This window comes from Spermophilus citellus (genome assembly GCF_964194105.1).
Source record: "Spermophilus citellus genome assembly, chromosome: 8".
Classification (NCBI taxonomy): domain Eukaryota; kingdom Metazoa; phylum Chordata; class Mammalia; order Rodentia; family Sciuridae; genus Spermophilus; species Spermophilus citellus.
Window position 1 is genome coordinate 102,797,617 of NC_138189.1, and position 144,179 is coordinate 102,941,795.

General features: G+C 35.1%; 1 protein-coding gene across 1 annotated transcript; it reads left to right on the top strand.

Annotated features, from left to right (window-relative positions):
* Window positions 1-25,310: 25,310 nt before the first annotated feature.
* TACR3 (tachykinin receptor 3) lies at window positions 25,311-105,574 on the top strand (the record flags this gene model as incomplete). Its single annotated transcript, XM_081304822.1, has 5 exons — window positions 25,311-25,857; window positions 61,845-62,033; window positions 66,137-66,287; window positions 102,883-103,079; window positions 105,262-105,574. Exons 1-5 carry the CDS (start codon window positions 25,316-25,318, stop codon window positions 105,572-105,574), a joined length of 1,392 nt encoding a protein of 463 aa, XP_081160948.1. The 5' UTR covers window positions 25,311-25,315.
* Window positions 105,575-144,179: the final 38,605 nt, after the last annotated feature.

Genomic DNA, 144,179 nt, shown 5'->3' on the forward strand with positions numbered 1-144,179 from the left:
CCTGTGGGGCACTGGGTCTTATTCGGCCTGTAGGGCACTCTCTCTTGAAGTGGTCCTGTTAAGCACACCCATGACAAACCCCTTTCCCGGCACCACTGGAAGAGGCGAGGGCAGTAGTAAGGGCTCAGCAAGCCAAGCAGTTTGGGCCTGCAAGGCCACAACCAATGACTGTGATTGGTGGGCCTGAGTACCAACATCCTCAGTGGCCACTATCCACCTCCCCATAGATCTGTCCTTCATCCCCTCACAGGCTAGTTTGTGGTCTGTGGTCATCCCCTCCCAGACCAGCATCTTGACAAACTGGTCCCAAAGGGGCCCTGGGGGGAATTTCCTTTGGAGGCTCTTTTCCACCCTCTGGATGAAGGTGGCAAGATCCTTGGTAGCCCCCTGAGTAATTCCTGCTACCGGGGCTCTGAGGGGCCTTCCTCCAACTTTTTCCATGCCACCAGTCCCAAAGCCCTTACCTGCTCCTGGTAGGGGGCAAGGATAGCAGCCTGCTGAAGGTCTGTGGAAAATTAATCACTGGACCCTGTCAGCATCCCATAAGTTACAGGAACTGAGGGATTAACAGCATGATTCCTCTCAGCCTGAGGATGGCACTCCTCATTTAAAAAAAAAAAAAAAGCACACCATTTCAGGTACAGGGGACCAGGAAGCACAGCCTTGGTTAAGTTTTTCCAGTCTTGGGTGGTACACTGTTGATGGGCCAGACCCTGGAGATGGTTTCAGCCCAGGTCTAATTAGATCCATCCTTGTGTAAAGGTAAAATTTCTAAGCTGATTCTAAGCTGCAAAAGTCTGAGTTAAAGTGTAAAAGACTAGGGCATTGTAAAGCTTCTAGATTACAAGGCCTGGGCTAAAAGGTAAAAGTTTATTGTTACAATTCCCCTGCTATCCCCGGAACCTGTAATGTCTGTAAAGTTGTTAGGACAATGCGGGACCTGCTCAGTAAATATCTCCATTGATTCCCTGGTTGTTTAATAGCTAAGGGCTCCAGGTAACATGGCACGTAGGCATCCAGGCCCCAGAACCAATCAGTTTGAATGTGTACCCACTTAGAAGTGACCAATCACCCCTACCCAAACTGTTCCCGCCAATGAATGGACTAATCACGTATCAGAATTGTTGTTCAATTTCCCCGTGCCTCATGATGATTTGTTCTGATGTATGCAAAGCCCACCGCCCTCTCCAAAAAGTGTACTTAAGCTCTGCTTGACCTCTGCTCTGGGCTCTGGGCTGCTCTCCCTTCTTGAGTGAGCACAGAGCCCCAACGCGTTGGAACGGATCCCTAATAAAAATCCCCCTTGCCATTGCATGAAGCTAGTCTCGTGTGGTCTTTCCTTCTCCGATGTTTCGCCGGACCCTTACACTTGGAGTTGGCCTTTTTGAGTTCTTTCAAATCTTGGGCCTCCCAGGGATACCATAAGGCTGGTCTATTGCCCCCAGGGTTAGCATTTACGGGGAAAGCCATACACTATGGGGATAAGTCATTGCTGGTCTTACAAGATGGTGGCTTAACAGGCTTTTCTGGATTTGAACAAGTTGGCAGAGAATTTCTGAGGGGGGAGAGGTGACAATATGACGGAGTCTGCTCCCCATCCCGTAAGGAAGTGTTCAGTAAGGGGAGACACATGTCTACCATGTGTTCCGGGACAGGAGCACTTGGTGAGGAACTCAGAGGACCATGCCAAGGATCAAAAAGGTCTAGGGGGCCATTGTCTGCACGGTCCCAGGTGGCCCAATCAAAAAGATGGGCAGCCACCAATCAGGGCGCAGTGTGTATCAAGGTTTCCCAGACCTTTACGGCCTGGGCATCCAAGATCTCTAAACCTGGCTTTTGAGCATGAATCTCAGCTCTTTAAGAGCCAGAGCATCATGCTTAGTGTGAGATTGCCCCATCTCTTAAGGGAGACCCTTACCTAGGAACTGGCTTGGCTTGGCTTATCAATACTTTCACTTTTGGTGAACCGACTTCTTCGTGTCCCTGTTTATGCACCAGATGTCGGGGCTTTTAGTCCTTGTTTCCTCCCAACCTGCAGGAAAAACAGGGAGAACACGCCCTGGCCAGGACGAGTCAAGAAAGGAGAGCGCCGACTGATCACCTGCACCCATCTCTCCCTCACTGGAGGACAATCAGACGCATCAGGGAGACCAGTCAAGGCTGGAGCTCCTTTATTGAGAAAGCACACACAACTAATATAAGGCACAGGAGCCAATCAGAATAAAAGTCAGAAGGGTGAGGGGAGTTCACGTGTACACCCATTCTACAGTAAGGGGAGACAGTAAGGGGAGACACAAGCTGTCCACAAGGGCAGAAGTGTTCTGAGCCTATCCTAGAGGTGGTCCAATTTTCATCACAACCCATGGTAATGCCTTCTGGCTGATGGCCAGGCGCCATCTTAGCCATGTGCAACCTCAAGACCAGGAAATGAGCATCATTCTGCAAGTTAGGTTTTCTTTTCTCCATTATAGGTTTCTATTTCTCTGATGTGACATGCCCTACATAAATAGACACATCAGCCCCTCTGGTACATACTAATTTTTAATTCCTCATTAAAATGAAAACAAAGAAGTGTATATACCAATCATAGAATCTCACAGTATCATTGATGAACTTTAATTCAATTAACAGTATCTGAAGGGCTCCTATCACTAGAACTAAAGAGAAGCTGAATGATGCAACTATTCCCTAACCACTAACACCCACCTCCATAAATCAGCCATTCTTTTTTTATACATCTTTTTTTTATTGTTGGTTGTTCAAAATATTACATAGTTCTTGACATATCATATTTCACATTTTGATTCAAGTTGGTTATGAACTCCCATTTTTACCCCGTATACAGATTGCAGAATCACATCAGTTACACTTCCATTGATTTACATATTGCCATACTAGTGTCTGATGTATTCTGCTGCCTTTCCTATCCTCTACTATCCCCCCTCCCCTCTCCTCCTCTCCCCTCTTCTCTCTCTACCCCATCTACTGTAATTCATTTCTCCCCCTTGTATTATTTTTCCCTTTCCCCTCACTTCTTCTTGTATGTAATTTTGCATAACCATGAGGGTCTCCTTCCATTTCCATGCAATTTCTCTTCCCTCTCGCTTTCCCTCCCACCTCTTATCCCTGTTTAATGTTAATCTTCTTCTCATGCTCTTCGTCCCTACTCTGTTCTTAGTTACTCTCCTTATATCAAAGAAGACATTTGGCATTTGTTTTTTAGGGATTGGCTGGCTTCACTTAGCATAATCTGCTCTAATGCCATCCATTTCCCTCCAAATTCTATGATTTTGTCATTTTTTAATGCAGAGTAATACTCCATTGTGTATAGATGCCACATTTTTTTTATCCATTCATCTATTGAAGGGCATCTAGGTTGGTTCCACAGTCTTGCTATTGTGAATTGTGCTGCTATGAACATGGATGTAGCAGTGTCCCTGTAGCATGCTCTTTTTAGGTCTTTAGGGAATAGACCGAGAAGGGGAATAGCTGGGTCAAATGGTGGTTCCATTCCCAGCTTTCCCATGAATCTCCATACTGCTTTCCAAATTGGCTGCACCAATTTGCAGTCCCACCAACAATGAGCAAGTGTACCCTTTTCCCCACATCCTCGCCAGCACTTGTTGTTGTTTGACTTCATAGTGGCTGCCAATCTTACTGGAGTGAGATGGTATCTTAGGGTGGTTTTGATTTGCATTTCTCTGACTGCTAGCGATGCTGAGCATTTTTTCATGTGCTTGTCGATTGATAGTATGTCCTCCTCTGAGAATTGTCTGTTCAGGTCCTTGGCCCATCTGTTGATTGGGTTATTTGTTATCTTATTGTCTAATTTTTTGAGTTCTTTGTAACTCTGGATATTAGGGCTCTATCTGAAGTGTGAGGAGTAAAGATTTGTTCCCAGGACGTAGGCTCCCTATTTACCTCTCTTACTGTTTCTTTTGCTGAGAAAAAACTTTTTTGTTTGAGTAAGTCCCATTTGTTGATTCTGGTTATTAACTCTTGTGCTATGGGTGTTCTATTGAGGAATTTGGGGCCCGACCCCACAGTATGTAGATCGTAGCCAACTTTTTCTTCTATCAGACACTGTGTCTCTGATTTGACATCAAGCTCCTTGATCCATTTTGAGTTAACTTTTGTGCATGGTGAGAGAAAGGGATTCAGTTTCATTTTGATGCATATGGATTTCCAGTTTTCCCAGCACCATTTGTTGAAGATGCTATCCTTCATCCATTGCATGCTTTTAGCCCCTTTATCAAATATAAGATAGTTGTAGTTTTGTGGATTGGTTTCTGTGTCCTCTATTCTGTACCATTGGTCCACCCGCCTGTTTTGGTACCAGTACCATGCTGTTTTTGTTACTATTGCTCTATAGTATAGTTTGAAGTCTGGTATTGCTATACCGCCTGATTCACACTTCCTGCTTAGAATCATTTTTGCTATTCTGGGTCTTTTGTTTTTCCATATGAATTTCATGATTGCTTTATCTATTTATACAAGAAATGCCCTTGGGATTTTGATTGGCATTGCATTAAACCTATAGAGAACTTTTGGTAATATTGCCATTTGGATGATGTTAGTTCTGCCTATCCATGAACAGGGTATATTTTTCCATCTTCTAAGATCTTCTTCAATTTCTCTCTTTAGGGTTCTGTAGTTTTCATTGTATAAGTCTTTCACCTCTTTTGTTAGGTTGATTCCCAAGTATTTTTTTTTTTTTTGAGGATATTGTGAATGGAGTGTTTTTCCTCATTTCCATTTCAGAGGATTTGTCGCTGATATACAGGAATGCCTTTGATTTATGTGTGTTGTTTTTATATCCTGCCACTTTGCTAAATTCATTTATTAGTTCTAGTAGTTTTTTTGTAGACCCTTTTGGGTCTTCTAGGTATAGAATTATGTCATCTGCAAATGGTGATAATTTAAGTTCTTTTTTTCCAATTTTTATGCCTTTAATTTCTTTCGTCTGTCTAATTGCTCTGGCCAGTGTTTTGAGAACTATGTTGAACAGAATTGGTGAGAGAGGGCATCCCTGTCTTGTTCCAGATTTTAGAGGGAATGCCTTCAAGTTTTCTCCATTCAGAATGATGCTAGCCTGAGGCTTAGCATAGATTGCTTTTACAATGTTGAGGTATGTTCCTGTTATCCCTAGTTTTTCTAGAGTTTTGAACATAAAGGGATGCTGTACTTTGTTGAATACTTGTTCTGCATCTATCGAGATGATCATATGGTTCTTATTTTTAAGTCTATTGATGTGGTGAATAACATTTATTGATTTCCATATATTGAACCAGCCTTGCATCTGAGGGATGAATCCTACATAATCATGATGCACAATTTTTTTGATATGTTTTTGAATCCGATTCGCCAGAATTTTATTGAGGATTTTTGCATCTAGGTTCATTAGAGATATTGGTCTGTAGTTTTTTTTCTTTGAAGTGTCTTTGTCTGGTTTCGGAATCAGGGTGATGTTGGCCTCATAGAATGAATTTGGAAGTTCTCCCTCTTTTTCTATTTCCTGAAATAGCTTGAAAAGTATTGGTATTAATTCCTCTTTAAAGGTTTTGTAAAACTCTGCTGTATACCCATCCGGTCCTGGGCTTTTCTTAGTTGGTAGTCTTTTGATGGGTTCTTCTATTTCTTCAATTGATATTGGTCTGTTTACATTGTCTATATCCTCCTGACTCAATCTGGGCAGATCATATGACTTAAGAAATTTATCGATGCCTTCACTATCTTCTATTGTATTGGAGTATAAGGATTCAAAATAATTTCTGATTATCTTCTGTATTTCTGAAGTGTCTGTTGTGATGTTGCCTTTTTCATCTCATATGCTAGTAATTTGAGTTCTCTCTCTTCTTCTCTTTGTTAGCATGGCTAAGGGTCTGTCGATTTTATCTATTTTTTCAAAGAACCAACTTTTAGTTTTGTCAATTTTTTCAGTTGTTTCTTTTGTTTCAATTTCATTAATTTCAGCTCTGATTTTAATTATTTCTTGCCTTCTACTTCTTTTGCTGTTGTTTTGCTCTTCTTTTTCTAGGATTTTGAGATGAAGTATGAGATCATTTATTTGTTGGTTTTTTCTTTTTTTTTAAGGAATGAACTCCAAGCAATGAATTTTCCTCTTAGAACTGCTTTCAATGTGCCCCATAGATTCCGATATGTTGTGTGTGTGTTTTCATTTATCTCTAAGAATTTTTTAATTTCCTCCTTGATGTCTTCTATAACCCATTGATCATTCAGTAACCTATTGTTCATTCTCCAAGTGATGCATGATTTTTCCTTCCTTCTTTTATCGTGATTTTTAGTTTCATTCCTTTATGATCAGATAAAATGCATGGTATTATCTCTACTCCTTTATATTATCTAAGAGTTGCCCTGTGACATAATATATGATCTATTTTTGAGAAGGATCCATGTGCTGCTGAGAAAAAAGTGTAACTGCTTGATGTTGGGTGGTATATTCTATATATGTCAATTAAGTCTAGGTTATTAATTGTGTTATTGAGTTCTATAGTTTCCTTATTCAACTTTTGTTTGGAAGAGCTGTCCAGTGGTGAGAGAGGTGTATTGAAGTCTCCAATGATTATTGTATGGTGGTCAGCTGTTATCCTGATTGGTTTACCCCTAAATGTCATCTGCTTCCTTTCTCTTGTACATTTTAAAATTCTCTCCTTATTCTGTATGCTGGGCATCTTCATTATAATGTGTCTAGGTGTGGATCTCTTATGATTTTGCACATTCGGCGTCCTGTAGGCTTCTAGGATTTGGGATTCTGTCTCATTCTTCAAGTCTGAGAAGTTTTCTCGTATTATTTCATTGAATAGATTGCTCATTCCTTTGGTTTGGACCTCTATACCTACCTGTATCCCAATGACTCTTAAATTTGGTCTCTTTATGTTGTCCCATATTTTTTGAATGTTCTGCTCATGGTTCCTTAACAGTCTTGCTGAGCTGTCTATGTTCTTTTCAAGTTGAAATTCTTTGTCTTCATTGTCTGATGTTCTATCTTCTAAGTGTTCTACTCTGATGGTAGTATTCTCAATTGAGTTTTTAAGTTGGTTTATTGCCTCCTGCATTTCTAGGATTTCTGTTTGTTTGTTTTTTATTACCTCCATCTCCCTGTATAGTTGATCTTTTGCTTCTTGGATTTGTTTATGTAATTCATTGTCAAAGTGATCTTTCATTGACTGATTTTGCTGTCTAATGTCTTCCTTGAGACTCCAGATCATCTGAAGCGTGTATATCCTGAATTCTTTATCTGACATTCCATGTGTTGCAGCTATTACCTCTTCTAAAGTTGAGTTGACCTGTATTGATTGTGGTCCTTTCTTTCCTTGTCGTTTCATACTGCTCGCGTTTCTTTCTGCTTGGTGAAACTGTTGTGTTTTTGAAATTTTTCCCCTATATATTTATATTACTCTTGTATAGTTGAAAAGTCTCCCTTGCAGGGCGGGCAGCGGCTGTGCTCCTCCTTCAGTTGGTGTGATATGTCTACCACGCCCGTGGACCCCTGGGGCTGTTCTGCCGGTAGGTCGCAGGTCTGCCTACCTTGTAGGCACGGGCGGCGGCTCTGCTCTGCCCCTACTCCAATTGGTGTGAAGTGTCTACCACTCCTGCGGGTCGCTGGGCCTGTTCCGGGCGTGGGCGGTGGCTCTGCTCTACCCCTACTCCAATTGGTGTGACATAACTACCACGCTGGCGGGCCACTGGGCCTGTTCAGGTTGCGGGCAGCGGCTCTGCTCTGCCCCTACTCCAATTGGGGTGACGTGTCTACCACACCTGCGGACCGCTGGGCCTGTTGTGCCGGTCGGTCGCAGGTCTGCCTACCTTGCGGGCGCAGGTGGAGGCTCTGCTCTGCTCCTTCTCCAATTGGGGTGACGTGAATACCACGCCCGCGGGTCGTTGGGTCTGTTCCGGATGCGGGTGGCGGCTCTGCTCTGCCCCTACTCCAATTGGTGTGACGTGTCTACCACGCCGGCAGGCCACTGGGCCTGTCCCGCCAGTCGGTCGCAGGTCTGCCTACTTTGCGGGCTCGGGCAGCGGCTCTGCTCGGCCCCCATTGCAGTTGGGGTGAAGCGATACCACGCTGGCGGGTCGCTAGGCCTGTTCCGGGCGCAGGCAGCAGCTCTGCTCTGCCCCTACACCAATTGGTGTGACGTGTCTACCACGCCGGCAGGCCACTGGGCCTGTCCCGCTGGTCGGTCGCAGGTCTGCCTACCTTGCGGGCTCGGGCGGCGGCTCTGCTTGGCCCCTACTGCAGTTGGGGTGAAGTGATACCATGCCGGCGGGTCGCTAGGCCTGTTCCGGGCGCGGGTGGCGGCCCTGCTGTGCCCCTACTCCCATTGGTGTGACGTGTCTACCACACTGGCAGGCCACTGAGCCCATTCCGCCGATCAGCCGGTGGTCGGCCTACCTTGCGGGCTCGGGCGGCAGCTCTGCTCAGCCCCCACCGCAGTTGGGGTGAAGTGATACCACGCCGGCGGGTCGCTGGGGCTGTTCCGGACGCGGGCTGCAGCTCTGCTCTGCCCCTCTGGCCCCCACAGCACTCAGCAGGATCCAGACCGAGAAGCAGTCTCCGTGGGTTCCTCAGCCCTGGGTCAGAGCAGCTCCGGGAGCCAGAACTCAGCTGCCAAATCAGCCATTCTTATATTTGAAGTCATATACTCTCTAATAAGCTTTGAAAATTTAATTTTTCTCTCAATTATGTCACCAATATCACTTCAATCAATAGGGAAAATCCTAGGGTTTGGTGGTAATCCACAGATATGGGACCTACAGCCCTATTACTACTTAGGTAAAACTATTAAAGGGAACAAATCCTGATGTTACTGGAATAATTTTTATTTGTAGGGAATTTGTAAGAATGTTTTTATTTTTTGGTATATTTTCTCCACATTACTTGAAGACAAAAATCCCAATGGCAAAATAATCATCTAGAGAGTTCTATGGAATTATAGTGTACATGCATTAGATATTTTAAGATCCCGACAAATAAACTTGGGAAACTGGAAGGAATGAAAGGGGATGAGAGCTAAGAAGAAAAACAAAGAAAGTAGAGAGAGGGATAATTTATATTGTGCAGATAATATGCTTCTCATTTCTAGCATATATACTAGAGAGAGGAGGAGATTGGAGACAAGACTCTTCAATTATTCCTAACTCTCACAGTGAAAGGTATTGAACAAATAAATATGGTTCTGGTGTTTGAAATGCACCTTTTCATTTGATCTCTGAACATAATTTAGTACTTTCATCTTGAGCTAAATTGAAGAAGCAGAAATGTATGCCAAAATTTGAAGACAAGTTATTTCATTCTTTAAGAAATATGGTTCTTACCTATACTTCATAGCTGGTATAAAGGATTCTCCAGGGTAACTTTAAGATTATGACCTTTTATTGTACAGACTATAAAAGCTAATCCCCATGTAATCTGTGACTATGTTGTGTTTGTGTGTGTTGTATGTTGTGTGTGTTGCTAGAAACATTTCTATATGAGATTCAGTCATCTAGAATCAGCACAGTGGCTCATACCCAGCTCTAGCTCAGGGTTGCCTTCTTTAAATCATAATTTCTTCAGTCCTATTTTCGTGGACAGTGTTTTCATTCCAGATTCTCCACTCGCCATTTGTTTATTTGTTGGAAAATTTTTGCATTCATTTTCTAGGAAACAATCATTATAAGACCTGAGTCCTTGCATGCTTAAAAATGTCTTTCTATTATCTTTATATTTGAACATGAGTTTAAACAATGGGAATAAATTTATTGGAACATATTCTTATTTCCCAAAGAAAATTGAAGATTTCTCCAACTGTCTTCCAAAAGTAAGGTTGTTTTGTAAAATTCCAAGGAGAGATTGATTTATTAAACAGATAGATGATTTGATATTGTGGTTGGCCATATTTTTATATATGTAAACTTTTTATTAATATCCAGAATTCTGAAAAAGCTAATTCCAACCAGTTTATGCATTGCTTTTGTAAACAGACTTTTGGAAATTCCCTTCTCCACCAAGTCTGATGAACGCACTCTTATATTTTATTTTTGCACAATTTTTCCATTCCTTTTCTCTGATTCTGCTATTCAGAAACTCTATACATATGTTGGATAACATTTTTATTCTATAACTATAATTTACATTATAATCTTTTTATTTTTACCTACTAAATTGTGCTTCTAGTCAAACCTGCATTCTATATTCTTTTCTGTATTAGCCATTCATTTGATGTATGCCTGTAACATATTTTATTATTTTTGCAATTTAAAAATTATTTGAATTCCATTTAATTAAATATTTATTTAAATGTCTTTATTTTTCACTTATAAACTTAACTATTTCTTTAAGATACTTACTTCTCATCATATATTTCTTTATCGTGTCAGTTTTCTGCTTTTTACTTCATATGAAATCTTTGATTAGGTATTTAATAATTGTTATAGATTGCTATATTAGGTTCTTTAGAGGAATAGAACCATAGAATATATAAAATTGTAAGAGGGTATTTATTAGATTGACTTACACAACCAGAGGTTGAATCAACTCACAATGGCTGCAGGCTGGAACACCAAAGAAACCTGGAGCTGCTGGGTTCAAGAAGCTAGAAGTGTCAGAATAAGAGGAACCAATGGAGAAGCCCCAGCCCAAGAATGAGGGCCTTGGAAACCCTGGAGAGTCACTGGTGCAAATCCACAATTGAAGGCTGAAGAATCTGGAGTCTGATTTTCAGAGGCCACAGTCGAAAAACATGTACCCACTCAAGAAAGTTTTGGCATATACTTCTGCTTATATCCAAAGGACTTAATATCAGCATACTACAGTAATAAAGCCACATCAAGGTTTACAGCCCAATTCACAATAGCTAAACTATTGAACCAACCTAGATGCCCTTCAGTGGATGAATGAATAAAGAAAATATGGTACATATACCCAATGGAATATTACTCAGCTTTAAAGAAATGAATGGAGCTGAAAAGTATCATGCTAAGTGAAATAAGCCAATCCCAAAAAACCAAAGACAGAATGTTTTCTCTGATAAGCAGATACTAATCCATAATGAGGTGGGTGGGTGGGGACGAATGAAGAAAATTTGGATTGTGCAGAGAGGAGTGAAGGGAGGGGAAGGGGTTTAGGAATGGGAAGAACAGGGGAATGAGATGGACATTATTACCCTATATACATGTATGATTATACTACCACTGTGACTGTGCACTATGTTCAGCCAGAGGAAGAAGTTGTGCTCCATTTGAATACAATGTGTCAAATTGCATTATACTGTCATGTATAAGTAATTAGAACAAATTTTAAAATAAAAAATTAAAAAAGTTGACACTGCAAGAATGAGAGCTTCATCCTTCACATTTTATTACAACCAGGTCCCCAGCCTACTGGACAATGCCATCCACATTCAAGGCAGGTCTTCCCCACTCAGTTCATTAACCTACACTGAAATTATCTGGAAACAGGCCCACAGCCACATCCAAAGTGTGCTTTACAAATTTTCTATGCAGATATCAATTCATACATGTTTACAACAAAAATCAACCATCACAATTATTATTCATCTTTGAGTTTGTGAATGTGAAAGGGGCCGGGTGCTCTTTTTGAGACAGCTGTTTGTCAGATTAAAATGAGGTAAAGGCCAACTTCATCTCTTGGTGATAGAAAGTTTGAGTTTAGTCTGTTGTTATCACTGAGCACTTTTGGATGAATTGTGCTCTGGTGTATAAAATCTTTACATCTTATAGTGTAGCTCTCATCTCTTTTATGTAATAATTTCTTCCTTGAATTTCTCTGGCTTTCTAAAATCAAAAACTGACAATTATATTTAACCTAAATAATTTTAGAATCTATTCTGCAAAAATGGCTTGAATGTTTATGTCTGTGCTGAATTTTTCCTGTACTGCCACTTCTTTTTATTACACAGGTCTCAAAATTGTTCACAATCTGTTGGAGCAACAATATCATTATATTCTAATTGATTTACACAATCGGGGGCTAAATAAAAATTTTTTTGGCTCTGTTTTTGTATTCCACTTAATAGGAAAACTCAACTCTACCAATTTATTGTCATTTGGCAAACACTCCTCTTGGCCTTGAAATGATATATAATTGCATGAGCCAATCCTGTTCTGCTTATTGCTCTCTGAAATTGAATCTGTTCATAGATTCCATTACAGAAGTTTTCTTACCTATTTTTAAAATTTTTATTGTTTTGTGTTTGTTTCAGACAAAAGAGCAGTGTAATCATATTTGGACCATCAACTTTAACTAGACAATGTTCAGGCTTTAAAGAGTTTTTTGTTATTCTGTTTGTTTGATTTGGTTTGGTTTTTCTCTTAGAGTTGAGCTGATTAGAGGAAGAGAATTTAGGGAAATAACAATGAATTCAATTGCACTTAGCTGCAGTTTCAACTTTTCATTTGATGTGTTTGCCAACTATTTCATGGTTTATTTTCGTGGAACAATGGTATAATAAAATGACTAAGATCCCAGATACTGGTTCTAAATTCTGGATACAACTTCTGCCTCCCATTATTTCTGATATAGTATGTGTGACTTCGGTTATTTAATATCCTAATACCTTTGTTCTTTATTGAAAAATTAAAATATTATCAGCATCATGTAGTATCCTTAGGACACATAAATAAGGCATGTAAGTAACATGATTGGAATAGTGCCTGACACAAAAAAAGTACTCAATGAATTATTTTTGATAAAAATAATCTATAGTTAGGAGATATATTCAGTTAGTATAAGCATTACATATTTACTATGCTTTATGTGGTACACATTTAATACAAAAGATATATGATTAAATATAATTATCACAATTTACTGAGGATAAAACTGAGCCTAAGAGAGGGTGAGACCAGTTCTTTAAAGAGAGTAAGAGTCCCAATAAAACCTTAACGTCTGTTTTAAAAGCTTAAACTCTTTAGTCTTTCCTAGGAACAATAAAAAAAAATCAATAATAAGAGATGAGATGGTTATTGCTTGATTGGTTGTCTCAAGCCATTACTTACTAAAGTACAGAACACTAATTTAATAAGTATGCAGAGTGTCATTTTTGTTAACTGTGTTTTGTTATTTTTGGAGATATTATAGTAATGCTATTAGAACATCATCAGATTCAATTAGCTCACCAGTCAACAATACCAGATCTTTAATAAAAGTGGATCTTCATTTGGAATTTTTGTTTAATAGGGGACATCTCACAGTAAAGAAGACATTTCTTTCAACTAGTCACTCAGATTCAGAAATCATCTTTCTTTTGTCCCCTTCTTTCTCTGTATCAAGGATTTCCTAAACAAGATCATCTTTTTATTCATAATTTAAATTTTAAAGGTATGTAAACAATCCATTTGTAGACATAAAGAGATGTGTAAGAATAAAATATTAAAATCCTGAACAGTCTTGTTTAGGATTTCCAACAGTAACCATTTAAATCAATAAGGGTAAACATTCTTAAAGGATTTTTTCTCATTGTGATCATGCAAGTAGATTATTTGTTTATGGAATAGAGACAATAGGATATATATATATATATATATATATACATAAATATATAAAAAACTGTGTATATATATAGATATATATAGATATATATAACTGTATATATGTATCTATAATTATATACACACATATATGTATATAGTGTTATATATATATACAACTATATGTGTATATATATGTATATATATAATCATGTTATATACATGTGTTTATGTATATATACAAATATGGATGTTATATCATTAACAGTCTTTAAAATATGTTCTTCAAATGGAAGGGTAAAAGCTCATCTTTGAAGGTGCCATATTTCATTATTTTACCATTCCAGAATTATTTACATTATCACCCTCAAAAATATTGCTACAATGTGTCTTTGTATGTGAATTTTTGTATGAATTTCTGATTTCTTTCTTGATCAAATTATTAGAAGTTAACACTGAAATGAATGGACTGTAATAGTGAGAATTTTCTTAAGATAGTATGTATTAGTAAATTGTTTTATATTATACCAATTTCTACTTCCTTAATTTATGTACCAACATGTATTATTGTAATATATAATTTTAAAATTACAATTTTGAAGTGGGGAGGAATTCATGGTACTTTTATTCATGGTTTCTTTAAACATTGCTTCCCACTCAATGCTTCATTTAGTAACATCTATATACAGCACATAAGCATCCAATCTCCAATTTAAAATCTCTTAAATATTACCTTCAACATTGCAGTTGCTCAAACGTAGCAGGTAAGTTCAGTTTGTTTGTTTGTTTGAACCTGTGCCTTTTTCCACTTGCCATCCTATGTCTTAGAAAAAATTCTTTTTGGTGGGGTGCAGGGAGGTGATTGAACCGATTGGGCACTTTGCCACTGAGCTACATTCCCAGTCCTTTTATTTTTTATATTGACACAGGGTCTCGCTAAGTTCTGAGGTTGGCCTCGAACTTGCTAACCTGCTGCTCAAGAGTCACTAGGATCACTAGGATTACAGGCATGCAACACATATTTGGCTTGAAGAAAAATCACTTGAAATCTTTGCTTTCTCATCTGCAAAATGGGTACTACAGATACCTCAGTACTGTAATTTAAGGGTAAAGGACAAGCTATGTATCATGCTCCCTAAATGATAGCTATTCAAGTTAGGTAAAATTAATTAGTCTTTCTAGGCAACCAATACATAATTTCATACTACTTACTGTGATTTGGATATGATTTGAATATGTCTCCCAAAATTTCATTTGCTTGAAGTCTGTTTCTCAGAGTGGTGACACTGACAACTACTAGAACTAAAAGATGAAGCCTAGTGAAAATTATTAGGTCACTTCAGAAGGTATTAATTTAGTTCTTTCAGGACTCCTGTTAGTTCTTGCAAGAATAAGTTGTTACATGGAAGCCCCTCACCTCCCCTGAATCTTACTTGCTTCCTATTTAATCATATGATCTCTCCTCTTGCATATGCTCCCACCATGATGTCATCAACCATGTTGTGATGTATCCAGAAGGCCATCACCAGAAGCTGATCCAGCAGTGCTGACTAATCTTGAACTTTCAGCCTTGAAAACAGTGAGCTAAATAATCCTCTTCTCTATACATGTCCTCAAGTATTCTGTTATAGCAGCATAAAATGAAAGTAGACTATGTTTAGAAAAATTCCCTAGCTAGACTGCATCAAAGCACAAGACCTTTAAGATTCCCAAACCTACCCTATCACTTGTCATATAATACATGCTCAGTTAGTATATCTTAATTCAGTGAATGTTGATCAGCTTCTCCCCATCCCACTGAAAGTTCCAAAGTCACAGGAAAAATGTCATTCTTTCAACTAAAGCCTATAATAAAGCTCTGGTCACAAATACACCAACCTTTAAGCATTTGTGGTACCATGTTCGTTCCTTTTACAAAAAAAAAAAAAAAAAAAAAAAGAAAAGAAAAAGAAAAAAAGAAAACCATTCCAAAGAAGAAAGTTATATATTCAAAATGAATTCACTATTTCAAAAATCTCAGTATTCTTTTTACCCAACTGTGCTATTGTTTCCAAACATATGTATCACAGAAAGCAATAACTAAATGGGACGACAATTCATTCCACATGATATAAACACAGGAAGTAACTTGCAAGACATAAGTGAACAAAAGAATGAAGATTAGTTTCAGATTGTCTTTTGTGAAAATTGAGTATTTTAAGGAAAGATCATTGTAAAACAAAATTCATATGTTTCTCGGTATTATAAGCCTCTGAGGAACAAATTATAGCCTTACTTCCAACAAGTGATTCATTTAGAAATTCCAGGTAATCAAATGTACACTTCCAAATGATTTAATTTCTTACATTCTCAAACAGTATAATTTAATTCTGTACTTTTTCTTCACTCAGGTTTTGTAAAACCTTCTCAGTTAACTGGATATGAAGAGCTTTTTTATACTTACTACTTTAAATGTAAACCAAAAATGTTATGTAGATTGCATCTCTTTGCCTAAATTTTGTTAAAGGAAATACACACAAGAATCACTAATGTTGTATGGAATATCCTTGGAAAGCTTGGAATAGAACCACCATTTGACTCAGTTTTATCCCAATCCTCAGCACATTCCCAAAGGACTTAAAATAAACATACTATAGTAGTAGAGCCACATCAATGTTTACAGCAACTCAACTCACACTAGTTAAACTTCAACAGATGAATGAATAAAGAAAATGGGGTACCTATACACAAAGGAATATTACCCAGCCAAAAAGAAGAATGAAGTTATGGAATTTACTGGTAAATGGATGGAACTCAAGACTATCATGCTGAGTAAAATAACCAATCCCTAAAAACCAACAGCTGAGTGTTTTTTTCCGATGTATGCATGCTCACTCACAATAAGGAGGAGGAAGGATAGAAGCACTTTGGATTAGAAAAATGGGAATGAAGGAAGGGAGGGGAATGGGAATAGGAAAGCTAGTAGAATAAATTGAATATTACTTTATTTTATGCATGTCTGAATACATGACCAATGTAATTCCACATCATATACAACCAGAAGAATGGGAACTTATAATCCATATATGTATAATATGTCAAAATACATTCTACTGCCATGTATAACTATTAAAAACAAATAAAAAATAGATAAAATTTAAATAAAATAGTAATGTTATCAGTAAAATAGTGAATAAGCCCAAAATTTTGACACATTAGTAGTTTCCTAATAACTATGTAAGTAGAGATGTGAAAACTACATTTCTAATGATATTGTCCAGTAATCAAAGGAAATTAATATTTCCAAGTAGACGTTTTATAGAGAAGAGGAATAAAAATTGTTGTTCTGTGGAAATTTAATGTAGGATTTTGTGACAATGATTAAATGTGGTGTTTAGATACTCCATGTCTATGTACATATCAAATATGAATTTATAAATTCTGCCTTTCTATTATGTGCAAAAATATAAAGTTATCCTGAAGTAACTGCGTACCTAGTACTAAAACAAAATCTAGCATGATCTGAGAATCCAGTAACAACAGTCAGTAGTGTTAACCTCAGGTCCCTTGAGTAAGGGAAAAAGAACAATGCACAATCCTACTATTTCCAACATGAAATTCACCAGTGTGTTTTCTTACACAGAACATAATCATTTCTTCTGAACATGGTTTAAAACACAAATTAAGTTCTAAAGTTACAATTTGCAATACAATAAAAACTTCACATACAAATGACAAATTCCATGAAATAATATTTATTTCTGAAAGTTCATGCTTTTGTAAATTAAATGTGCCCATTAGCATTTCAGTATCTAATTTAGGAACTGTCAATTTCATATTATAAATAGGAAGAAAAATAATATGCTAAGCATATAACAATTCCATTAAAATATCTACTATGCTAATCACTTTAATAAAATTCATATTCTACTCTCAAATCTCTTATAATTGGGGAATCACACAGGTAAATCAATAATTATAAGATGTTGTAAAAGCATCTGAGCTGAATAGGATAGAGTGATAGACTGCTTTTTCATAGGCACTTTCCTTTAAAAACGAAATAAGTAAAACGAAATTTAAGAAACAAGTGACAAAGTAATAGAAATGAAAAAAAAGGATTTCCAGGAAGAAGGAACAGAATTGTGAATATAAGGTGTGTAAAAAAATAGGATGCATCGGAAGAATTGCCAGTGGCTTTATTTTATAAAGAAAAGAACCATCCAGGGCAAAGAAAAAACCAAATAATTGAGGTAAGCGGAGACCAAATATTGGACAACATTGTTGCTCTTCAACAAAAGGCTTTTGTCAAGGGAATGATTGATCTGATTTAGGTCTAGAAGATCCATCTATCCCATGTTAGAGAATAGTTGACAGGAAGAGTGTGGACTAAAATTAGAATGATCTGTTCTGAATCAGAAGTCAAAGGTAATATGTTTTCCTCTCATATATGGAAGCTAGACGGAGGGAAAAAAGAGGGGGTAATTTCATAAAAATGGATGGGAGACCCATAGAGGAAGGAGAACAGGAGAAAAGAAGGGAGGAGAAAGGAAAGTTCTGGGGAATTTAAAGGATCAAATAAAAAAAAAAATCTGTTCTGAACCCATCATAGACTCCACAGGAGAAGTAATAGGAATTTGAACTAGGGAATAAGGAAGTAGGAATTTAAATAAGAAAATTGATATTAAAAACTGCTAAGAATATTAAATCATTCTACTGAAGTTAGTAAGTTATTGGATTTGTGGAAAAGGGGAATAGGGAAATACAAAGAAATTTTGACACTCTCAATATCCTAGTTTGGGAAATTCAATTCAGCCAGACATATTTCCTTATCAACATGGCAAAAATAGGAAGAGCAGACTAAAGATCTTGAAGATAGATTTAGTTTGCATCCTGTAGAGTGGGAAATGACTGTAGGACATCTGAAATATCTAAGTCTGTGACCATGGAGAAATAGCTGATAGACACTGCACATTACATCTAATAGGATGGGCTTCATGAAAGGATATGGGCTCGTGTGAAGAATCTATGTCAGGAAAAGTAATAAAAGCAAGTCAAGATAGGAATCTTTGGGAACACCAAATATAAGTGCTAGTTAAAGGAAGGAAAATCTCAGAACATTTTGCTTAGACATGGGAATAGAGGAAGGGAGATAGAGCAGAGAGTTGTTCTACATCCCCACAGAAGGAGAGACTCAATAATGAGAAAATAATAGTATTGTTATGGGTTGGCTTGTGGGGAAGTGGGTGTGCTGCTATAACGAATAATCAAAATTATGGAAGTAGCTTTGGAATTAAGTAAAGTTTAGGGCAGGAAGAAATTTTAAGCATATGATAGAAAAAGCTTAGATTGCCTTGAAGGGACTACTAAAAATATACACTAAAGGGAATTTCAATAAGGTATTAGAAGAAAATGAAAAATATTTTATTGGAAACTGGAAGTAAAATGGTCCTTTTTATAAAGAGGCAAAGAACTTGGCTGAATTGTGTTTTGTTTTTGTGTGGAAACTAAAACTTGCATATGATGAATTTGGATATTTAGCTGAGGAGATTTCCAAACAAAGTGTGGAATGAAAGGCCTGGTTTCTTTTTGTTGCTGATAGTGTAATGCCAATAGGAAAGATATAACTTAAGGAAGGAACAGTTAAAGAAAAAAGAGCCAGAAGAAGTTGAAATATTTGTAAAATTCACAGCCTGTCTATATTGCAAAATGTGATAAAGCTATGATCTAAAAAAAAATCAAAATCCTTCTTTATTAGAAAGTTTAAGAATGTGACACATGGATCCAATAAACTGGCTCAGCAGAAGCACAGCCAACATGTACTGAAGGGAAAAAACAAGATAAAATGAAGAAAGGCAGTTAGACTTCTGGAATTCCATAGGTAAGAAACAGGAAATGTCCTACTACCAGTACTCAGCACAAACCATGTGTTATCTTTCATAAAAGGGGAAGAACAGCTCCAAAAATGGCTGTGAAGTTATCAGGGCTTCTGCCCTCTTGGGTCCAATGGGCAAGGCCATCACCTCCTTGGTAAGGCCACCAAGGACCCAGAGGCAAGGATCTATAGGGTTCTAGAAGGCCTAGAGACATGGGCATCCAGAGAACAGAGTATAAACCACAGACGATGATTCCCAGGACTTGACTGGAATGAATTTTGACTTACTGGATTGTAAACTTGTTTTCGACAGTGATCCTTTAAATTCCTCTACTATCTCCATTTTGGAATGGGAATGTCCATCCTATCCTACTCTCCATTATATTTTGGAAAAATATAATTTGTTTCTCAGCTTCAAAATCCTGTGAATGAAGAAGAATTTTGCCCCATAACAGACTATAAGAGTAAGACAGAGTCTTACTCATAACTGATTTAAATGATGACATGTAAGGACTTTTTAGTTGACATTTAAATATTTTGGATATAGATTTGATGCTGGAATGGCTTAAGGCTTTTGAGGATGCTGGTATGAGGTGAATATATTTCGCAAGTGGAATGAACATGATTGGGAGGAATAGAAGGCATACTATTGAGGACAGATTGTGTCCCACCCAAAAAATAATGTTTAAGTCCCACCCCCGGTAAATATAAATGTGACAATGTTTGCAAATATGGTCTTTGAAGAAGTAAGAAAATTGAAATGAGGTTTAGTGGTTCGAGATTGTTTCTATTCAAACAATTTCTCTCTATAAAAAGAGAGAAACTTGTATAGAGAAACATACAGGGAAAGTGATGGTAAAGACATACAGGAGGAAGACCATCTAATGACAGAGGTAGAGATTATAGAGTGATCCATCTATGAGTTAAAGAACCCAAAGATTGTATAAAGAACCTAGGAGAGAGACATGAAATAGAGTCAGCCCCAGAGACTCTTGCAGGGCCTTGTCCCCAACTTCATTTCAGCTTCCCAAACTGTAAGACAATAAATCTCTGTTGCTTTAAGTCATTCAGTATATGGTACTTTATTATTAAAAGCCTGGTAAACTAATATAAATACCAAATGCTACTACTGCTGAAAGGTCAAGAAGTTAAGGATGGAAAATGACTAATTGGCTTAATATGCAGATAAGTAATAGAAAAGTGCATTGATAGACCAGTATTAAGTATTCCATACTTTAAAATGACATCATGCAGTGAAGAAGTAGAAATATTGAATTTAAATCTAGGGATAGAAGAAGTTGAATAAAAGGAATAAACATAGCTACTAAAAGGGGATATGGGCAAGAAAGTATATTTTAATGTTGATTATTAGATATATCTTAATATTAAAGGGAAAGGTAAAAATGAATAAGATGTTGAAGAGAAAGAAAAGAAATTGTTAAAAGAATAAGTAACACAGATAAAATAATGTGTTTTAGAAAGAGAAATGGCTGACAGGCATGGTGGCATATAACTATAATACCAGTAACTCAAGAGGCAGAGTCAAGAGGATTACAAGTTCAAAGTCAGCAACTTAGCAAGACCCTGTCTCAAAATAAAAGTAAATAAAAAGAGCTGGAGTTTTGACTCAGTAATTAAATATCCCTGGGTTCCAAAGAAAGTACCAAAGGAAAAAAAAATGACTATCACTAGGATAATAAAAAATGATGAAAATGGATGAAATACACAGAAAAGTTAAAATTCTTGGCTGATGGTTTTTAGCTTTGTCAGATAAATTGGAAACAACATCATTCGCTGAGTGTTAAGAAAGAGGTTAGAGAAGGAAGAGATTTGACAAATAGATGGATATTTTTGAAATGGAAACTGATTATACACATGGAGAGGTATCTGATAGAAAGCAAGAATTTTTAAGAAGCAAGCACCTGTCTACACAATTAAGTGGAGATGTATTGATTGATTGATTGCAATCAATATTTAGGAACTTGATTACAGGACCCCAAACCCAAAATGTGAAACTGACTCAATGTAATTGCAAAGCAACTGTGATGAAAAACATCAAGGAAAAATGTATAAATCAGGGGTGAAAGTACTGACATTATTAAGAAGGGGAAATTTTTCAAAATGGGAAAAACTGAACATATTGAAGTGAAAACTGTCAAACAGAAGTTCATTGTCAAAGACATAAATATTAAATTTAGACAAGCTCTTCTGCCCCAAAATAACTCCTTCACTAGCTAGCCAGCAACGTTATCTGAAATTCTATCCTATTATACTTATTTTGGTGAGGGCTGTTAAAATAAAAAATAAAGTATGAAATATATTGCACTAAGTTCAAGCTGCTAGAGAGGAAAGAATAATTAATGCATGACAAATGTCAATTCTGTTATTATAAGTTGTTAAACAGATGAAAAAACATTGCCATTATACTTTGTAAGCAAATCATAGATAGCAAAAGAAATTTAGAAGAATTATAATATCTTTAAAAATATATATACTAACCATTATTTTGAGAAATGAAAGAAAGGTAATAGTTATTCTTTTTAAAAGTGAGCACCCCCATTTATTTGTTAACCAGCCTGGTTATACAGTCCTGACTATATGATGAAATTTGAATGATATGCTTTTAATAACTAAGAGTATTGTGATTGTGATTTCAAAAGTCATTTTATGCATATTCCCCAGAGAAAGCCAGTTCTATATTGCAAGAAAGCCTAGAAAGAAAGAAGTATAATCTTTTAAATATAGTACTTCATAATAAAATGCATTCATACTTCTTGATCATTGGATATATATATATATATATATATATATATAGTGAGTATTCACAAAAAGAATCATAATTTGGATGATATTTATGCAATTAAACTAATTTAATTTGCTATTAGGTAAAACCTACTACCATCATCTACCAAGAGATCTACCAACCTTAACTTCTTTTCCTGCTGTCTTGTACATTAGCATAAGTACATATTCACTCTCCCAAGTTTTTAAACACTAGAGTGTAAGTTCCTGTTTAAAAAGTGAGCTTTGAATCATTAACATTTTCTCTGCTCTTCTGCTTCTTCCTTCACTGGTCCAAGTCTAATACTTTTGGAGTTCTTATGGTAAAAGAAAGAGGAGGAGAAAAAATGAAGGAAACAGCTGAGTGAACTCAGATAAGAGCAGAATTCAGAATCTGGAGCTACAATAGGCAGATTGTTCACCAAATTCTCTTACTCAAGAAACCTCATTATTAGCCCTAAACTTATCAACCTCAATTTTCAAGGTATACACGTCTGATAATTTTGTCTTTCTTTTTGGAACTTTACTACCTTCTCACAAAGAAATTTATTAAGAGAAGCTGAAAATCCAGAATCCAATGGACACAGTACTGGATTAACTTTCTCATTTTTTTCTCTGTATTTTCTTATTCCTATTTCTGCATCTGCTTTAATGTAAAAATACTGCTATACTCCATGAGGAGAGAGTTCATAACTAACTGTTTTGTTGCCATGTTCCCAGTACCTGGCACAGTACCAAGAAGTATACTCAATACACATCTGAGAATTGATAGACAGGAAGGAATACTGATGAACTTATTGAGATCCAGAGAGATTCTAAGACAGATCAAAGAAGGAAAGACATGTTTTGAATCCTCCAGACCCCTCATTTGGAAAGGAAAAAGACTTTTAAAACTCTTTTTATTGAATCTGCTTTTGACTCCATCGTTATCATTTGTTTTATTTCATTTAGGAGGGGGGTCATATCACCTATACTATTCTATAAGCCTAATATAGACAGAATTGCAGACTTATAATATTTGATTGTATTAGAAATAAAGCAAAAGTGCAAAATGGATGCATTTTTACACAAGATAAGTAATTTTACAACTTTAAATTTTTAGTCAAAATAAGTTTAATTACCAAACTACCATATAACCCATTTCATAATCTTGAATAAGTGGTGTATCATACAGAGTATTTCTAAAATACTTCTTCTTGTATGGCTAGAGAAGGAAGAAACTTTCATTTGTCACTCAAATAATTTCTAGAGGTTGAATTAGGAAGAAAGAAGCCATCTGCCTTTCAAAATAAAATGATTTAATTTAGAATTAGTAATCAGGAAGTTTGAAATCTTTATTAGTTTTATCTATGATTTAGCACATATTTTCACGGGCTTCTCTGGGAAGAAATAGGAAATAATAACGTGATAATGATCATGTTTAGCATGCATTTATTGTGAAGCAGGGTTTTCTCAGTATAATAGTTTTCAGATTGCCTCAGACATTTCTATACACTACACTTTTGGTCACAAAATTGTAAGAAGGAAAACTCTGTTCATTTACCTTGAGTACATTTGCATAGCAATCACAGCAAGGTTTTTGAAGAATATGTTCTAAGTTAGAAAAAGTAAGAATGCAGAATGTCTTCCAATCATAAATGCTACTTACTGCTCAGATCCATTTCATTTGAAAATGTTCAGAAGCAATGCAGGTTGATAAATAGAAGAAAGGATACTTAACATTTATTGGGGTCTTCTTCTTACCTTGTTTTGCTGACGGCTGTTGAAACTCCTAATCCAAAATTATGCTGTAAATTAAATTTGTAAATAATCTTTACTTTCGAGTAAAGAAACTGAGACTCAAAGAGAGTGGTGTGTGGGAGATGGTTAAGAATATGTTTAACCCCGAATGATGAATCCCTATACACACGTTAAGAAACTAATGAAGGAGGGTTTCTCACTAGACATCCTGTAAAGTTGCCTGTGAGATCAGTCTAACCACAAACTACTTTTCCAATGTGCCCTCCACAAAGAACTAGCTCACCTGCTCTTAGCCAGAGCTCTTGAGTCGCCCCCTTGTTCTGCCTGGGAAACTTTATTGTTGCTGGTCCTCAGGTTCAAACCCTTAAAACCAAAGCGACAAATGGCTGGAACCACATTAAAAAAAAAAAAAATGTATGCATTTACATTGCCTATGCGATACAGTTCGACCCAAATCGTCCTTGTATTTCAAGAAAACTTAAATCTTGAGATTTCTGGTTTACCCTCCGTGTTAGAATCCCACCCCAGAAGAAACCATTGTTTCTCTCAGCCTGAAGGCAATGAGTGGATAGAACTGATTTCTGGTGACTGTAGAAGGTAAATAGAGGGGCAGGGAAACCCATTGAAGTGGGAAACAGAGGAAAGGGGGATCTAAGACAAAGAAATGTAAACACAGGAGCAGAATGTTGAATGAAACTCCCAAGGCCATTGAAACAAAAGAAAGTTGCAAATCCCAGTGCCCCCAGCCTGCAGCAGGTTACACCCATGCACATCTTTTCGGAAAGATCACTTGGGATCCTGCCTTTGCCTTATTGGTTAGTTGATTTAGAAAAATTCGTCCCACAGTAAACGTCTGAGAGCTGGCACATCAGCAAAATCCTGGGAGTTAAAGGAAGGAAAACAACATTTGAAAGATTTTAATGATAGTTGATAAAATACAGCCCTTTCTTGTGCGCGCGTCAGCCCTCCAGGGTTCGGTTCAGCTGTCTGGCGAATGAATGAAATCCAAAGGGCGGGATGGAGAAAAGGAGCGCAATCATAGAGCGGGAGAAGGGGTTCGTCAGCTCTGCTGCCCCCACAACGTCACCGAAGAGACTATAAAGCGCGCCTGCAGCTCAGGATTCTCAGTTCTCCTGCCTATGCCCAGAGATCCGCCAGGGCGGGATCTGAGTTCCCCGCTGGGTACAGTCCCAAATTGTTTCTTTCGCATCTTGTCATTCCCGCCTCCCAGGACTGCAAACTCCTCAGAGGAAGTGCGGCTCTTGCTCCCCATTAAAGGCTGGACCGAAGCATCCCTTAACCAGCAAGAGCTTCGGTACTTTGCCCGCTTCCCAGGCGGGACTAACGACCGCCGGACACGACAGTGACCAGGAGGCAAAGAACAACTTTAAGGGAGTGAGCTAGGGCTGGCAGCGGGTGTGGGGCGAGGTCTCGGGCTACAGACCTGGGGCCATGGCCTCTCTCCCAGCAGCAGAGAACTGGACGGACTCCCCGGGAGGAGTCGATGTGGACTCCGGGAACCTGAGTGCTGCTCTTGGAGTCGGAGTGGCGGCAGGGACAGCGGAGACTGTATGGCTGCCTTTGCTAGTGCAAGGTGGCAACTTCTCTTCCTCAGAGCTGGGACTGCCTGAGGCTTCGCCCGCGTCCTCCCAACCCCGGGCCAACCTCACTAACCAGTTCGTGCAGCCTTCCTGGCGCATCGCTCTCTGGTCCCTGGCATATGGCGTGGTGGTGGCAGTGGCGGTCTTTGGAAATCTCATTGTCATCTGGATCATCCTGGCCCACAAACGCATGAGGACCGTCACCAACTATTTCCTCGTGAACCTAGCTTTTTCTGACGCCTCCATGGCAGCTTTTAATGCGTTGGTCAACTTTATCTACGCGCTTCATAGCCAGTGGTACTTCGGCGCCAACTACTGCCGCTTCCAGAACTTCTTTCCTATCACAGCTGTATTCGCCAGCATCTATTCTATGACGGCCATTGCAGTGGACAGGTGAGGGGAAGAGGGGGAGGAAGGAGGAAGGAGAGAGAACTAGGCTGCAAGATAAAGTTACAAAAGAAATGATGACTTAGTGGGGGTCTTCGAAAGTAAAGAGTTTTTGGAGAGAGTCCAGTGGCTGAACCAGTGTCTGGTTCCATGGCCTCCTCCCACTCAAGCCTTAACTCTTTGAGGGCATCTGAGAGGGACTGAAGAGGGCAAAGGAAAGTGATGTAAAAAAAAAAAAAAAAAAACTTTCCTTCTGAGTAGGACCATTTAGCTAGAAACATTTAATGATACCAAATTTATTCAAATGACTTTAAACAATTGCCTGAAATTTAGGTTCATGGTAAAATGTTTTGTTTGTTTGTTTGTTTTTGTTTTGATTTGTCTTCCTTTTCTTTCTGTTGGTCACTATCCTGGCAGTTACCCACTGACCTCCCCTCCTTTCTCTGGTCTGCTGGGCCTCATTCACAGGGTTCTCCCCACTCCCTAACTTTGCCTCAAAGCCAACACAGGTTTAGGCTCCTGGTGCTGTAGATCTATATCAGAGGCAGCAAGTTCCCTCCAACTGCCAAGCTGACAGTTCCCATCATGTCTCTGTTAGCTTTAATTTCCAATAATTTGTGAAGATCATAAACTGGATAAATCCTGTGCCTGGAAGTGTGTAACAATCATTCAGAAGACGGAGAACATTAATCCCAAGGATTAAATGGTTTAAAAATGAGACACACTACTTTACAGATGTTTAAAATATTTTTTTTTTCAGAATGAACCTCTATCCACAGTAGGAATTCTGAGATGTGTGAGCAGTTAAAAGAATCTGAATGACCCTCAAACACTTGTTCCAGTATTCTGATTTCTTAAAATCCTGCATGCATTTAATTTACTTTCTTATATTGAACAGTGTGAAATGTACACACTTGTGAAAACACAATGGTGAATCTACCTGTTATTGAAAACTAGATATATTTTAATTCAATATTAAGTAGAAACAAATCACACCAGTGGATTCCAGGGCTGGCTTTGTGATTGACTGCTAAATGAAAGATGCAGAGGGATGATGTCACTTTAATGTCTCAATGTTCTAATCTGTGAAAAGAAAAAAAGAACTTTTTTTATATTAACAAAACTTTTTCAAAGTAAAATGAGGCTAAATACTAATTGTTACTGTGTTCAGCTGCCATTATGAGAAAAAAAACTTTTAAAAAGTCAAATGTTTTTTCCTCGAGTTTATCCTCTATGCTTACTATTTTGAAATGGCAAGCACAGTGGTATTAATAACATAGATCTATAGAAATTATTCTCACATACCAGGCCCAAAAGGTTAAGTTGAAAAAGCAGTTATTACATTCACTAGGATAAACACAAAGTAACACTTTTTAAAAGCCTTAGAACTTGTACTTTCCCTTTCTCCTAACCTCTGATCTTCCACACACTTTCACCCTTTCATTTCTGGATAGAAGTGAATGTAAAAAATGAACAAAATTAGCTCTAAGTTGGGACAGGTGAAAATGTCTCCTGTCTTGCTCCACCAATATAGAAGTGAATATTCTTTGAGTTTGTACATCTTTTATATTTTTAAAAGTTTCTCTTAAGTATTTGCTTTTTAAATATTGTGATCAGAGGAGAGGTGTTATCATATAATTTTATAAAATGCGCACAATCTTCTTGAAGTGGTAATGAGGCAATATAAAATTTGATGGAAATTTTAGTGCACGTGAAGTTGTTATTTCAGTTCTAAGGGGAAAAAACGGGTTATTTTTCCAATTTCTTCCTTTCAACATTTCCAAAATGGTTATTTTAACCGATAACGTAATGCTATTTGATTACACTCACTGGTTTGAGATTAATGTGAACTTTGCTATTTATTCTTTTCTCCTTCTTATATCACTACAACTATACAAAATGTATACAGTACAATTTGCTATAAAATCTGAAATATACTTGGTTTGTATACAGAAAATATTCTTTAAATGTTCTTATTTCAGCAGACAATAGCTAAAAAGAAATACAGAAGTTGAGAAAACTCTGATTATGATAATTTCTGGACTCAAAGACTGTGTAAATATTGCAGGTGTTAAAACTCTCAATAATTTACCAGTCCATGGAACTTTTCTGCATTGATGCCTTATCAAATATGGATTGGCAAAGCTGACCCTTTGAGATTTTCAGTCATTTTATAGATTACAGTTTGCAAGATAAATCCTTCTGGGGTTATGTGAGTCTTGCCTTTGTTTATGGTTGCATAGCCTAACTGCCTCATGAGCTGAGGACATATTTAGGATATGCTCAGAGAAATTAGTGCCTTATTGAAGTAACTGTAAATACTAAATAATCCTTAATTGATTCTCATTAATAAAGAAATACATCATTTAGATCATGGTGTCAGAGTTAGGCTTGAAAAGGTTTATGAAGACCTGTATTCTACAAATAGAGAATTTTAAGCTAATGGTCACACGTTTGTCGTAATAAAAGGCACTGGGTTTTCTGTGAAATGTTTAGCACTCATTTGCACCTGAATGGTTTGCTTTTTATTTTTACTTTGTAAATAACTCTACTAAAAATTTGAATGTGAGAGCACAGGTTCAACTCCTCTGAAGAATGGTATCTACTGCTTTGTTACAAATTCCAGTGTTCTTACTGGTCAAGAATCTTTCAGTCCTTCTTACCTGGAAGGCCATTTCATCACCATCACCATGCCCCTGCCCACACAAACACACATGGTAGAATTATTTACCAATGAAAAGTTGCTTTTCTCTCCGCTGTCCTTCCCAAACTTACCATTTTGAAACATAGCATTTGGAAATAAGACTTATCTAAGAGATGCCAAGCTTTCCAAAGATCATGAAGTTAAACTAAGATTCAACCACAGCACTCTGCTCTAGGAACAACAGTAGTCTTCACACCTGCATTATTACATCTTCTAACTAGTTGTGAAGTCTGTATTTGACTGGACAAAGTCAGCATCTTCAAGAAAATTAGATATAACACTTGTTTATACCATGTATCTTTAATTCATTGTTGCTTCCTGGTATAACTTAAGAGAGAGATTTGATATGCTTTATCTAATAGCTCCAAAGTACTAACAAAGATAGTGAAAAAAATATGTCTGTAAAACCCAGAGACATACCTGGCATGAATAATTATTAAAAGGAATATGTAGTTGAACTAATATGTAGTTGAACATAAAGAAATATTTTTAGTCAAAGAAATAATAATGTATATTATATGCTACTACTAAATTTCTTTCATCTTCAATTTTGCTCTTTTTTATAAATCTAATTTGTACAAATTATTCATTGAACCTCTATGAAGTGCTTTCAAATTTGATTATGAAGAAATAATATTATACAGTCATAAAAATTTGTGAGGTTTTGATCTGGTAAGAGATTATCTAAATATATTATGGTAAATTTTATATATGGCTGTAAATATTGTAGATATAAATGCTCTGCTAAAATTTTTAGAAATTATTTATTAGTCTGATTTGAATACACTGAACCAGTCTCATTCATCTTCTAGGGAAGGTTCATGCAGTTAATATTCTTTATTAGTGTGATAGTCATACTCGGCTCATTATTTAGTCCAGATAATAAACTTGATGAAATTAGCCTAAAGTCAATTATTTTATGCCCTTGAACCATTCACAAAGTAGTAATTAAAGTCATACTTTGGGAAATATTACTTTTAGTAAATTTATAAATCTTTGGCTTCTTGGAGTTCTTTTCAAGGATTTAAAAATATCCTATCAGTGTCCAGTAAAAGTACTGCTTTAGTGAAGTGTGAAAGTTCTGTTAAAATTATAGTGTCAATTCTTATAAAATTAATTATGAGCACCTCAAAAAAGCAATACATATATGAATTGAATAGATAGAACATTCAATTAAAGAATATAGGCTTTTCAGTATCTTAACAGATATAGTGTTAAAAAGAAACCATTACATGTCACATATTATTTTACACTAAGAAATTAATATAATCCATGGAGCACAGTGATATATACCTGTAATCTCAGCAGTTTGAGAGGCTAAGGCAGGAGGATCACAAGTTCAAAGTCACCCTGAGCAACTTAGCCAGGCCCTATTTTTTTAAAAAAATTAAAGACTGTAGATGTAGCTCAGTGATTAAGCACTTCTGGGTTCAGTCACTGGTACTAGTACCACACACAAAAAAAGAAAGAGAAAGAGAGAATATGAAGGAAGAAAGAAAATATATAAACTGAACATAAAAAGAACAAAGGACATAAATGGAAAGTTTACAAAAGAAGAAGAAATAAAATACCTAACAAACATAAAACTCTCAGTTGCTTATATTCTATATTTCCATTTCCTCATCTGATAAATGCTCCTTAAGCCATTCAAATCTCATTTCTTTTCTTCTCTACCTGAAGAGTAACATTATCAAAGCTAGGGAATATCTCAGTTATTGACTTTTTTCACCTGTCTGTACTCCTCCCAGGCAGCTTCTGCCTAGAAGTCCCTTCTCTGGCTTCCAATTTTTCTAATCTCTTCTTTCCTCCCTAGCCTTTTTCTCATGATTATATTTCTGAGTCTCTACCTGCATATAGTAATTAAACACATAGGTTGCTCAATGCTAAATTCTCTGTATGATATTCTTCTTACTTTTATTTTCTGTGCCCAAGTAATTTCATCCACACCTGAAGCTTCATTAACACATTTGAATGAAGAGCTTTTTTTAAAAATCTAATTGTTTTTCTGGGTTATAGGTGGCATATAAGGCCCCACAGAATGAAAATACAAACATATATGAGCCAAAAATTAAGACAAGGCAAGATGTATAAACATATATACATATGGGAAATATTACTTTTAGTAAATTTATAAATCTTTGGCTGAATAAGATATTAATATATGTAGAATAAGATATTAATATATATCTTTTTATATAGATAAAACGATGTCTAGGACAAAAGGGTAACACACATTCAGTTCAAAAAGGTCCTAATATCTTATGAAGTTTGAATTTGAAATATGGCACTAAGCCTCTTGATAACATATTAAAAGGAAATAAAATTAGTAATATAGTTTACACTGTTTATAACAACAGTGCACACATATGTTAAAAAAAAATCTGGTTTCAAGGAGTCTTTGTATGGGCAATACCCTCAATTACATTATTGAAAGTGCAAATACAGGTTTTCTACAGTTTTTTCTTAGCATTCCTCTGAGTGGGCCAAAAGCCTACTGCATGGTGTCAATGCACAACTCAGTAACAGAGTTCTTAGTTCTCCTGTACTAAAGCAACATGTGATCACAGATTGCAGATATTCTCGCTTGATGCGAGGATAAAACTGTAAGGAACAATAAACTATATTTTCTCCAGTAGTATGTTCCTCACCTGCACTTTGTATATAGCTTGAGAAGTTGGTAACTCAAAGTTGTAGTACATGGTCAAAGTCATTTTCATTCCTGTCCCTAGTCTCTGATCCCGATCCATTCTCCTTCCCAGTCTTGTATTTGTATTTGAATATATTCTTTCTCTAGTTCATTATTAAGTGTCACACCTACACAGTGGGGAAAAACAAACATATTATTCTACTTCCCAAATATAGTCAATCAAGGATCTTCACATCCACATTGAAACTCTTCATGGATTTTTTATTTATGTTCTCTTTCTTTCTCTTCATTGTAGCCATATATAATATATGAATTTGTTTACATAACATAATGCCTCTATACAGGTATATTTATTTGATAACTAAAATAATATCACCTTATTATGTCATCTTTAAATTAACATGCTGAGTTATTAAACATTTTAATAGATTATAGATCTTTGATATATTTTGGTATCGAAATAAAAAAACACATATCCAAGATATATATTTTTGTATTTTTCTATAAAATTTTTACTTTAATTTATTTGGTACAAAATTCAAAAAGCAAATGCTTGCTTTGAGCTCTAGTTGTATATAACCAATTACCTATTTGACATTTCTACTCGGATATCTGAAAGCCTCCTTAAATTCCTCCCATTATCTTTCTTCCAAATCTTTTTCTCTGCAATGTTCTTCAATTCAATAAGTAGTAAAATCATCCAGCCAGTTGTTCAAATAGCTCCCAAATCTATTACCTGTTTCTGACTTAATTACCTCTTCTTTAGTATAAGAAACCCTCATTCTTTACTGGAGAACTCCAGTAGCCTCCTCATTGGTCTCCCATATCTAAACTTAACTCATCTTAATGTGTTCATGTTGCAACACAGAACAATGTTTCAAAACATGCATGGAAAACATGTTTCCTGCACCAGTACTTAGAATCCTACAATGTCTTCTTGATGTTCTTATGCAAAGGATATTCTTAATCCGGAACTACTTCAACTATACCATGATGCAATGGCCTAATCTCTGTTTCCCCTTCTCAGATCCTCTTTCAAGTTCACACCTGTATGATACTGTCTTTTGCCACAGCCTTTGAACATACCATTTTCATTCTGTCTCTGATCCCCTCTTTCAATTTCTTATTAGCCAGATGTACTCCTCTTTTGGATAACAGTTCAAATGTCACTTTCACAGAGAAGACTTCTGCAAACTTTCCAATTTAAATGTCCTTTTACAGGTTCTCTGAACATGTGAGTCATGACATTTTTTATAGATTAAATTTCAAATTTAATTTGAATAAATTAATAACTTTCTCTAACAGACTGAACACAAGAGAGTCAGAGTCAATTCTGTTCTTGGTCCTCTTTGTATATGTATCCCTGTTATAATAACTTGAATATTGTAAAACACACAGATTGTTACATAAATTAGTTATAAAAATAATTAAATAAATGAAAATTAAGGCAATGAGATCACCTTTATCTATTAAAATTGTCAGAGAATATCCAGTGATGAGGTCATTTTTATACATTTATAAAACTACAATTTTTTAAAATATACTTTTTTAGTTGTATTTGGACACAACACCTTTATTTTATTTGTTTACTTACTTTTTTTATGTGGTGCTGGTTATCGAACCCAGCGCTTCACACGTGCTAGGTGAGCACTCTACCACTGAGCCAGAATCCCAGCCCTAAAACTACAATTTTTTTAAGCTTTGAAATGATCAATTATTATTTCATATACTTTAACCTAACAGTTAAGCATAAATTGACAAAACCATTTCAGGATACAATTTGACAATACCTATATCATTCCACTCTATTCTTTAAATTTTTTATGTCATTCTAAAGAATTAGTTCTAAATAGTAACAATAGATGGTAATATAAATTCATGTTCAAGGATATTATTTTCAAACCAAAATTCAAGTAATTGAAAAAAGTCAAAATCTCAACAAAAGAAAATGATAAAATAAATGACAAAACATCTAAAAAGGAAATTCTACATAGATTTAAAAAAAAAAAACACAGATTTAAATATAACTCTGAACTTCCCAAGCCTCCAGGCCCACGAATATAAATGTGATAAAATCAACATGAATATCCAGACATTTTCTAGCTATGGTCTCCCAGTTATTTCAGAGTCCCTAGCAGTGGGGAGGCTGTGTGTCTGACACTGGTTCTTGAGGAGTTCTCATTAGCACTTCTCCCTAAATGTCAACATTTTGATACAAAGCATGACTGTTTCTTGGAGCAGTAATCATGTCCTATTTTTGGATTGCTGGTTTTGGTATGTTGCATCTGATTTTGCAAAATTCACAAATTATAACCTTCGTCCTCTGCCTGAACTTTTTGTGAGTTTGAAAGAATGACTCCCTAATTTTTTGCTAATTGTATTCTAATTTTTTACTAACCAGAATTTCTTCAACTTCTATTTTCACTTTCTTTCCTTGGGATTATCCCTAAATTATATGTCAGTAACATTAAAGCATAATAAAATGCAAACATGCTGTTTAAACATTGACAATATAAATGATAGAGTTAATAAATTTAACTTATAACAAGTTCCTGAAAGTCAATAAGAAAATATTAATGTAAAAATGTAAGTAAGAAACGGCAATTTTAGATGAACACAGTTGTTACCTAAATAGATTAAATATAGTCATTGTTACAATAATCAAATAAATTCGCATCTGCCTAAAAAATAAACTACTAAATTTTTTAAAACTACCGTATTTGATATTGATATATTGATGATTAAAGTTGAATAAGTAGCCATTTCAATTTTAAACTAGAACAACTTTAGAGAAATAAATTTGGCTATGTATACTGAAATCATTCACCACTTAGATATAACAACTCTCCCTCTTGCTATACCTCTCTATAGAAAATGAAGTTTCTATGAAAATTTGATTTCTTGTGATTTTTAATATTATAAATAGTTCTAAAATAGACTTTCCTATACATGTTTTACAGTGAGCATTAATCAGTGATTAAAAATAACCTTTTGAGAGTATTTTATGCAAAATTAGAGTAAAATATTAATTTAAAAGTTAATATAAACATATGCAAAATATAGTACATACATAATGATATACATGTAAATACACATATGAATAAATAAAACAGTAAAAGAAAATGCAAAACAAACAAGGATATATAGTGATAGGTTTGTGGGGAATTTGTATTTTCATATATATACACACACATACACACACACATACCTCTATATTTCACATGTACATATTTCATGGTTTGGGGAAAGTATAACCTCTTGTAAAGTAAGACAAGGTTATTCTTCCATAATTTCATTTAGAACAGTGAACTAAATGTGCATACGCTTTGTTATTACTCTGTTATTCTGTGGTTGATTTAATATTAGAAAACCAGGCAATCAATGACTGTGACTCTGCCCTTGGACGTGGCCTTAGAACTCACACTACAGTTCACTTACAGGCAAGTCTCTCATGTGATGGCAGATTATCTAATGACGCATTGCACGAATTTTCATTCATTGTCAGCTAGATATGGTTACACCATTTTATTGGTAAATTTTGAGGGGAAAACACTCTAAAAGGTTCAGAAAAATACCTTACTAGCAACACAGATATAAAATTTCAAAATTATTGGAGATAATTTTTGACATCATCTCACATGATGACTGTCCTCAATTATGGCAAGTTGATTAATCATGGCGTTCAAATATTCTTTATCCTTACTAAATTTCTTTATTCTCATTTTGTGTTCTGTTCTATTGGCTACTGAGAGGGTGTTAAAGCCCAACTATAGTTGGGAATTATTTCTTATCTTGGTTATAAGTTTGCTTTGTACACCTTGAGGCAATCTTAATGTAATCTAGGATGGTTATGCCTTCCTGTTGAATTGATCCCTTTCATCATATCAAACGTTCCTTTTTATATTTAGAAACATACCTCAAAATCTAATTTTTGTGTTATACTTATAGTCAATCTTTTCACATAAATATCTTGCTATCAGGATATTTAATAATAAATCAAGAGCTTAATGTCATGATCTGTGGGTATGTAAATTCTAGTTGCATTATTCTATTTTATTTTATTTTAAAATTAAAATCAAGTAAAAAGTATTATACTTGACATACAGGTATAGGATTTGTGTTGCATGAATAAATTCATCCATAACCACTACCATCAGGATATAGAATAATTCTATCACCACAAGGGAGGTCCTTCAATCTGTCCCTTCATATTCATATCCTTTACCTGCCAAAAAGTCTGGAAACTCTGAACAATCCTCTGTCAGTGTGGTTTGGTCTTTGGGGAAATATATTAAAGTTGTTATATAATATGAAAACTTTGAAACTGGTTGTTTTCATCAAAACATCCCAGAGATTATCTAAGTTGTTGAATGTATCAAAAGCTTTTCTTTTTCTCCTTTTTTATCCTTAAGGGTATTCCACAGTATGGCTGCCCCAGAGTTTGTTCATTCCCCTGTACAGGACATTTGGGTTGTTTCCCAGTTTTGAGCAATTATAACTAGAACGGCTATACAGGTTTTGGAAAACACAATTTTCATTTCTCTAGTAAAATACTGAGAAGTTAGAGGGCTCTGTCTTATGGAGACATAAATATTTATACATATTTATATACATATTTACAATTTTGAGATATATACATATATGTGTGTATAATATATATATATATATATATATATATATATATATATAATATAACTTTATATGAAACTGCACAACCTTTTTTATACTGGATATACCATTTGGTATTTGTTCCAGCAGTTTATGAGAAGGCTCCACTTGTTCCAGATTCTAACCAGCAAGCAATATTATGTTCTTTTTATTTTATTCACTTTAATGTGGGTGTAGTTATATATCAATGTGGTTTTTTTTTCTTTCTTTTTTTTATTGGATGTTCACAACATTACAAAGCTCTTGACATATCATATTTCATACATTAGAATCAAGTGGGTTATGAACTCCCATTTTTACCCCAAATACAGATTGCAGAATCACATCGGTTACACATCACATTTTTACATACTGCCATATTAGTGACTGTTGTATTCTGCTACCTTTCCTATCCTCTACTATCCCCCCTCCCCTCCCCTCCCATCTTCTCTCTACCCCATATACTGTAATTCATTTCCCTCCATGTTTGTTATCCCATTCCCCCCATAACCTCTTATATGTAATTACATTTATACTCAATGTGGTTTTTAAAAATATTTTTTTTTAGTTGTAGATGGACACAATGCCTTTATTTTATTTACTTTTTAATGTGGTACTGAAGATCGAACCCAGTTCTTCCTGTGTGCTAGGCAAGTGCTCTACCACTGAACCACAACTCCAGCTTTCACTATGGTTTTAATTCACATTTTACTAATGTATAATAATGCTGAATATCTTGTGTGTGCTTATTTGCCACAAATATGTCCTTTCCATTTATAAATTGGGTTATTAATGTTGAGGGTTTGAAAATTTTTAATAATCTCTTGAGTTATAATTTATTGTAAGATGGATTCATTTTGCCAGACCATGGGCAGACGTCTATAATCCTAGCAGTTCAGGAGGCTGAGGCAGGACTGAAAAGTCAAAGCCAGCCTCATCAACTTAGCAAGACCTTGTCTCAAAAAAAAAAAAAAAATTCTTTTTTTTTCCTGCTGCGACCAAAACACATGACAAGAACAATTTTAAGGAGGAAAGATTTATTTATTTGGGGCTAACAGTTTCAGAGGTCTTAGTCCATAGATGGTAAACTTCATTCTTTGGGGCACAAGGTGAGAAAGAACAATATGGTGGAAGAGTATGGTAGAAGAAAGTGGCTCATAACCTGATGATCAGGAAGCAGAGAGAGAGAGCTCTCCTCGCCATGACAATTATAAACCTTAAAAACAAACCCAGCTCTTCCAGCCACACCCTCTGCCTCCAGTTACCACTCAGTTAATCCCTATCAGAGGATCAGTTCACTGATCTGGTTAAGGCTTTCTTAACCTGATCATTTCACCTCCAAACCTTCTTGCCATGAGCTTTTAGAGGACATCTAATACCTAAACTATACAGATTGGGGATGTGGCTCAGTGGTTAAGCACGCCTGGGTTGACTCCCTGGTACAAAAAAAAAAAAAAAAAGATGTACTCATTTTAAATATGCAACTCACAGATGTTTAGTTAATTTTTAGCTATGTAGCCATCAACACAATCCCATTTTAGAACATTTCTATCACTCCAGAAAGAAACCTCACTTCCAATTGCAGTTAATTCCTGTTCCACACCTAGCTCTTAGCAACCATTAAACTGTTTTTTTTCCCAATATAGATTTGACGTCTCTGGAATTTCATATCATTGAAATCACACAATACATAGTCTTTTGTATAGACTTCAAGTTGTTTTCTCTATTTTCAAATTACATTTTATATATTTTTATTAAATTGTAAGGTTCTTTGCACATTCTGACACAAGTTTGTGATTGGACACATGATTTGAAAATATTTTCTCTGAGTCTGTGGCTTGTCTTCACAGTGTATTTAAAGAATAACCATTTTTAATTTTGAAGAAGTATAATATGCCACTCTTTTCCCCCTTTATTATATGCTTTTGTGGTCCTATCTAAGAAATCAGTTCCTAACCTAAGGTTGTGATGATTCACTTTTATGTTATGTTCTCTTAGGTTTATAATATTAGATCTTACATTTTTGTATGATCCAGTTGGAGCTGTGTGTGTGTGAATGTGTGTGTGTGTGTGTGTGTGTGTGTGTGTGTGTGTGTGATGAGGTAACAGTCTATTTGGTCTTTTTGTGTGTGGCTTGCCAATTATCCTAGTACTATTTGTTGAAAAGATTACAGTTTCTTGCATGTTTGTGAAAATTCTGTTGAACATAAATGTAAGCTTTTTATTTTGGGATCTTTGATATTTCTACACCATTGATCTATATATACCTGTTCTTATGGCAGTAACACAATATTTTTATTAGTGTGCCTTTGTAATAACTTTTGAAATATGAGCCATCTTTCAATTATCTTCTTCTTTTTCAACATTGTTTTGACTATTCTAGGACCTTTGAATTTCCTCATGATTTTAGGATCTGGTTTTTCCAAACTGATACAGAATAAAGAGTTTTACAAAGATAACATTACCATGGAAGAGTGCTGTCAGTTTAAGAGTACTGAGTCTTCCTCTCCATAAATACTGATTATTTATTTATTGAGGTCTTTAATTTTTTAGCAATTCTTTGTAGATTTCAGTGTATAAGTCTTGCACTTATTTTATCAAATTCATTCTTAAGCATTCCATTCTTTCTAGACTATTATGAAGTAATTTTAATGTTTATTTTCAGATAGTCCATAGCTAGTATCTTGATTTCACATGAATCCCATGAACTTAGTGAACTTATTTATTAATCTACTAGGCTTTGAGTTTTGTGTATTCCATGGGATTTTTAGTTTGAAAAACTGTGTCATATGTAATAAAGAGAGTATTACTTCTTCCTTTCCAATCTGGTTGCCTTTCATTTATTTTATTTTCATTATTTTCATGTTTTACTGATTGATTAGGAACTTTTCATGTTTTCTTTGATAACTAGAGCTTCCAGTACAAATAAGAAGGAAAGTGGTGGAATCAGACACCTTTGCCTTGTTTGAGATTATAGGGCAGAATTCAGCCTTTAAGAGTTAAGAGTGATTTAATTGTAGGTTTATTGTAAAACTTTGAGGAAGTTTATTTCTATTCCTAATGTTTTGACAGTTTTATTAGGAAAAGAGGGTGGCTTTTGTCCAGTGCTTTTCTGCCTATATTGATATGATTATTTATTTTTTATTTTCCTTTTACTGTATTACCTAAATTGAAGATCTGCCTTGAAGTCCTGAAATAAATCCTACTTTGTCATAGTGAATAAAGCTTTTCTGTTTCTGAAATTTTAGTTAGCTAATATGCTCTTCAGGATATTTGCATCTATATTCATGAGGGATATTGGTCTATGACTTTTCTTTCCTTGTGAGATATTTTGACTTTGATATAAACACTTCCCATATGATGAGAGGGGAACGTGTTCCCTTCTCTATTACATGGAATAGTACATGAGCTATTGGTAACATATATATTTTAAATATTTAGACAGATATTAAACAATATGGACCTGACTTTTCTTCATAGAAATATTTTTATTGTTAATTTTATTTTTCTACTTTTCATAAAGTTATTCATATTTTTTATTTTAATTGAGCCAGTTACAGTAATTTGTCTATGTTTTCCATTTTTAAATTTCATCTAAATTTTCTAATTTGTTGGTATATAATTGTTCAAAGTAATACCTTAATAACCTTTTAATTTTGATAAGGTCAATAGCAATGTCCCTTTTTTTTTCTTTCCTGGATTTAAAAATTGTTATCTTCTGCCTTTTCTCATAAGTCTAGCTAAAGCATGTGATTTTGTTCTGCAAAAAAACCCAACTCTTGGTAGGGCTGGGGATGTGGCTCAAGCAGTAGTTCGCTCACCTGGCATGCGAGGGACACTGGGTTTGATCCTCAGCACTACAAAAAAATAAAATAAAGATGTTGTGTCCACTGAAAACTAAAAAATAAATATTAAAAAGTTCTCTCTCTCTCTTAAATAGATAGATAAATAAATAAATAAATAAATAAAATATGGATGCTTTGCAGTTCAAGTTTTAGTTTTGAAGAAGAGTGTCTACCTACAATGAAACACTACATTTTCCAACAGGTAGTATTTTCAGAGAAGAGACTGTCTAGTTGGAAGCTGCAACATTTTATTAGGCCTAGTGATCCTCATGAATTAACTCTGCCCTGGTTCTTATCCTAAGACTCAAAATAAATCAGAGTTAATTCCAAACCAGAACAGTTGAATAATATTAACAAAGTTCATAGAAACTGGAGAAAACATCAGACTATCAGCTAAGGAGCACATTGCCTTCACATTTGAAAAGATAATTACTCAGAAAATTTTATGGACATGTAATAAGAACAAGGGTTATTATATACTTATTTTATTTTATTGGTTTTCTTTATGAGTACTTCCTTGGACAACAATTCTTATCTTTGTTATTTTATCTTCTATTTTTTAATTTGTTTTTATTTTGATTTTTACTAATTGTTTCCTACTACTCTTTTTGGCTTTAGTTTATGTTTATTTCTTAAAGTGGAAGATCAGATTTTGATATCAATCGCATCATTCTTTTTTACTAATACGGGAATGCATATGTAGCTATCAGTTTCCTAGGAGGTACTCTTTGACTCTCTCTTTAAAATTCTGATGTTTTCATTTCATTCAGCTCAAAATACCTTTTAATTTTCCTTGTGATTTTTTTTAAGGGGTGTGCTTACTGGGTATTGAACTCAGGGGCACTCAACCACTGAGCCACATCCCCAGCCCTATTTTGTATTTTATTTAGAGACAGGATCTCACTGAGTTGCTTAGCATCTTGAGGTTGCTAAGGCTGGCTTTGAACTCACAATCCTCCTGCCTCAGCCTCCAAGCCACTGGGATTACAGGCATGTGCTGCCATGCATGGCTTATAATTTATTCTTTAGCCCATTGGTTAAAACATCTCTTTTTTAAATTTCCACATATTTCTGAATTTTCCAAGTTTCCTTCTTTTGTTGATTTCAAATTTCATTCCATTGTGGTCAGATACCATACTTTGTATTACTTAAATCCTTTGATATTTCTTAGATTTTTATTATAGCCTGGCTATAGTCTGTCCTAGACAGTGCCCCCTACCCCAGAAGTACGTGTATTCTGCTGCTGTTAGATTTAATGTTCTATAAATAATCGGACTCCTTCGTGGATTGTGTTGTTCAAGTCTAATAAATCTTTGTTAGATTCGGTCTACCCATTTACAAAAGTAGTTAGTATAAGTATTCGACCGTGGTTGTTGAATTACCTATTTTTCTTTCATTATATCTGTTTTACTTTATATATGTTGAAATTATCTTTTAAGTGTGTATCTATTTGTATTTATATTCCCAATAAACACCTACTCTGTCTCCAGTAACTTTTTTTTTGTCTTAAAGTTCATTTCATCTGATATAACTCTAGCCCCCCAACTCTTTTACTTTTATTCACTTACTGTCATTAAATGTTTGCACAGTATGTCCTTTTCTGTTGCTTTACTTTCAACCAACTAGTTTACTTAAACTTTTTTCTTCATACAGATTTGAAATACCATTTGATGTTTCCTTCTGCCCGAAGATAAGTCCCTGAATATTTACTTTAGAGCAGTTCTTTTTTCAACAAATTCTGTCTCTTTGATCTGAGAGTCTCTTTATTTCAACTGTGTTTTTGCAGTATATTTTTCAGTTTTCTCTTTTATACTTTGAATACTTTGTACCACTGTCTTTTCAGGTTTCTGTTGTTTCCCAGGAAAAGTCAGCTGCCAATTTTAGCTGGCTCCCTTGCATGAAATTAGTTTCTTTTAACTTGCTAACTGCAAAAGTATGTCTATTTGTCTCATTTTCCTTTTTGCCTTTACTTGGCAGCACTTCTATTATGATGTGTCCAGGTACTGATCTTTGTGTTTATCCTACTTTGAGTTTGTTGAGTACTTGTATAAATAGTTTAATGTTTATCAAAATTGGGGAGTTTTTAATCATTATTTCCTCAAATGTTTACCTGTTCTTGCTTTTTCTTTAGATATTCCCATTTTGCATTTTGTGTCTCACAAACCACTGAAGCTCTGCTCATTTTTCTTTTTAATTTTTTCTTCCTGTTTTCTAATTGGAAATCTCTATCAATATAAGTTCTTTGGTACCTTATTCTACTAGTTCAAAAATATCTACAGAGGTTTTATTTTTCTGTTGTTGTTGCTGCTGCTGCTTACTAAATAAATACAAAATTTAAATGAGATTTTATCTCATAATTTATATGTCTTTGATAGTCTCTTTGATGAATCAGTGATTTAAGACATAGCTTCCTTTAGTTTTCCAAACATATTATTAATATGTTTTAAAGTCTTTAAGTCTAACTTGTAAGGCCCTCATAAGATATTTTTTTTTAATTTATTTTTGTTGTGGATGGACACCATATCTTTATTTTATTTTTACGAGGTGCTGAGGATCGAACCCAGTGCCTCATGCATGCTAGGCAAGCGCTCTACCTCTGAGCCACAACCCCAGCCCCTCATAAGATAATTTTTAATGAAGGCATTTATTTCCATGTCTGAGTCATATTTTTCGGTTTATTTCATGTTTCACAACTTTGTGTGACATTTGATATAAACTATATAGCCACTCTGAGTTCTGATTCCTCCATTCTACTCTGGGGCTTATTGGTGCTATGGATTCTTATTTGTTTAATTATTGTTTATTTATATAATGGCTTGTCTATACTAATTTTGTAGGGTCTGCTTTCCGCACAGTGTGTGGCCTATAATGTCACTACTTAGTTGTTTGTTTCTGGTTTTTATTTTCCTGATTTTTATTGTTAACTCTATCGTCCAAAGAAAGGTTTGTCTGTATTGGCTTTTGTGGTCAGCTGATTTGCCAAAGATAGGTCAGAGGTTGTGCTTAAACACCTTAAGGTGGTGGAAATGATTCTTCCTCATGGGATCCTTACAGAGTTCTGAGAGTTACAAGTCTGCCTCACCTTCCTCCAGCATCCAGTAACTCTCAAGAACTTTCTCCAGTCTCTCTTAAGTAAGGACACAACTCTGCATGCACAGTCTTCCAGACCACCAGGGTAATGTGCAATTTTAAAAGAGCCTTTAGTGACTTTGTCTTCCCAGAGGTAACCCTATAAATGTATAACTGGCCTCTGGTTTGTTGCTTATTTCAAAGAAGAATTCTACCTTATTACTAGCCTTCCCTGATTGTTTACCATTGAGATAGCTATTGTGTTTTATTTTCTTTCGTTTAAGCAGATGCTCTATTATCTGGAGGCAGGGAAAATCTTTGGGTTGCTTATGTTGCTTCCAGACTGGTTTGGTAGGCCCCCTGTGAATCCCCCAAGATGAGCAACTAGTGAGTTAATTCTCTCAGCCCCAAGGAAAATGGACAATGCTGTTTCCTAGTCTTTGCTCCCCCAGGCGTGGTTTTTTTTTTTTTTTCTCCATACTCTGCTTTCATAAAGTCAGCAGGGCAGCAGAGGTAAGAGTAATAACAAATGTCCCCACAGCAGGCAGAATTTCCACACCATAAACAGACTTTGACTGTTCTCATGGAGATCCAGAAGATTTTCATGAATAAATATATGTTAACTTGTTTGACCCTTGTTTAATTTTAAAGGCTTGTAATAGTTAATTTTGACAATTGTGTTCAGAATGTTTTCACTGGTTTTGAAGCACAGGTTTTCTGGAGCCCCTCTCACAGTCATTCTGGGAATATGCACTACTCGGTGGCATTTTAAATGCTCTTTATACATTCTGCATATAAGTCTTTGGTCAGGTATGTGATTGGCAAATCTCCTGGTCTGTAGTCCCAATTATTTTCTTCTCTTCACAGAATTTGGTAGAGCAAATGTTTTAAATTTTGATAAATGTGAACTTATTGTTTCTGCTTATATGAATCATCCTTTCATTGTTATATCTAAAAACTCTTCTGCTTTTGCACAGACTACCAGGATTTCCTCCTGTGTTTCTTCTAAAAATTTTATTGTTTTGTATTGAACATTCAGATATATGAATTCATTTTGAGTTAATTTTTGAATGAAGTATGAGGTTGAGCCCAGTGTAAAATTTTTTTGGCATATAGATACCCAAATGTTTTGAAATATTTGGTGAAAAAATATCATTTTTCCATTTAATCACTGTTGCACCTTTGGGAAAAATCAATGGGCCATATTTATATAAGTCTATTTCTGGACTCTCCATTCTGTTTCATTGATCTATGTCTGTGCCAAATCCACAATTTCAATTACTGCAGTGCAGACTGTCTTAGGATGCGGTCGCATGATTCCTCCAAATTTAGTCTTCTTTTGCAAAGTTATTTTTACCGTTTTTTATTTTACTTTTTTAAATAAAATTTAGAACGAGGTTTTATATGTCTACAAAAACATCCTCCTGAATTTATTGTAATTGCATGAAATCTGTAGGTCAATTTGGATATTGTCAACACAGTTAATTTGCTAAAACTTCTAAACCACAAACATATATCTTTCCATCTACTTAGACCATTTTAAAGCAGCATTTTGTAGTTTTTGCATGTAGATCCTGCATATATTTTGTTAATTTTATGCCCAAGTATTACTTTTTTAAGACAATATAAATGGTATCTTAAAATTTCAGTTTCAAATTGTTCATTACTAATATATAAAATTACTTTTTTATTTTGTTTGCTGATCTTGTATCCTGAATTCTTGTTGAATTCACTAATTAGTTCTAGGTAGGTTAATAGATTTATTAGGATTATCTGCATAAACAACATTCTTTTATGTGAATAAAGATTATTTATTTCTTCCTTTGCATCATATGCCTGCCAATTCTTGTTCATGACTTGTTGCATTTCAGGTATGATGTCAGATAAAAATGGTAAAAGTGGACATTCTTGCATTATTTTAGTCATAGGGAAAATATACAGCTTTTTAAAATTAGATGTGATATTAGAGGTTATATGCAGAGTCTATCAACTGATTTAGGAAAATTGTTTTTTGTTTTAATGTGCTGTAACTTTATAATAAATGTATTTTGAACATCATCAAATGTTTTCTGCATTATTGATATGTTCACATGGTTACTTTGTATTAAATTTATTTACTTTTAATTATTAAAACCTTAAGGGGCTGAGTACATAGCTCAGTGGTAGGGCATATATTTAGCGAAAACCTAGTTTGGTTGCCAGTACCCACAAAAAAAATTCTTGAATTATGGGAATAAACACCAGTTGTGGATGGAGTTTTTTTTTCTCTCTCTGTCTCTCTCTCTCTCTCTCTCTCTCTCTCTCTCTCTCTGACTCTTTATATAATCTCTAATATAATTTTAATCATTTATATATGATTACTTATATATAAATGATTATGCATTTATATAATTATATATATGCTTATATATAAATATTATATATGATTAAAACTTTCATTAGGGATTAGGGGTTTTGGCATCTATTTTCACAAGGAATGTTAGCTTTCTTTTTATTATATTCTCTTTATCTGGCTTTGGTATCAGGGTGGTATTGGCTTAAAAGTGAACTGTGAAGCTCTTTTATTTTTCAATTATGGGGCATTATTTTCTTTGAGTATTTCATAGAATCCAATCATAATACCATTTCTCCTAGAGATTCATATTTTGGAAGTCCAACATTTTGGGTGACCATCTGTAGCTTGTGGATATTTAGAAATTGATCTATTTTATCTGAGAATATATATGTGAAGAGTTGATCATAGTATTCTATAATACTCTTTTCAAATACTTGTATCTTTAGTAATAATACTTATTTCATTTCAGATATTGGTAATTTGTATCTTTTCTATTTTCTTTGTCAATCTTGCTAATATAACACCAAGTTTAGTTACCTTCTCAAAGAATTGATTTTGGATTCATTTATTTTTAATTCTATTGTTCTACTTTCACTTTCACTGATTTATTCTTTAATTTCTTTTCTTTTTCTTGTTTGGGGTTTATTTTGCCCATTTTTTCTACTTTCTAAGGCAAAACCTTCAATTCTTATTTGACAACTATTTTTCTTTTCTACTATAAGCATTTAGTATTATAAATTTAACATAAGAATAACATCTAAGCACTGTTAGTTGAATCCTACAGATCTGTGTGTGTGTGTGTGTATGTGTGTGTGTTGTTGTTGTTGTTTTGTACCAGGGATTCAATGTCGGAGCACTTAACCACTGAGCCACATCTACAGCATTTTTTTATTTTTTATTTTGAGACAGGGTTTTGTTAAGTTGCTTAGAGCCTCACTAATTACTGAGACTTGTTTCAAACTTGTGATTGTCCTGCATAAGCCTGCCAAGTCACTGGGATTACAGGCATGTGCTATTACAGAACTGGGCTCTTCCAGGAAACTGAAGCAAGACTCCCCTACAAATCCTGATTCATGTGATCAAGTCAAAGATTTCAGACATGTCCATCAAAGAAACAGAAATGTATTTATTGAAGAAATAGGAAAAGGAACACTCTCAAGGGAGAGATGCATTTTCTCAGAGAGCAGAGAGACAATGTGCCTCTCCTGCCTTCCGGTTTTATTGGAGGTACCAGAGAAGTTTCCAAAGAGTCTTTCCCATAGTCCTTGCATCTGTGGACCTACCTCTTGACTTTTGACTGACAGCAGGATGACATCAGACTTTTAAGTCCCCATTGCCATGGCAACTCTATGTCATCTTGGCCCATGCTGACTGATTCTAGTTGGATTCTTAATCGTTTTTACAGGTTTTATGGTTAGGAGGAATTGTCCCTTTCTTCCGGTCTACGTAAAGGGTCACCAAATTCCCTCCCTTCAAAGTAACTTGGGTTCCTCTCGTCAATATTATTTCATGCCTGCATTTCTGTGCAGGTACCAGGTATCTTCCTGAGGAATGTGACATATCCTTTCTACTTAGGCCAGGCAGGGATGCAGGTTAATTGCCTTTTGGCAAAAGAGGCATGTGGAGGTCAGCCCAGTGGGCCCATTTTATATAATTACTCTCTTAACCTCATGTTCCCACCATCCTCCTCTCTCTGTTCCCTAACAGTACCACCATGTCTGGCTGAGTCCACAGATTTTGATATTTTGTATTACATTTATTCATCTCAAAATTCCTTTTAATTCTCTTGAGATTTCTTTGACCCATTTTGTAGTACTTTTAGATGGTTCTTATTCTCTCTTCCTCCCAGTCTTCCTCCCTAAAGTTGCCTCCTATTGAGTGAAGGCTGGATCGATGATTTGCATCTAACCAACAGAATGTGGCAAATGTGATGGGATGTCATTCTGGTCCTCACCTCATGTTATCACAGGTTCCATCTCACTTAGCAGATAGCTCTAGAGTCTTTGTTTCTCTACTGATTACTTTAAATAAGCAAGTTGGCATGAAATCTGTTGCCTCAGAAACATTCTCCCAAAACCCTTTAAGGGACAAAAGTAGATCCCTCTCCAATCAGCACTGCAGATGGGAACAGCCAAGCCAACATCTTGACAAAGCACATGAGATTCTAAGTGGAGCACTCAACCAAATTGTCCCCAGACTCCTGACTCATGGAAACTGTGAGATGATAACTGTGTGTTGTTTTAAGTCACTAAAATCAGTCACAGTTTATAATAGAGCATATAAAACTAATACACATGGATTATTTAGCAGTGTTTTGTGTAATTTTGAAGTTTGGAAATTTTCATATTATCTCTATTATTGATTTTTTATTTAATTCCATTATCACTAAAGAAGATTTTTAAATTATTTTGATTCTTTCACATTTTTAAAGTTTTATTTTATATTCCAGGATATAGACTGTTTAGTGAATGTTCTATTTGCACTTAAAAAGCATATTCTAATCATCAGTTAGATCCAGTATGAGGTAGAGTTGTTTCATTCTGCCATATTCTGGCTGATTTTCTGTCTGAGTTCTATAAAAACAGTCAAGTGCCACATGGTAATGTTTCAGTCATTGATGGACCACACATGTGATGGTAGTCCCTTAGTTAAAGAAGCTGAAAAATCCTAGTGCAACACAGGGCTCATGTGTTTGTGTGATGCTGGTGTAAACAAACCTACTTTATTGCCAATTACTATATAAAATTATATTACATGTCATTATGTACAATCTATAATACTTGATAATAACAAATGGCTGTTACTAGCTTATGAATTCACTATACTATACTGTTAATGTTATTTTAGAATGTATTCCTTCTACTTACTAAAAAATGTTTACTTAAAACAGTATGTCAAGTGACATGGAAATAACTTCGTGTAGCTCATGTTTATCATTGTCTGAATTGCATTGAGGCCACATCAAGTGCCTAACCTACACATGTGCAAATACACTTTACTATTATTTTTTTAAATTGTAAATGTTTGATTTTTTATTTTTACGTGTTCTTTTTAGTTACACATGACAGTAGAATCCACTTTGATATATTTAGACAAGCATGGAATATATCTTATTCTAATTAGGATCCCGGTCTTGTGCATGTATAGGATGATGAGATTCACTATGGTATGTCCATATCTGTACATAGGAAAGTTACATCAGATTCATTCCAGTGTCTTTTCCATTCCCATCTCTTTCTCCCTTCACTTCATTCCCCTTTGTCTAATGCAATGAACTTCTTTCTTCCCCATCCCATTATTGTGGGTTAGCATCCACATATCAGAGAGAACATTCAACCTTAGGTTTTTTGGGATTGGCTTATTTCACTTAGCATGATAGTCTCCAGATCCATCCATTTACTGGCAAATGTCATAAAGTAATTCTTCTTTATGGCTGATTAATATTCCATTGTGTATATATACCACAAGCAAATACACTTTAAAATGTTTGAACAATGACAAAAATCATTCAACATTGCAATTCTCAGAATGCATTCCCATTTTTAAGGGACTTATTTCAATTTTTAATAAGAAAGTGTTTGTGAAGTTCTAAATTATAATTATGGGTTTGAATATGTATTCATATACTGTCAGTTTTTGCTTTATTTTAAAGCTCTTGTTATCAGATACATTAGGGATTCTTACACTTTTTGGTGAATTGACCCTCAGCATTTTGTAGTAGCTTCTTTATATCTGGTAATTTTCTTTGATGTTTCTGTGTCTAAAAGTAACATAGCCATTGAAGCTTTTTTTATAATTTTTTTCAATTTTTAATTGAATTTATTTTAATTGATACATAAAGACAAAATGTGCATACTAATAGCATACCATATAATAGTTTGATACATATATATGTCATATGATGTTTACATCAGGTAAATATATGTGATTCCTAAAACATTTATCATTTAAATTTTTTTCTAGTTTTTTGAAGTGCACACTATGTTATTATTCTCCATAGTCACCCTGCTGTGCAATAGCACAACAGGACTTTTTGATCCTAACTGTAACTTAGACCCACTGATCTGTCTCTCCCATCCCTCCCTTCTCCCCTACTCCCCTCAGCCTCTGCTAACCAACTTCCATGACAACTTCTATGACAACCTTCTCAAATACCAAGTGAGTGAGATCACGTAGTATCTGTGTCTCTGTGCCTGACTTATTTCACTATGGTAACTCAGCCACTCCATTTTTCTTAAAAAGTTAGATCTTTTATCATTGTTTTACTTTTAATATACTGGGTCATTATAAAAGTTCTCATTCAGGTACAGATTTTATGATCTGTGACTTCAGATGAGTTATAAACAAAAGATGATGCAACAAAGAAAGATAGTATGCTCAATAAATTTCTGACAATATATTTTAGGACATGAGAAAGATACTATGCTTTAGGGTAAATTTGCTATCATCAAAAAGTGACTAGAGTTGAGAGACCTTCTTAAAGTGTAAGAATATTAATCTGTATTTTTGGTGGGGGGTGAAATATTATATGCAATTTAACCTCCTCTAATGTTTTAAACTTCAATCTCATTCTGAATTTGGTAAGTGAATTTATTTCAAAACTTTAAAAAGCATACAAGGGAGACTGTTGGTTGTAATATGTCATAAGGAAGGGTATCCAAACAAAACAAAAAAAGTAATTTTATTCAGCTATATATGGGAGAATGAAAGAACACTTAAATAAAACAATTAATTCAAATAGAAAACCATGAACAAATTAGCATTTTCTTTTGAAAAATGTTGAGACTGCTGCTATCAAACAGGTAGATGTTCAACTATAGCTACAGAACAATTTTCAATTATTTAATTGAATATTAAGCCCTACTGAGAACATAAATAAAATTCCTTATTCTGGAGAGCTAACAAGCTCTTTACATGGTGATAAAAACAAAACCAGAGAATCTATATTTGTCATCAATAATTTCAGGTGATGGATGGATTAAGTAAAAGATGATAAAGTCCCAAAAAATGCCTCCTGAGCAGATTTCCATTCTTAGCTACATATTAAGGTACAAATGAGACACTAGTGTATATACAGCTATCAGAGCAGTTCCACTTGATCATGATGAGAACAATATATTTTCCTTAGATAAATCTGGAAATCTTCTCATGGAATGTGACTAGAGCAAATGACCATAGTATTTCCTATTACAGTATGTTCCTTCATTTCTACTGGGCATGCTCAGGTTTTTCTCTCTTAATCTAATTTAAATATTCCTCCTAATTCCAGCAGCTCCTGTAGATTCAGCACCATTTTCTTTACATTCTGTCATTGTGATTGCTACTCAATCAAGTAGCTCTTTATGCTAACAATAGAAAGAGTATCCAAGCTCACATTGGCTACTTGTTTTCCTGAAAGCAGTTTTTTGTTTATTTGTTTATTTGTTTTTTGGGGAGTGATATCAGAGATTGAACTCATGGGCACTCGACCACTGAGCCACATCCCAGCCCTATTTTGTATTTTATTTTAGAGACAGGGTCTCATTGAATTGCTTAGTGCCTCACTTTTGCTTCAGCTGGCTTTGAACTTGAGATCCTCATGATTTCTACTCCCAAACTGCTGGGACAACAAGTGTGTACCACCGTGCATGGCCTGAAATCAGTTTTACCTGTAGATCCAAACCATATATTATAAAGGCAAGAGACTGCTAATCATGAAAAGGGAGCAGGGAATCCATTAGAACAAAGTTTATTCAATGTTATTCCACTTAGAATAATAACTCAAAGTACAGCTATATTGAAAACAAGTAAAATCATCAGTCTATTCTTGTAGGAATAGACTTGGAAACTCCTTAAAGCCACTTGTTATGTAACCTAAGAATCATCGAGTATTTGGCAAGAAGTATTAAATACTATTTCCTCATAAGTTAATATGAATGTCTCATAATATTCTGTTTTAGAAGATGAAAATATGGTAGAATTGAAGACCTTCAGTTTTAGGTATGTAATATGTAGTAATTTTTGCATGAATACTAAGCTATAGTTTTCTTTATATCATTAGCATGCAACATGTAGAAGTTGCTAACTACACCAGTTGGCAATCTGAGTTATTCCCTGCTGTCATTCACCCTGTCCAGTTTCTATGTGAAGGTTTTCAAGTAGCTAGATATTGCACATATTTACACTGGAATGATGAAATTTTATCAAGCCAGACACTCTTGAGACAAATTTTAATTGTTCCCATATTTAGTTAACAAATAATATGATAATAAAAATTAAAATCACAAAATAGAGGTTACATTTCAAAAGCTCCTAACTCATCTAATTATACAAAGCACACAAAAATATTTGCAAGCGATTTCCCAGATTTCCCACTGATCCTTAATCCCCATTAAAATCTAAGGAGCACAGCCCACTTTTATTTTCTCAAGGACTGGACATTGCTTGCACATAGTCTGTCAATATAATTTTAGGCATAATTTGACAGGAGTTAAAGAGTACTTTCAATTAAAGTATTTAAGAGAAACAGAAAACTAACAGAGTTGTTTATCAGTACAATAACAGGCTTTCCATGTGGAATTTAAGATGTCACAAATCCTTTTTTATTACATCAAATGACTCCATATGTAAAAGAATGACAAAAAATAATAAGATATGAAACGTTGTTTCTCAATTCCTGCATTCCATGTGCTTTCAATTTACCTTTTTGCCCACCCCCCTTTTTAAGAGAAAAATGCTATGTAGTTTTTATTCCTCTGATGACAGCTTTCACAATAAACCATCTATCATATAATTTAAATATGCATCTTCAAACTAAATTTTAAAAATGCCTTATTTTACATTTTTAAAATAGGCAGAATGCAATTAAAAACACCCATACCCTCTTCTCTTGCCCAGCTTTCCCAAACTCAAAAGTGACTATATAATCTTGCTGTTTTATAGATGTTTTATGTCTGCACCTAAAGCCTGAAAATGAGAAAACTCCTGAAGTGAGAACCCTTAATTCACATTTCATGAAAACAAAAATTACAACTACAGCCTTGAGTTAGAGTTCTGGCTCCTAAAAACCAAATATGATAGTCCCTGCAGAAAACCTTTGCCACCTGCCTAACTATTCCAATCTTGAGATTTGAAATATGCTGATCTTAAGATGTCCATAAGAGCCATTATTTATATGCTATATTGTCACTTCAAACACAGAAGAACAGTTCTCCCCAGGAAGGATGAGAATTCTGTTAAACTATTTTGGACCAGGAGAAGTATGAACTCAGGACCATGATTGGTCTTTAACTAGAGAAAGCAACATGACAGAGCAGAGTCAGACCCTCCAGAACTAAATTTTAATTTCCTATTTGTACGTAGTAATGTACCATGAGAGATGTCAGTTAACACTGTGAAGATAATAAAGTGAGTAGAATAATGTTCTGAAATTAATGGAACTTAAATCCAGAGTGTGAGAAATTGATCATTCAGGGTGAACTGTCTGGCATCCTGATTTGCTTCAGTAGTGAAATGTGAAAATTACAGAACTGGAAAACACTTGCTCTTTGAAGTCAAATTATATGACCTAAATCATTTGTCTCATGAGCTTGGAAAGACTTGGAGGAGTAATAGTCCACAAAGTGCAGAGGCAATTAAAATAAAGAATCTCAGATTTATAGATGAGATATGCAGATAAGTAGTCTTTACAAAACAATAAACAACTACCTTACCTTGTGCTATTTTCTATATTTTTATTGTTGTTTATTTCATTTACTATTATCACTTTTATTTATTGTTATAGTCATAAAATCTAAGATAACTTTTACATTCAAGCTTATTGTAAGAGTGGATAACTGCAAAGGGGCAAGTTTTGAAATTCTTTTTATCACTGACTAAACTGAGCTCAAACCAACTTTAACAGGATACCATGAAAATGTAATTAAAAGGCATCTATTTTCCACCTATATTATCTGAGTTTTGAGATTATCTAATACTTTCTCCCACTTGCATACTTAACCAATTATATCATTGTGACTTAAATACCCAAATCATTTGGAAATTCTCCTACTTGACTGATGTCCTTGTCCCTGTGAATTTAAGGATGATATACTGGAACTAGCACAGGCACCTATATATGAAAAGTGTTTGATATGCTGTGGCTCTAGATTAAACAAAATAAAATGATTAATTCCTAGGGCAACTAAAGTACTTACAAATTCTCCAAATGTGGCATGAACTATTTCAATTTAACCAGTGAATCACTGAACACTACAGGCCCTTGTTCAAGTTATAGAAAAGATCTCATTACTCTTTATTCAAAAAGTTATTGCAGAGAGAGAGATTTAAAAGAATTATCACCTGTTCCACATTACTGTAATGAAAGTAATTTCTCTTGAAAAGCTAGGGACAATGTTAAAAAATGATTTTTTTTAATCCTTAGATTGGAATTTTCACATAAACTTATTTATTTTCCATGTCAACCACAAGTACCTAAGAATCACTTTAAATCAGTTATTTCTTATTTTCCTATTGTCTTAAGTTTACTCTATGGATCTTTTTCTTCCCAAATGTTAATTTCATCATGTTTACTATAGTTTAGAATGACTTAGGTTGAGTATTTACTGTGGCTGACATTATCTAACTCTGTTCAAATATATTCTGTAGTTTAAGGTAATTTTGACATTGTAAAGATACTCTGTAATGTTTTTGTTTATTCCTATTTAGCAAAATAAAGAAAACTAACCCCTTAAAATGGTATGTATTCTGAAGCACTCATTTGTAAATGATGATTCATTTCTACCTATTTCTAAATATTCAAGAAAAATCTGCGGTCACCATTTGACAATTACATTGACTACTGTGGACCAGATACATTAAAAGATGCTATGGAACCCAAGAAAGAATAAATCAGTATCCCTTTCCTCTTGGAGATCATGAGGTAAAATTTAAGCATGAGCATAATACCTTTGGAACACTTGAGTATGTAAAAACTAGCTCAGGAAGAAGAGAACAGAAAGAATCTATGGTGATCATTCTGTATCTGAGTGGAAATCAAAGGAAAGGTAGTTTCCCAAGTATAGAACTTAAACCAAGGTATGAACAAAAGGGATCATTTCTACTTTTCAGTTCGGATCTACTCTACTCTCTGTGAATTCCATCCTTTTTTATGTCCCCACCCGCAAGACTGTGGGTACTGCATGAAGAGAACCCCTCTCATTCAGAATTTGTTGGCCTTGCCTAGACAATGGGAGGAAATGAGAGAAGGCATGACAGTGATTTAGGGGTCTATCTACCATTCTTTTCCTTCAGGACTGTTGCAAATTGACTGGCTCTTCAAAATATATCCGCATCTCTGGTTGAGTGTCCTCCTCAAACTTCATCTCCTAATTTCAGATTCTAGAATCCTTTCATCCTTTAGGCCTAGGAAAGCAGTGGTACCCACTCCTTAGTATTACTAATCCTAAAGTTTAATCATTTCCACCACAATCACAACTCTGTAAATGGCCTTTTTATTAAGAATCTGTTTTGCTTTCTTATTGGAAAGTTTTGACTGGTACAATGTACTACATTTCAGAGAAAAAAAAAGTTACTGTCACTGTAGTAAAGACTGTAAAGGGTTGCTACTAATCTATAGGAAGCAAAGAAACAAAGATATATTGAGAAAGATAATTCTGAAGACATTGTGAAGGAATCCAGGAAAGAGCAATAGCAAGAAAGCACATTATGATGGTTCAATGGTCCGGACATTGGTAATTAGAAGGGAGGGAAAGAACAGATTTGGTGATATCATAAATTGGACTGGTAAGATTGTGACTATGCAAAGGAAATGAAAAAGAAAGAATCAAAACAAATAATATGTACATATGATATTTCAAATGACAGCACTCAAAATATTGACTTTCCAATAATGAAAAACCAATGGATGAAATATAAGCATATTTTATTATATATGGTCACATTCAGGATTCTTCTGAAGTCATTCACATTTCAAGAGGACATATATAAAATAATTTGCATCCACTTTCATGACACCCTTTCCTGTAAATTTTATTTATTCTTTTTGTTATACAGGACAGTAGAATGTATTTTGACATATTATGCATACATGGAGTATAACTTCCCTTTCTTGTGGTTGAACATGATGTGGAGTTACACTGTGTATTCATATATGAACACAGGAAAGTTGTGTCTGATCCATTCCACTGTCTTTCCCATTTCCACTCCCCTTTACCTTCACTCCCCTTTGTCTAATTCACTGAACTTCTATTATTTCCTCCCCTCCCTCCTCCTTATTGTGTGTTAGCATCCACATATCAGAGAGAACATTCAGTCTTTAATTTATTAGGATTGGCTTATTTCAATTAGCATGATAGTCTCCAGTTCCATCCATTTATCAGCAAATACCATAATATCATTTTTTCTTTATGGCTGAGTAATATTCTGTTGTGTATGTACACCACATTTTCTTTATCCATTCATCTGTTGAAGGGCATCTAGGTTGGCTCCATAGCTTAACTATTGTTAATTGAATTGTTATAAACATTGATGTGGCTGTGTCACTGTAATATGCTGATTTTAAGTCCTTTGGGAATATGCTGAGGCGGGGGAACAACTGGGTCAAATAGTGGTTCCACTCCAAGGTTTCTGAAGCATCTCCATACTGCTTTCCAGAGTAGCTGCCCAATATGCAGTCCCACCAGCAATATATGTACCTTTCCCCCACATCCTTGCCAACATTGTTACTTTTATTCTTGTAATTGTCATTCTGACTGGAGTGAGATGAAATCTTAGTGTTATTTTAATTTGCATTTGTCAAATTGCTAGTGATGTTGAACATTTTTTCATTTATTAGTTGACGGATTATATTTCTTCTTCTGTGAAGTGTCTGTTGGGTTCCTTTGACCAATTATTAATTGTGTTATTTGTGTTTTTTGGTGTTAAGTTGTTTGAATTTTTTATGTATTCTGGAGATTAATGCTCTATCTTAGGTACAGGTAGCAAAGATTCTCTTCCATTCTCTAGGCTCTCTGTTCACTTTCTTGGTTGTTTCCTTTGCTATGAAAAAGCTTTTTAGTTTGGTACCATCCCATTTATTGATTCTTGATTTTACTTCTTATGCTTTAGAAGTCTTGATGAGGAATTTTGTTTCTAAGCTAACATGATGGAGATTTGGGCATGGCACTCTTAATTTGGCTATTGGTTAAGAAAAATTCCTGCAAGAATTATTTAGTATTATTGCCAATTATAATATGTAGCTTTCTTTAACTGCATACATATATGGAGCATAGAAAAAGAAGCCAGTAAGGGAAACAAATAGTTGGACAGGAATTTGAGTTCTGTAATATTTGACAATTGGGTCATACTTGTAGCATTTTCAAGTTACACAAAGTAAAAACAGTTATTTCAAACATGTGCAATTTTCAGCACACTAGTTTGTCCCTATCAGTATGCTTTTCCTCTTAGAATCCTAAGTGTAAGGGCCTGGAACTATGATTAGCTTTCAAATAACTTGTCTGTGATCACAGCTAGAATTCAAAATTGAGAGAAAGCTTACTCTCATCTATTTCAGTAATCCATCTAATAGTTTATGTTCTTTGATCCACACAATAAATGGTTACTCTATTCCTGAACACCTCCAACAGAGCTTGAAAGAAAGAAAGAAAGAAAAGGAATGAAGGAGGGAGAGAGGGAGGGAAGGAAGGAGGAACCCAAAAAAACCTTGTGACAATTCTCAGTTCCTCTGAACAGTTGCGATCGTCTTCCTATAATATGCTGATTTTAAGTCCTTTGGGAATATGCCAAGGATGCGGATTACTGGGTCAAATGTTTGTTCCACTCCAAGTTTTCTGAGGAATCTTCATACTGCTTTCCAGAGTGGTTGCCCCAATTTGCCCAGTGTAAGGGCAAATTCTGGTGACAATTCTCAGTTCCCCAGAACAGATTTGATCATCTTCCTACAGAAACATTGCAGCATTAGATATAAAGTGCGTAACAGTGCTCTAATATCTGTCCCACATTACAGTCCTTCATATATTTAATTAAAGCAAGAGAGGGCTCTGCCTCTTTTCTGGGCTTAAGGTTTCACTTCCTTTACTTTTAAAAATTATTTTATGACATATCTATTGTTCCTATCTGGAAGTTCCTTCAGCTCTTTTCCTGTAACACCTCTACCTATGAGCAATCTTTTGCATCATCTCTTCATCTAAAAACTCCTCCCCTTTCAAAATGAAATAAAACTGAATTAAATGGCTTTTCTATTGCCCTGCAAAAGGACTTTGTATATATTAGGGAAGTATATTACCTTAAAGTCTAAGGAGAATATCATGTATAATATATGATTATATATACTATCTTTGTTATTTCCTTAAAACACTGAATACTAGAGATATATTTATAGGTGAATTTCAACTTAATATATATTTAAATGAAAGCATTGCTTTCAAGAAACTTATCTGTCACAAATTCAAAAGCATTTTCCTACTGAATGTATACACTGGTATTGGATAGAAATTACATTTAAAAAACTACTTCAGAACAGAGCCACTTGCAAGCAGAAATTCCCTCTCACCCAAACCAAAATATTTGCCAGGTAACTTGCATCCCTGCTTTCATTCTTTCTCATCAGTCCATTTTCCAGATTAAAACCAGACACTGGCTTGGAAAGAAAATCTGATTATTCCAGTCCCTAATTAAATCCTCTCAATTACTTTTCATAGTAAAAAAAATCTATAATATGCACTATAACTTCATCTCAAACCACATGTCCCCCTTCTACTTTCTTTGTTTCCACTTCAATAGTCTCTAAAGCTTCTCCCTGTTGCTTTAGTTTCCTGGGGCTGCTTTGACTTAAGAACATACCACAGATGACTTGAAATAATAGAAATTTATTGACACACAGTTCTGGAAACTGAAATTCTGGAACTGAGGTGTAGGCTGGGTCATGCTCTCTCAAAAACAAGTAGGGAATCCATTCTTGCTTCTTTATAAGTTCTGTTGGGTTTCTGACAATCTCTGGTGTTCCTTGACTACTTCAATTATCCATCTTCCCATGGCACTCCCTCTCTGTATCTCTCTGTTTCCAAATTTCCCCTTTATGTAAAGGACACCAGTAATATTGAATTGACCTCATTTTGTCTTGACAATCTATGTGAAGATCCTCTTTCCAAATAAGGGCACATTCTAGGATCCTGGGGATTTTGGTCTTCCATATATCTTTTAAGGACAGGCACAATCCAACACCTAAAAACCCCCATGCACCCAAGAGTATTTCACATATTACCCATTTCCCCAGTAATCTTCTTTACAACCCTCACTTTTCTGCCACTTTGTCTACTCAGGTTTCCATGTTTCAACCCAGAGTGGTGTATCTTAAGGAATACTCATGTATCGTCTCAACATATTTTTCTCAGCTAATGCATTCACTTGACTTTGTCTTTATGACAGTTGTTACATTTGTGATTTTTATTATTGGTGAGATCATTTGGTTACATTGTACTATGGTTTGGATGTGGCTGTGATTTATCCCCCTGGGATTCATGTATTGGAAGCTAGGTCCCTAATATGGTGGTGGGAATTTTTAATGGTGGCAGAGCCTAGTGGAGTATGGTTAGGTCACCAGGGCTGCCCTCTCAGAGACTTAACAGGCAAGGGATCCCCATTAGTTCTTGTGAGAGCAAGCCTGGCCCCTCCTCACTCTCTGGCTTCCCATGTGGTGTTCCCTCTCACAAGTGCTCCTGCCATTGTAGTACTGTGCACCCTAAGGCACTTAGGAGAGCCAGGCTGATGCCAGTGCCTCATCTCTGAGCCTCCCAAACTGTGAGCCACAGAGCTTCTTTTCCACATAAAATACACAGCTTCAGGTATTTTTCATAGCAACAGAAATTAGACTAATTTAGTACCTATCTATTTCATCAGCTTTGAGATCTGTGAAGGTCATTTTTTGCTCTGTGCTGTATTATCATGGTGTTTGAAATACCGTAGGAAGCTTTCAATAAATATTTTGTTGGAAAAATAAATAATAGAACAGACAAGAAATGGCAAACATGCCTGCCTGAAGTTTCAATATTTTTATTCTCACTAAAATATTATTTTGAGAACATAAATTGTTTCCACATAATTCAAATAAAACAATAGTTTACCTCTCAGGAAATAGCTTATATAGAATCAGGATAAGTGGCCCAATTAATTAATAATAAATTTGCGATTTATTTTGAATTGTCTGAGCAACGGTAGCCATACAAAAGTCTTTTATTAGTCTTATAAAAGCAACTGTATAAATATTCAAATTGCATTTATAAACTTCTAGGGCACAAAAAGTAAAAGATTACAATAGAATTGGGGAATATTTATTTTAGTACTACAATAAAATTTATCGACAAGTGTTTTGCTTGGGAAACACATTGATATACTGTGATAAATACTGTTGTGGGTTATCAACAGCAGTGGCAAGATAGCTTGCAATTCATGTTTGATTTTTTTTTAATATTACACATAAAGGTTTTTGGATTCAAAAGCATAATACTACTTCTGATTCTTTGGGAAGTTAGCAACATTACATCTTTTTTTTCTATTCCACAATTCTTTACATGAATGGTTATATTCCAAAGCTATAAATAGTAACTATATGGATTTTTGAGACCGGCACAACTAATTTAGAATTCCTCTTGTCATTATGAATATTTTATTTAATCACTTTAAACTCAATTTTCTTTCCTGTAAAAAAGATATCATCTACTTGATAATATTACTCTAGGTACTAAATATATAAAATGGCCCCAGTTAGCAGTCAAAAATTGTTTCTTGTAATATCTTCACCAACATAAGCACCAAGAGGTGAATTTTAAATAGTTTTCCATTTAACTGTTCATTATATTTTCTTTATATGGTTCATTTTGTTTTTCTAAACCAAGGTTTTATTTTATAGTTTTTATTTTTCTACATTTTTTATTCAGATTTACTTGACACACAAAAATTGTACTTACTTAACACATACATTCCAATGAGTTTGAACAAGCATATACAGCTATGATATAATCACAACAAGCAAGATATTAAATATATCCATTGTGGCCAAAGCTTTCTTTGTGTTATGATGTGGGAGAGTTGTTTTGTTTTATTTTGTTTATGCAGTAACAACATATCTGTTAACATAAAATCTATCCTCTGAACAAATTTTAAACTATACCACTTGAAAATTAAGGTACTCTATTGTATAGCAGATCTCCAGAGCTGTTTTCTCTCTTGCAAAACTAAAAGTTAACACCCTATGCAACAATTTCTCATTGTCTTCTGCTACCCACTGCCAATCACAATTCTACTATCTGCTTCCCTGGAATTTGACTATTTTTAGGAACCTCAGATATGTGGAATCCTCCAGCTAAGTGAAATAAGCCAATCACAGAAGGGCAATTTTTTTAATGTCTGATTCATGTTTGCCTATTAGCCATCAAACATAATGAATAAAGAATATTATGTTAGGAAAATTGTAACTAAAGTTAATATTAATAATAATGTAAACATAATTTCCAATATTGCTACTAAAAATCTAATAGTAATGGGCTGGGGCCATAACTCAGTGGCAGAGCGCTTGCCTAGCATGTGTGAAGCACTGGATTTGATCCTTAGCACCGCAAAAAAACAAACATATGAAAAGTTCTAATAGTTACACAAAGAGAAATAAACAAACTGGTAAATTATATTATCCTCATTTTGAAATGATTTTTCTTAAGTTTAAAATATTTTAGGCTAAGCAATAGTCATTCTTTGACAGAAATATCATCTTTGGAAATTTTATGTATTTCAAAATATCTGTGAAAAACACAAAATAGCCAACAGTGTAATGCTTTATTGATAAAAATATTAAATTTTAACATCATATATTATTTTCTTCTTTAAACATTAGCCAAATTTGCAATTAGCCATATGGTATCCAATTTAAACTGAAAATTATTTCTCTGAGATACATCATTTTCTTTTTTTACCGAGGGAATAAGATTTGACCTTTCTTAAGAATTCATAGTTCCCAACTTCCCATGATTCACTGACAGTCATATGTAAGTGTACTCTGTAGAGCCTCAAATGTGTTTTCCCATTTATAACTATGTTTTCCAGTTACATAGTTGTAAGGGCACTAGGTTAGATACCAGGAAGATTTACACAATGCAGTGTGAGTCCAATTTGTTGGGTAACAGGAAATCATGGCCTCAAATTTGATTTACCCATCTTACCTAAATCCTGAATTTGTCTCTTGCTACTTTTAAATGACTATGTTAACCACATTTTTTATTGTAGTTCTTCATCTTTGTCAATTATATAGGTACCATCCATATTACTTTGTCAGAATTTTTTAAGAAGTTAAAGAGACAGAAAAGAAATTAAGACTTTGAGGAGAGGAACTAATATTTTTAAGCACCTATTATGTGCCTTTTCAATTCAATTCAGCACACGTTTATGAATTCTGATGATGTGGTAGGCACAGCACCAAACAATCAATATTCACTTATATTATTTCTATTGATCTTACTGCACCCTAAGTGGGTGTCCTTATTTCTATTTTAAAAATAATGAAGCTGAGGTTTAACAAGGTTAAGCAGCTGTCAGAATAGGATTTGAACCTAGATCTGCCTGGTTCCTCAGACTACTGCCTTTGTACAACCCAAATCTTCATCAACTCATTTACCAGAACAGAGATAATTGCATCTATAGAAATACTTTTGAAGTTAATTTTTAAACTCCAACATCAAAAGAATCAACAAAACATTCTTGTTTTTTTTTTTTTCCATATAGGTATATGGCCATTATTGACCCCTTGAAACCCAGACTGTCTGCCACAGCTACCAGGATTGTCATTGGAAGTATTTGGATTCTGGCATTTCTACTTGCCTTTCCTCAGTGTCTTTATTCCAAAATCAAAGTCATGCCCAGCCGCACTCTTTGCTACGTTCAATGGCCAGAAGGTCCCAAACAACATTTCACGTAAGTTAATTTTCTCTAATGATTTTCAATTCAATTTATCAGACACTTAGGGAAATAGTGGTTTGGAGCAGAAATTAATAAGACATAGATGTTTCTCTCAGGGCTCACTACTTGGAATAAAAAAAACATAAAATTATTATAAGACAGTGTGATGTGGTCAGAAAGTCTGTATAAGTTACACAGGTTTTAATTGGAAATGTGATGACTTCCATATGGGACAGCACTGGAGAGTTTACTGGAGTCAGTGATAACAAATGAAAGAACCTTGCCAAGGAAAGCAGGGTTGTTATTGATTGAGAAGTACGAAGGGAGGAACCAAAGCCCAAATGTGTTGATTGCTCTTTTAGGGAGCCTGGCAGAAGGGAAGGGAGGTCCTGGCAGGTCCTCTAAGTTTGCCTTGGCTTGATTTGGTCTTGTTCATTTGTTTCAGCATTAAGAAACCCAAGCACTGGGTCAGAAAAGAAATAGGAATGATGTAAGCTAGAATTTGGCATTTTGTATTTTGGACCCACCTAAAGAAAAGCAAAAGGGAAAAATAGCATAATCATACACTTGATTATATTTATTGTAACTTGATTATATTTGTTATTCTGATCATTTGAATTTTATTACAATAAAATGCTTATTTTCCTACTTTTGATAACCTATTTTTTTCTTTAAAACTAAGAAATGATTCAAATAATGGTCATCTTTTAAGCAGTCATTTTTTATTAGAATTTTGAAGAAAAAAATATTAGATGGCACTAGTAAAGCAGAATCAGGTGCAGTTATTAAACTGAATGTCGTATTCTGTTCATTATAATTAATAAATCTTAATTGAATAACATTATCATCCTTGAATTATTTACTTACTGAATTACTTCTCCATTGGCTTTTTCCCCAAGATCTTCCTCTTTTATTTGAAGAAATAATACAGAATTAAAACTGCCAAATAAGTTAAATACAATATATATTCACTCATACACACACACACACACACACACACACACACACACACACACCAAATCCAGAAATTTGCAAAGATGGAATACATGTAAAGTTAAGGTAGTTATCATCTGAAACATTAAAAAAATACAAACATATGATAATGGATGCTACTGTTTAAAGTCACATTGGAGGGGAGAAAATACTTATTTAGGGACAGATACACCACAAGGAACAGGTTTGACATCATCAGTGAAATAAATTCATAAAGCTATAGTACAACTAGTTAATCAATTTAAGAATTGTTCCCAGCTGGGAGCCATGGTACATGCCTGTAATCCCAGCAGCTTGGGAGGCTGATGTAGGAGGATTATGAGTTCAAAGATAGCCTCAACAAAACTGAGGCACTAAGCAAATCAGTGAGACTCTGTCTCTAAACAAAATACGAAATAGGATTGGGGATGTGCCTCAGTGGTTGAGTGTCTCTGAGTTCAATCCCCAGTACCAAAAAAAAAAAAAGAGAAAAAGAATTGTTCCCAAATATGTGACATTTTGGCCCTCAACCTTTTTCATTTCTACAGACTTCAACTATTCTAAATTTCAGCTACTGAGAGGGAAAGAATGATTATAACTTTCCATAGAGTTACAAAATATACATAGACAGGAGATTGGCTATCACCAGTCTTTTCTCACCACCAGCCCTTAATTTTTCTAAGAAATATGAAGCAAAAAGTCAAACACAGGTGTGGTCACTTTCTTCAATGTCAAAGGGATGGGGACCATTATTAATGCAGAATGATAAAGAATAAGTTATATTCTATATTTGTAAAATATGTCAAAATACCCTCTACTGTCATGTATATCTAAAAAGAAAAATAATTAGTAGAAAATTATTTTATTTTCTATTGCATTAAGTTTTGACCAAACACAGGAAGTCTTCTATCCTTTGTTTGTTTGTGTGTTTTAGCTGGTCAAAGGTCACAGACCTGCTTTTTAACCTATTGTGTACTTTAAGTCAGCTGAATATCTACAATGAAAAATACTAAAAAAAAATCTAACTATGATCTTTTCCAAGTCTGTTGTGCAAAAGGGCTTAAAGCTTTACTAATTAAAGTAATGCAGGGAACAAGAGCTCTAAACCTGTCTCATTCTCTGTGTGGAACAAAGTACCAATGTTTCCTGGAAATTGCTAAATTTTGCACAAGCAAAATTTACACATACTAGAACATAGAATTAGTTTCATTTTATTCCAGAGAGATTCTTCTCTCCTGGTAAAGAAACAGCACAAGGAATGAATCTTAATTGGTCTCATCATCAGAAGTCATAAACTTGGTCTTTACTCATGAAGTCAGACAATTTTTTTAAGTACACTGTGGAAGCAGACAGTAGAATCAGCTTCCTGTAGTACAGATCATTACCTTATATCTAGCTAAAACAAATATCAACTTAAATGATCATCCAAAGTCACTGTTAATCATACCATTGAATAAAGTTTACCACTGTGTTCTTTTAAAGGAAGTTGTCAAAAATAAGAATTCAATGAAATCCAGGTGAGAAAAATCAAAACAAGTCATACTCACTAATGAGTTGTCCATTCAAGACTAACTGATAAGAAGGTGCCCAGCTACAACTGACTCAACGACACTATATTCAAAGTCCTACCTGGAAAGTGTGAATTTCCATTAACTAAGGGCAGAGTGAGGCAGACAAAAGCTACTTCTGTAACATTTTAATATCCAAACAGTATAATAGAAACTGTTCCCAGGGGTGATGCATATTCCATTAACCATACTGAATAAAACAGATACATTATGCATTTTTTTCTTTTCTTTTTGTTTAAGAAGCTTGTTTATCTCCCTTTGACCACTGAAATATACTTTGAAATGATTCCATGTTGATTTTAGTCCAGGAAGCAACAGTAAGAAAGTCACTTATCCAGTAGGAGGTGAGAAACGGGTTGTGGAGTTGCTGTACAGTCCGAGCAACTGCAGCAAGAGAAACAATCATGGTCGTCTTAGGCTTTTCTTCCTTTAGCATAAAGAGGTGTTTCGACCAGCCCACAGCTCTGTGTCACATTTTTACTAGATTGTTACAGATTTCTGGAATCTTTGCTGTTGTTCAATGGCCCATTTTTTGGAGCCAAAAAATTCTAGATGCTAGAATGGGAACAAACACAGATACATAATAAAACAGGAAACACAAGACAGAACAGGTGGATCTAGATAATATATAATCCAGCAGATTGGTGCTGCAATTATCTCCCTCCTCCACCATCCCTGAGGTGCACATCCCTGAGGTACACTCCTTGAGTGTAAGCCTGAAGGCTTACCTCCCTCCCCACCCACACAGTGACTGGAGCACTCCCCATTGATACCAAACTTTAAATCAGACACAGCAAGCTACTAAGAAATGGAAAAGCAAAGTTTAAGATTCACTTTAAGAGAGAGTGGGGGGGGGATAGGTATTGATAAGACTATTATAATAAACTCCTCAATTACTGTAAAGCCTTCTTAAGAAAATGAAAGCCACACTAAAGTTCGTAAAATTCTATTTAGTCTGTAAAATTATTACATAAACTTTTACTCCTCCCTAATTGAATCCTTATAATTTTGGTTGAAAGCCATGGAATCCTAGAATTGAATTTGATAATCATTGATGACTAATATTGTATGCCTGTTATTTAACAAGCTAATAAATCAAAGGCACCATGACTGGAAAAACACATGTGTCTTTGCCAGATTTTTTAAAATCACAAATAACTCCTGTATCCAATTTAGCTCAGAGTACCTACTTGATTTTTAATTTTCATTTAGATGAAAAACAGTTTATTTTTAACATTTATTTCTAATATATTTAGCTTAGCTGAATAATTACTAAACAGAGAACCAAGCAGAGGAAAGGCATTCATTCTCTATTACTAAGCAAAGGAAATATACATAGATTAAATGAGCACTTTACTGCAGTTACATGCTTCCATGTACAAAGACTAACATAGGTCAATTGGCAGCATTTGAAACATGAATCCAGGTGACACTACTCATGACATTTTGATCAGTTTGTGAAATGAGGACATAAAGTGAAAATTATCTTTGGCATTTTTTTTATTATGATTCAAAACTGAACAAATTTGAAGTTCCACATTTTTTTTTTCCAAAAGATTGTTTTCTGATTCCTTACAGGTACCACATTATTGTCATTATTCTGGTGTACTGCTTCCCGTTGCTCATCATGGGTATCACATACACCATCGTTGGAATTACTCTCTGGGGAGGAGAGATCCCAGGAGACACCTGTGACAAGTATCATGAGCAGCTGAAGGCCAAACGAAAGGTACTGTTCTGCATAATTCGCCTAGCATTGTGCAAACTGTGGCACATAGGAGACAGGAAAACTTACTCATGGCATTTTAATATAATATGATTTGATATTCTACTTCCACTTTTTAAAATGTCTTCTTTTCCACTGGACATAGTAACACACACCCGTAATCCCAGCAGCTCTAGAGGCTGAGGTATGAGGATCACAATTTTAAAGCCAGCTGCAGCAGTTTAGTGAAGCGCTAAACAACTCAGTGAGACCCTGTCTCTAAATGAAATATTAAAAAGAGCTGGGGATGTAACAGTGGTTGAGTACCCCTGGTAACAACAACAAAAAATTCTTCTTTCCTTTGTTTTCCAATATTTTTTCTTTTATATTCTATGTTGTTGTCATTCTGTAAGCCACTGTCCATGTACAATATCAGAATATTAGTCCCTGATAGAACAAGAGTTACTTCCTTACAGCAATACTTTTTTAAAAAATCACCCTTTGCAGAGTATTCTCATTTATTCTACCAGAAATTGCCAAAATTTCACTTTAAATGGAATCTCAGCTGATTTTATTTAGGCAACTGTAGCTATAATTAACCGTGATTGAACAGAGTGCCTATGATGTACTCAATAATCTTCCAGGAATGACATCTCTCTTAGAAAGTGCTATAATTCCTGGATGTCTATTCTGCCTCCATCTTGCTCCTGATCCAGTCATCATGTACATCTGATTAAGGAACAAGAACTGTATTCGTGCTTTTCTACAATTCATTGATACAAAAAGAGCCTATTTCTGACTACTTCACATTTAGTAAGAAAACACCTAAAACTTAAACAGGATTGATGTTTCACTAAAATTTTTTCAAAGATTTTTTTTCCACTTATCATTGATTCATTGACTCAATGAATGAGATTTATAAAAAATTGGTGAAATTAAAAAGTATCTTATTCCATCATTTTCTTTCCAATTAATATGTGCCTATTGCATACTGGAGAGGTTTATTTCAAAGATAAATGAGCATGTCAATCACTATTTATTTGTTCCATTTATGATTAATTTATTCAAGTAAAGCTCACTTAACAATAATCACTCAGCTTTAAAAACTATAATGCAGCAAAAAGATTCCATTTTAATACCATGATTTTTCTTTGATATTGACAAATTATGCTAGACAAGACTAATGCTACATACATATGTGTATGAACTATATACATGATTTTCTCTTTCAATAAACTAACCTTAAAAATGATGAATACAAACCACCAAATTATGCATTCAACATCTAAAAAGTATTACTGAAAGTAGAACTCCAATAATACGTTCATCTTATCTGAAGTTTCTTTTGCCCTTTTGCAATTTCAACCCTTATTTTTAAATATGCTGTTCATATTAAACTATGTTTTGGGTATCAACACATCAAATAATTGATGTAATGTTTTATATATTTCAGAATAATTTCTGTCTTTGTATTACCTACTTAGTTACCTTTTGTTTCTTATTGGTATAGACCTTTTTTGTTCTGCCCCTTTCCCTGTTCACTTCTACACAAATTAAAATAAACCCATGATTATAGATTGTAGAGGATTTTTCCCACATACATGTAGTAATTTTCTAAGAAGAAATGAAAACTTAATCTCAGTTCTTTATTTTTTAGAGTCCCAGAAAAAAACAAAACCAAAAGGAAGCATATTTTTACTTTGCCCCTATATAGCCAGTGAGAGTGAAGAATAAATATTCCCTTTTGATTTCATCACCCTAAAACTTCAAAGTAAAATATCAACTCAACCTGTGTGACGCTTCTAGAACATTTCAGAAAAGGAGGACACTTAAAGGTTTTGTCCATTTATCTCCCTCTCAAATTGTTCTGAGCTGAAATAATGCAAAGTTAAATCCAAGTCAGGGACTTATAAGAAATACCCTTGTCCTTGGATTTCTTGCACACTCTTAAGGCCATCAGTATATGGACTGATTTTGCTCTAAATTTTGAAATTTCAAAATACAGTTAGCTTTTAATTTTTTACAATAAATTGGTACTGCATTTTAATTTTAAACTGACACATAATAATTGTACCCATCTAAAAATCTGAATATTGTTCTGGCATGATTTGAATTACAAACATTACTGCTAATAATAATATTTTCACATTTTTATGTGGTCACAAATAGATATAAGTCTCACCTTGGACTGACTATTTAATCATAGGCTGTCTAACAGAAACCACAACCTTGATAATACAGACTGGACTTGAGAGATAAATATGGATATGATAGTGCAAATTAAGCATGACTCTTGGGGGGGAAAAACTCCATAAACAATTATGAGCCATCCTCTTAAAAATAAAAATTGGTAGATATTGACTCTCAAGCATACATGTACAAGAATAAATAAATCCACCCCTCAAATTTTATATATATCCTACCTAAGATTATATATTTTGAAAATAATACCACTGCTTGTCGTAAGCACTGGGGAGAAGACTGCTAATTTTGAGTAATATGTCAACATACCTCCATAAATACTTCATCATTAAAACTGTAATGTTGAACCTGAAAATCAGTTTTTAACCTTTATGGCTCCAAGAACTTTAATAAGATCCAAGAAGCAATCTGTAAAAGTGTTCCAACAATTTAATCACATCTCTAGAACTGGTCTTTTATCGGAGAAAAAGAAATTATAACAATACATTAAGGAACCTTTATGTAATTTAGTTTTCAAAGCACTTTGTATTCCTCGTAACACAACCAAGGGTAATTTAATTTATAGTACATATCCTGTTTTAAAGTCCTGAATTTTTTGTATCCATTGGCTTTAAATATGTTGTCTATTTAAATGTTTTAAAATAGTGAGTCTCTTTATTGTAGCAAAGTAGTTAAATTAAGAATTCCTGTACTTTAAGTAAAAGTATATTCAGCTGGATGCAAAATACAAAATATCAATTAAGGTCATACAATCCTCAAAGACTGGACTAAGGTTTATTCTGTTCTTCAATGGTAGTTGGTTAATAATCTTGTCAAAGCTCTCCTTCAGGAAATGTGAACTATTTGGTACATTGCTATAGTATTTAATTTGGAAAAATGAAGTTATTACATTTTTATGAATTCTTAAGAGAGACTGCTTTTCTGATATTATGCTGTTTGCTGAGCATGTTTTATTAATCATGAGATTCCAGAATGAGAATAATATGCTATCTAGAAAAATATACTGATCCTCTTCTACTTTATTCTTATTATAGAAAAGTCACAGATTTTGGCTTCCTATTAAAATCTCAACTATAATTTCATGTGTTAAAAGTATTAAAACTATCTGTGTAAAGTCATAATAATTATACAACAAAACTTGAAACATTATTTCTTAATTTAATGTATTATGTTTTGTCATATGAAAACTTAGATTTTAAATATCTAGTGTTCAATTCACAAGCAAATTTAAAACACATTTTCGTATTTCAGGATGATATATCACGTATAGAATCTAGAATGATGGATCTAAAAAGAATCTAAAACTTCACGACTCCTTTCCTAAAATCATTTGCCTAAAACCAAATGCAGAGTGAGAAGAAAATAAATGCAGATGCTGATTTTATAATTAGGATGTTTTGGTAAAGAAATCAAATATACTTTAAAATTTTTTAAGTCTTGTTAATATCATTGTTTCCTTAAGTGGTTCTATATAGGAAAAACATATAGTTTCTCAAACTCATTAGTAATATTTATTATAAGACTTAACTTCTTATCTATCACTAACTAAACCCATGTAGTTTCAATTTGAAGTCACTCAATTGAAAACAGAGATATGTCATCCATCTTTCCCACATAATTTTTTCATAAATAGAGACTATCTCTTTCCAATTTGAGTGGGAAAAATGTAGTGGCATACTCCTATAAATGATTTAAGTTAAGATTCTTGGCAATGACAAAATACATCCCAAAATGTATGTGTGAATGAGTCAGATGAATCCCTGATGGCAACTTGGAGTAACTATCTAGAACATAAATGCTAGAAGGCTGGAGATTAGCAAGATGGGAAGAAAATAAATTATACTAAGTAAAAGATACATGAATTAGATGTAAAACATAGTTAATGCTTTGATGATCAAATTATTAAATTAATCTTTGTGAAAAAGAAGAAATGGTGACTAGGTAGAATAGATGGTAGAAATGAACACTCAGAAGAGTTAGATCAAGCTCAATTCATTCATCAAAAATCATTTATTAACAATTCTTATTGTGGAAATGCCACACACAAAATTTATCTTAATTTAGGGAAAACGTGTTTTAGTCTTGTGATATCCTTATGAATCCTGCAAGTTGTGTGGTACTATTGAAGGCAGATACTCCATCTGTTTTGATGAAGTGCATCAACATTCAGAGGAAGGACCGTTTGCATGCCACAGAGTTCTGCCCTCAGAGCTGCCATGTTCAAGTCTGATCCATCACAAGAATACCAGTTCTGTGATCATGACATAACTAAATGTACGGAGACATTTTCCTAGTTCCTGAATCAGATATTAGGTATCTGATTCAGGAACTAGGAAAGCCAGGAGCACAGTGCCATGATCATGATACCATGGCGGTCTTGAAAGGTGTCAAAGTTAATGCCTTACTTAAGTGTGATATTAGACACATTTCTCTAGCTTTCTTACATCCTATTTTCTCAAACTCATCGAGGTTTGAAGACAGTTACATTATTATAATTTAAACTAAATTTATAAGTTTTTTAATTTCAATTTTTAGTTAAAAAATTTAATTTTGGAATTGAAATTCTATGGTTCTAATACTTAGTATTGTGCCTTCTACAAAGCAGATACTTATTCCATGCTGATATTTCCCTTTTCTTGTGTCATTTTTGTACCGTTTTCCATATGGAGAACCCAAAATTGGATGAGAACTCTTGACATTAATATCTGATTAAATAAGAATTCATTATAATGGCTATAGATTTTAGTATATTTTATACTGACACAGCCACATCAATGTTTATATCAGCACAGTTCACAATAGCCAAGTTATAGAACCAGCCCAGATGCCTGTCAATAGATGAATGGATAAAGAAAATGTGGTACACAATGGAGTTTTACTCAGCCATAAGGAAGGATGAAAATAGATGAAATTAGGGTATTTGCTGGTAAATGGATGGAACTGGAGAACATTATGCTAAATAAAATAAGCCAGACCCAGAAAGTCAAGGACTGAATGTTTTCTTTCATCTAGAGAAGCTTCACCAAAGAAAGGGGGCAGGGAGTAGGTAAGGTAAGGAGAATCCCATCAAAATAGAAGAGAGACCAGGGGAGTTAGAAGAAGGGGATGGCAGGGGTGGGGTGAAATGAGAAAAGGAACAGTGGAACGAAATTCACCAAACTATCCTATGCACATATATGAATGTAGCCCACTAAATTTCACCTTTATGTATAACTATAAACTTCTATTTTTAAAAAACTATAAATAAATAGAAGGAATACCAGTAAAGAAGAGGAAATTGAACAGGGTAGGAGAGGAGAAGAAGGAAAGGGGAAATACTGAAGACTGAATTGGAGCAACTTATATTCCATGCTTGTTTAATTATGTCAAAATGAGCCACAATGTTATGTATAATGATAATGCCCTAATTGTAAAAGATAAATTACATTAAGGATAATACTACTTCCAAAGGACCCTAAGATTTTTCTATACATTAATTATAATGAGAAATATCAACAGAAAATTCCCTGTGAGCACAAATAATCATAGTATCAAAACAACAACCAATCAATCTGTGAAATATGGTATGTTAAGAACTATGTAATGTTATGAACAACCAACAATAAAATAATTAAAAAAAAAAAACAACCACTGCAGAGGGGGACACGGAGTATTTTTCATTTTTCCAGTTTAACCTATAAACTCAACCTCTTACTCTTGGAAAATATCCATTAAAAAAATCTGGACCAAGAATTTTACAGCACATTGCCTTCTCTGTGTTTTAATATTTACATCATATTTTATTCTATTAAGGTGAATTTTAGCTTCACGGTTGTGAAGTCCTTTAGTACCAGCTCTAGCAATCTAAGTAACAAAATATGTATAGATTTTTCTAAGAGAATTCACTGAATATTATCAATAGTAGTAAATATGCAGAGTTATTGAGAAACTTGAAATTCTGGCTTTGTGAATAGACTAAAACTTTTCTGATACTGTCCTCATAACCATTTTCTCTTTCTGTACTTCACTGTATTTATTACTATTTTTTTAAAAAGAGCCACAAGAATGGAATCCTGATTAGAGTAAGTTATACTTCATGTAAGTATAATATGTCAAAATACACTCTACCCATAAATATCTAAATAGAACAAATAAAAATATAAACTGGAAAAAATTAAATTTACCTAGATGACATAGATTCCAATATTAATATTAATATATCATGTAGATATGTGAGCTCACACATGCCACAGTTGTGATTGACATATCTTTATGTCACTCTCATTTCCACATCTCTGCAACACACTTCCACTTATTTCCACCCAACTTTCCCCGATCGTTTGTCATAATGATACTTTATTGTTACTCATATTATTATTAATAATAACATCTTTTAAACACTCATGTGTTGTATTTTAAAATATAATATAGGTATAAACCAAATATTTTAGGAAAAAGGAAAAGAAAGATAATGAGGGATCTCATAAAAATCTAAGGAAGACCAGCAGAGTAAAGAGACCACAGGGAAAGGGGAGGGGAGGGAAAAGGAAATGATATTGTCCAAATTATATTGTAAATTGTGTGTATGTATGAATATGCTACAATGAATTCCACCATTACATACAACTACAATGCACCAATAAAAATAATGGGAAAAATAAACCAAACATTTTAATAGTAAGTTTTCTAGGGAAATGAAAGTCAAGAGCCACAAAATATATTAAATTTCTGTCATATATCAAAACCTCTCCCCCCAAAAGAAGAAATAAATATTATAAGAATTTTATATAGGAATACATGATTATTTACCATTTATTTTTCATACAGGTATTTTAAGAAAAGTTTCTTTTTTAGCTGATAAATCACTAAATACCATTAGAACATATCTGTCCTACATCTTCTCTGAAATTGCAGAAAGATACAAGAAAGTGATATTTTAACTCAGTAGAGAAAGATGAGAAAATGTAGAATTTGTTCCCTAAGAAGATTTATTTTCTTAAAAGGAAAGAACAAAAACCAAAATAATGTCAAAAAATACCTGAAACTTTTGATGGATTTGAATAATATTACCATACAATATTTCTAAATGAAACAGGGAAGCTTACCAAGAGCAAATAGTTATTTGTTCCCTCTAGCTAAATCCATCTACTATACCTGGCACAATCAGGAGGGCCTCCGAGTCCCACACTGTGCATTCCTTGCAAATACCAGCCATACCCTTGATTAAGTGTTCTCTCTGCTCCCTATGGCCAGCAAGTGTTTCAATATATTTTTGGTTTATTAGTCATACTTTATTTCTTAAAAACAACAGAAAAGATAAGCACTCCAAGGAGGATATATCTAGAGCCCTTGAGTGCATGACAATCATTTAAAAATATTTCTCTGTGAAATTAACATTTTCCATTCTGCAATTACAGGTTCAGACATCATGGATTGCATCTGGAAACAAATCTTAGCATATGAAGTATATAACAACCACTATAATTTTCAATGTTTCAGGATACACTACACACAGACACAATTGAAAATTATACCAATTGTAATGGGTTTTATAAAATTACTATATGGGTAGAGATTTAATGTGACTCTTCCCATGTTTTTTTAAAGTTTAGTTCCATCTGAAATGAATTTGTCTGAGTTGGGGAAAACCTTACAGATTTACTTTCTAGATGATTTCCTGTTGTTTCCATCAACAGGTATTGAGGAATCTATCTTTACCAACAACTTCAAAAGTCACAGTTACTACTATTTGAAACTCAATGAGGACTTTCATCTCTCTTCCTATAATATAACTGATCTTCATGCATCATCCTAACACTAGGCTAAATTAATGAAGCTTTAATATATATTCTATAATCTGACAATGACAAATATCTACCCCATTTGTTCTGTTTCAGAAGTTTCTTAATTATTCTACCTTCTTTATTTTTTTGTAATCATTTTTGTGTAGTTAAAATTATTTTTATTTATGGAATTGGATAAACTTGCTTATTAGCTTTGAGTGAATTGGACAATAACTATTTGGTAAGAGAGATGTAGAATGGGTTGATGAGTGAATAAATGAATGTCATCCTTTAAGTTACTTTCAAATAATAGAATATAGTGACTGAGAACAAAAGTTTACAATCATTATGCCAATTTCAAATGCTGGCTCTGGCACATACCTTGACCTCTTTTGCATTTTTATCTCTTTTGAAACATAAAATACATTATTAATTATGGTCACCATGCTTTGTAATAGATCCTTCTTTAAATTTACTTTTTATTGGTGCATTACGATTATAGATAGTGGTGGAATTCATTATGCCATATTCATATATGCACATAACATAATTCTATCAATCCACAATAGATCTTTAAAACTTATTTCTCTTACCTAATTGAAACTTTGTACTCTTTGACTAATATCTTTCCAGTCCTCCACCTTTACTCCAGCCTCTGCTAATCACCATTCTAGTCTCTGCTTCTATGAGTTTGACTATTTTAGATAATGTTGTATTTTTCCTTCTGCTTCTTGTTTAGTAACTTGGCACAGTGTCCTCTAAGTCTACTCATGTTGTCTCAAATGACAGAATTTCTTTCTTTTTTTCAGGCCATATATTTGCATATATATTTATCACATGTGTATTTATCACATGTATATTTATCACATGTATATTTATCATATGTATATTTATCACATTTTTAAAACCATCATCCATCCATATATGCTTAAGTTGATTCCTTCTCTTGGCAATTTGTGAGTAATATTGCAATGAGCTGAAAATTCCAGATATCTCTTGAACATATTAATTTAAATTCCTTTAAAGATATATCTAGAAGTGAAAATTGCTGGATCACATCATATTACTAGTTTTGCATTTTTGAGGCACCTCCATACTATTTTCCACAATGGTTATATGAATGTACATTCCTACCAGCAGCATTCATGGGTTCCATTATTTCCACATCTTCACTAACATATGTTTTTTTTTTTTTAACTTTTTTGTAGTAGTCACTCTAACAAGTATAAGGTGATATCTCCTTGTGATTTTAAATTGCATTTTCCTGATGGTTAGTGGTGTTGTACATTTTTTCATATACTAAAGGAAAACTTTATAGGCATCATGCAACTTGATATCAAAACATATTACAAAATCTTAGTAATCATAGCAGTGATACTGTAATGAAAGCAGATGCATAGACTACACATGTAAAACCAATTGATTCCTCTCACAGATACTGAGGACAGACAATAGGAAAAGAACAGTATCTTCAGTAAATGATTTTTCACAAAACTGGATATCCGTAGACAAAAGAATGTAATTAAGATAATATATGTGTCAAAGTGTATGCTACCAATGTTCATAATATATGAATTCGGTATGTATTTCAGTCTGTGTATAAGACAAAAAAAATAATTATGATCACTAATAAAAGGAATACTTGTGATAGTTCTAGCATTTATTGGTACTTATTATGTGCCATACTTACACTTGATTTTAGAGGTTTAAATTGATTAGCCAGACCTGAGAGTGTAGCTAAGTGGTAGAGTGATTGCCTAACAAGCACAGGGCCCCAGGTTCAATACCCAGGACTGCAAAATAAAAAGAAAAAAATAGATCAGCAATTAAATCCTGACAATCACATCAGTAAGGCACTGTGTTATTTTCATTTTGCAGACACTAAAAAATAATTAGATGGGTTAAGTAAATTGCCCAGTCTTTCAGTAATAATTAAGATCTGAACCCAGAAAATCTGATTCTAAACAATGGGTTCTTAATTTTTGTATAATATAGATTTTTTCTGTGTTTTGCTCAAGGAAGAAAAAATAAATAAATAATTTTTTACTTGTATCTTTGTTTACTTACCAGTACCACTGAATAAAAATATGTATACTATAGCCAGGGATTTTTTTCCAGTACTACTGATCAACTAAAAATTTATTTAAGTATCAGCAACCAACTTAAAAATTAATTCTTAGGAAACAATCTTCAACAGTAGACTTAGAGAGCATGTACTTACCAAAGTGAGAAATAATATCCCAATACTTAATTCCAACACTTTTAGCCTTTTCTATAACATGTACTCAATATGTAAATTATAAGAAAACAAATTCCTACTAAATACTTAATCCCTCTAATTATGCTGCTCATGGATCTAATGGTATACCTTACCTTCTTTAATTATCCATGAATAATTGTGGTTGCATTTACAGGCCACCAGTAGGTTTTATTTTTAATGCTTTTTACTAATTCATAAAAATCCATTGACAGTACTATTCCTCTTGACTACAGGTTAGCAGGTATAACAGATTCATAAAACATCCTTTGAAAAAGATGAGTTAATAACTGATATGTCATGCAGCTATTTTGTGAAGTTCTGTCTTTCAATTGTTAAAATTTTAAAATCAGATTAATATGTATACTAATATATATATATATATATATATATACATATATATATATACACACACACATATATATTAAGATATATATCTCAGTATTTTCTGTTTGTTTTTAGTTCAATTAAGTTTTAGCATCATAAAGCTCCTATCAATGTATACCAATAAAAACAATAAACCAGTCTCTTTAATGAATTCTCTTTATTTAATTGTAACCTCCTGAAACATACTGATATTAACTAATGGTTTTACTGCAACTAAAACAACTTCATGATGATTACATTGCTAAATCCAAAAATGACATGTAATTTAACAGACATTTGTTAAATCTCAGTAGATAGGTATAAATATTTCTTATTTTTAGAGAAAATTTGGCTTTGTAAATTATATGTGGCAGAGAGAAAGACGAGGGAGAAGGAACACAGGGAATGGGAGGAATTCTTGGGAAGGAAAGTGATGGCGATACAAAACAAAGGAGAGGGAGAGTGTCGTGTACAATGGTGAGAAACTGGAATTTACCACATCTGAGTGCTAGACTTACTACTGCAACTTGGCTTTATCTTTGTAGAATCATCTCTTCTTCAGACTCATGAACTCATTTGTACCATGAGAAGACTAAACAACCTCTAAGTTCTCTTCCTACTATAAATATCAAGGAGTGATTGAAATTTATTAAATATTTACGCAACATCGAATGTGTCCCAGACATTATGCATGGTGATTTTACATAAGCATCCATGTGAAAGACTGAAAATAATAGAGTTTGATGAATGTTTAGATGTGGAGACTGTGAAGGGAAAATGAAGCAAATCCTATTTCGAGGTGAAATTACTGAGAAAACAAGGACACTATCGACAGAAAATAGTCTTCGAGAAAATCCAGCAATTGGGGGGATGGAGAAGATAAATTTAGGACAATCCAGCAAGGTAGAGATGCACATACAAAGCTCACACTAACGAAGATGACAACTAATGGTAACCTAGGAGCACAGTACATATCAACTCACTGTATACTCTGACCAGAAATGTTCGTAAGAAGAATATTTCATCATGCACTCTGAATAGCATAATAATCCTACTAGGAATCATGAGCATCAATTCCTCTACTCACCGAGCATGTTCCTTCCTGCCAGTTTCCACTCTCCTGACCTCTTAGAGCTCAAGTCAGAGTAAACATGGAGGAGGGGTGGGGTTGCCAGACTGTTGACTTCTATTTATATTTATTTTATTACTTTTATTTCCAATTTAGTAAAATTTTTCAACTAATTCATAAAAATCCACTGACAGCACTATTCCTCTTGACTACAGGTTAGCAGGTATAACAGATTCATAAAACATCCTTTGAAAAAGATGAGTTAATAACTGATATGTCATCAAGCTATTTTTGTGCCCTCCAAAATGAGCATGTTGTAATCTTCTAGCTTCTGACTATGTGTCAGCAGGAGATGCAGTTGTGCCTGTTTATTCAGCACGGTGATAGATTGACGCAGGTTTACATATTTTCCTCTAGCTTTTATTTTGAAAGACTGAAAAAGAGCTAACTGATGTTGGGGTAATATGTGGCCATAAAACAGAGCAAAAATATCTAACTTATAGAGGAATTAATCTCTAAGACAAAGAGCTCAAGAAACCATCTGGCTACTTTTTAAATGGCTCAACCCACAATAGTAATCATCTCATTTAAATTCATGGTAAATACACTACCCCATGGACCTCTGTTACTTTATACATTTAGCCATTTGGGTTATAAAATCTGGATACATTTGCCTTCAGATGTGAAATGTTTCCTTCTTTAGTACTTTCAGTTATGAGAAGACCATAGGCCTAATAAGCACTATTAATCATATATATTATCTGTGTTCATAGCCTTATTAATACTGAAGGATCATATTATACTTAGTCAACTGATGATATAATCAAGGTTTAGAATGTTTTGCCTGCTTGAAATATTGTGTCAATTAAGTGGAGGAATCTGGTTTGGAACCCAATTTAACACTATGTTCAAGGAAATAATCTGTCTTTCTACTTCCCTTTATACTGTTCAAGAGCATTATAATGAATGTCAATGAAAGACGAGAAAAGGTAAACAAAGAGTGCGAAAAATAATATCCTAATACTTAATTCCAGCACTTTTTGCCTTTTCTATAACATGTAATCAATATGTAAATTATAAGAAAACAAATTCCTCCTAAATACTTAATCCCTCTAATTCTGCTGCTCATGGAACTAATAGTATACCTTACCTTCTTTAATTATCCATGAATAATTGTGGTTGCATTTACAGGCCACTGTTAGGCTTTATTTTTAATGCTTAAATGACCTTATTTTCTGTGTGGGTTCTCTTACCTGAAAATAGATTTGTCCTTGCTCTTCAACATATTATCTTCATGAGCTCTCATCTAGCTGTCAGTGTAGCTTTTAGGGCAACAAGATTTTGTCACAGTTTGTTTCAATGTTTTCTGTCTTTTCTGACAAGGTAAATCTCCAGTAACATTATTGTGTCTTCTCTCTCTTAAGAATAATGTTTATCTCTAAATGTTATCCATTTTCTCTTATTTTTCCCTTCCTTGAATCATTTTTAAGGCACACTTGGATCATCTCAACTAAGGCTATTGGTGTACTTGAAATATTCACTTTTGTCAATAACAATCATTTAATAACCATTTATAGTTCTTCAGTCTACAATTAAAATCCATTCAAAAATAAGTTCAAGTGGCTATAAGAGTAGCTTAAAAAGGAGGAAAGAAGAAGGTATATTAAAATTAGGTTAAATTCAGATGAGGCTTGGTAGTATTCCTTAAAAGGGGGGTATTGACTCAAAGTTCAAATATTTTCTATCATATGAAGGTGCTAGAGTAAAATAAAGGAAAGGGAATGGAAGGATAGGATAACATAAGAACCAATCAAATACAAATTAATAGGGAGTGAAAGGAAGTTCAATTGAATAGGGGAAGGAGAAGGGGGGACAGGAGGGAAAAGGGAGACCATGAAGTGAAGTAGATCCCCATGCATGTATGAGTTTACTAGGATGAACCCAACTACTATGTAACCAAGGTTATATAAAACTCTAATAGAAAAAAAAATGCAAGTCAAAAACACACACACATACATACACATGGTGGGGATTTTATCCCAAGTTCTTGGATCTGTTGTAAAATGCTAAGCAACTGATGTTCTTTACGTGCTATTGTACATAATCAGTGCTTGGTGTAAGGCCTGATGGAGGGGTGGATGGGTGAACAGGGATTTGTGAAAAGCCACTTTCTTGTCTTACACATGAGAAAGTGTGCAGTTATGTGATGGGACTTTCTCAGAGTCAAAATTATAAAAAGAGGGAGGCAATTCTGAAATTTAATCTTCTCATGTTCAATCTGTTATTCTGTTCATAGTTGAGACTGCTCTGATTGAGACACACAGAGACTAGATTGTAGACTAAATTTTCAGGAAAAAAAGTGAATGTCCTCAGGAATGTATTACTATCTTCAAGACTAAAAATGATGCCTATTTATCTTATTTCCGAATAAATTAAAACTGTTCTTCAAAATATTCCATATGTCATGAACATTTAAATGAAAGTTTTCTTAGCCCTGCGACAAGTAAAACAGTTCTTAGGAATTTCCACATTATTTAGATTCTTGAGACAATATCCTAGTAAACCTAAACTTCTCATTAGTAAAGAATTTATGTCATGCATTTATTACTCATTATAAAATTTCCAATTCCCTTAATATTAAACTATGCTACTTTCTTTCATAGTAGGAAAAACACTTCGTTGTTTTGCAGGACTATATTTATCAACATCAAATATAAATTTCCTGGCCAAGTAAAATTATTAATACAGTGGTTCAGTTAAGAGAATGATGGCTATCTAAGGGTTTGTACTATTAGCCTTACTGCAAACCTCCATAGCATTTTTGATAACCTAGCAAATTTTTCCATAAGCCTCTCACCCTCCTTAGGCCTTCATATGGTAACACCAGCTATAACTGTTTTACCTAAACACAAAATTCTTTCCCTTAAAACCAAAGAAAAATTATTTTTCTTAGCGTCCCTTTGGTTAACAAGGCGTATGGATGACATATGTCAAGCTATCTCTACTGGAGGTAATTAGTAAAAGATATCAGATTAAATTGGCCATCCCAGCCACAGGAGCAACTATGTAAATTAGATATGTAGGAGCATGTACTCATCATGGATCAACCTAGGTTAATTATCTATATGAATATCAGTTATTTTATGACATCTGCCCCCATATAATTATATAATTTAGGAAATGAGTGAAATAATGGGGGGTGGCAGACAAAAAGAGTGTATCCATTTGTTAGAGATATTATAACAAAGTGCCACAAACTGGGTAGCTTAAACAACAAAAATTTATTTTCCTGTAGTTATAGAGGATAGAAGCCCAAGATCAAGGTGTCAGCACGATTGATTCCTTCTGAATCCTCCCTCCCTGGCTTATAGATGTCTGTCTTCCTCTGGTGTATTCACATGGTCTGTGTCCTCATCTCTTCTTATAAGGATACCAGTCATATTAGATTAGAGTCCAACCATAGGACCTCACTCTAAATTCTACCTCTTTAAATGTTCCGTCTCCAAATTCAGTCACAGTCTGAAGTACTAAATGCTGGGACTTTAACATGTTGGGTTTTTTTGTATTGTTTTGTTTTGGTTTGGTTTTGGTTTTGTGGGGACAACTCAGTCCACAACCAAGAGGTCATTTAAAATCTTTAGTAATTGATGCCTTTGATCCAAGCCACCTCATAAATTCTGGTAGTGTCCTAGCACCAAGTAGAAATTTTGCTGTTATGAAGACAAGTTTCTATGAAAGTGAGAGTTACTGAATAAAGGGTGGCTCCTCAGAACTCTCCCAGCTCATATGGACAGTTGCATTCCTTAGCTGAGAGAAAATCAAGGAAACTCTCCTTCTGCTTGTTTGGCTTGAGCATCTCATTCCCTTTCTCCTGCCTCGTTGGCAGTTTGCTTCCGCTTCCTCCCATTCCTCTGCTCTTTCTTCATCCTTGCCTTAGAGGAAGCTGTTGCTTTTGAAATTATTTCACCTTCCCATCTTTATGGGATCTTTGTAACAGGGACCATGCTTTAATGTGCCTAACAAGACACATCCCTCCCTCTACAGTACTCTTTAAGTGACTCTTACCTCTTCTGTTTTTATGACATGAAACAGCAATTTGCTGGTTTTATTTGTTATTACTATATTAACTTCATGTATATTATGGTTTTAGAGGGTTTGCAGGGTTTTTTGGTGGGGGGAGTATGAGGGATTGAACTCAGGGGCTTGACCACTGAGCCACATCCCCAGCCCTATTTTGTATTTTATTTAGAGACAGGGTCTCACTGAGTTGCTTAGAACCGTGCCATTGCTGAGGCTGGCTTTGAACTCGCGATCCTCCTGCCTCAACCTCCCAAACCGCTGGGATTAGGTGTGTACCACCAGCCCGGTTTATATCATGGTTTTTAATCTTCATATGTCCTGAATGAAAAATGTACATTCTACCGAGGATTTGGTAGTTTACTCCAAAAGGAGAATTTTCTTCTCAAAGCATAAAATTCTTTTCATCATCCTTTTAAGTCAGCTCCCAGGCAATGCTGTGAGCCTCTCCCTCTCCGTATCTTTTTCCCTTTTCTTCTCCATTTCTACTTTCCCCTCCTTGATTCCTTTCTCTGCTTCAGAAAGTCCATTCACCTGCACCTTTTATTTTACTTTTTATTGATTTTTTAAAAAAATAAATACAGCCGAATGCATTACAATTCTTATTACACATATACAGCACAATTTTTCATATCTCTGGTTGTATATAAAGTATGTTGACACCAATTCATGTCTTCATACATGTACTTTGGATAATGATGTCTATCACATTCCATCACCTGCACCTTTTAAATATAAATTTAGTATTACAATTAGAACCACAGTACTATCCCTGGGATTCAAATAATTCAAAACTTGTGAATCCTTATCTACATTTGTGACTCTGCTCAGCAAACAAAATATCCTTCATAGGCCCAATTTTACTCTCCTTCAAGTAAGAAAGGGATTATAATTATAAAAAATCACATTTTTTTCAGTCACACCATATTGTAGAGATGTTTTATTTACATTAATCAATTATTTACTCCATGTCTTTCAGATGTTTTCCATCTTCCTCCTGCCTTTTTTTTTTAATTTCAGGGAGATTTTTCTCTACAACTTTGCTCAGATACTAAATGCCTAAAGGGCTATAATTTTCCTGTACATCTATATGCTTTATGCACTGTATTTCCAAGTTAATGGCTCTGTCAAATCATTTGTATGCCTCCTAAACCTTCTTTAATCAGTTTTTATTTAGAAATGTTCAGAACTGGTGGAATGATACATTGTGATTACTTCATACTTTCTGATTTCCAGGTATTATCCTCAGATTACGTCTGCCTCATTATTTCACCATTCTCCAAGAAGTGGCAGCATCATGTAAATCTCTGTGATAGGCATTTCAAAAGCCCTTTGCTGGAGCCATCTGAGCCCAGATAAGGAAAATTATTTTCACTGACATCGTAAGAGAAGACACACCTGTTTCACATGGTAAATCTGCAAAGGAAAAAAGCACCATAAAATAACTGAAAAGGACATTGAAGAGTAGTTGCACACCTACTAGAAATAAGAACTTGAATATTAATTAGAATAAATAACAGGTCCTTTAAATGTTAAGCATGCTGAGTAAAAGGTAGGAGATCTAGTATAAAATAAGTTCCTGCATATAAACAATATCTCACCAGATACTGAAAGCTAGTGAATGGTGTTTATAAGATCATATGGCACAGATAATCCACTTTTTAGAAGATAAAGTGTTTTTATTTTAAAACAAGATTTCATAGAGAACTAGAGATCACTGTTTCACTTGCTTGATTGAGAATACACCCAGTTCTCCAATATCCCAATACCTTCTAGCCATAAGATCTCATGAGGCATCTCCTAGAACAGTTCATCACCAAACCAGGGATTCTTTGCTGGAAAGTACTTTGCATATAAACCTCTATATCCAGTGGTATGAGATGATAAATCAACTTACATTTATTTCAGATCACCTGTGATATAATGAATGGAAAACTATATCTTGCAACTCAACTTCTTTTACTCTCTTCTTTTTCTAAAAGATTTCCTAGTAGTTTTAAGCAAATGATTCAAAACTGGAGAATTTTGCCCCACACTTTCCTCAAGCACCATAGTCTTAAGATGGGAAACATAGTTCAGAAACACTTTCTTATAGTTAATTTCATCAGATTTTTACCATATGTGTGTGTGTATACATACATACATACATATATATGGCCAAAAGTAGTTATTCCATCATGTATTTTGATAGTAAACCAAAAGAAATGTTAACATAAAATAACAAAAGAAGCTCCTAGGATCTTAGTACATGAATTTGTTTCATTTATTCTTTTTATTTAATTTTTTTTAAAAGCACAGTCTCTTTGTGAGACTCTACAGCATAAATCATATTTTAACTTCTCTGAAATGTGTAACTTTGCAGACATTTTTTCATCCAACTAAAGTATCAGGTTATATTATTTAAGTGGAAAAATGTATAGTTTTATTTATGCAAATATTGAGTATAAGAAGAAAGGATTAATACATTCATTTTGAATCCTTTTTCATGAGAGTTGTAGGTATGCTACAATTTGAGGACTGGTAAATCTGACAAATGACTTCATACCTCATTCCTATCTTTAATTTTGCCCTAGGATTCACGTGGAGTAGAACTTCAACGTGTGTTTCATTTGGCTTTTGGACATATAGTCCTTTAGACTGGGTGAATGCCCTCCTCCAGTCATCTTGACATGGTGTCTTCTGGGTCTCATTGCTCCTTGAATTGAACTTCACAACCCCACAGAATGGAAGATTTTCTGTAGTATCTGAACAATTTCTAGAATTAGATTCGGATTCACTTCAATCTGGGCTTTGAGGTTCATTCAGCTGGCCATAAATTGCCACATAATTTCTGAATGTCTCATCAAGTTTCTGCCACTTCCCTCTGGTCTCTCTCTTTTCATCTTCTTCATACACACATTATGTGTGTTCTGGATCCTTGGATATGTCTTCTCAAGGATAATCTTGCACTAAATCATCTCTCTTCTGACCCCTGACCTTTTCCACTTCCCTGCACCCCTCAAAGTGTAAGCATGTTTACGTCACTTCCCTCAGTATCCACAAGGAACTGGTTCCAGGACCTCTTCAAATACCAAAATCAATAGTTGCTCAAGTCCCTTATATAAAATAATGTAGTCTATTTGCATATAATCACATATACCCCATATATTTTGAATAATCTCTAGATTACCATCTATGTATCTCTGTATATATATAAAGCCTTCCATCAGTATCAGCAAGGCTCTGGCTCCAGGACCTCTTGAAAATACCAAAATCAGCAGATACTCAAGTCCTGAAAATAAAATGGCATACTATTTGCATATAACTATGGACATCTTACCATACACTTTAAATCATCTCTAGATTACTTGTAGCATTCAATTCAATGTAAATATTATGAAAAAGTTGCTATATTGTATTGTTGAGTGAAAACCTGACCAGATAAAGTCTGCGTATGCTAAATATAGATGAAACAATTGTAAGCCTAACTCCATAATATTGGAACAAGATGCAAAGCAAACAATGCTCAAAGCACAAGTGAGAATGAGATTTTTTTTTAATGTTCTCAACACAGCAGTACACTCTGGGCAATGAAGACTTCAAGGTTTTCATATAATTATTTTATGAAAAATATGTGCTTAAACATGCTCCAAAAGAATGCCAGGGGGAGGGGAGGCAGGATGGGAGGAGGGTGGATGGACATGATCCATGCACAATGAATGCATGTGTGGAGATATCTAAGACAGATATAAAAAACATGGGCCACTGATCCATTTGAAGATCCACTTAAACTTTTGAACATCCACTCAACACTACACAGAGCCAAGTTAATAAATACATTTTAAAATATCAGGATGGAGTATTACACAGCACTAAAAAATGACAAAATCATGGAATTTGCAGGGAAATGGATGGCATTAGAGCAGATTACGCTAAGTGAAGCTAGCCAATCCCTAAAAAACAAATGCCAAATGTCTTCTCTGATATAAAGAGAGCAACTAATAACAGAGAAGGGAGGAAGAGCAGGAGGAAAAGATTAACATTAAACAGAGACATGAGGTGGGAGGGAAAGGGAGAGAAAAGGGAAATTGCGTGGAAATGGAAGGAGACCCTCATTGTTATACAAAATTACATATAAGAGATTGTGAGGGGAATGGGAAAAAAAAACAAGGAGAGAAATGAATTACAGTAGATGGGGTAGAGAGAGAAGATGGGAGGGGAGGGGAGGGGGGATAGTAGAGGATAAGAAAGGTAGCAGAATACAACAGTTACTAATATGGCATTATGTAAAAATGTGGATGTGTAACCAATGTGATTCTGCAATCTGTATTTGGGGTAAAAATGGGAGTTCATAACCCACTTGAATCTAATGTATGAAATATGATATGTCAAGAGCTTTGTAATGTTTTGAACAACCAATTAAAAAATAGTGAAAAAATAAATAAATAAATAAATACAATATCAGAGAAAAATTTCTCTGAATTTCCTTAAATAAGTTCTATATTATATGACTCTCCCAACCTCCCAGGTCAAATAATAAGTTATGATGTATTAATATAAAAATTAAACTAATATTAAAAGGAAAACATTACTTTCTGGTGAATCTCAATAGGTCGTTTTTTGTTGAGGTGGTAGTGGTGGTGCTGGGGATTGAACCCAGGGCCTCACAAATGCTAGGCAAATGCCCTACCACTGAGCTACATCTCCAGCTCCTCAATAGGTTGTTTTGAAGAGAAAAATCTAGAAAATACTAGAATTAAACACATTTGTAAAAGAGCTTTTGAAGACACTATCTTACATTTATTTTGCTAAGGATTGATTTGTATTCCCCCCACACACACACAATCATATGTTGGAGCTATATCCTCCCATATGACTGTACTGAGAGAAGGGACCTATAAAAATATAATTAAAGTTAAATGAGGTCATAACAGAAGGGCTTGATATGATAGAATTTGTTCCTTCCTGTTTTCTCTCTCTCTCTCTCTCTCTCTCTCTCTCTCTCTCTCTCTCTCTCTCTCTCTTCCTCCCTATCTCTCCCCCTTCTCCCTCCCTCTCCCTTTCTCTCTCCACAAAGAAGATGTCACAGGAACGCAACACAGTGCTGGCCATCTGCAGCAAGATGGTGACCACATATAAGCCACCCCAGATACCAATCATTCAGGAACCCTAATTCAGACTGCCAGCCTCCTAAACTGCCTGTTGGTTAAGCCACCCAGTCTACGGTATTTTATTGTGAATAAAACAATTATTGTTTTACTTCTAACTATCAAAACATCATAATCATTTTGACAGTTCTCCCCATGTCATGACGTAAAGCATTATTTTAAATAATTTTCATCACAACCCTATAAGGTTAGTGAAATTTTACATGTGAGAAAGCTGAGGCTTATAGAGATTAACAACTTGTACATGATCACACATAAATTTAATAGCAAAACTGGCACTAGAATTTATATCTCCTGGCTCTTTACATACCCTTCTATGTTATGGTTCTAAAGAGCAAGTTCTTTGCCTTTCTAAAGACCCATGGTCACCAGCACTAACTGTGACTCTTAAGATATTCCTAATGTTATTTGCCATTTCTGCACAATTCAATAGTATCCACATACTATTAAATAGTTTTAGATCTTAGAGGGAATCTAAAGAAGAACTTTACTGTGCTCTTGTAGCAGCCTACATGAGGTTAAAACTACTTTTAATCCAGGATAGGAAAATTCACATAGATTCATAGGAGAATTCAGTCTTCTATTTTGGGTTATCTATAACTTCTTCATTTGTGTACTTATTATTAATATTCATTTATTCAGAGGGTCATCATATTGTCTTCTATACTCTGGAGAAACAACAAAACAGATCTTCATGGAATTTGCATTCAAGTGAGGCAGAGAGACACCTCCCACCCTACTTCTGCTGCCAAGAGGAAAAAAATAAGAATAATTTTTATTGGAAATGTTGTAGGAAGTCAGAAGAATGATATGAAAAAGGATGATTACAAAGGGAGTTCCCCTTACTCCTTACTTTCTGGTAAATCTCAATAGGTAATCATTGTGTTAAAGAGAAAATCTAGAAAATAATAGACTAAATACAGAGAAAGCCTGCCGGACTGCCTAGCTAAGTTCTTATCATTGAGAAAAAGTGAGGCTCACAGAGATCTACAAGAAGACCATTCTAGTCAAGAAAGACAACATGAGCGGCTGATGTGTTTACGGATCAGAAGGAAGTCTGGATGCTGGAGCAGGAAGGAGAGGGAAGCTTGTGACAAATGAGACTGGAGAGTAGGGTAGAATCAGCAAAATATAGCAGAAGCTTGGAGCAGCAGTAAGAAGGGATGGCTTCATTTCAGATGCACTAAGAAAACCATCCTAAGTAGAGCATGATCTATTTTACATTTTTTTTTTAAACCACACTAGCTGCTGTTTGGAAGTAGAGCCCAACAAGATGGTTGCTGAATTAGCCTAGGGAAGAGATAATAGTGCCTCCTCAAAGTTTATAGCAATAGTGATGAAAATACATGAAAATATTTAAAACTCATATTTTGAGTCTGGGTCAACAGGATTTTCTAAGGGATTTAATGAGAGTGCAAATAAGAGCAAAGAAATGGCCATAACTTCTAATTATCTTGTTTTAGCAACTGAATGGCTGGTAAATGCCACTTACTGTGATGGGAAGGTTCACTGAAGAATAGCTTTTAGGAAGGAGTTTGTTTTTAATGCAAAATTCCTCAGATGTCTTGGGATGCCTGGATAGATGCACTCATCTGGGGGAAGACAGTGGCAAGGAAGGGCCTAGTCCAAGTGCTGCCTTCTCATCTGACATTTGGCTGCTTTTCCTGAGAGGGGGCAGAGCTCAGAGGTGCATGTGAAGTCCAGAGGGTGCTGCTGCCAAGGATAGAAAGGCTCAGGATTTTTCTCACCTGCCTCATGCTGCTGAGTTGGTGAGAGTGCATATGTGACCACTTTCTAAGCCTGGGCCAACTGCCTTCCTTCCTTCCCCAGGGGATGCACGCTGGTTGACCAGACAGGACACACTCTCCTTGCTATGACTTGCAGATCTCTATCCCTGAACAGAACACTTTCAGTTTATCTTTATAGAACAGAGAAGCACAGCCTGGATTTGGAAAAAAAAAAAAATAAAAGAAAAAAAAAAGAAAGAAAAGACAAACAAACCTTAGGACACCTAGCTGCTCAAAACAAGGCAAAGTGGAACAGCTAGAATAAGCTGTACTTCATGAACTAAAACACGAATAAGGTCACTTATATTATGTCATGAAAACGAAATCATGAGACTATTTGACCTTTAAATGTAAAGCTCAATTGTTAGGAAAAAAAAGTGAGTGCCACTGTTGAGATGTGAAGAAATCAAAAACAAAACATCTCATGCCCATGAGGAAATATTTTTAAAAAGCATCTTAGGAAATAGGTCTAGTAAGAGATAAGAATTCATTCATCTGAATAACCAAGAGTTTAATATATAGAAGAATGTTTATGTTTTGCTCCTGTATCCTCTTCCTCTTTTTTTTTTTTTTTTGACATCAGTGATAGAAAATAAATGTTTTTGCTAGATATTTGACTAGAATTGAAACAACTAGCTGGGTACCTCTAACATGTACAGGTTTCTTTAGATGCAGTGAAGCGATTCATACAACACATGTAGAACGATGCCCTGCACATAGCAAGACTTCAACAAATTTTGATTTCCTTTCTGTCTTAGGAGGCAACTATTTGTTCCTTACTTTTTCTTTTTGCAGTATTGTTTAGTTATTAATAGTTTTTAATAAGTAGTCTTTTGAAACTAATTGTAGTTCCAAGTTGTTATCTCTTTCTGAATTATTCCTTACAATTAAAAGCATTTTTTTTTAATTTTTAGCATTGCTGATGTTGAAGAAAGGTAGCACAAGTTTCTTGAGCATGTGTATTTCCATTATGTTTACTTTGGAGTACAAAGGAATCTACATTGACACATTATCACATTCAATAAAAATAAGTTCTGTGTGAAAATAGTTTTGTGAGTACTGCTGAAATTGAATTCAGTGGTGGATAGCAGACAAATATCTATGTTTCTCAGTGGTGTATTAAAAATCAACCCAACAGAAAAATGAAGCCTAGGCTGTTATGACATGTACTACACACTACCTTATTATTTACTCCATATTTTTGGCCTGCCTAGAAGCAATCAAATACCTGAGAACTTGCAGTTTCATACCAATATATATGACATAAGGGAGAATACTTTTTTCCTGAACAAATTCATTTCTCATCAATATAATAATGTTGTCTCATACTTTATTCGTTTATTCCATGAACACTTATTAAGAATGTACTATGTTATTTCTACTTTTATAGGCACACTGAGCACTGACCATTAAGAATCTCAGAGACATTAGATGAAATGACTCTAGATTTTCCATGGTGTAATCCACAACTCTACCTACATACATCCTCTAGAGTCTTCACTCCCATCACAATGAGTAAATGCCTACCTCTCAAACATTTGTGGATTCTTTTCACTCATGCCATCTTAGAAAGCCTTATTTGTAACCAATGACTGATAGACTGATTCCATGGAATAAATATCTATCAGTATGTCTAATATTAGGAAATTATCTTGTTTCCAACCTGTTCACCCAACCAGCTTCCAACTGTCCATCCTAGCTAACCAAAACAACCACATTTCATTTGTACATCCTTTCTCCATATCTCATTCACACTTTTAGCTTTTCAACTTGGATTTCACCTCCAAAATTCCACCAGAGGTGCTCTTGTTCAGTGTGTCACCTGTGTTCATGGAAACTGCAAATTCTTATAAAAATTTTGAAACGCATTATAAAGTTGATAATCCTCCCTTGTAAAGGAGGGAAAAGTTCTTCTATTGACTTTCCTGTCACAAGTGGTTACTACAGACTCAGTCTGAGGCACATGTAGATTCAGCCAAATCTATTTTATGAATGCTCATCACACTTCAGACACACATCCTAATTCTAAGTCCTAACTGAGTCTACACCTAAGGGTCCTAGGTGCACACCTGAGACGTGTCTTAACTCTGGGTCCCTGGAACTCGATCCTTGACGGAGGAGCCTGGAGCAGGGGGGACAACAGCAGTGGAGGTCTCTGTCTTTTTGTCCAAGTCCTGTTGGTCCCACCGGCCTCCACAAGACTGGGTTTTTAAGTCCTAAGTTCGATTGTGCTTGCAGCTGATAACTGGGTGAGCCCTGGTGTCTAGGCCCGGGTATAGACTCTAACTTAAGTCTATCTAAGTTCTGCAGTTTATCTAAGTTTTGCAGTTTACATTACATCATGGACATAATGCTTACAGTCTTTATCTAACACACACACTAATTAATACAACCCACAGTCAATAATCCTATAATATTTTCTGGTACCCATATCATTTCCTGATCACATTCTAGTAAGTTCTCTTACAAAATCTTTATTCCTACCTCCTTACATTCCTTTCAACTCTGCCTCTATCTGGCTTCAAAATATCTGAGTCACTCAGGGCTAGATCTGGGCTAGTTCTCCCTTTTCACATTCTGAGAAATTTCTTTTATTCTTATGACATTAAATATCACCCACACATTTCACTGACTATGAAATATATATTTCAGTTCAATACTTCCTTTGTGACCTATAAGTTTATGTAATCGTCTAGAAACTTGGCATATTAGTTTTGATAAATTCTCAAATATTTTTAATTATTAATATACAAAACTTGGCTCTGAGATTAAATTTCCATGTCTGCCATGTAAACAGCTCTTCCTACAGCCATTCAAACATCGGGAAACAGTATTTCCATTCACCCAGATACTATATTCAGAAAAGTCACTCTTGGGCAATTCTTCTCCCTCTAATTCTCATCCAACCCATCACTAAGCTTTAATGACTCTCCTCTCTACAAATATCTCCCATTTCTCCACTTACCTCCAACTCTGTTACACTACTTCTCCAAAATACTGTCACTGAGCACCAGGACCATTATGACAACCTCTCCAACAGGTTTGCCTAGGTCTGTACTTGTTCTCCTCAAATTCATTTTCCACTCACCAGTGATGATAATTTCTTTAAAATGTAAATCTGTTCATGCTTCTGCGTACAATTTTTCAGTGTTTTCACAATATATTTTAAAAAGTACCTAAAAGCAATTTACACCCTGAAAATAATGTACAAGACCTCGTGGAACCTTGCTACAACTTACTCTACCAACCAAATTTTGTGTATCTTTGTCACTCACAAACTCTGTTCCAGTGACATTTGGTCACATTTGCTTAAATCCACCAAGGTTTCTTCCACTCTGGAGCCTTGATTCACACTGTTATCAGGGACACAGATAATGTGACCTTCACTCTTTTGCCTGAACATTCTCTAGGTTAAGCTTAAATATTGTTTCTTTCAAGAGATCTTGCATGATAGAAATAAACACTGGTAAGACAAAGATAAATAAATGATGCTCTTTACAATTAAAGTATTCATAAAATGAGTGGGAAAATCAGATACGTTGATCAACAGATATTTACTGAATGCTAAGAAGTATGCTAAGTTCTGGAGACACAAAGACAAATAATATTTGTGCCCTGATAAACAGGTTTGACAATACCAACTGTCTATGCTACAAAATGTATGTATGATGTTTTATACTAATTGAAAAGCATCTAATACTACATGCCTGAAGTAAAAAATAGAGGCTATTCACAGGGTAGACTTGAGGTGCCCCTCCTCAAGGAAGAAAAGAGTTTTTGATTTGAGACAGCATCTCAATAAGTTGCTTAGAGTCTTACTAAATTTCAGAGGCTGACCTCAAACTTGTAATCCTCCTGTCTCAGCTTCCTGAGCCACTGGGATTACAGGCATGCACTACTGTGCCTTGCCCAGTAGAATATTTTATAGGTGAAGAAATGAGATCAAGGCATTCCAGGTGAAGGGGGAAGCATGTACAAGTTTTGTAGATTTGCTTCACCATAAGTACACATAGGATAACAAACACATCATTTATATACCAACTGTCTTACTTCATCAAATATTGAAGACAAAAATATTCATTTTTGGTGACTGATCTGTTTTTCTACTAGGTTCAGCACAGGACAGTATAATCTTGAATAATTTATATTTATGCTGTTTCAAGAAGCAAATCAAGTATTTACACAATCAAGATGAAAGGTCAATGGTAAAAGCATCTTAAGATGGCTCAACATTTCAGGCTACAGTGTATTAATCAATAAGAAGGGTTTATAAAGGACTAGTTACAGCACATAGAGCAAAACATCTGTTGTTCTGGCGAGGCTGTAACCCTAACCTTTTCCAAAAAACAGTCACAGTTTCGAATTACCAGAGCTCTCCATGCAGCTCCCAGGACAGAGAGAGATGAGATGCCCCATGCCTGTGTCCAGCGGGCCGCTGTAGGTCACAGCTGTTTATTCTGTTGCACCCTCTTTTCCAGAAAATATAACTGAAACAGAAATGTTCTTGATGTTCTCCTCTTCTATGAGTTTCAAAGAACTTAACCCCCTAACAGTAGTTATTTATTTGTAACTAAAACATCTTTTCAGTAGATCTTTCCTTATGGCTTCCAGTTTAATGAATATGTGAGATTGCCAAGGATTTACAATTCCTATCCATTTGTCTTCAAATGTGCTCTTCATAATTGAAGAATGTGAATGTAGGTTGTACCATATGAGCTCATAAAATATTTGAAGAATTGAATCTCTATTTCATAATTTTTATTCAGAGAAGTCTATTCATATTCATGTAGATTTAAATAAACCAGTCTCCAATTTCAAGCGACCCACACCATCATTCCAACTTCTTTCCTCATACTTTTGCTTTCTTGCTGAGCATGATAAAAGAAGAAAGAAATAAGGGCTATTTCTAAGGAGCCTCAGAAGTTGGGTTTATGCAAAATGAGGATTTAAGAGATTTAGTAATCCTGTCTTTGGACTTCCTTGGGAACTTGACAAATGAATACACCTTCTTAGGTTTAAGCCCTTCATCCATAATTTGGAGAAATGACTTCCATGTTCAGAGATTTTTGGCATGAACATTAAATAAGTTCAGGCATTTGAAAAAAAAATTAAATAAACACTAAGCCTTTTAGTAAAATCAAAGATGGACACAATTCCACTAACTCATCTATCAGTGCTTATCTTCTGGCCTTCTTTCTTTCAAAGGACAAAATAGCTATCAAGGTTATTTTTCTGTGTTATTCTCAAAATCAGTGTTAGAACAACCCAGTTGATGGACAGAGCGAAGCCCTTTTCCTGTGTGCTGAGCACAGAATCTGCATCAACAGAAATTGGTCACAGGATTGTAACTCAGGAAAAAATAGGGGAATAGATGTTCAAAAGTCAAAAAAGAAAGTCCTTATATAGCCAGGAAAGTAGGAAAACAACCATACCTTCAAGAATTTTTAAGAGAGAAAATGGAAATGCAGAGGCAGGAGCTTGCTGTCTATTTTGTCAAGTTATAGGGTAACCAGCCTATGCAGCCCAATAAGAGTGAGCAGAAAACATTGATCAAAAAAATTTCAAATTAGCATTCTCATTACACAACTACCTTCTTGTAGGTATTATTTTATACATTTTGCCAATATGTTATAAGTAGCATACTTTTATTACATTTTGTGTTACTTTGTGAGGTATAAAGTGGACCACATTTTTAAACCATATTTGACATTCTTCCCTTTGCTAAAGTCACTGATGCATCAAAAAACATGAATCTGTCTCAATGTTTGTAGTATGTGGGTATTACTTCAAAAAAATTATTGTTGAAATTGGATTTGACAATTTGGACTCCTGAAATAAATAAATCCACTTCTATTGTTTTTTAAACACTAGAAGTTGTTTTCTGGCTCTTTTCTATTTTAACTCTCTTACTCTAAAAGCAAACAAGTCATGTCAGCTCCAGTCCTTCAAAGGTGAATACCCAAGTGTGATAACTAAGAAGCCTTTTGCTATCAGCAAAAGGGCTGCTCTTCAATCTAAGCTCCAGTGACAGATTCAAATGGATTTTTGAGTTGTGTAAAAACTAAAACAAATCTATCATCTCGCTCCGCAAGCCAGCTTTCTGGGTACTTGTAATTCTTTCTGCTGCAAGGGAATTAGCATGGAAAAGAGTGCTTGTGAAGAAGAAAATATATAACCCAAGAGAGGCCCAACTGAGGAAGTGGAGCTGCTGGTCTAGCCCTTATACTGCTGAAAGCAATTCTACTGGCAATCTAAACCTCTCTGGAGATGTCTTTTTTACTGGGACCCTGTGCACTATTTTGCTTCCTATTTTGCTAGGATGAAGCCACATAACATTCTGTCCTCAGCACCTTCAATACTGTATTTGAGAATCTGCTCAGGCTGCCATAACAAAATACCTTATACTGGGTCTAGGGTTGTGGCTCAGTGGTAGAGCACTTGTAAGGCCCTGGGTTGATCCTCACACCACATAAATATAAATAAAATAAAGGTATTGTGTACAACTACAACTAAAACATAAATACAAAAGAAAACACCTTATACCAGATTCCTTAAGCAACAAAAATTTATTTTCTCACAATGCTGAAGGCTGGAAGTCTGAGGTCAAGGTGCCAACAGGGTAGGTTTTTCTTCTAAGGTGTACAGATGGGCATCCCTGTGTATTCACATGGTCTTCCCTTCTCTGTTCATTAATCTTTTTTTAAGGTCACCAGTCATATTGGATTAGTGCCCACCCTAATGAACTCACCTTAATTTAATTTAATTACCTCTTGAATGACTCTCTGTCCAAATAAGGTCACATTCTGAGCTAATGGGGATTGGGAGTTCAATATATAAACTTGGGGAAAATACAATTCAACTGTCATACTCTGCCTCTGGTGACCCCGATTTATGTCCTTCTCACATGCAGAGTGCATTCACTTCATCTAAATAGTCCCCAAATCATTATTCATTCCATTAACAAGTATCAGTTCAAAAATCTCATTGTATTGTCATTTTGAGGTATGGGCGAGAGTCAAGGTAAGATTCATCTTTGAACCCAATTTCTCTCTAGCTATGATCCTCTGTAGGCAATTAAATTATCTGTTTCCAAAATACAATGTAGGAAAAGCCAAGGATAGACATTTCCATTCCAAAAAGGAGAGATTAGAAAAAGGAAGGGGATGATGGGTCCCAAGCAAGTCTGAAACTTGGCAGTACAAAGTTCATTAAATTTTAATGCTTGAGAATAATCCTCATTACTTCGATGCTATGTCCTCTGGGCCCACTAGGGCAGTAACTCTACTCCCTTGGCCCTGGTCAGTGCCTCAATCCCCCATGCCCTGCTTACAATTTGTGACCTTTGAATCCACAGTGGCAATGGCAGCCCTGCCAACCTCAGAACTGCTTTGGGGTCTTTCTTCCCTTTTCTTGAAAGATAATGTCTGGTTGTAGCAAAAGAGTTCTATGGCCTAACCTATAAATCAAAACAGTCTAGCAATTTTTCCATTTTGTCCCAACTCTGTCACGTTCCATTCAAAGTTTTCTACTGAAATAAATTCATCTCTATTGAGAACTTCTGCTGAGATACCAAGTTAGGTCTTTAAGCCATTCTTCTGTAATCTCTATCAAATGATGGTCTAGCCATATCCTCAGTGTTCTCTCCAGAACTTCCCATCTTAGTTTTTGCTATATGGAGAGACTGAGAATTTTCCAAGTCTTCAGGTTCTTGTTATTATCTATTTAACAATTCATTCTTTAATATATATCTCCTCACACATTTTACCACAAGCAACAAAGAGAAACTGAGCTATACTTTGAATGCTTTGCTTAGAAATCTCCTCAGCTAAATATCCAAGTTTATCACTCTTACAAGTTTTACTTTCCACAAAACAATAGAGAACAATTTTGCCAAGTTCTTTTCAACTCTATAAGAACTGTCTTCATCCCAATGATCAATAATATTTCTGCATTTCCATTGGTGGCTTTTCCAGGGAATCTTTGATGTTTATATTTCTACCAATATTCTGTTAATGAACTTGATACTCCCAAATTTCAGTGGGTACATCGCTAAGACTATGAAATCTTTCTCTACTGTCCTTTTCTCTCTGAGCGCTCGCTCACTAGAACTGCCTTTCTCACCCATCTTTCTAACAACAGTCTTTTTCTTCAAAGGCAATCCAGGCTTGTTTATTTTCACATTTCACAGTTCTTTCAGCCTGTACCAATTACCCAGTTCCAAAGCCTGTTTCACACTTTTAAATATTTGTTAGAGCAGCACCTTATTTCTCATTATAGAAGCCTCTATTAGTTTGCTGGGCAACATAGGACCATAAACAGGGTGGTGTAGGCAATAGAAGTTTATCTCCTCACAATTCTGGAGGCTGAAGGTCTAAGAAACAAAAGGGCAGCAGTGTTACTTTCTTCCCAGGCTTCTCTCTTTGGCATACTGATGGCTGTCTTCTCCCTGTGTCTTCATGCCATCCTGCCTCTGTGTGACTGTGTGTCTTCTTACAATAATACCAGTCATATTAGATTAGGGTTTGAGTACTTCCTTTTAACTGAATTACCTTTTTAAAGACCCCATATCCAAATACAATCACACTCTGAGATCACAGGCATCAGAATTTCAACATATGAATTTTGAAGGGAGCACAATTCAGGGCATAACAAACCTCTACAAGTTATCTCTAATTTATATTCATGATCCTTTAAAACCAATCTTTATACCCTCTCCTTTAATGTACAGACTTTTCTAATGCCACTCATCTTCTCTATGTGGCTACACCCCTCTCTTTGGTTTAAAGTCCTTATATACCTAGACTCCTACAGTGCTCTCAATGCCCAAGTTTCCAGTGGAAAAATAAAATGAGACTGAAAATGAAAAACGACTAATGAAATGTAAAGAAATAGATTAAAAACAGCACATATATGCAATACTGTCATTTTTCATGTATGTGCACATAAGTTTTTTTTTTCACTGTTTGGGGCTTCACTTAATTTTTTGTAGTCCTTATTCTATTATAAATTGGATGCACATGTTGGTTGGATTGTGTAACTGTTCAGTTTCTTGGATGATACTAACATAATATGCTTATATTCTCCTAATACTGAAATTACTAGAAAAATTCAACTTATCCTCTGGACAACCCACACTGTTTCCAATAAGAACTTTACTAAGTTCTTATTTTCTCACTGGGACTGAAATTCTTAAATATAGTCATTGAAACTGAACAAGCTTAAGTAGCCCATGAAGAAGGATTGTAAGATTTCTTTCTTTTTTTTTTTTTTAGTTAAGTTCGACACAATACCTTTATTTTATTTATTTATTTTTATGTGGTGCTGAAGATTCAACCCAGGGCCTCCCATGTGCGAGGCAAGTGCTCTACCAGTGAGCCACGGCCTCATCCCCTAATGTAGATGTTCTTTGTTAACAGGTTTTTTTTTTTTTTAATCGCTTATACTTGAGAATGTTATTTTAGCTGGATAATTTATGGTTAAAATAAACAGTCCTATAATTTGCGCTTAAGGAAATGCATTGGTCTCTTCCAGGACACACGTGCAGAGGGAAGGTATAGAGAGGTGGTAGGATATGACCCATGGTATAGTTCTTCAAATCAGATGCTCTGGGGAGATTCTAACCAAGATTAGAAGTTTCCTCTCACATGAGGTTAACTATTTCTAGCTCAGACAAGACTAAATCTTGCACTGAAAAATATGACTCCTAGATATTTTAATAGTTGGCAGTATTTTATTTAATTTCTAGACTGATTTTTTTATGACCTAAACCTTAAAATCACTCATCCTTCTATAATTAAATGTGATAGATGAGAAGAGCTTCAGGCTTTTCAGACTAACTTGCACACAATACAAAGATCAGAGATGTTTTTCCCTTAGATACATGAGGAAAACATGCCCCAAATTTATTCACACTAACTATAACATGCATTTCGATCCAGCCTGTATGGTTAAAATGGACTCTTAACACTAACAGCAGCACTCTAACTTCAATAAGGGCTACATCACTTGTTTCCACTATAACTTTAATAAGGGCTACAACACTTCTCTTTCTGCTAGTAAGTTCCTGCACCAAGGACAACAAATAGCCGAAAACATACATGTTGCCATGGAAAATAACTCCCATTGCCTCAGAAGCAGGATATGTCTATCAGCCTCAAGAAATACCGAATATCAATCAACCTTTAAGTCCAGTTACAAAAAAATTTGCTGAAACACAATGAAAAATTTGAATCTTCTCTATCCCAGACCCTCATTTTGCCTTAAAATCTCAAGACTTCAGGACTCTACCATCTAATCCCTTTCCATCTTCTCATTCATAGCTCTCTAGCGTCATTCTCCAGCCACACAACACAATGGTATCTGCTCACAGCATTTACACATTTTTTATTATTTATTGATGCTAAAACTTGGGTTTTCTTATAATTCAAACAGGGTTTTCTTCAGCATTTTATTAGGATGATAATCGCAATTTTGTGGTTTCAGCATCTCACAAAGTAAAACAATTTCTCCCACCCAAGAGATGACCTTTGTAATTATATCAAAGCAAGGGTCCCAAAAGTTCAATACTTGAAGTAATTCTCTATGATTTTTGGGAGCAGGGAGCTGAGGTAACAGTATCTTATAGAAATAAAGAAACAAATATAACAATTGTTTCACTCTAGAAGAGACTTTCTTTTAGGGTCTTTTTGGCTTTTCCTAAATATCTTCAAATATTTTTCTAAATAATTTGCCAGAAGGTCCTAAATATCCTACCTACATGAATCAGAAATTATCTAAAACTTCTGCTGTACCTCCACATACATTTTAATTGTGTCCATGTTTTCCTAGACTTTTTCCAGGTTTTTACTTGGAAGCCTCTTAAAAAGAATCAGATAGCTTTAGTAGATTTTTGCTATTGTTGGGAAATAATTTTGTGCATTGACAGTTTGTGTCCATCTGTATTAGAGGACACATTTCATTGTCATACTTTTCTTGCTCTTAACATTTATTTAGAATGAAATTTAATGTTTTGAAGCACCCAAACAACATATGCTTTTGTTGTTTTTGCATTCATTCTCTTTACCTGAATTTGTTTGCCAGAATGGGAAATAGCCACCCTGGCATGGTCATTTTATACACACATGTCCATTTTACATTTAGGGAGCAAATGATACCAGTAATTAACAAATAAATGAAATCTTAGACATTACTTAACCAGTATTTTAATTTATTTAATTTTATATTCATTTTCATTCATTTAATTAAAACAAAATTGGCACCCATTATTTCTGAAGTCCAGTCTAGATGCCTAGAATACATCAGTGAACAAAACAAGCAGGGAAGTCTTGATCTTTTGTATTCTAGTAGGAGAATAAACAGAACACTTAAACTGAAAATAAGGAGCAAGGTAAGGGCCTCTGACTGTGCTGGAATAACAGATTGCAATTTTAAATAGACTCGTGAAAACAGGAATCACAGAAAATTGACAATATGCAGATACTTAAAGGAGATGAGCAAGTTAGCCAGTGGAAATAATTGACAGAGGAGGGCTCCAGGTAGAGGGAGTTCAGGGAGAATAATCTGGAGCGGGAGCTTGCCTATTTTGTTCAAGAAATAACTGCTTCCACAGTTAACAATGAAAATGTCAATAGAACCATCTCATTCAGTCTAATCTCCCCAACCCTGTAGTTAGCAGGTATGCATTCAGCCATTTTTCATTGTAATAAACATGTACATTCTTGTAAATAGTATTTTCAATTTTATTGACAAATGTTTGTACTCACCACATTTCTATGCATTTTTATAATGATTTTACTTTTTTTCATTATATTGCAAACTTCTGGGTAAGGAATGAATCCTCTATTATATTTCCCAAAATTATTTTCTACACCCAACTGGTATTAAACGTGTTGTCAACTTTAAGAAGGAATAATAGAAGATTTAATAGTCTGAGTTTTAAAGACCCTTAGTTCCACGAATTGCAACTGTCAAATCTTTTAGTCTTTGTCTCAGTTTCATATTGTGCAACTATAAGATAGTAAAATGTTAATATGTACTATATCGCATAACTTAGATAAAATATGGAACTAACTTTGATTCCACAAATATACGAATAAGATATATGAGTAAAAGTTCAAAAATCTGAATATAGTTCTTCAGGAAAAAATGTAATTTGAAGAACACTGAGAAAATCAAATAACTGCATGGTGTGGTCAGTGATGACATTCTGTGAGCTATTGACCCGAATTTTCTGCTCTGATGCCCAATTTTTCATCTGCTCAGTACTAGTCACCTGAATCGTAGTGTTCAGACCTCAAGGGAAACTTTGCCTTCCACACTGATCCATTTCATGCTGTGTCTATTTTAGAACAATGTCTCTCATGATTCTTGACCTTGCCAACTTTCATCCAAATTCACGACTTTCAGTCAAATGACAAGTCCAGCTCATGAATAATGCAGTTCCCTTGTCTTAAGATGTCTCTTAGGCCATATATCAGAATTTTTTTCTGATTTGTGTTAATCTGACTGTGATAAGCCTTAAAAGTGTTTTGTTGAATATATTTTATTCCAATATTTTATGACTTCCAAATTCCCATAAAGAACAAATTTAGGAGACTGATTAACAGTGAGAAATATTAAATGATATAATTCAGAAATATTAATTAATTAATTTACTTGTTTTGTTTGTTTATTTATTTATTTATTTTTGTGGTGCTGGGGATTGAACCCAGGGCCTTGTGCATCAAAATTTAATTCTGTTTTACGCATAAAGATATATTGCTTTGAGTGACTTTGAGTCTACCTTTCTTGTACATACAGAAATATAGAAAAAAAATTATTTGATTTAGAGACTCATGAAGCATCCGCTTATTCAACCTCCTGTTACAAACTGTACATTGCCATTCATCATTCAAACATTCTTCATCTCTTTATGACCAGCAATATGCCGGTGACCATACTAGTGCAGGGTTCTCTCTGCCTTTCAGGAATTCATGACCAAGTACAGAAGAAATGAAAGTTACACTCTACGTAGGCCAGAGCTTTCCAGGATATTATGGTTCAAAACTTTGAAATAAAAGGAAATGGCCTATGCTTATTAAACTCATAAGAGCCAATGGATAAATATCAGTTATAAAAGCCATTTGCCTATTTGTGGATTTTAAAGTTAGTGAAGTTTCCTTAGATTCTTGTGAGTATTCATAATCACTATTCAGGGAAACCTAATATGAGAAACCAAATTAATATTCAGAAGGTTTCAAAGCAAACATGGTATTAAAATAATCCGAATATCCTTAAGCCGTTGGACAGACTATAATAATGAGAACCAGCTTAACCCTTGCAGCCCAATGTGCCTCCAGAGTAACTTAGTCAGTTTATCTGAAAGAATCTCTCCATTTGACAGTCTAGCACAGCCATATCTAGCTCCTGTTTCTCTCTCCCTAGGCTCTGTAGGATTCTGGAAACACTTTCTTCAGGTCAATTAAAATATATTTGTTTATGTTTGCATTAGTGCTTTTCATTCATTTGGGTAGGTAGAAACAGAAAGTTAACCCAAACTACTTTGTGTTTCTTGAGATTTACCTTAGCTGACTAGCTATCTCTTTCCAATACTTGTATATATGTATATGTGTGTGTGCGTGTTGTATATATGTGTGTATATTGTATATATGTGTGTATGTATATACACACATACATATATATGTGTGTATACATACACACATATATACACATATTTATATACATATATATTTATATATGTGCATTTTTATGCTTTATAGTATATCTTTACATATATGTGTGTATACATGCATGAATTTCTATGGTATATTCACCATTTTTAATATATTGACAATTCCTTAGGCATACTGTGTATTTAATGTATTTAATTATACTGGTATTTGCAGTAAGGTATTAGAACTATTATGCCTAATTTTTTAAAATTTGTTAAAAATGATTTCTTTGTTTCTTTCCAGGTTGTAAAAATGATGATCATCGTTGTGGTGACATTTGCCATCTGCTGGCTACCCTATCATATTTACTTCATTCTCACTGCGATCTATCAACAATTAAATAGATGGAAATACATCCAGCAGGTCTACCTGGCCAGCTTTTGGCTGGCAATGAGCTCAACCATGTACAACCCAATCATCTACTGCTGTCTGAATAAGAGGTAAAAAATGAACCCACCCAATCAAGCTTTTTATCACCCCTGCCTTTGCTGGAAGTACATATTGTGCCCGTTTCTTGGTGCTAATTTAAAATACAGAAAGACAGGAGAATGTAAAGATCTGCTGAGAGGAGCACAGAGATTGTTTTTTAAGGAGTTCACCCTACTTCACAAAATGTCACATTTAAAAATTACATGCTCAAAACAGTGTTTGAAGAGGTTATAATTGGGCATTTTTTGTATGTGGGCCACTTCTCTCTCCAAACTCTTCAGAATTTTACCTGCCAAGGAAAAAGAAATGATTAAAAGTGGTGAACTGTGTTTGAATCTTCAAGGAAATAAAGGTGCACAGATAATGTCTATAAGATGGAGAGTTGATGACTTAGGTGAATGGGCTGTGTTAGAAAAGATGTCTCATAAATTGACTTTAAAACAGATGTTGCTGTGAGAGTGATATAACAAACAGGAAAGACAAGGAGAATCCTAGTCTCCTAGTCCTCCTTCCCATGAAACAATGAGGGGTAATTTCTAGAGGATGCAGCTTCCACTGAGATGGATTGTAAAGAAGTCAGGGAGCAAGGGAAAAATGTTCATAAAGCTTTTAAAATATCAGGACACTTAGCCAGGAGTGGTGGTACATACATGTAATCCCAGTGGCTCAGGAGGCTGAAGCAAGAGGATTACAAGTACAATACCAGCCTCAGCAACTTAGGAAGACTCTCAAAATAAAATGTCTAGGGATATTCTTCGGTGGTCAAGCACCTGATACACACACAAAAAAAATCAGCACACTTATATTCAAATTTAAGACTAGAAAAAAGGAGCCTGACTTTGACTTTGCCTGGCAAAACAACAGATATGATTAGGTTTTTCAGCCATTGTTATCTCAAGAAGAAAAAATGAGTTAATTGATTTGGGTCTACCCTTGTCTTCTCTGTAGGGAAGTTAAGATCACAGATACTAAAGTTAAAATAATCTAGGTTCAAATCCACACCTAGTATTTTCCAGCTATGTAAGCATGAAATGTTCTCTGAGCCTGATTTTCCCCACTTGCAACATAGAACATAATATCAACTTCAAAGGTGGTTGTGGGATTAAATGAGATAAAGTATGTGAAATTTTTAGCATAATTATTAAAATATAGAAAAAAATTTGAGATTATAGGTCTTTTAGTGGTCAAATGCATAAATAACATACTTATTATCATATCAGTGTTGGTCACCTATGGCCAGATAACAGTAACTTCTCATTGAAATTTACTTAGACAGGATTTTTTTTCTATTTTTCACTAAGAAACTATCACTTTCTAATGAAAAATGAAAATGAGACATAATTTATACATCTACTTATGTGAACAAAATGAATTTCAACTGCAATAAAATTACTTTAGCCAAAAAAAAGACTACAAAAAAAGTAAAATGTGGTTTCCAGATTAAAAAAAAAAAAAAACTTGTTTCTATGTTCCACAAATAGAGTGGTATGCCTAAATTTCACAAAGTTGACAATGTCCAGGATGTTTTATGCACTGATAGAAATGGGTCTTAATAAAAATAGCTGCATAAGCCAAATCCTAAGCTCTCTTCCCAGTTGGGGCTCCACCACACTGTGCCTTAAGTTTGTTAAATACTTAATTAACTCTTACTCTTTTTTCACTAATTGCATAAGTCACTTAATTTAAGCTACCCCACAAGCAATACTTTGCTTTTAAACTTCATTTAATCATCTACCAAAACAAGGATTTCACTCTTTCACATATAATTAGGTTAAAAACCATTAAGATTAACAATTAATTCTACCATTAAATGATGTTATAATTTATAAATGGGAATTATTTGTGGAGAAGCTATTTTTAAACACAGTATTCCATCTGAAGTGTTATAACCAGCCATATTAATTCAATTATACTTATGTAAATGTATAAAATTAGTGCAGAAAACTAGTTTCTTTGGCATATTAATAACCTGGTGCTTTTCCTTTTCTATCTGATGACTTCCTTCTCAGTGATGAGAAATTAAGATTCTATTCCAACAAGAACTGAGAAGACTAATACTAATACCATGGCACAGATTCTGAATTGGGGTAGAAAATCAGGCTTAACTGCCTTCAGTAAGGTTTCCTATGGCAGCTGGGGAAAATGTCCATTTGAAAACATAACTTTTTCTTTCTGTGGCCCTCTTCTCCTCAGATTTCGAGCTGGCTTCAAGAGAGCATTCCGCTGGTGTCCTTTCATCCAGGTCTCCAGCTATGATGAGCTGGAGCTCAAAACCACCAGGTTTCACCCAACTCGGCAGAGCAGCCTGTACACCGTGACCAGGATGGAGTCGGTGACAGTGGTGTTCGACCCCAGTGACACTGACAACACCAAGTCCACTCGGAAGAAAAGAGCCACACCCCGAGACCCCAGCTTCAGTGGCTGCTCCCATGGGGATTCCAAGTCGGCCTCCACCACCTCCAGTTTCATAAGCTCACCCTACACCTCTGTGGAGGAGTATTCATAAGGCCATTTCCTGAGGTGAAAGATTTGTGTGAGGCCATCATGGTGCCAGCGTGGGTCCCCATTCTCCTGCCTATCAATATTGTATTGCATACTCTCTGGAAGCAGGAGGGCAACTTTGCTTAGGCAGCTATGTTTAAGTCAAGAAAGATAGCATGTAAATATAACAAAGACCCTACTAAGATATTAAACCATCCCCTGCCCCCCTGCAAAAAAATAAATAAATGAAGTGGATGTAAATACATTCTTTAAAAACTCTAAATTATTATATGCAGCAAAATATATATCTAAAAAAATACTTGAGGGCTGGGGTTGTATGGCTCAGTGCTACAGTGCTTGCCTTGCATGAGTGAAGCACTGGGTTCAATACTCAGCACCACATAAATAAATAAAATAAAAGTATTGTGTCCATCTACAACCTAAGAAATATTTTTAAAAACCTTGACAATTGTCGAGTTTCTCTCATTGACATCTACAGTATACATTTGTGATACTAAAATGACATACAGTTTTCCCAAAAGATTAAAGAAGCTTTAAAATATATTCTGAGTAAGGAAAAACAAACTCTACATAAAATGAAACTTTTCATCTACAGCTATAGAATGGAAAAGTTCAATGGCTCCTTTTCCCATGAGAGTGATGGAAAATTAACCTCAGAAAGTAGGAAGTAATAAAAAACCTTTTTCAAGAAAATTCATTTTGTGGCATGAAAGCTGTTAAAGGTTTAAAGATTTCCTGAAAGCCACTTAACAGAAAATAAAATCACATCAAGTCATTAGGCAGATAGACATATCATTCTCTGAATTATTTTTTCTGAGAAAGTGACTTCAAAAGAAAAAAATAATCACCTAATTTTGACTATATATTTTAAATGCTAATCTATGATATAGTCAACTTTAGAACCTTAAAAGGACAAAGAGAATTCCTAGATTCTTCTGTTTTATTTTTCACAGATTTTTAAAAATTAGGTAGATTATATAATACTAAAGATGCCTTCTAATGCAGAAGAGGAGAATCCCATTTGCCTCTATAATTAGCTACCAATTATTAGACAAGAACTACAAAAAGTCATTCATAGGTATGAAGAGACAGGAACATCTGCTAGCTTCAAAGGCAGATGTTTTAGAATTAAGTTTTAAAGTTTTAGAATTAACTTTATCAATAGTACTGTGTACTTTTCTACTCCCCTAATTTAAAAAGAAGCAAGGACTAGTGGAATACATCAGAATGTTTCGAGTGCCAGTCCTTATGGGGAAAAAAAGTTGTAGGTGTTAAAGAGGAAAACGTAACTGAAAATACTACTATACCTACAAGTAAATCAAAAAAGATGTAGAGAGGTAAGTCAAGTGCTAGAAAAAAAGCTTTAGAATAGTTTGGATACATATGAGCTAATTAATGTCAGGTGAGCAAGAGAATAACAATCACCCTTTCACACAAAGACCTCTTCCTTGTTTAGCTAACCCCAACTTTCTCTGGAAAGAAATAAAGCCCTTTTATTACCAGAAAATTGATTGACAGATGATAGATAAATAGATAGATAAACAAATAGATGGATATGTAGGCACATTTCTGAGACCCATAACAAAACAATGAACACCTGAGTAAAGAATTTATCTTCCAGACCTCAGTCCTTATAAATCATCTTTCCTTAAATTGGGAATACTGTCAATCCTGTCCAATAAAATCACAAACTTTCTGAGAATGTGGATGTGTAGTTTAAAACTTCTTTAAAATATCATTACATTTTAAAATTATCCAAATAATTACCTGTAACATTTTACAATATTAGAACCAATATCTTTTTGAAGAACAGGATAAAAGTAATTATTCAATGGCAAATCATGGTAGATTGCTATCATATTAATCTTTCAATCCTCCCCCCTATTTGGGGGCCAAAATCAGAAAAACCCAATTGTTTCAACATGTTAAAAGTCTAAATAACTTAACCAGATGTGTTCGAGTTGAATTTCTTTTAATGATACCAATAAACAAAAGGAAGCATATAAAATGCATACATGAGTGTTCAGGCATATATTATTGTACAATAAATATAACAACTTTAAAAATTAAATTAAAAATTAATTTTGAAATAGTAAATGGTAATTAGAGGGTTGTCATAAATAAATCAGTAAAGTCCAGGAAGCTTGTGTGCATGTTTTAATCAAATTTCATTATTTAGTATCTAATTGTTTGAATATAATGCCTTTTTAATGTTCATATTTAAAAATGTTAATGCTTATCAAATGTAAAAATGTCAAAAAAAGTCTAGTATGTAAATTCAGGTGTAACTTTCTTCTTAAATATATGAATGATATGGGCCTGGCATAATTAAAGTACAGGACACATGGGAAATATTTAGCTATAGAATACAAATATGAAGTTTGGCCTTCAAATTTCATATCAACAGCCACCACCAAAATACACTTGAAAAATCTAACTCCTGGCCTTCACACCTGTTAGGAAAATTCAGTGGAATTTGCTAAGACATTTATGAGTAAAATTATTGTCCTGGTCAGTTTTGTTTGTTTGTTTGAATTTTTTTTTTCCTTGAGTAGATTTGCTGTTCCTTCACTGAACATCATCCCTTCTAGTGTAATAGAAATACTTGAGGCCTGAAGGTATTTTTTAATACTTTTGAGGAAAATTGACATCATTCATTCAGTATTCATGACTCTTAAACCAAGATATACAAGGCAGAGTTTAAGTTAAAAAATGTAATCAATAATAATAATGAAGTAAATGAATGAAAGAGGAAGAGTTTCAATCTTTTGTCTAAATTGACACTAAGGATTATAGAATAGTACATATGGAAATCAGTTTCAACAGTAATCACTCTAAATAAATAAAAAAATCACTTTAAATCAGAGTTTCATATTTTCCAGGTTTTAGAAGAATTTGCCTCTAAGATTCACTGTATGCTGATATTAAATTTCAGCATGAATCTTCATTGTTTGCAAGAAAACACTGACTCAGAATACTGAGCAGATAAAAAAAAAACATGACATTTTATCTAAGATTTTGCTCAACATCAGAAAAATCTAAAATATTTTGAGAGAAATATGAAATTTCATGCATCATTTTAAATATTCTCTTTTTAAAAGAAAAAAAGAAAATGAAAATATTATGTTTTTTATTATTTTGCATCTGAACAAAGTGTTTGAAATTATCTGCAAGGGAAATGCAGTATGGTTCTTGTATAATCTGATCTAACATCATTTTTTATTTATTTATCTTTTGGGATTTTTTGGTGGTTCAGTGTGCTGTTGCTTTATTCCACTATTCTACCTCCCAACCTCATAATAGTGACATTTCTGATCTAGCAGCCAAATTCATATTCTATTCCAGTTCCTGAAAATCTCTTATAAACAGACATCTGACTTCAAAGTACCTCCAATCTTATAACACATATGAAATACCAAGAAGCATAGTGTCAAGTATCAAGATTTGGAAACAAGATAAATGTGAAAAATCAATGAAGGCCAGCTCAAAATTTGATTTCATTTTCGTTAATACAGAATTTACTTGGAAAACCTTTGATTAGTGTTTGATAAATTACTCCATCAAATATAAATTTGCAGCTAAACATCTAACAGTAACAATTTGAGTTCCATTTGTCTTTGACAAGGTGCCAAAAGTTCAGGAAATCAAGCATGACACTGGCCTAGTAGAATAATAAGATTGTAATAATTTTCCTTCAAGCCAAACAGGAATGGAGAATAATGTCCACTCGAGCTATACAAGGTCATTAATTGTGTGATTTAATATATATATAGTGGAAAATATATGCATACAAGAAATAAATGTATATAAAAGTTGCAGCTAGTGAACGTAGTATTTTCAAGTGTGGTAATCATACTGAGTATGTTTAATCAATTGATGTCCTATGCATATATGGTATTATGTAATAGATTTAATTTCAGTATTTTTCTTTGAATATATTAAAAATGATATGAAAAATTAAAAATAACAATTTTCCTGTTGGTTATTAAAACATATGTAATGGAGGGTCTCATCTTTTGTAAACATAGTCACCCAACTATCACACAAAACAACGTGTGCTACCTCCCTGTCTTTTCATCATAAAAATGTCCATTTTTTTGTAAGTTTCCTGGATTCAAACAAATCAGTAAAGGGAGCAAAGTTATCAAGGTACAGAAAAATTATTCTGTAGAGGGAATAGGAGCAAAGAAACAGGAATAGAACCCAAAGCATACGTAGCCGAGTATAGAGCATTTTACAACTATGGCATCCAGCCTATTCCCAGCAACAGACTCCAGTTTAAATTTGAGCCCCTAATGGATATCTGGGGGACTTTGAGTGTTTGATTCTCTGCTCTGAGCCTCACTTAATGTACCTGTAATAAAAAGAAAAATAATAATTTCCTCAGAAAGCTAATGTGAGGGTTAAGTGAGTTAATATATAAAAAGGACACAGCCAACCAGGAAGAAAAATGTTTAAAACATCATCATTATTATTGGGAGCATGTAGAAAAATATTAGACGAACCCCTTTTTTGCCTGTACCATTCTACCTCCATCCAAAGCTCTTTGAGGAGCTATGGGTAGACTTAAGAACTTTTATCACTTGACCCTGGGCTGTTTTCAGAGTTCCAATGAGAACTCATGGTTTGTATACATGTGTTCTGGGAATTTGCTATCTGTCTCTGGTCCCTGAATATGGAAAGCTATATAGGTGAAGGGTTGGACATGGACAATCAACAGAAGGAGTGCCTTTCAACATGTAAAACTAAATTCACTTCTTTAGAGAGATGCAGGTAGGTACAGTTATATGCAGGTTCAGAAATAAGAATGTTAACCAGTAGAGGCTGATAGATAAGGGAGAAAAAGCAGAAAGTTTTTTTTTCAAAGTTTACTTGGAAGCTCCACTGACTTAAATCTTTTTTTTTTTTTTTTAAAGAGAGAGTGAGAGAGAGAGGGGGACAGAGAGAGAGAGAATTTTAATATTTATTAGTTTTTCTTAGTTCTCGGCGGACACAACATCTTTGTTGGTATGTGGTGCTGAGGATTGAACCCGGGCCGCACGCATGCCAGGCAAGCGCGCTACCGCTTGAGCCACATCCCCAGCCCGACTTAAATCTTAATGTCTCCTGCCTGGTGCTCTGAGCAACAGTGCCCAGGAACATTTTCAGTTCAGGTAGCAACAATGACCCTCACTGCCTATGATTCTAGCAGTCACAAGAACATCTCCCCTGACCTACTCTCTCAGTCCAACTTTCAATGCAAGCCAAGCATCCTCTACCAATTCCTTATAACAGGGGACAGAGAAGCAAGACATTTTTATTAGCTTATCACACACTCAGAGCATTAAGAAATCCTCCACACTTTTAAAACATATTTAGTGTTCTTCTGCTCTATTCAACTTATTAGGCAGATATTTTTTAAATAATTATTTTAATATGTTAAAAGACTTAAAGGAAACCATGGGCAAAGAACCAAAATGAGCCAGCAAATTGGTATAAAAATGATAATATCAATAAGGAAATGGAATTTCTCAAAACCAACTAAATGGAAGTTCTAGAGCTATAAAGAACAAGTAAAATGAAAGGTTCTCTAGAGAATTTCAACAGTATTTCAGTAGACAGGAGAAAGAGAGAATTTGGTGATAGTGTACATGAAATTGTCTAGACTGAGGAGTAGAAAAGAAAGAATGAAGAAAAGTGGATAGAATGAAAGGAATACATGGAACATTATCAACCAGACTAACATACAAATTGCGAGTCTCATATGGAAATTCAAATAACTGGAAAGAGGACATAAAAAATATTTGAATAAATAATGGTTGAAATCTATCCAAATTTTATGAAAGGTATTAAAAGTTAGGGAGAAAAATTAGAAAAGAGTGTCCTTAGGATAAAAAAAATATATTTCATGTAAAAAGTAATCAAAAAGAACTGTGGTACCCATACTAACAATGGATAAAATAGGTTTTTATTCCAAAATTATTACAAGACACAAAGAAGGATATATATTGATTAAAGGCTCAAGTCATCAAGAAGACAAAACAATTATATACATGCAACTAACTACAGAGCCCCAAAATAAATGAAATGAAAGTGAATAAAAATAGATGAATAATTGTAATCATTAGTGTTTTCGTCAGCTTTTTTTACTGCTGTGCCCAACAAGAATAAAATATAGAAGGAAAAGTGTACTCAGGGCTCACAGTTTCAGAGTGCCGCAGTCTGGCTGGGCACAAAATAACCGAGCCACCACACAGCCTTGTAGGTTCAAAACAGGAACTCCTTTATTCTCCGCACTCCCACGAACACCACGCACGTGGCCTTCTCCCGGGACATACCATACAACAACCAGAAATCCCTCCTCCGGAAATCCCTCCTCCGGCACTTCCCCAACCAACCGGAACTCCCCATGAATCCCCGGGAGAACTCCAAAGTAGCAGGTAGAGGGGAAGTCAGGGGTCTAATATACAATTGAATACACAGCTTAACATAACCATCATCATCTCAATGGCTTGCTGGCATCATCTCTCAACCACTCCATTCTGGCAAAAATGCCATGTGTCATCCTGACTCAGCTGTGGCCCTCAACATCAGAGGACATGACAATCAGAAAACAGAAAGAGCCTGTACAGAATAAGGACACAATATAAACCCCAAAGACATGTCCCAATGACCCACCTCTTTCAGCCACACTCTACCTGCCTACAGTTACTACCCAGTTAAGGCTCCATTCCTTGGCATTCAAGAAGAGACAGAACATCATGGTGAAAGAATGTGGTGGAAGTGGCTCACATGATGATCAAAAGCAGAGATAGAAACCACTTGCCAGATACAAAATATATACTCCAAAGGTAGCCCCCAGTGACCATCTCCTCCAGCTACATGCTACCTGCCTTCAGTTACCACTCAGTTAATCCCATCAGGGGAGTAATTCATTGATTGTGTTAAGGCTCTCACTCGACCCAATCATTTCACCTCTAAATTTTCTTGCATTATCTCACACATGAGCTTTTGGAGGATACCTCACATCTAAACAATAACATTTGGTGATTTTGGTGATACCACTTTCAAAAATCAAGAGAATATCTAGACAGATAATCTATAATAAAACAGGGAATTCGAACAATATTATGAACAACTATAGCTAACACACATATACAGAACCCTCCACTCAGAACATCAGGATATATATTATTATACATGTACACAGAATATTCTCCAGGATAGATGATATTTTATTCAATAAAACAAGTCTAAAAATTTAAAAATACTGAAATAGTACCATATATCCTATCTTGCAAAAATGGAGTGAAGCTAGAAATCAGTAACAAGGAAAACTGAAAGATTCACAAGTTAGAAATAGAAATTAAATAGCCTGTTCTTAAACAACTGTGAGAGTTCATTGTATATATGTGTAAGTTTGATGGGATCACAGGGTTCCCAAATGCTTGGATAAACATTATTTCTGGGTGTAACTAAGTGTTTCTAGAAAAGAGAACAGAAGAAAAACTGGGCATGGTAGAACACACCAGTAATCCCAGTGGCTCAGGAGGCTGAGGCAGGAGGATCCAAGTTCAAAGCCAGCCTCAGCAACTTATCGAGGCCCTGAGCAACTCAGTGAGATTCTGTTTCTCCATAAAATACAAAATAGGGCTGGGGATGTGGCTCAGTGGTCAAGTATGCCTGCATTCAATTCACCGTACCACCCCCCATCCTTGCCTCCCAAACAAACAAACAAAAGCAATTGCCTATGAGAATGAGCATCATTCAACTAAGGATCCAAATAAAATAGAAGATGGAGGAAGGGAGAATTGCTCCTTCTGCCTGATGGAATAAGAATATTGGTTTTTTCCCACCTTATACTAGCATCAGACTCAGATGAACCACACCACTAGATTTCCTGGGTCTGCATCTTGCACACAGCCAGATCAAATTTCTCAGTCTTCAGAATCATTTGACCAATAGGAAAAATATGAATCAAAACCAAAACAAGATACCACCTACTAGGATAGTTGAAATAGAAAAGAAAGATAATAGCATAGTTTGATGAGAATGTAAAAAAATACAATGATTTCAATGTAGGAAAATTAAAATTAAATTAAAGGTAAAATGGTGCAGCCTGTGTGGCACAATTTGGCAGTTCCTTGATTTTTTAAACAAAGGTACCATAGGACCTCAGATATTCTACTCACAGGTATCTACCCAAGAAGAAACGAATGTCCACTCAAAACTTGTACATAGGTGTTCATTGCAGCATTATTCATAATAGATTTAAAAGTCTAAGCAAACCCAAATACCTACCAACTGATGAACAGATAAAACAGAATTCCAGTAAAATCAAATATTTGGAAACATATAAAAGAAATTAAATACTGGTTTGTGCTACCACATGAATGAACCTCAAATCCAAATGATAGATGAAAGAAATCAGCCACAAAAGACCATGTGCTGTATGATTCCAGCTACAGGAAATGAAGAGAACAGGTAAATTACAGAGAAATAAAGTCGATTCTTAGGTTCCAGGTTACCTAGTGCTGGAAGAGAGAGGAAAGTGAAAGAGAGAGAGTAGTAAGTGCTAATGAGCACAAGTTTTCTTTTTGGTTTTATAAGAATATTCTAAAATCAGATTATTTTGTTAGTTACACAAATCTGAAATACACTAACAACTACAAAATTGAATACCTTAAGTGTGAAAACATATCAAAAACTTTTTTTAAAAAAAGAATAAGGATCTCAGGAAGCAAAAGTCTAATGAAAACATCAACAGCCTATACCATTTTTTTAAGACCTATGAAAAAATCATCAAATCAGAAAGCAAAAGAGTTGGTTGTATGGTCCCTAACAAAGAACTTTCAAAAAAGTATAAAAACCAGTTTTCTTTACAAATGTAACAGGCTTTTAAAAAGTCATGCTTTCCCTTATGATGAACATAACTGGAATTGGACATAAAAATTTCCATTAGAAACATCTCAGTCCATGGACAGAATTTATACTAGACACAGATGCATATTGAAATACGATGCCAAACATATCATTAAAAAACAATAATTCAGGGATTCTATATTTTTATTTGTAAGCAATAGACATGAACTCCAGTGATCTTAGACAAAAGGAATTTTATAGAACACATTAGGAAACTCATAAACTGTCTCCATGTTCTAGAAGAACAAGCCTGGAGCCATGCAAATACTGGCAACACACAAATCACACCTGGAACCATTAACTTAGTGACACTGCCACCAGAATTACTGGACACAATCACTATTGTTTGCAAAACTTGTATTGCCTAAACTGAGCAGCTGGTACTGTGGTGGAACTGCTGCTGCTTCTGTAAATTGGATGTTGGTGCTACTGTGGCACCACCCTATTGGAACAGATTCTCCTGATCTTCTGCTGCTTTGCCTAATAAGCTTTCAATCCAAAGTGTAAGGCAGTTACATCAGATTGGTATAGCCTAAGCCAATGTGCCTGCCCCTAGCTTCAAGGCAGCAAAAATGAGCATCAGATTTTCTGCTTGTAAAATGGGAAGGACTACCTGTTTCATAAGGTAGAAATTCTTCAAACACAGATGCCAGGTATTCAATAAGAATGACAAAAATCTGCTATAAATATCTTGAGAAAAAAAATAAGAGGAGAGTACTTCAGACTAGATGGAGAGCAGCATTAATTGCAAGAGTTCTGTTATGAGTCAGGAGACATTGACTGTCTTCAGAACCTGTTGTCAGGTATGTCCCAGATGAAAGAGCTGGTAATACTTGAGTTCCCTGGTATAGCAGGAAGTTCAGGACCACGTGGCCCCAGAGGAGGAGTTAGACAGTAGATGATGATGAGGATGATGATGCAGAAGATAAAAATAACACTGATAGCAAAACTAACCCAGATGGACCATCTACAAAACAGCCAAGACCACCTTCTTAAGCTACAACTTTTATGAAATTTAAAAGACTGACATTATATCCTAGTTATCATACTCTGATATTTAAGGAAGATTTATGCTCCAATTTGAGAAAGCATTTAATTTGTTCCCCTGGGACAAGTTTGTCAGAGAGAAAAACTTGCTTCTGTTTCTAGCAGAGAAAGATATAACAAATGTTTAGGAATGAAATCTGTTTTCTTGAGTAAGAAATTTTAGATCATAGAAAAGAAATGGAACATCTCAGTATGTATAAAATCCTCCAAGTTGGCAACTGAATTTTTATCATTGTTTTCTATTTTTAAAATTGTCATTGAATTAAATTATCGTGATGTTTTCAACTCTGAGATTTCGTTATACAAAGAACATGTCATGGATCATGGGCAATAATATTTCAAAGCACTGCTAAAAGCAAGTGGCAAAAAATTGACTATTAAATGTTGGAATGTCAATTCTTTTAAGTGGAAGGAAAATAAGAGCATAGAAATACTAATGAGAAGGGAGAGACCTTGAGAGTGAGCCAAGGAAATGTTGAATTCATGCCTACACCATTTATATAGACATCCAGAAATAATTCTATTCAGTGTGAATTAATCTTCTGACTTACCTGATAGCTTGAGAGAGCAGAATGTGGTGGTTTTGTGCTGTAATATGGAATATGTACAAATATGAGGCTTAAGTAAACTTGCTACATTGACTGCAACTTGGGTGTTTCTTGTCCACCTTCAGTCATACTTTAGTTTTATTTAACAAAGAACAGTTGAAATTTTTAAAAATATACATTCCTAAAAAAAATTTAAAGAAAATATAACTAAATATTAAGTAGATGTCTTTGGTTAATAGAAACACAGTTTATAATTTTCCTTTTTCTTTTTTCTATTAATTATATTTTTCCTTAATAAGCATTTATTGTATCAGAAATTTAAAAAAGTAAAGAACATTATTTTGAGGAAAAAAGTGAGTATTCTGTTTTAACTGAATTCAAAGTAAATGCTTCCAGTTTTTTCAAGGTTAGTGTTACCCTCACTTGCAAATATGAAAAACAATTGCTACAGGTTTTAAAGGTTAAAATAGCTGGCTATTCATAGGCAAATAATATCACAATTAGGGATAATTAACATAATTACTATCAAGATATAATGACACATTCACAAAGGCACTGTTTAAATAAATGAAAAGGTAACACCTATGATTATGACAAGTCACAAAGGCAATGATGAACAGCCTAATGTCCTCTTAAAGAACTTGAAACTCTGCCTAGTCTGAGATTTCAGGAATCAAAGTGAAGGCCTCTTTGACTAACTATAAATTTTAATACCAAAGAAATTGTTCTTTTAGTTTACACTAAGACAACTGCAGTTCATTCTAAAATATACTTGGAATTATCAAAAATGTTCCTAGTGCATGAACAAAAATTCATCAGAATACTGTTCTATCACTATGTATAATTATTCTCATCACAAAGAAATTTATATATATGTATGTATATGTGTGTGTGTGTGTGTGTGTGTGTATATATATATATATATATATATATATATATATGTAATGGATATGCTACTTAGCTTCATTTGATCATTCCATGTATTATACATATATCAAAAGATTACATTGTACCCAAAAAATTGTGGTTATTACTTTTCTGTTAAAAATAAAATAAAAATAAAAAAAATTAAAAAGACTTCCCTGAACTAGAAGCATCAGTTGTTGAATGTCCTCTTCTCAAACCTCCAAATAACCCGAGGGAAGATCTTCCTGAAAGAGGATAGACATGCCTCAATTCATTGATGAATTCAGTCCCTGAGCAGGAGTTGATGTACCAGGCTAAGAAAAACTAAAACATTAAAGCTTCAGCTTTGTTCTCCAAAACAGCAATGACTCCAAAAGTTTTGTTAGCAGAGCATGGTAAATTCTTGGATCTGTTCAAGTGCAATGAGTAGAAACAGTTTTCAGAATATGTTGACACCACTGTTTACCTCGACATGTCCTGCTTCTTCAAATGTTGAAGTATAACACCAGAGAAATAGAGTAAAAAGTAAGTTGTTAAAGGATAGTAAAACAGACTTCTCCCAGCTGGAAGTAGGGGACCCAAAGGCATAATCCGTGGGATGAGGAAGTCCTGTCCCTTTTATATGTCTAAAGTTTCCCTTGGTTTCCTGCATTCTCCCCCCTTATCTTGTTCATTGCCCCCCACCCTGCATATTGACTGGGGTATGTTGGTGGAATGGCCAGGGGGTGAGCAGGTGGGCTGGAAGGGCCTACGTGGAGTGCTAGGCAGGAAGGGATCAGCAGCCTAGGGTCCTTGATTAGCAGCTCCCTTTCTACTCAGGAGTTGCTTAAGTAACAACCTTTCTGGTTGGGGGAGTATCAAAGGGCTTTGGAGACATGAATATTCCATTCTCTCAGGGGCTGTTTCCAATTCCCCAGATTCAAATTGGATTCCATTTTCTCCATCAGACCCAATTTAACTAGCTACATTAATTACTTGTCTTTAAATCTGGCTTCAATATGATTGAATTACTGATTTCATAATAGGTAATCTTGGTAGCTACAAATTCTGAACATCCAGGAAGCCATTGAGGACTTGCACTAGGAAGGAGAAAACAAATGGGAAAGCCCAATGGGAGTCCAGTGGATCAGTGGAGAGTAACATTAGGGATTTAGGCAAGAGAATCTGACTCAAAATTCTGGTTACTTAAGGGCAGAACCCAGGAACCTCAAGGAAATTTTTGCATACTACCTAGTCAATAAATTGATGCTAAAATGTAAATCGTGACAAATATGACTAAATACTAAAGAATAAAACTATTTGGCTAAAATTAAACTTTTTCTACCCACATGATAAAGGCAAGAAAAAGAAGAACAAAATTTCCCTATCAACACCAGATCTTTTCATTCCAAGGTCTTGCATATGCAGATCAGACATTATTTCTTAAGACTAGTAATCCAGGCTAATGAGATGCAAAAATTTGTGACATTTTCTCCTCTTTCACGAAAGCAGACCTTGCTACACTATAGGAATTCCACATCAGTCCACATGGAAATTTACTGTTGCATTTCACCCACCTAGTTCCACCTGCCCCATGCCACTCTTGGCCTATGTAGTGGCAGCTTTTACCGCCTTTATGCAGTACTCCAAAGGAGGGATCTTCAATACCAATAATGGGGATGGCAAAGAGAGACGTGTCTGAAAACCCATACAAGACTAAGAACATGAGGAACAAAAGTTTTTTTTTTCCTCTCTAGAATTGAAAGGACAGTGTGATGGTATACAAAACACAAGTCTGTGTTGAAATTACTAAAGCTCACAGTTTAACTGCCTCAATAAAACATTTAAAAATAGTTTTAAAAGTCAGATGTGCTATCCATTTAAAGACAAAAACCGAGATCCAAGATGGCTGGATAGAAGTACTCACCATTCACCTCCTCTTCCACAAGCTATATACTTCCATTAGTATATAGCTGCATTTTTTAAAATTTTTTAAATGAAAATTAAAATATTAATTAAAATTTTTTGTTATGGATGACAGTATAGCTGCATTTTGAGGTGAGTAACCATGGGAGAACACCATAAACAGCAAGAGAAGACTGGAACTTGTAAAATTTAGAAACCTGTAACAACAACAGAGCAAGAGAAAAAAAAATGCCCTGGCATCTGCCACCCTGGCTCCATAGCTGAGGAGGCAGAGTCTCTCCTTTGCAAGGATAAGGGTGAAAGAGAGTCTCAGCAAACTCTACTAGCACAGATGCTGGCAATCCTAGCAATTAGAAAGATCACAGCCCTCACAGGCTTAAGTTACTTATCTAAGCCCACTTAGATAAGTAACCTAAATTTGAACAGCAACCTTGCTTTCAAAAAGGATCCACAGGATCACCCAATAAATACTCAGGGTGCTATAACCAGAAACCATCTTAACAAGTGAGCTATTATCCGAGTTTGAACTGCTTTCATGATCAGAAATCCTTGCATATTCCCATGTCTAGGACTCCACAGACTTTCTACTGCACTGTCTTGGGATGCAACTGCCTTGTTACCCAAACGTGGCCCACCAGAGTGACTGTGACCTAAGCCCTTGGGGTACTCTGCACTGTAGGGAATCCATGCCACACAGGACATCACCCACAAGAATCAGAAGATCAGTATACTGGTTCTCTGGGACCAAGAGCATGGCCAGACACATGTGGACTCACGTCAGTGCTGGGACTAAGGGTAGACACTCCCACAGCTCCCATCACCCCTCTTCCCCCTTCCACGCAAGTGCCTAATACTAACAGAGTGGGAAAGGATTATGGTGGTTACTGCTGCTGCTGCTGTTCTGTTCTGCCTACAGGAGCTTTCTGAGGGAACCTTGAGCCTCCACCCGTCTAGGTGTCACCCAATACTTGGACATGCATTACCCATGAAAGAGTGGGGGTGTGGAAAAAGTCCCTGCTCTGTGCATTGCCCTTTCCTAAGTGAACACAGCTAAAGAGGGCTGAGAGAAGCTTCACCATGTGCCGTCTACAGTCCCCCACACTCTTGATGTGCACTGCTACCAACAAAGAAAAACACCAGAGCTCCTGCTGCATTGCCCCCATGCAGTTCCCACAACTGCCCCCATCTCACACCATGCACTACTGTCAGGACTAAGACACAGATGGACAGAGGTGTTGCTGTGGTTCCCACCACTGCTGTTCCTTGTGCGGTGTCTGGTCCCTCCCTACTGACTGGTTGGAAGACAAGAGCTTCAGGCACCTCATTGCTGCTGGAGCTGCCAGTGCCAGAGATGAGTGTAGCAGAACTATCATCAACAGGAAGTGTCAGAGAAAATCCTGACACTTGATAGTGGCTGTCACCCTCATTGTAGAAATAACCACATGGTAACCATCCCCTATACATTGCTGTCTGTTATAGTGTCCCTACTCTTACAAGGCTCACAGACACAGCAGGCCTCTTACTCCACATGCTATGCTCTGTGCACAAAGTCATTAATCATAGCCATGTAAGATATAAGGAGATACATCACTACATCACGGTGTCAATACAGGACTGAAACCAACTTAGCCTAACAAGTACATATCCCAAGACACTCTTCAGGTGAAAGCTGCTTACTAGAAAGTCCATTGAGAAAAAGTGGTAGAGACGCCCCATCTATGAGGTACACCCATCTCAACATAAGAGCATCAGAAAGATGAAAATACGAAGCAATGTTACACTTCCAAAAGGACATAAGAACTCTCTAGCAATAAAAGAGAATCGAACAGAAATCTTGGATACTTCAAATAAAAAGTAGAGTTGAAAGCTTCAACAACAGACTAGATCAAGAGGAAGAAAGAGTATCTGAGCTTGAAGACAGTTTCTTTTGGTTCAATTTTAGTAGCTCATATGTCTCTGAAAATTTCTCCATTTCTTCTAGATTTTCCAATTCATTGGCAAATCAGTATTTCCTTATGATCCTTTGAATTTCAACGGAATCTGTTGTAATGTTTATTTCTTTAATCTTAGTTTTGTTTCTTTGTATCCTCTCTTTCTTTTGGTTAATTTAACAAAAGGTTTGTCAATTTTCTTTATTCTTTCAGAAAAGTAACTGGTTCATTGATTCTTTTTTATTATTTTTTGACTATAATTCATTTATTTCTGCTCTGATTTTTTTATTTCTTTCCTTCCACTAATTTGAGGAATGATTTTATTCATTTTTCCCCTAGGACCTTTAGATGCATCCTTAGGCAGTTTGTTTTAAGGTTTTTTGTTTTTGTTTTTGTTTTTTAATTTGGTATTGCTTGCTTGCTTGCTTGCTTGATGTAGGTACCCACTATTATAAACTTCCCTCTTCATGTTGCTTTGGTTATATATGCTTAGTTTCTTCTGGTATGATGTTTTTCCATTTTCATTTTGCACGAGGAAATTTTTAATTTCCTCTCTGATTTCTTCAGTAATTCACAGTTCATTCAATAGTCCAGTGTTTAGTCTGCATGCATTTGTATAATTTCTGCAGTTTCTCTTGCTGCTGATTTCCAGTTTCACTAAATTATGATCCAAGGAGATGCAATTATTTCAATTTTAAAAAATTTGTTAAGACTTATTTTATGCTTAATATAGTCATTCTATGTGCTGATGGGAAGAAAGTGTTTTGCAGCTATTGGGCTGAATACTCTGAAATTGCCTGTTAAGTCCATTTGATATCTAGTGTAATTTAACTGAAGTTTTTTTTTCATTGATTTTTTTGTCTGAATAATCTCTGTTGGTGAAAGTGGGGTATTGAAGTCACCCCACTATTATTGTACTGGCACACCTCTCTCCCTATATCCAATTAATGTATATTTTTAAAAGTTTGTTTTATAAATAAAGTGTTTATAAAATGCCTATTTTATAAAACAGTGTGACTTTTTTGCCTCTTCTAACTCATTTTCTTAAAATCTATTTTTCCAGAGGTAAGTATAGCTATTTTGCCTTTGGATCCTATTCGCTATCATTGTGTTAGCTATCATTTTCCATTCTTTTACTCTTGGTCAGTGCATGTCTTTGCGATGAATTGAGTTTCTTGTGAGCAGCATATTGTTTGGTCTTATTTTTTAATCCATTCATCCAGTCTGTGTCTTAAATAGTTTACATTCAGAGTTATTCCTGTCATTTTGTTGACTTTCTTCTGTTGTTATGAATGTTCTGTGTTTGTTTCTTTCCCTTTTATCCATTTTAGAGGTTTGTGGTTTTACTGTATTCATGATGATGCTTGGTTCTTTCCGATTTGTCATCTGCATGTCTACTCTCACAGAGGTTTATTCTTTCACACTCTCTAATGATTGCGTTCATCTTTCTTCCTCTTCTGGGTATAGAATTCCCTTATGCATCTTTTGTAAAATGCTGGTCTGCTGGTCATGAATTCCCTTATGCACATCATTCAAGGTCTTTATTTCTTATTTGATTCTGAAGCATGACCTTGCTGAGTACACTAGTAGTTTTGGCTGCCACTTCTTCTTCTCATATGACTTGAATACATAATTCCATGCCCTTCTGACCTTTAAAATTTCTGCTCAAAAATGTGCTTCTAGCTTAATGAGTTTGCCTTTAAATGTGGCTTTTCCTTCTTTTCTGAAGATTCTCTATTCTTTCTTTTTCATGAACTTTTGGCAATTTAAATATAATATGTCAATTTAGATATAATATGTCAATTTAAATACAACATGTCCTGGTCATGCCTATTTGGGGTTCAAATATCTCCCTTATCTGGATATCCATGTCTTTCTAAGTTTTAGAAAATTTTTCCCCAAGTATTTCACTTACTATGTTTTCTATGCTTTCAGACTACAGCTCTCCTACCTCACATACACTGATGAGCCAGATGTTTGATATTTTAATGGAATCCCAGAGAACTTGTATATTCTTTTCATTTATTCTTTATTTTTATTTGAATAAAATATTTCAACCAACTTGTTTTAAGCTTAAATATTCCACTTGATCTACTGTCTTGTTGAGGCTTTTATATGAGTTTTTATTTTACTTATTAAACTTTTCATTTCCAAGATTTTTACTTGGTTCTTTTTCAAGATCGATCTCTCCTCTCTCTCTCTCTCTCTCTCTCTCTCTCTCTCTCTCTCTCTCTCTCTCTACAGGATTGAATCCAGGGGCACTTAATCTCTGAGCCATATCCTAGCCCCTTTTTATATTTTATTTACAGACAGGGTCTCACTGAGTGCTTAGGGCCTCACTAAGTTGCTAAGTCTTGCTTTGAACTCACATCCTCTTACCTTAGCCTTCAGAGATGCTGGGATTGGAGGCATGCACCAACACATCTGGCTCCAAAGTCTCTATCTCTTTAATTAATTTCTTATTCATATCCTGCAATATTTTCATAATTTCATTTAACACTCTGTATTCTCTTAGATCTTATTGAGCTTTTAAAAAATCATTCTTTGGGGAGCTGGGATTATGGTTCAGTGGTAGAGCACTTGCCTAGCACAAGTGAGGCACTGGGTATACTCATACATTGCTAGTGATACTGCAAATTGGTGCAGCCAATCTGGAAAGCAGTATGGAGATTCCTTGGAAATCTGGAAATGGAACCACCATTTGACCCAGCTATTCTTCTCCTGGGTCTATACCCAAAGGACTTAAAAATGGCATATTATAGGGATGCATCCACATCAATATTTATAGCAGCACAATTCACAATAGGTAAACTGTGGAGCCAACCTAGATGCCCTTCAGTGGATGAATGTATAAAACACTTAGCGAGGCCCTAAGCACTCAGTGAGACCCTGTCTCTAAATGAAATATAAAAAGGGGCTAGGATGTGGCTCAGTGATTAAGTACCCCTTAATTGATATTCAGCACCACATAAAAAATAAGAGTTATTGTGTCCACCTACAACTAAAAAAAAAAATCATTATTTTTAATTCTTTATCAGGCATTTCATCAACTTCAGTGTCTCTGCAGTCTGTTATTTCAGAATTATGAACTTTAGGAGGTATCTATTGCCTTATTTTTAATATTTCTTATGTTTTTATGTTGAGATGAATGCATTTGTTGAGATGTATATCTCTTCCACTTTTATGTGATAGCCTTCTTAGTAAGCAGCTTTCTCTGGACAATGTGTCTTGGAGGATCAGTTTGTTTTATGATGTTGAGTTTATTTCCAACTGTACTTCTGAAAGTCATCTTTCTGTGGCTTCTCCAGCTGTGATTGGTGGGCTTTGACATAAGGTGTACCTTATTAGAGCCTGAGGAGCACACTTTCTCTGTAGGAATCACATGAATGAGGTTCCTCTAGTAACTCAGTGGTTTGGTATAGACAGATCATGTGGGGTGTATCCTCCATGTTACACCTAAAATAGGAGAACTGAAAGCCCTATTGGGTGATAGGAATTTCTATGGGTATTATTGATACTATACTATTAGTTGAAAGTGATTCTGCTACTTCTTTCTTAAATTATGATTAAGGGCCTGAAACTTGTAACTTCTGCTTAGATGTTGGTGCCATTCCTAGTGTTTCATGGGGAGAGGCAGAGGCTAGAATCACAGCTTTCCCTCTTTGGCATTTATTTTCAGGGTACAATCTGATAGGGTGTGGTAGTGATCAACTCTGAGGACTTCCATAGGTGGGTATCCACAATAATTATGTTATTTCTCACTGTCATTACTGTGTGATTGACTATCCTGTATGGGGATATCAGATCCACTTTAAAAGTGTCTACTTTAATTGTGCCCACTCAGGGACAGGTCATCACTTGGGACCTTCTCCACCACTTTATCCTTGAAGTTGAAGTATTTGCCAAGGTTGGAGGAGGACTAGGTCATGACGGGAGCCGGGTGCAATTCCTCTCCATTGCCTGGGAGTATAGCTTACCTATCCCACATATGCAAAGTCCCAGACTCCCTCCTTAGCATTGCACAAAAATCCCTTGGAAAAAAAACAGATCACAACAACAACAATGGGGAAGGGGAAAAATAATATAGAATACAGAAGAAAAGTAAAAAACTGAAATAAGAAATAAAAAACTGAAACAAGAAAAAAAGGAGAAAAGAAAAAATGTAAATATGTATAAATAAAAAAATAGAAAAGGGAAAAAGCAAAAATTTAAAAGGGAAGGAAAACAGAAAATAAACTTTAGATAATAAATGAAGAAAAAGAAAGAGGAAAAAAAAGAAACAGAAAATTTCTTCTTTTCCAAGGTGCTGAGAGGGGAAGACCAGGGTGGATGTTTATAATCTATGCCAATCAGTCTCATTCTTCTTTGGCTGTGAGTCCTGTGGATAGGGTGAAGGCTAAAGATTATTCAAACATACCCCATTCTTTCCATTGTGGTGTTTGTCAACTGGCTAGTGGAACAGATTTGTCACTGAAGCTCATTGTAATTCCTCTTGGCTGCTTTGCAGGCTGTAACAAGCTGGTATAGAATACAAAGTTTGCCAGGCAAAAGTTCTCTCTGGAGGATTTTGGGATTCATGCTTCAAAGAAAAGGCATAGGCCAGTGCTATCATGTATCTCCAGATTCCTCTGAGGGTGAAGAAAGGAAATGAAGCCACAAAGATCTGTGCTGTGTAGGGGGTGGGGGCAGCGTGAACCATGTGATCTGCTGCCTTCAAAACTGGTGCCCTCAAATTTGGCTCCCATGTGAAATCACATGCAACCATTTACTTTCCCAGGCTCTGAAGGCAGGTTTAACTTCTTTAAATTAACTTTTAAAGATAAGTGTCTTCGATTCCAACATGGCGGCGGGTGTGGAGAGATCAAGTCTCTGACCTCTTCAGTTGTGCAGGCATAGGGAGTCGTAAACAATCTAAATTCTGTTTGGTCAGGATCACTAGGCAATGCTGAACTGACGTGGATCTGGGACGAACAGTCTGGGCCTCTCAGAACACATACTGAGCCTGAATCAGCTGAATTCAAGCTCCCGTTCGCCTGCTTCCCGCAGACAAACAGCTGTGACTCAGCACTAATCCATCCGGCTGAAACAACTGGTCGGCCCTTCTGTTCCTACTGAGGTAAATGCCAACCGAGCCTTCATAGGTAGTGGCCACAGGTTTGAAAGGAGGCTTGGGAGAGACAGTAAGGACCCACCCGTTGCATTGGTCACCCGGCAAAGGGAAAGGAACTGTCGCCATTTCCAAGAGATACCACCATGGCAGAGAACTGACGTCACCAGACTGTGACGGAGGAGATAACTTCATTGAAACCTGCAGCTACAGGTGTGCAATTCCCTAACCTTCCCTCTCCACACATCGGGGAAACCTTAAGGGCCCCTCCCAGCTCTCCCATAAGGGCCCCCCCAGCTCTCCCGTGAGTGCGATAGCCAGACCGAGGGAATCAGACGTAGCACGGGACCCGCGGCGCAGAACTCCCAGCTACTGCTCCCACCAGTGCTGACAACTGAGGTCTCTTGCACCAGCTACCAGGGGAGTGGCTACCGGAGGGCAAGTAAAATTCGCTGAGGATTCTCAGCCCCAAGCTCTACAAACTTAGGGTCTGAGGGAATGGCAAATTGGGAGAGTGTGCCCAGTTATTCATGAAAACAGGGCTCCCGGGAGCAGCAGACCTGGCGTGTAGCCAGTATTGTGGTGAGTGGAACCCGTGAGAGGGGCCTGGCTAGAGGAAAAGTGGGAAGTGACTAGACACAAGAGGAGGCCCTAGACACTCAGGATTGGAGACTCGCCCAGTCTGGGAGGAGCTGCTGCACAGTGATTGGTTCCCGCGTATTGACAGGAGAAACTTGACCTGGTGGGCACAGCGCCACCTACTGGAAGAGAAGTTAATCAAACTCTAAGACTGCATTTATTAGGTTTTTTTTTTCTCTTTTTTTTTATTTGGGTTTTTTCTTTCATTTTCATTTTTCTTTCTTCTTGTTTTTTTAAATTTTTTTTACAATTTATTAAATTTTTTTTCTTCTAATTTTAATTTTAATTTTTTTATTATTATTATTTTTTTTTAAATTTTTTTCTTTTTTTATTTCCTATTTTTTTTTCTTCTTTTGTCTTTTCATTTCTTTTCAAATTTCTTATTCCCCCTTCCTTGAATTCTACCTGCTTACTCTCATTCTCTTTAGTGACTTCTTCCCTTCCCTTCTAATACCTTTCCTCCCAAGCATCAAATAAATTTATAAGAGTAAACAGTAACTCAGCAGTCAAACAGAACAAGAAGTAACATGAGAAACTTGAAAAAGCAAGGAAGAAAAGGAGTACAAACAATGCAGGACAGCCTAAATATTCAGGAGGACCTAGACTCATCAGAAAAATGGTCATATAAATAACTCAAGGAACACCTTAGACAGATGGAATGGAACCTTAAAGAGGATACAAGACAGCAAATTCAAGCAGCGAAAGAACACATTGAGAATGAATTACACAAATGGATAAAAGAAGAAGTTAAGCATCTTTATCAGGAGATAGAGATTATAAAAAATAATCAAACAATAATTCTAGAAATGAAGGAAATGATAAACCAAATTAAAAACTCAAATGAGAGTATCACTAACAGAGTGGAGCAAGTAGAAGCCAGAACGTCAGATAATGAAGACAAAATATATCATCCTGAAAAGAGTCTAGCCAACTCAGAAAGGCTGGTAAGAAATCACGAGAAAAACTATCCAAGAGTTATGGGATAACATAAAAAAACCAAACTTATGAGTCATTGGGATAGAAGAAGGTACAGAGATTCAAACCAAGGGAATGAGTAACCTGCTGAATGAAATAATTACAGAAAACTTTCCAGAAATAAAAAAGGAAACAGATATACAAATTGAAGATGCATACAGGACACCGAGCACACAAAAGCACAGTAGACCAACGCCAAGACACATTGTTATGAAGATATTCAACATACAGAACAAAGAGAAAATATTAAAAGCTACAAGAGAAAGGAGACAGATTACATTCAGGGGTAAACCAATAAGGTTAACAACGGATTTTTCATCACAGACACTAAAAGCAAGAAGGTCATGGAACAATGTATTTCAAACACTGAAAGACAATGGATGCCAACCAAGAATTCTGTATCCAGCAAAATTAAGCTTCAGGTATGACAACGAAATAAAAATCTTTCATGATAAACAAAAGTTAAAAGAATTTACAGCCAGAAAACCAGCATTGCAAAGCACTTTGAGCAAAACACTACACGAGGAAGAAAAGAAAAACAATAACCAAAAACATCAGTGGGAAGTGCCTCGGTAAAGACAGAGGGCGAGGGGAAAGATAATCATGGAGAAACAAACTAAATTTTTTAAAAAAAGGATAAATAACAAAATATGGCTAGAAGTACAAACTATATATCAATAGTAACTCTGAATGTTAATGGCTTAAACTCTCCAATAAAGCGACATAGGCTGGTATCATGGATTAAAAAAACAAATCCAACAATATGCTGCCTCCAGGAGACACATCTGATTGGAAAAGACATACACAGGCTGAAGGTGAAAGGATGGGAAAAAATATACCATACACACGGTCCTCGTAAGCAAGCAGGGGTGACCATCCTCATATCGAATAAAATCTACTTCAAGACTAAGTTAATCAAAAGGGATAAGGAAAGACATTATATACTGTTAAAAGGAACCATTCACCAACAAGACATAACAATTATCAATATTTATGCACCAAATAATGGTGCTACGACATTCATAAAACAAATTCTCCTCAAGTTCAAGAATCAAATAGACCACAACACAATAATTATGGGTGACTTCAACACACCTCTATCACCATTGGACAGATCCTCCAAACAAAAGATGAATAAAGAAACTATAGAACTCAATACCACAATCAATAACCTAGACTTAACTGACATATATAGAATATATCAACCATCATCAAATGGATATACTTTTTTCTCAGCAGCAAATGGATCCTTCTCAAAGATAGACCATATATTATGCCATAGGCAACCCCCAGTAAATATAAAGGGGTGGAGATAATACCATGCATTTTATCTGATCATAATGGAATGAAACTGGAAATCAATGATAAAAGAAGGAAGGAAAAATCCTACATCACATGGAAAATGAACAATATGTTACTGAATGATCAATGGGTTACAGAAGACATAAAGGAGGAAATAAAAAAGTTCTTAGAGATAAATGAAAATACAGACACAACATATCGGAATCTATGGGACACAATGAAAGCAGTTTTAAGAGGGAAATTCATTGCCTGGTGGTCATTCCTCAAAAAAAGAAAAAACCAACAAATAAATGAGCTCACACTTCATCTCAAAGCCCGAGAAAAGGAAGAACAAAACAACAGCAAATGTAGCAGAAGGCAAGAAATAATTAAAAACAGAGAGGAAATCAATGAAATGGAAACAAAAGAAACTATTGAAAAAATTAACAAAACTAAAAGTTGGTTCTTCGAAAAAATAAATAAGATCGACAGACCTTTAGCCATGCTAACGAACAGAAGAAGAGAGAGAACTCAAATTACTAACATACGGGATGAAAAAGGCAATATCACAACAGATGCTACAGAAATACAGAAGACAATTAGAAATTATTTTGAAAACCTATATTCCAATAAAATAGAAGATAGTGAAGACATCGATAAATTTCTTAAGTCATATGATTTGCCCAGACTAAGTCAGGAGGATACACAGAATTTGAACAGACCAATATCAATGGATGAAATTGAAGAAGCAATCAAAAGACTACCAACCAAGAGAAGCCCAGGACCGGATGGGTATACGGCGGAGTTTTACAAAACCTTTAAAGAAGAATTAATACCAATACTTTTCAAGTTATTTCAGGAAATAGAAAAAGAGGGAGCTCTTCCAAATTCATTCTATGAGGCCAACATCACCCTGATTCCAAAACCAGACAAAGACACTTCAAAGAAAGAAAACTACAGACCAATATCTCTAATGAACCTAGATGCAAAAATCCTCAATAAAATTCTGGCGAATCGAATACAAAAACACATCAAAAAAATTGTGCACCATGATCAAGTAGGATTCATCCCTGGGATGCAAGGATGGTTCAATATACGGAAATCAATAAATGTTATTCACCACATCAATAGACTTAAAGATAAGAACCATATGATCATCTCGATAGACGCAGAGAAAGCATTCAACAAAGTACAGCATCCCTTTACATTCAAAACATTAGAAAAACTAGGGATAACAGGAACTTACCTCAACATTGTAAAAGCTATCTATGCTAAGCCTCAGGCTAGCATCATTCTGAGTGGACAAAAGTTGAAGGCACTCCCTCTAAAATCTGGAACAAGACAGTGATGCCCTCTCTCACCACTTCTATTTAATTTAGTCCTTGAAATACTAGCCAGAGCAATTAGACAGACAAAAGAAATTAAAGGCATAAAAATAGGAAAAGAACTTAAATTATCACTATTTGCGGACGACATGATTCTATACCTAGAAGACCCCAAAGGATCTACAAAGAAACTACTAGAACTAATAAATGAATTCAGCAAAGTGGCAGGATATAAAATCAACACGCATAAATCAAAGGCATTTCTGTATATCAGCAACAAAACTTCTGAAACGGAAATGAGGAACAACACTCCATTCAAAATATCCTCAAAAAAAAAATACTTGGGAATCAACCTAACAAAAGAGGTGAAAGATTTATACAATGAAAACTACAGAACCCTAAAGAGAGAAGTAGAAGAAGATCTTAGAAGATGGAAAAATATACCCTGTTCATGGATAGGCAGAACTAACATTATCAAAATGGCGATATTACCAAAAGTTCTCTATAGGTTTAATGCAATGCCAATCAAAATCCCAATGGCATTTCTTGTAGAAATAGATAAAGCAATAATGAAATTCATATGGAAAAATAAAAGACCCAGAATAGCAAAAGCAATTCTAAGCAGGAAGTGTGAATCAGGCGGTATTGCGATACCAGTCTTCAAACTATATTACAGAGCAATAGTGACAAAAACAGCATGGTACTGGTACCAAAACAGGTGGGTGGACCAATGGTATAGAATAGAGGACACAGAGACTAATCCACAAAGTTACAACTATCTTATATTTGATAAAGGGGCTAAAAGCATGCAATGGAGGAAGGATAGCATCTTCAACAAATGGTGTTGGGAAAACTGGAAATCCATATGCAACAAAATGAAACTGAATCCCTTTCTCTCGCCATGCACAAAAGTTAACTCAAAATGGATCAAAGAGCTTTATATCAAATCAGAGACTCTGTGTCTGATAGAGGAAAAAGTTGGCTCCAATCTACATATTGTGGGGTCGGGCTCCAAATTCCTTAATAGGACACCCATAGCCCAAGAGTTAATAACAAGAATCAACAAATGGGACTTACTTAAACTAAAAAGTTTTTTCTCAGCAAGACAAACAATAAGAGAGGTAAATAGGGAGCCTACATCCTGGGAACAAATTTTTACTCCTCACACTTCAGATAGAGCCCTAATATCCAGAGTATACAAAGAACTCAAAAAATTAGACAATAAGATAACAAATAACCCAATCAACAAATGGGCCAAGGACCTGAACAGACACTTCTCAGAGGAGGATATACAATCAATCAACAAGTACATGAAAAAATGCTCATCATCTCTAGCAGTCAGAGAAATGCAAATCAAAACCACCCTAAGATACCATCTCACTCCAGTAAGATTGGCAGCCACTATAAAGTCAAACAACAACAAGTGCTGGTGAGGATTTGGAGAAAAGGGTACACTTGTACATTGCTAGTGGGACTGCAAATTGGTGCAGCCAATTTGGAAAGCAGTTTGGAGATTCCTGGGAAAGCTGGGAATGGAACCACCATTTGACCCTGCTATTGCCCTTCTCAGACTATTCCCTGAAGACCTTAAAAGAGCATGCTACAGGGATACTGCCACATCGATGTTCACAGCAGCACAATTCACAATAGCTAGACTGTAGAAACAACCCAGATGCCCTTCAATAGATGAATGGATAAAAAACATGTGGCATTTATACACCATGGAGTATTACACAGCACTAAAAATGACAAAATCATGGAATTTGCAGGGAAATGGATGGCACTAAAGCAGATTATGCTTAGTGAAGCTAGCCAATCCCTAAAAAACAAATACCAAATGTCTTCTTTGATATAATGAGAGCAACTATGAACAGAGTAGGGAGGAAGAGCAGGAAGAAAAGATTAACTTTAAACAGAGACATGAGATGGGAGGGAAAGAGAGAGAAAAGGGAAATTGCATGGAAATGAAGGGAGACCCTCATTGCTATACAAAATTACATATAAGAGGTTGTGAGGGGAATGGGAAAATAAACAAGGAGAGAAATGAATTACAGTAGATGGGGTAGAGAGAGAAGATGTGAGGGAAGGGGAGGGGGATAGTAGGGGATAGGAAAGGTAGCAGAATACAACAGTTACTAATAGGGCATTATGTAAAATTGTGGATGTGTAACCGACGTGATTCTGCAATCTGCATTTGGGGTAAAATTGGGAGTTCATAACCCACTTCAATCTAATGTATGAAATATGATATGTCAAGAGCTTTGTAATGTTGTGAACAACCAATAAAAAAAAAAGAAAAAAAAAAGATAAGTGTCTTCTGCTCTCCTCCACCTCACAGTCTACATTTCCCACTGCAAAGAATTCTCAGTGGATTTGTGTTGAAGTCTCTCCCCTAACCCAACACTATCACATGAGTCAAATGCCCACTGAGTCAGTGCAGAGAAAAGGCCAACAGATCCTGGAGAGAGGAAAACAAAGGGGCTCTTGATCCCCTGAGAAGTAAGCTCAAACAAATAGGACCCTTCACAAGATGGCTTCCAGTTACAGCACCATGAAAATATGCTAAGAAATGCAGATATGTGTTCTGAGCTAGCTCTCTCTGTGAATCCCAGGGCTCTTATCCTATTTCTATCTATACTTGGGGGCTTGCTGGGACTCTCTCTTAATCTATAACCTTGCAGAGAGTTACTCCCTTGCCACGAGATCAGTGTTAAGGTTCTTCTGTTTTTCTTACTATTCTATTATCCAAAACCTCTGGGTTTTGCCAGGTCTCCATCCCTGTAGTATTAAATTCTAGCATTCTCTCATGGCCACCAAACTCAACATATACAGCATCACACCAGTTGTCTCCATCCTTTGGAGAAGCAGGCAAGTACTGGGAACCTCTAATTTACTATCTTAAATCCCCAAGAATTAATATTATTACAATGTCCATCCTACCCAAAGCAAATTACAGATTCAATGCAATACCCATCAAAATACCAATAACATTCTCCACAATAGTATCAAAAACAATCTTAAAGTTCATATGGAAGCACAAAAGATTCCAGATAGCAATTTTAAACAAAAAGAACAAAACTGGAGTCATCACAATACCTAATTTCAAAACATACTACAGAGCCATAGTAACCATGGTACCAACAACAAAAACAAAATAGACTCAGAGACCAATGGAACAGAATAGAGATTCCAGAAATAAAACCATGCATCTATAGCCAAGTGATTCTTGACAAAGGGTCAAAAACATTGGATAAAGGTCAATCTCTTCAATAAATGAATGGTGCTGAAAAAAGAAAAAACTGGTTATCCATATGCAGAAGACTATAATTTAGCCCCTATCTCTCACCTTGTATAAAAATCAACTCAAGATGGGGTGATCTGAATGACAGATCTGAAATTTCTGGATGAATATACAATACTTCAAAACCTCAGTATAGCCAGTGATTTTTCTGGATAAGACCTGAAGGCATGGGAGAAAAAAGCAAAAATTGACAAATAAGATTATATCACACTAAATACCTTCTTCAGAGCAAAGAAATCAAAAACAAAGTGAATGAAAGTATTTGCCAACTATTTCCTGAGACAGAGAGTTAGTATCCAGAATATATAAGGAACTCAAAAATTTAACCACAAAATTAGAAGTAATCCAATTTAAAACTGGGCAAATAGTGAACAGGCACTTCTAAAAAGAATACAAATGGCCAAATTTAAATGAAAAAGTTATCAATATTTTTAGCCATCAGAGAAATGCATATCAAAGCTATAATGAGATGTCATTCACCCTATTGGAATGACTATTACTAAAATAAATTAATTAATTAATAAAATGCTAGTGAAGATATGGAGAAAAAGAACTCTTATACACTCCTGTTGGAAATGTAAATTAGTAAAATCAGTATGGAGGTTCTTTTAAAAACTACAAAGAGACATAACATTTTCATGATATACTATCCCACTTTGAGGTATGTAGCCAAATGAACTGAAATCAGTATACCAGATATATAGCTGTTTTACTCTATTTTTTTTACCACTGTGACCAAAAGACTTGACAAAAATAAATTACAGGAGGAAAAGTTAATTTTGGAACTCACAATTTCAGAGTAGTTCAAAGACGACCAACTGGGTTGATCAAGATGAAGGTTCAGCTTCATCTCGGCCTGAGATGAAGCTGAACCTCACAGTGGAGGAGTGTGGTGGAGGAAAGCATTTCAGAAAACAGAGAGACATGTGCTCACCAGGAACGAAATATCTACCCCAAAGGAATGATCCCAATGAGCCATCTCCTCCAGCCACATTCTTCCTGCTACTGTTACCCCTACAGTTAATCCCTATCAGTGGATTAATGCACTATTTAGGTTAAGGCTCTCATAACCCAATAATTCACCTCTAAACTTTCTTGCAGTGTTTCACATGAGTTTTGGGGGGACATAGCTAAATCATAACAGCTGTACACCCTTTTTTACTGCAGCACTATTAACAATTGCTAAGATATAGAATCAGCTTGATGAGTGAATGGATAAAGAAAATGTGACTTATATCCACATTAGAGTTTTATTTAATCACAAAAAGAATAAATTCCTGGTATTTGTAGCAAAGTGGATAGGACTAAAGGACATTAAGTGAAATAAGCCAGACACAGAAAGAAAAATACTGCATGTCCTCTCTCATATGTGTAAGCTAAAAATGTCAACTTGAGAACAGAATAGAATTACTAAAGGTTGGGAAGCATGTGTGGGGTGGAGGGTAGAAATGGGGAGGTTGGGTTTACTCACTGCCCACTATAGCATACATAGAAATATCACTGTGAATCTCATTGATATGAACAATTAACATGTGTTAACAAAACTTGCTTAAGTAAAGATAACACTTAAAGTAGTCCTTTCAAATATTTAATTCAAAGTAACCAAAAATAAAAATATATTTCTTTTGAGAATTTGACTTTTAAAACCATATATTTGCATTCATTAAAATAATGATCGATTAAATGTATGATACCAAAAATGCATAATACTTTACGCAATTTATTTTTTTCACATAAAGTCCAAAAATAGAATTCCTGCTCCTGGAAGATATAGTTCTTCTCCAAGTTCTGAATCAATGAACTGAGCTCTTTCTGCCTTGTGGTTTTTCACATTCAAAATGTAGCTTCTAAAATTAGTGTGTTTTCCTGAATCAGAGTATGAGGGGGAAAACACCTGGAAAATGCACCCTTGACTCCTGACTGAATTGCACTGACAAGAACTAGTCACATGGCACCAGCTAAATGTAAAAGATCCAGAGAAATATAGATGCTGGATAGACAACTACATTTAAGCAACAGAGGAGCATAACTCCTTGGTGGAAACCTAGCCTTCCATTCCATCTGGCCACCAAATACCTCTGAGCATCATTTGCACCCAAAACACAACATACCCTAAAATACCTCATTGTTGACATCCTCAAATAGCATCTAGTTACTTCATTCACCTCAAAGTTTGGGCTATCCAGCTTGTATGAAGTCCTCTTACCTATGCTTTTCAAGGAGCTACTCATGGTTCTGCAATCTGTGTTCCACATTGGCTAGCCATGTGTTACACCCTACATCATATAAAATGGTGGAGAAAATAAAGTGTAAATGTAGTTACAAATTCACATTCAGAAAAGGGAAGATAGAGAAGCAGAAATCAGGCTCTAGCCCATAGCAATGATGAAATTCCAGAGGATAAGGACTGTGTACACTTCCTTCCTGGCAGTGGTGTGCCTCAGTGTCTTTTTTTAATGGCTATCATATCTAAAATCACATGTGTCATCATAAAGGTAACCCTGAAAAAGGATATATCATTTGCTTCCCTTACTATTTTGGAGGGCAGTGGTACTGGGGATTGAACCCAGGGGTGCTTTACCACTGAGTTATACTCCCGGTCCTTTTATTATTTTTTTATTTTGAGGACAGGGTCTCATTAAGTTGCTGAGAGTCTTGTTAGGTTGTTAAGGCTTGTCTCAAACTTGTGATCCTCCTGCCTCAGTCTCCTGAGTCCCTGAGATTACAGACATACATCACCATACCCAGAGCTTCCTTTTCTATTGATAGCGGATATTAAAGCATAAAATAAATTAAAATATTCCTTTTGTGAGTATAAACATAAAAATGACTATTAAATCATAACAATTTTGTATTATCAATTAAACAAAAGTTTTTCTTAACATTCTGTCTGTAATGCTCATAATCCTTCATTAATTCAGATTCTACATAATGAAAAGTGCTATATCACCCTAGAAATATTTTAGTACACCACATATAAACATTGAAGAATAACACCCAACATAGAGGGTTAGGGATATAGCTCAGTTGGTAGAGTGCTTGCCTCACATGCATAAGGCCCCGGGTTCAATCCCCAGCACCACAAAACACACACACACACACACACACACACACACACACACACACACACACACACACATTATAGAGGAAAATTTGTACTGATGTTTTATAAGAATGCACATAAGAAAAATTTCATAGGAAGCATTCTCTTGGTCTTTAGATTATGCCATCCTTCTTTCAGACTTAAAGCTCCAAACTCATAGTAAAGCAAAACCAAGAAACTGCTTTGAAAGTTCTTTTGACTCTGATTATGACAACTAAAGGACATATGCTAGCTGTTATGCTCTGGCTGGAAAACCTATCATCTCAGTTTCAAGGAGATGGATGCTTCCTTTCTATGGCTTAACCTCTTAATATGAGCCAGAAAAACTTCTGCAAACACAGTCTGCCATTTCTTTTTTTTTTTAAATGTCTGTCAGAGTCCCTGGTAATCAGTCTAGTATAAAATGCAGTCCACTTACTTCATTTAACTGAATAACCAGCTATGACTCTTAAGGATAACCCATTATGGATGAAGGTGAGAGCAACTAAAAACCTCAAAGTGCTATATGATTGCATTGCCAGTACTCTTCAGTGATCACATGAAATTTCACTGTTAAGAATGGAATGACCATTGTGACATTTTATTTTATCATTATGATCATTCTCAGAAAATGTGAACGTGTATATAGAATGCGAACATTCACAACAGTTTTCAGTATTATACCAAGGGCTTTGAATTTCTTTCACTTACAGTTCTGGAGATTGCTCAACTTACCACTCTTCTTTCATTGTCTAATTTAGCAAGATTTATTTTAAAAGTCATATTTACTTCAGCAAGTAAAATTCATTAATATCTTTACTGAGCCTCTCTCCCTTATTAGCAATGTAAACATTTAATCTATATTTTGAAGGGCATGCATGGCCTATTAATTTTAAAACAATTTCATGAAGTAGATTACTAACCTGATATTTTATACAAAGAAATTGAGGTAGAGATATTAAGCATTGTGTCAAAATTGCATAGTTTGCTACTGGTAAAACTAGGTTTTAAAATCAGATAATTTGGCTCCAGAATCTATGACATTTCTACTGGTTTGTGAGATCCAGTCACATAAACTTGAAGAAAATGCTACATTTGTCTGTCTCTGAGTCTAATATAATCTGAGGAAACAAACAATCCTGCCAAACTCTGAAGCTTTAAAATATGAATGAAAAATTGTGCTCCATTTTTAAACTATGAATCCAAGTGCATTCTGCTGTTATGTATAACAAATTAGAACAAATAAATAAATGTTAAAAAGAAATAAAATAAAATATGGATGCTTTGCAGTTCAAGTTTTAGTTTTGAAGAAGAGTGTCACAATGAAACACTACATTTTCCAACAGGTAGTATTTTCAGAGAAGAGATTGTCTAGTCAGATGCTATAACATTTTATGAGGCCTAGTGATTCTGATGAATTAACCTCTGCCCTGGTTCTTATCCTAAGACTTAAAATAGATCAGAGTTAATTCCAAACCAGGACAGTTGAATAATATTAACAAAGTTCATAGAAACTGGAGAAAACATCAGACTATCAGCTAATGAGCATATTGTCTTCACATTTGAAAAGATAACTACTCAGAATATTTTATGAACATGTAATAAGAACAAGGGTTATTACATACTTATTTTCTTTTATTGGTTTTCTTTATGAGTACTTCCTTGAACAACAATTCTTATCTATAACTAAGACACTATCTAGTTAATAGTGCACCTATCCTTGTTGAATTTGTCTTGTTAAATCACCAAAAGGCAAGTTAAGTCTAGTTTCATTTGAACAAATGAAATTTATTATAATATAATAAATGATTCAAAAATATATGTATAAGGTGCTGAGAGCAGATTGGGAAGAGGATCTCTGTTTACCTGGAGGAATCAGAAGAAAAGGAGAGGTGAATAGGGAATTGTTTTCACAGAAGATATTATGTTTGAGCTGAATCCTGCAGAATAAATAGAAATCCTCTGAAGAATAAACAAACATAGAGAACAAAGTATACAAGAGTACAGTTAGAAGGCCTAAATGATCCACAATTTTTTCCACAAGCTGCTGTTACTTACAAAGTTAAGGATAAAGAAAGCTAATAATACACCATTAGGCAACACTCAAATTATCTTGAGGTTTGAGAAGATAAAATAATAAGTTTCTTCTACCAGAAAAAGTGAGTTTCCTTCTATAATATCAATTTGGATTCACATAAAGAAATAACCATAGAGTTAAAAAAAAAAAGAAAGAAAGAAAGTGATTGGGGGTGGGGAGGAGGGAAGGGGAGAGGATAGTACTAAGGATTAAAACAGAAGAAACTTATGTTATATGCCAAAATGAACCTTGCTAATGTGTGTAACTATAAAGAACTAAAAAAAGAAAAGAAAAGCTTAGATTCTTCTCACTTTCCTCCCACGTTCTCCTAGTAATACACCAAAGTAATATAAAGGAACATTAACCTGGTTACAAATGATCAAGGTCTTTCCTGTCTGTAACATTTCAGATCAAACTCAGTGTACAGTACATTTCCTGAATTATTGTTAGCAATTAAAAAAGACTGGTGGATTTTTAAGAAGACTTTTGTACAAGCTATTGGAGTTATTGGTTACATAACATTTTATACAACAACATTAATGCAGTCATTTTTATTTCAGTAAGACTTTGATTAAATCTCCAACTTTATTCTCATACAATTGTTAAAACAGATGGGATCATTCCATGTCTGAGCCTTAACAGTTCAGGTCAGGAATTAAATGAGGAAAAAGATGAAGGTTGAGTATGAGTGGAGCGATTAAGGATTTGGAGTGGAAGGAAGAAAGATGCAAAGATCAGGAGTAGAATGAGATCAAGTTCAGAGGAAGGGTAAAAGTTAGAGTAGGGATCATGTTTTCAGTGAAGGAAATGAGTTCATGTCAAAATATCCTCTATCAGGAACTTTCCTACTGATGAGTACAGTGCTAACATTCAAGACAGAAAAGTAACTCTGAGGCATTATTCCATTCACAACAAAATCTTCCCATGTTTGTTATTCATTAATATTCTGAAATTACATGCAATGCAAACATATTGACAAAATACATAGATGGATAGACTTTCTCTATGGAACTTTACATAAACTAGAGTAGTCATTTTTAAATTATTATTTTAATTAGATATTATGGTTCAAAGATGAGATTTTTTAAAAAGTTGAGCACAGAAACTAATAAATTTATCAATACTAATACTTTGAATATATTTTCAAAAAATTTTATCCTAGTTATAAATGGGCAATGTGATTAAGGAAAAATGAAGGAAAAGTGAAAACATGTGGTAGTAAACATTCCAAAGTAGTATTTTTCACCATTACACAAAGGTGGAGGTGGAGGAAAGAAGAAAAATGGAACTAATGAACCATCTTCCACCCCTCTCAAAAAACAAACAAATAAACAAACCCTCGGGTACTTGTCTCATTTTTACAAAACAAAATATATATTGATGACCCACTTGACTTTTGACATGAACTGGAAATATTCTGAAGAACAAAAACACAGAGACCATGACTTCATAGGACTTTTAATAAGGCAAGGAGAGAAGATACAAAATAATTACATGGATATGCATTGAAGAGTCATGAAGGGAAAATCAGAATCAAGAGTGCACTGCAGGGAAATGTAAGCTAATTTATGAAACCAGGAGGCTTTGCTGAGAATATGATATTTGAGAAGTAAGCTAAGATGATCCTGTTGTTGAGATTATGTGAACAAAATGGGAGACTATTTTTTCAGACCCAAAGAAAAACATATACAAATGCTCTGAGTTGGGAACATGTCCTGTTTGTGAAACTAAAATCAGCAAGTCTCCAGCACAGTCATTGAGGAAGTATATTGTGAGAGAAGGCAGAGTGTGGGGTACTAATATGAAACGCTCCAAAAACGAGATAACTCGGGCCCTCTACAGAAGGAGAATCCATGCTTATCTACTGTACCCATTTGCCTTAGATTCCACAGAACAATTTTATACATGATTTAATTAACATAAAACAAAAACTAGGGGCCAGAAGATATCACTGGTTTCACCCAACTTTAAATGAAGATATACAAAAAAATGTCCAATTTTCCTACAACTCCTCAAAGCCTCCCTGGTCAAGGTCATCATGTTGCAAATCCAGTGCTTACTTATCTTCAGACAACTCAGCAGCATGTGTCACAGATGATCATTTCCTTCTTGGAATGCTTCTTTCGTACCATGACACATGACCCTCCTGGTGGTCTTTTTGTCTCATCAGCTACTCCTCCTAACCTTCCTCATGCTTGTTCTCCTCTGCTTCAATTCTCAGGGTTGAAACACATATGGAAGCTCAACCCTTCTTCCTTCTTCCACATACTCTTCCATCTAGGCCCCTGGCTTTGAACATCCTTATCTCCTAATTCTTTGCCTATAGTTTGACTTCTCACTGCTCCAGAGTTACACGTACAATTTGACATCCCTACCAGGATAGGATCTACTCATATATAACACAGCCAAAAGGAATCTGATTTTGCCCCTGCAACAGATGGCCTAAAATTTCAAGTGTCACCTTGACAACTTTGAGCCTTATTGGGTTACCCTACTCCTGCCAGCTATGTCCCTACACAGTAGGAAAGAGCTCACTACCCTGGAAAGTTCCCCGATCAGCTGGACCTGCTGCATATTTTACTAGGTCCTCAACATAACAGATATCACTTCTTTGCCAATTCACAAAATTATTCAAGCAAGTCAATTAGATCCTCCTGCAGGAATCAGAAAATACCTCACCTTACAGTTACTGCAAAGCCTGCTCTCATAGCTCCTTCTTGCAAATTATATATAATTCCTCAAACTCCCAAGCTATAGCTACTGTTTACTTTCTACAGAAGAAAACTAAGATTTGCTCAGCTCCTCATGAAGCATCTGTGTAGCCATTCACAGCATGCAGTGTCCTCCCAACCCCCACCCCAACCCCAGACTGTATTATGACTAATAAACTGCTGCAGCTAGACCATCTCATCTGTCCAGTTTCAGGTGTTGTGTATTTGACCATCACCTACAATTTAGGGCACAAGATCCTCTATTAATGATGTGAATAAGCCAATGAACTGGTCAATGAGGTGGTCATATCCCCAAAACATACTCCTCCTATGATCTGTAACTCAACATATAGTGTTCCCATCCAACAAATTATTAAGTAGAAATGATAAAAGATTCTTATCTTTCCTTTGTAACCACCTCTAGTCAGCCTGAAAGTGCTTCTGCCTCAAAAATATAAACCAAAACTATTCTCACAGACTGTGTGACACTCTGTGTTTAGTTAACATTCTCTCTCACCTACGTCACTACAGTGACCCCCTAGATGGACCCTCAGCCTTTATGCTTACCATGAACAATAATGCAGTGTTCACAGACAGTTCAAGAAAACTCTAGTAGTTTTCCATCACATTCAAACTATGAATTCTTTCCCTGGCTTTCAACATCTTAAATGATTTGACTCTGCCTGCCTTCTAAACTCATCTTGTTTTGTCTCACATCACCCACTCCATTCAAACACATTGATCTGCTCTCCTTAGAATTTGATACATTTGTTCTTACTTTGGGACTTTTCACATTAGCCATTGTTTCTGCCTGGAAAGAGATTCTTTCTACTCTTGTCATGGCTGGATAACTGTCATCATCTCAGCTAAAGGGATGTATCCTCTTTCTTAATAGACATTTTCCTATCTCCCAATCTATATCATGTCATTTGTTTTTGGTTCTTCACATTTATTACCATCTTTTATCTTTCTTATTTATGTACTCCTTTACTTGATACTTGCTCCCACCTGCCAGATTGGAAACCGGTGAGAGCTAGTAGCTTGACAGCCTTATTCACCACTATAAATCTCAGTATCTACAACCGTGCAGGCACTTAATGGGAAATCAATTGCAACTGCTAAAAGAACATAAGGAGGAAACAAAGCAATGCAATTCAATGATTGAAGCATATATTTATGATTTATACAGGCCATTATTCAAATCCCACTAGCTCTGAGAACTCTCTCAATCTTAGTTTTCTTCTCTAGAATGAAAATAACTATTTCATCAGGGTTAAGGGAATTAAATTAGATATAATGAGTTTTTAATTCCCAGTAGACAGTATCTATATAATAATAAAAACTCATATTAAGCAAACTTTAGTCTACCTGCATCAGTCAGCTTTCTGAAAATATCTTAGGGTACAACACATAAAATAGAGAAATAAAATCAAAATTCCAAACTACAAATCACTCCATTCACTCTATTGCTACATGGGTTGGTTGGTTGGTTTTAAGAAGACTGAATAGAAATTTTGTAACTTCCTTGTCAGATTTTGGTCAAAATCTATTTGTTAAGTTATAATGAAACAACTCACTTCTAAATAAGGAGCATTTATGAGATAAAATCTTCTTACTGTTTATTTGAGTTATAATCTTATTGTTTGTTTTAGAGCATATCTCTCAAACTATGCTTAGGGCTGAGTGCAATTGTTTAAAAATATAGAAAAGTTATAGCACCGTTACTCATGATTAAAATTTACACAGATTTGGGGTCACAAGGATGTAGGAAATTATCTTCAAGTTTTAAAAAGTTAAAACAATTTAATCCACCTTAGCATTTTGAGTTGCAAATGCTATACACTTTACATTATTGGGCAATTATATTAATATACATATTTAATAAATTTTGTTAACAACAAGAAGATTAATTTTATTATAAAGCATAATCTTCTTTCTGGATTTGTTTACAATATTGTAATGGTTCATTTGAATTGTCAACTTGATTGGATTGGAGTGGAGACCCTCCCTAAGCATGGGCAGCACCATCCAGTAAGCTGGAGGCTTGGATCAAATAAAATGGGAAGAAGAAGGAAGCAGCAGCATATGCAAGCTCAACTCTTCTTGAATGGGTTTTTTTGTTTGTTTGTTTGTTTTAGTTATAGATGGACACAATACCTTTGTTTTATTTATTTATTTTTATATGGTGCTGAGGATCAAACCCAGTGCCTCACACAGGCTAGGCAAGCACTGTACCACTTGAGCCACAACCCCAGCCCTAAAGTTGAGTACCTCTTAAAACATTCATCCGCTTTCGATGTATTGTTCTGAGTACTTTTTTAAGACCTTTAGCCAATTTTTATTGAATTATTTGTTTTCTCTAATTGATTTGTAGGATATCTCTATATTTTAAATGAGTACTTTGTATGCACTTGAATATTTTCATCCCCTGTCAACTGAATTTTCTTTCTTTTTTTTTTAATTTTTGTTTTTCGGTGGACACAACATCTTTATTTTTTATGTGGTGCTGAGGATCGAACCCAGCACCCCACGCATGCTGTAAGGGTCCAGCGAAGTGTCGGAGGAAGAGACCACACAAGAGACTGGCTTCTCTTTTATGCAATTGGCATAAGGGGATTTATTGATTCAGCATGCTGAGGTTCCAGGCTCACTCAGGAAGATAGAGCAGCCCAGAGCCCAGAGCAGTGATCAAACAGAGCTTAAGTACACTTTTTGGGGAGGGCGGGGGGGGGGGCTTTGCATACATCAGAACAAATCACCATGAGGCGCGGGAAAATTGAACAACAACTCTGAGACATGATTAGTACATTCATTGGCGGGAACAGGCTGGCCAGGGGTGATTGGTCACTCCTAAGTGGGGTACACATTCAAAC